The sequence below is a fragment of the Catharus ustulatus genome, chromosome 15 (assembly GCF_009819885.2).
Source record: "Catharus ustulatus isolate bCatUst1 chromosome 15, bCatUst1.pri.v2, whole genome shotgun sequence".
NCBI classification, from domain to species: Eukaryota; Metazoa; Chordata; class Aves; order Passeriformes; family Turdidae; genus Catharus; species Catharus ustulatus.
The window spans coordinates 13,720,949-13,864,617 of record NC_046235.1 but is presented as its reverse complement, the minus strand read 5'-3'; the positions used below and the strand labels follow the sequence as shown (position 1 = coordinate 13,864,617).

The window sequence follows — 143,669 nt, the reverse complement described above, 5'->3', positions numbered from 1 at the left end:
GACCTTGGATGGCAGGAAATGCTGGGAGCTTGTGATTGTTAAAGGAGGGGAGCAATGAAGTAGGAAAAGGTGTGTGCACTACCAAATTCTGCTCCTGTGGCACATTCCTGTGGGTCCTTGTGACCATGGTGGGTGGCAGCTCCTTTCCTTGTCACCATGGTGGGTGACAGCTCCTTCCCTTGCTGGTCCAAGAGGACCAAGCCCTCTGTGCCCTTTCTTGTGCTCACAAGTGAAGGGAAAGGGTGGAGCACTGCTGGAAAATGAAAGAGGATAAAATCACCAGGGATAACCTGTGCCTAAGTTTCCCTGCAAAAGCTGCTTCTGACACAGTGCTGCTCTCAAGATAGAGCAGCTGGAGCTCAGCTCTGCCTCTTGGGACAAAACAGGCAACACCAAAAACAGGCACCCCAAAACTGACAGCAGGAGCATCAGCACCTCAGTGCTGACAGCAGGCAAGGGCCAAGGCCCTGCTTTGGAGCTGGACTCTGCTCAGCAGCTGAATCAGCAAATAATTAGCAGTCCCAGAGCTGAGGGATTAACATCCCTCTCCTCTCCAGCCATCCAGCCATTAACCCTTTCACCCGAGTGTCTCCGAAGCCCTGAAGCTTTGGGGTCTGTCATGGGGAGATGCTGCCATGGGGATGGCACCTCTGGGGGGGTTCCCAGGGTGTCACAGGCGGTGTCCCCTTGCTGGGTGGTGTCCCTGTGGCAGCAGCAGCCGGGGAGCTGGCGCAGGGTCGGGGAGAGCCGTCAGTCCCGTGGCTGGCGGCTCGTTTGTTCACCTCCGGGCAGCCCGATGACAGCGCTTCCCTTTACTACCAGCTGCAAAAACCTGGCAGCTGATTTAGGAGAGCTCCCGGGGCCCAAAATGTAAACCGTTTTTCACCAGGAATGTATAAGCAAGCCATAAAATAGGGGATTTGAGTCTGGTCACATGGGACAGGCCTCCCATAAAATTGAAGCATTGATCTGTATTTTAGTGAGCAGCTTCGAAACTGCCCGGATGATTGAAGACCTGAGCTTTAACAAACTCTGTAATCTCCCACCATACATCTGAAGTGGCATGTTTGAAGTCCGAGGAGGAGTTATTTATATTATTTGTATAATACACGGTGAAAGGACATTAGCCACAGCTCGAGCACCAGAGGTGGGTATTGCTGCTGGGCAGAGGGGAGCAGCTCCACGAGGCATCTCTCCTGGCTGGGCTGCTCCACACGTGGGCACTGGGTGTGACAGCTCAGGTGGCCTGTCCCCACGGGATCTGCTGCCCACCAATGCCATCCTGGCTGCCCTGTGCCCTCTGCTGGGCTGGGATGCATGGCCCTGCCCTGCTCTCTTGATGGGCATCATGTCTTTTCTGGCATGTGTCACTCCCTTCTCCATGTCTGTCACTCCCTTCTTGACATCTATCACCTCCATCCATCACCTGTTCTTGTGACACACACTCCACTGCATCTGTGTCACCACCACCCTGGCTTGTGTCACCCCCTTCCCAGTGAGCAACATCCCCATCCTCGTATGTGTCACCCCATTGGCAGTGTGTCACATCTTCCTGGCATGTATCACACCTTTCCCAGCACATGTCACCCATTTCTGACCTGTCACCCCTTTTCCAGGATGGATCACCCTGCTCCCAGTCCTCACTGTGGGTGCTGTCCAGGCTCCACTGTTCATGGAATCCCCTCTTCTTATGCAGGGCATAAGCCATGCAAGAGAAAAAACCCATTGCCACCCTTCCCTTTTCATAGCACAAACTGCCCTTGCCCATCAGCAACAAAAAAATTGTCAGAGAAGTATATATTCACTATAAAAAGTATAAATTTGGAGGTAAGCAAAATTATTTGTAAATTCTAATCAAACTGTAATCAGCTCAGGCAAAGCTGGATGCATGGAGTATGGGCTGAGAAAGTCCATGTGCCATTTAAAAACTTCACTTGGTTTCCCATGGCTAGGAGATGTTTCCTCTGTGCCCTAAGTTCACATTCCATGATTTGAAGGGACTCAGCAAAAAAAAAAAAAGGTTAAATCTGGAAAGTGTTTCCTCCAAAACCAAACCAAACCAAACCAAACCAACCCAACCCAACCCAGTATAATTTGGATCACATAAGCACATTACAACCTTTAAATGAAGATTATTAATAGTTTTCCTGCACCAAAATCTCCCTATTTCCCCACTAGGTATTTCTGGGGAGAACTATGAAATCCAAACCAGTCAGTTAGTGTGTGGGAAAGGGAAGATCTCAGTTTTGATGGCAGTTCCCAAAATGCTGAGCTCAGTGCAACATCGTCTGCTTCCCCACTGCGCTGGAAGAACTCCCCGAGCCTGAGACAGAGATACCCAAAAATCCATTTTTTCTCTCTCCTGTTCCTCTCTCCTGCATTATCACTAATCACAACAATTAGTGATGTTATCATCCAAGTAACCAACAACCCCTGGGAACCCTACAAACCATCTTGTGAGCCGCAGTGGGGGAAGGTGCACAGCTCTAGCTCAGCCCCAGTGTGGATTTTGGGGGTAGGTGGAGAAGTGTGCAATATTCAGCCTCTAGAGAGCATTTTGTGGCAGCCAGAGCTGTGCTCCTGTGCCCTTGGCAGGACGATGGGAGGCTGTGATTACTAAATCCCTTGCCCACTTAAGGCAGGCTCGGTGCTCCAGCCCACAGCAAGGCATATTTGAAATGCTTCGGGCCAGATTCAGACTCCTGTGCTGTTCAAGCTTCCAAACGGTTTCCAGGACAAAATCCTCCTCAAAATAGCTTCTGACTGTGGCACTGAACCCACACTGTTGGGGGGTCCTTGGGGTGGGCACTGCTGTGCCCAGGGGAGCTCTGGGGTGGGAAGGACAGTGGGGATGGGGGGGACAGGGGGGATAGGGGAGACAGGGGGGACAGGGAATGTTTTGTCTCATGGAGGCAGCCCCCAGCAGAAAGAGCCAGGTGGCACAGCCAGGGCTGGCTGCTCCCAGGGCTTTGGCACCTTTACAGTGGGATCCAGCACAGAGGGGCACAGGGGGAGCACCATGACCTTCCTGGGGAGCATTTCTGCTCCCCTGAGCAATGCCCCAGGAAAGGGAGCCAGTTAATTCAGTGCCACTTAAAAGAGGGATTAAGCCTGATAAGGGGCTAGGAGGGTTATTCCTCACTCCCTCCCATCACCAGGAGGGGCTGGGGCTGCTGCTGGTGGGGCTGAGCCGTGGGGTGGGCAGGGTGTGGAGCCCCCCTGTGCTCTCTCTTTGAGGAGAAGGTGGCAGAGTAAAGCCACAATAAATTCCCGGGGTTTCACCACGTGGGGAAGTTACTAGGACAGAATTTTGGCAGGGTCAGAGCGCCACTTTTACAGCCCTGGCTTTAACAAGCCTGTGTGTGTTTGCAGGATGCCCGTTGAGTTCCCTTATCCCAGGCAAAATGCTCCAGTTACCTGCTTGGCTTTCGTGGACTGGGGAAAACTGGAAAGGACCAAGCCCATTGCTTCATCCATCCCAATGAGCAAAATTCCTCACAGTCACTTCTGCTCGGCCAGAGTTAAGCCTCAAACTGCATCTTGCAGAGAAATAAGACAAATCAGCTCCAGGTATGAACCCTTCTGCAGGAAGGCACAGCCCAGTCTTGTCCAGCCATCCCTGCAGCTGGCTGAGGTGCAGCTTTTACACCAAAATTGCCAGAGTTCTGAAGTACTGTTTTCTGCATTAAAAAATCAGTTTTTCTTTAAAAAATTAAAATAAAAAAAAGAAAAGAAAAATTTGAAAATATTTATGTGTGATCACTTAAAAAGGGGTGTGTGTGCATGTAAATAATTTTAAGTCTCAAGAGCTTTGCTTGCCTGACTCATGATCAGGGATTTTTTTTATATATATCACATCAGAAAGTACTGTAAAACATACTTTCAAAGCCTCAGAGGACCTTGGCCTCCTTGGAGTATTCAAAAGCATCAATTACATGAGCATTATGGGGAGGATAGTTTGTACGAACCCTGTTAAAAAGTCAACCTGAGACTTGTGCCTCTAAATCCCCTCACTGCCCCCAGGGCTGGAACTGATTTTTGCCCGGGCTTCGGCACTAGGAAATGTTTCAGTTTAAAAAACGTTGAAAAACATTAAAACCAGGCCGTATGCACTTATTACTGAGAAAATCCCACACAGATGGACTGCATTGAACCACGAGCAATTATTTTCTGCCGTTCTCGTGGTTAATGAGATGATCAGAAGTCCCTGGCGGCCTTCCTCTGCCTGCAGTCCTGTGCATCAGCCTCCTCCTCCTCTGCAGCCTGGGGCTGCACAGCTCTGGCACCAGCCCCTGCCAGCCTGGGGCTCCCTGCCAGCGGGCTCAGAAGGCAGTGAAGGCAGATCCTTGGTTTTCAGCAGCTGTAAAACCCAGGTTTTTTGGTCCTGAACGTGTTTGGGTGTGCCTGTGCATCACCCAGGTGCTGGCAGGAGTTGGTACCCTATGGCACACCCGCAGCTGCAGGGGTTGGGCGGCTGAGACAAGAAAAAAAAAAAACCAAAACACATTTCCCCCCATACTAAATCAAGTTTGGTGTTATGCTGCCGGTGGGGACGTGTTTGCCAGGATTGCTGAGCACATCCCTCTTTTGCTGAGCAGGGGGTGCTGAGCTGTGGCAGGGATGGATGGAGAGCCTGGCTGTGGGTGTTTACATCCCCCGGTGCCTCTGCGCCGCCGGAGCCCTGCACACCCGGGCTGGGTGCACACTCACTGCTCTGGCATGAGCACAGCCCAAGGTGCCTGAGCTCTGCACCCTTATCAGCACCAGAGCCCTAATTACTGTCCGAACCTCTAATACCTCGGGCTTGGCCGGTACCTCGCGGCCCCAGTTCCCTGAGACAGAAGCTGTTATTGTCCAGATGAGGGGTTTGAAGTCTTGCAAACAAAAACCTACCCTCAAAGGGAATTTCTTTCCCTGACACTTTCCAAGACAAAGAAACATTTCTGCCTGGGTTTTTTGCAGATGGATCTGGTGGGTTTTTTTTTTTCTCCCCACCCTGCCTCTCTGGATATTTGCTGGGCTGCCTGTGTCTGCTTTCAGTAAGGAAGGGATATGGGCAGGGGTCAGGACCACCACCCCAGTGAGGGGCAGGAGGGCAAATCCCACTGCCAGAGGGGCTGCAGCCTGTTTTACTGGAGTGCTGGGCTCCATCTCACTGGGACTCTGGGGTGGGATCCATCCCACAGCTCTGGGGCTGTTGCCACCGTGGGGATGCTGTGGGCTTGGGGTGCAGGCAGCTGCCAGCCAGGACAGCCAGGAGCTGCTCCAGGCTCTTTTTCACAAGGCATGGAGCTGAAAGCACTGCTTCCCCTGGTGCCATCACACAGGCACAGGCTGGATGTGGCCCAGCCCTCTCCCAAAGTTCAGTTTGTAACTGGAATCCTTTCTTGGTACCATTCACCTGCTTCCAGCAGGATGGGGCACTGCCTGCTCTGGCTGGGGTTGGCTGAGAAAACAGTGAAGGGAAATCCCGTGGCCTTTCTGCGATGTGAGTTAATCAAATTGTGCCTCAGGAGGTGAGAGCCCAGAGCAAAGCTCCTGCTGCCTGTGCTGGGGAAGGGCAGGCTCTCATATACAGTGGAATCAGCGATTTAAAGGAGTAACGTGATCAGATGTAGCCAGTTATTATAGCGGCCTTGGTGACTTTAATGAGGTCCTGCACAGACTGGATTACCATGGTCACTCATCCATAGTTCATTAGAGCCTGCGAAAGGGGATCCACAAGAAGTCATGAAATACGATCTCCTAATCTCCCCTAAGTAGGAGAAGCCCAGCTATAAAAAAATGCCTTTTAAAAATACCCATGAAGTGAATAAATCTCCCTTGTGCTAAAAGGCAACGACAGCGGACCCGTGAGAAGAGGATCTGCTCGTGGGATGTGTTTTCCATGCATGCAGTTAAAGAGACTTCACACAAGGGTGATGTGCATGGGTGGAGGAACAGGAGACTTTCTAATGGTTTTCTTGGGATTCCTGGGGAAAACAAATAAATAAATAATGGCTGGGAGGAGGAATAAGACAGGCAGACCTGCTGTCCCCATGGGCAGCAGTGGGCAGAGAGCCTAGAGGAGGGACGTCTGCCCATCTTGGAGGGATGCCCAGCTTCTGGTGTCCCTCTCTGTTCCAAACGCCCTCACCCACTCTGGAGCTGGATATATCATTTATGGGCAGTGAATGGCAGCCAGCTGGCACCCACTCCTCTCAGGCTGTTCCCAACCAATCCCTTTCCCAGGAAAGGTGGGCTTGGCTTTACCCCAGATATCCTGCCCACCAGGACAGTTTATTGGGGTGAGGATGCTTCTCTGAGTATGAAACTTCACCAGGTCATGTCTGCAAGCTCCTGAGTCTGAAGATGTCACTCACCTCTGGCATGGCTGGATCCTGTCTGTGGTGAGGTGGTGGCCCAGGGCTATTTCAGGATTAGAAGAACAAGGTATCCTCTGGGACTGGAGGAAGTGGGATGGAGCAGCTGGGACAGAGCTGTTCCAACACCCGGCAGTGATTTCCACAGCTGGTTCTGTTGAGATGAGCTGTGTCCAACCCTGCTCCATGGGCAATGGGAAGAGGAACATCCCTATGAAAGGAAGAGAAAGCAGAGCTCCAGAACATATGGGATGACATCCACAATCCATGCATTATAGTGCAGGCAGCTCTCTTAACTAGGAAACCCACATTGCTCCATGGGCAAAGGAGTTGGCATGGCAGCAGGGATGGCAGTGTGGAGGGATGCCCATACAGAACTGCCCAAGCAGGACGTGCAAAGAGAAACCCTGAGAAGATTCCCCTGCCCACTATAAACTACTCCAGGCCTTATCAGGGAGCGCATTCAGTAAGCGATTGAGTGAAGACTTTATTAATTCTGCTGCAGCTGGGACTGCTCAGGGGCTTAACCTGAAGCATGTGCTCCTCTGGCCGAGGGTCTTAATGCACTTAGTGAACATCTGGATACGGCCCGCCCCTTCCAGACCTTTCCTCTCCCCACGGGCAGCCGGGTTATCTGGAGGGGAAGGAAGCCTGAAAGCCGACTCTGTCCTCCAGGGCCGCTTTCATTCCTCAGCCAGCCCAAGGGACGATTTGGCAGAAAGGAGCGTCGCGTGAAGGAATGTCCCGTGATGGACGGCGCTTCATGGGACACCTCCACGCGCTCCCCTGGCCACGGGTGCAAATCCTGAGCTGTTCCCAGCAGCCTCCTGGTGTGGAGAGGTGGTGGTGAGGCTGGAGGATGCCCACACTCACCCTCACAGCGTGGTGGATGCTTTCCCTGCAGACACCTCTGCGCAGGCACCGGTACCTCTGGACGCGCAGGCTCTGCAGACTCCAAACGCCGAGAAATGTTTGACAGAGCAGCATACATATTCCAAACATTGTTTGATTCATGTTTTAAAGTCTCACTTGCAAGCATACTTCCCCAGCTCGGACATCAATCACTGCAAATATGTTCTTATAAACAAAGCAACACAGACTGACTGTCTCTTCCACCCTTACCATGCGCAGGTCAGCGGGCAGCACCCTGGGGAGAGGAGCTTCTGAGCCCCCCTTGGAGGACAGCAGCAGCACAGGTAGCAGAGGAACAGCAGTGGGAAACCCCCTGCCAGTGGCACGGTACCATCCAAGGATATGGATCCCAAAGGAGGGCAGTTGAGTCCATGGATGTGCTGGGAATGACTCACTCCTGCTGCACGGCCACTGCACAAAGGTGCCTGTCCTCGAGGTTATAGCTGTCCCTTCATCTCATCTCACTGCATGCTTCACCCAAACACACATCTGTGTCATTACAGGGATGAGATTTCCCCAGGCAGGGACAGGGGATGAAGTTCCTGATGGTCAGATGAAGTATTTTATGTGGGGTTCCTGCATGCAGCTGCACGCTTACACGGATAATGAGCAGAAGCATCATTTGGCTTTATGTTTTAACTCTGAATGTCTGATTATCACATTTAATACCTCTAGAGACCTCCCCTCCTCAGCATTAGGGACCTGGTGTGGGCATGGGAGTGTCATAGCTGGCTGCTCCCCACAGTCATGACACTGTCACCACCAGAGTTTCCTTGTCCCACTGCCTGCAGGGACATGATGAGGTGCTGGGTCATGATTGTACCTGCTTCCTCTGCTACTGTGGACATCCCAGACCCCAAAAACCCCAGCCCTTGCTACCACACAGCAGGGTCCCCAAAGTACACACAGCTCTGGGGCCACCCCTGCCACCAAACAGGCACCCCAAGAATCTGGACAAAAGCAGTGAGACACAGACAGTGGAAAAAAATGTCTTCTCCAGATTCATGGGGTTTGGAGAGTTTTTAAAGCAAACTCCTTTTCTTTACAACGCTCCAGCAATGTTTAGGGTCCTGTTGGTAGGTGACTCTCGCACTTCTCAGCCCTCTGTTTAGGAAAAATAAATAGGAAAGAATCCAGAGGCAGTGCTTTCCTCCCGCTCCGTGAGATGGATCAGCGCTTGCCACTGCAGGAAAACTGTCCCACTGTGATCTAACCCAGTGCTTTGTCCTGAAATGCTCTGCCACGGCTGAATACATGACTCCTCTGGAGCAGGGTGACACATTCCAGCCCCAGACAGTGACACTGACAGATGCAATCAGCCTGCAAGGTTTAATGGGAACGTGGCGCTGGTGGAGCCGGCAGCAGGAAATTTATGAGGAATTCACGAGAGGAAGAGGAAAATGAGCAGGGCTTGCTGATGCACGAGGGAGGAAGATACCAACAGGGCAGCAGCTGAGCCATGGCATGGAGGCATTTACTGGGGGCATGGCCATGGGGAGGGAACAGCAGCGTGGTGGGACCAGAAAGGGGTCCTGGCCCTCAGCCATAGAAAGAGCAACTGGGAGGAAGCTCTGTGGCCATCTCCTGCGTGGGAAATGTGTGTGCCCTGTGTCCTACCACAACTCCTAAATTAAGTAAACTCCATTATGCTGCCAAGCATATCCAGAGCTGCTCTTTCTGCCAGGTTTTGGGCAGGCTCCAACCCTCCCAGGTCAGGAGCTACATCTAACAGGTCACTGGGGCTCATCCAGCACCAAACTGCTGGTGGGAACCTGCTCACTGCCTCAGCTCCCCATTTCAGCCAAAGCACTGAGGCCAGGGAGATTTTGGACATGCACATCCCACGTTTTCTTCCTCCACTCTTGCCCTACACCCCTGTAGGCAGGACAGAGGGTCAGTATCAGTCTCCATCTCTCCTGACTCAGTCCAGCACCAGCTGTGATGGCCTGAGATAGCAGCAAGTGGCTCAGCCACAGGGCTCCAGGGGCAATTAGAGAGGAGACAGCTCCTGCCTTCACCCAGCTCCTTCCCACACCTCAGGGCAGGGCTCTAAGCCTCTGGAACCTGCTGGGATGCTCGGGGGGCTGCATGCTTTGGGATACCTCCCCACAGAGGGGTGAGGAGGGCAGTCCCACCACAGTTCCCACAGCCAGCATGGTTTGACAAGGCTGTGAGGAGGGAAGGAGAGGGGAAAAAATGTCTCACTGCTGTAAGGAGATTTACTGGGCTTGTTATCAGCACAGGAAGAGCCAGAGCTTAGGGGCAAATGGGAGATGCTTTGCCTATTGCGGTATTTTTTCCTACTGCGCTCTGAGCCGGCTCATGCAGCGCAGGCAGGCAGCACACTCAGCTCCACTGCTCCCTTTCCAGCAAGCTCCATGGGAGCCCTGTCACCTCCAGCTCTCTGCTTGCAAAGGCAGGGGCTGCTCAGAGCCCAGAGCAGCCGTGTTCATTAAAAAAGTGCTTTGTGTTTAGGTGCTGGTGTCCACCAGCCCAGCAGAGCCCCTGGCGTGGCTGAATCCTGCAGCCCAGCTCACCTGGCTGGTGGCTGCTCTCCTCATCCACCACCTCTGGGTCTCAGCAGCTGCTTTTAGCCTGGAATGGGGTTTGTAACCACAGTCAGGACCAGGAGATGGGTGGTTGTGGGGCTTTTGTGGGACTCTCCCGTTCTGCTGCCTGCTTGCACCTCGCACCATTGTCACTACACCACTCCTGGGCTGGGTCCTGGGGCTTATTTCCATGAGATCTCAAGGCTGTGGAAGGTTGGGAATGAGGGAGGTTTTTCCTAATGAGAAGGAGGGTTATGCTTTGTGCTTATTTGAAGCCCCTGTAAATATCTGAGGGAGCACATGTGTGCTGGGGAGTCAGTGCTTTTTAGGGGGCACATTCAGATACATGTGGGAGAGGGGGAGAAACAACTTCATCATCCCACAGACTACAAAACAGCATCCATGGAATTAAGGTCTGTGCAAGAGAAATGCACCCAGAAAAGCCTTTATCTGGCAGAATCAGAGCTCAGCAGCAGGCGGGAAGCAGCTCACAGGAGACCCAGCCCATCTAGAGTTTCGGCTCTGGTTAATGACACAGCAAATCGAGCCTGTCATCTCTAGACATGATGTTTCTTGTCCTTTTGGCCCAAGAAAACAACCACCACCCTCGAAAACTGCAGTTTGACAGTGGTGCAGCCCCTTCTCCCCCCATCCCCTCTAGAGGAAAGGTGGGGGCAGCAGCTCTTGGGGTGGGAAGAGCTGCACTGGGGGTTCACCACCTTCCACTCCACAGCATCACACACTTCACACACTTCCACAAGTCCAGCATCACACGGAGCAGATGTGGCCAGAGAGCCACAGAGAGGTGGAGTGCCTGTCCCAGTTCCCCCCACAGACTGGCAGGCTCAGGCCAATCTGTGAGGAATACATTCTCCCTAATTCCATAGGTGTTGGGCTCCTGGCAGGACTTCCCCAGGCTGGGCTTGCTGCACAGGAGGGGCACAGCTGCTTTCCAAACTTCCCTCCCTGGGATAGAAATATTTGTGCCTAAATCACAGACTGATGCTGCTAGCAGAAAAAGCAACACCATACATACATATATGTATATATATACACACACTATATATATTTCTTTATATTTAAAACTACAATTGTAACTATATTTGTACTTATATTTTTTATATATATTAAAATATTGATTTATATATGCAAGTTTATTCTTAGATATATATATGTATAAATACTATATCAGGATTGCTGGTGTGTATATTGCTGGCTTAAGAATTACTGTGGGGTTTTTTTGTGCTTCAGTATAACATGGAGTATGTTAAAAAAACTTTAAGAAGGGCTTTAACACCTTGTTGGAAAATGTTTTTTTTGTCCCAGGGTGAGTGTTCTCAGCTCCTGCATTTGATGGGCCCTTCAGAGAGGCCACAGGAGCTCTGGGGCGAGATCAGAGTAGGGCTGAACACTGGTACAAAATCACTCCCTGCCAGAACTCACCCTGCAAGCCTTCACCCTGCTGGAAAATCCTCTGTGCTGAAGTCAGGGATACTGCTAGTGGGATATTCAGCAGTGAAATGCTGGTGCTGACCATCACCCTGCCAGCACCCATCAGCTTTGTCCATGTCCCACAGAACATCCCTGGAGCCGCTGCACCGCCAGCACGGCGCATTTCACAACATTCCCCCAGGAGTGTTTGGGTTTACGGTGTAAAACAAACCACTTTTGTCCAAACAAGATGCTTCTTGCAGAGATGGCTATTTTGGGGTTGGGTGTTTTTTATTTTAATGGCCTTTCAAAGAGCAGAACTGGTTTGCACGAAGCTGCTCCAAATGTTTCCGAGCAAAGTTTAAGAGAAAACTGGAGTTTCGCTTAAGCGTGTTTTAATGGGGAAGGCTTGTTTTTCCTTCATGTTCCCTGCTCTTCTTGGAAAACCAGGAGCCAAGAGAAGAAAGGTCTTCAGCTCACAGTAAATGATTTTGTTTCAGCTTTGAGAAGTAGGGAGGGGTCAGTATTTTTATGGGTGCAATTTATTTCCTTCCAATAAGCTCCATTTCAGACATTTTTTTCTCCAGAGCATGTTAGGAGGAGTCACATATTTACTGTGTATATTGATATACAATGAAAATGTTAGTCTTTGGAGGTCTGGACATACATTTTACAGCATGTCCCTATCCTGTGACTCCCTGGATGCAAGGAGGTACAATATCCATGGTGACACCATGGACCATACTGACAAAAGGACACTCAGTGTCTCCGTGACTTTTTGCCCCAAAATCCCCCCAATTCTCCCCATGCCTGTGAAGGCAGCAGCACAGCCATGCTGGGTGCTGGATCCCAGTTTGGGATGGGGAATAATGAGCTCTGGGGAGGCTGCTGCCACCTCCCATTTATAAAACAGGGGAAAAAGAGGGTGGGAAAAAGCACTAAAAATTATTTAAGACCCCCAAGTCCCAAATAATTTTCTGTTGCAAAAAAAAGTATTAACAGATGCTTGTTAATTCTTAAAACCATCTCAATCTGCAAAAAAACCCAACCTTGGAAAACCCATCTGTAATGGCTGGCCCAGCAGCACAGACATCCTGGGATGCAGTGGGGGGAGCCAAGGGAAAATCAGTCCCTCTGCTCCCATGGAATTGAGTGGTAACTCCTGCACCTGAGCAGAGAGAAAAGCTGGAATTTTGAGAGAGCTGATTATAACCAGGATAATAAGACACCACTAATTGTCCTCATTTTCCCACCCTGGCACAGTTGGGAAGGCAAAGCCAGACCTGGCACAAAGCACTGTGTGATGAGAACTGGAAGTGCCCAGAAAATCTCAGAGACAAAATGAGCGAAAAATCCGATGTGGATGCACACAGAGAGGAAGGTGGGAAGGAGGGATACCAGGACATGGTCCCACCACAGGGACACATGGACTGGATGCTGTTCCCTGGCTCTGGCTGCTCTGCAGTGCCAGCACATCACACTGAGCCTGTGACACAGCAGAACCCTGTGAAAAGCGTCCCAACATTTTTAGTGGTTGGGACCACTGTCAGCAGCCTTTTCCCACCACAAAGTCATTTACCTGCAATGTCACACAGACATAGTGCAGCCAGGGCAGTCCGTGTGCCAGCCACAGGAGCAATGGGGCAGGAGGTAGGCCCCCCTGTCAAGGGATGTGGGATGGTGGTGTAAGCAGGGACCAGGGAAATCCCCCATGCACACATGGCATCATGGTACCTGGGGCTGGGCTCCTGGAGCTGGAAGGAGTGGGAAGAGAAATCCCCACAGTGGCACCACCAGGATTAATAGAGAGGAGGCAGAGAGGGAGGAGAACACATCTCATGTCATGACCCACCTCCCTTTCCCCACCAGCACACAGATGACCCAAACCTACACTACCATCTGACCAGGGAAAGGTTGGAAGCAGCAAGTCCAGCTCTGCCCACGCAGCCCCAGCAGTTTGTCTCCAGCTATGCCCCAAACCAGATGCTTTTGACGAAGACGCCAGGAGCTGCCTTAATAAGCGCTTATGCAATCCTTCTCAGCAGAGGAAATGTCTTTCCCAATCCCCAGCCATTAGCAGTTGGCTGATGCCCTGGAGCAGGACATTTTAGAGCCCTTGTAAATTTGCTTCAGGAGTGGAAAGTGGTTCGAGGAGGGAAAGGCACTGGTTTTTGTCAGGGATCTGAATCATCTGGGAGCTCTTCTCCACTACTCCCCACGACTGGAGAATTGTCATCACCAGCCAAACCCTGCCCTGAGCCCAGTGATCAAGGATGGGAGAACGACAGTGGTAGCTTGTCCCCAGGATCAGCAGCTAGCCTCTAGCTTTTGGGGATCAGTGTTTGTCTCAGCAAGGAATCTGAGTGGGGAAAGAAAAGGTTTTAGGGTAGGAACATCACTTCTGATTCAGTGCAAAACTTCTATCAAGAAGACAACCAGGGAGCACCTGGACCCACTCCCCATGCATGTGGTTCACCTGGGCTGCTAGTCAGAGTTCATGGACTGGGTTTTTTTGTCATCTCCAATTATGTGTCTATGACAGGTAAGGTAATATAAATAGAAATTCCCCTTATGGCAGGTGGAGTCTCCTTCCACTGATTTCCACGGCAATCAGATGAGGGAACAGCTCTGTTTTAAGTGAGACTCAGGGCACCCATGCCAGCCTAGAGCAATGATTTTAGGGCTGGTTCCAGCAGTGGGGCTGCTGTTACCTTCCCTTTACCCATTGTTTGCACCCAAACCTAATTGCAAATTGACATGAGCCGTCTTTGGAGAGCTGCTGCTCCATCAGCACAATGAGCCATTGTTGAAATGGCCGCAGCAATTTTCCAGGTTAATTTATGGCTGCCACACCCCATTAGCAGCAATAAATGTGGAGCCCGGTTTTGCCGAAATTGTGAGTTACGATTTTTCAAATAAATACATTTTCCTATAAACCAGCTCTCTGTTTAGTTTGAATGTTCCTCACAGACACATCCATCTACATAAAATACACAGGAGAGGAAGCTGAGCTGTGACTTTGCTCTGATGACATAAAAACTTTTGTAAACACAATGTCACTTACAGTACTAGCAAAAAGAGAGCCCAAAAAATAAACAGCGAGTGCCTGGCCCATCCCTTCAGGAGCACATGGAAAATTTAATACTTTTTTCCGTAAAGCTTTGTTTTCCTTTTGATTTATCCACACAAGACAGTGGCTGTTTGGCCATAAATAGATGGTATTTCTTGAGGGGCAGTCATCCTGTGTGTCGCCGTAGGGGCGGCACGGGAGGGGTGTGGACAGAGATGATGCTCTGGGTTGCTGCTGGGAACAGGAACAGGCACAGCCCTGTGTTCACCCCAATACCTGCTGCTCCTTCCACGGGGCTTTGACAGACTGAGCCCCCTGGAGTTGCTCCTGTGGTGCTGGTGCAGGATCAAGCAGTCCAGTGATGCAGTCTGGGGGACTCGGGCAGTGTGTGGGCACAGGAGATCATGGGGACCACAAGTGTGAGCTCTGCTGCATCCCAGCACTCTCATTTCCCCCCTATGAAACCCACCCTGGCACAGCAGGACACGAGTGGCAAACCCTGCTGGGGAGGAGGGATGCCCTGAGTGGGCTTTTGCTGTGACCCCAGAGCTGAGCTGATTGCTGATCAAACTGATTTGATTCCATTCACTTCTGCAGGTTCTCTCGCTCCTCACATTGCCAGGAGGAAAATAATCCCCCAGAGCAGCTTCCTGCAGCTCTCCTTGGAACAGGCTCCGCTCATGCCTCAGTTTCCCAAGGGTTTTTGCCACTGTCCCCCGAGGCCTCTGAGAGCAGAACTGTTAGGAAGGTGCTGAGTGATTATTATTGCATTATTTCAGGCAAGTGCTATAAATACCCAGGGGCACCTTTAGACACAACCCAGCTGCCCAGGGGAGCTGGCTCAGCCCTGCTCTGCGCCTGCAGTGGCTGAGGAGGGGATTGAAGGCAGTGGCTGAGTGAGGAGGTTCCCTGGCCATAACCTGATGGGGGACACGCTGTGGGGCTGTGGGGTGACAGGGCTGGGACCCTCCTGGCTGCACCCCAGAGCTTCAGTAGAGCACAGGGTGGGGGAGATGTGGGTGCAGCAGGGTGCCGGGATGCTGCAGGGAGATGCTAACAAGGAAGACAAGGGGAATATTTTACGGGGCTGCAATGTAAACAGAGCTGGAGCAGAGCCCCTTTTTATGGAGTCCCTGTCCTGCCAGGGCATCTGCCAAGGCCCTGATTTACGCTCCTATTTAGATAAGGGAGCCGGAGGGGGGGAGCAGAGCTGGCGTCAAAGTCACAGGACACCCGGGGCTGCGGCTCGCTGGGCGCTGATAAGGAGGTGGCTGAGGGGCCAGGGCCAAAACCTCAACCCCCGGCCCAGAAATGGGGATGGATGCAGAGCTTGGTGGCTCCTGATGGGTTTGGGGTGCTGGGGGTCACAGAGACCTGGGATAACCTCACTCCCAACATGCAGCACTGGTCCCCTCACCATCACCTGGCCGTGAGGGCAGGAGATCTTTCTCTAGGAAGGACTTAAGGGAAACAGGTGGAGAGAAACACGGTGCCTCCTGCCATGCCAGCCATAAATTGCCTAATCCAAACTGCTCAGTCTTTTCTCCCCCATGCTAGTGGAGAGATGTGAATTTAAAGAAACTCACCAAAAGTTTGAGAAGTGCTAAATTTGGACGCCATGACAAAGGCAGTCTGGTTTGATTTAAAAGGTGTCGGCATGAAAAGGGCTCTGGTTTTATTATTTTATTAAAACACGAAAGATTAGAATGATTTTCCTTTGGAAAATCAACCCTCTGGTCCCACTATTTGCTCAGCTGAGCGCTTCCAAACTCTGCGGGGTCCAGGGACCTCCATCAGGGGGTGGATTAAGCAAAATAATGCCCAGGCTTGGGCTGGACTTACCTGGGTTGGCAGCTGGAGGTGGCTCTGGTGCACGGCTCAAGGTGACAGCTCCCAGCTGGACGTGGCTGTGGCCTGGCCAATGCAGGGCTATGGGGATGAAAGGGATTTTTGGGAGGTATTTCTAGAGCTAGGGTTGGCTGGCACAGACTCTAACCTGGGGAGAAGCTCAGAGAGGAGCCTGGATGGTTTGTGAGAGGAGCAGGGCTGCACAGGTGATGTTCTGCCAGCATGGGGGGGTGAGGCATGAAGTGGGACCCCTGAACTTCTCCCAGGTGGGCACTGGCTCCCATCAGCTCCGAGCCGGGCTCGGGGATCCCACCCAACCCCTGCTTTGAAGGAAATCGGGGACACGACGCCCTGCCCTACCCAAGGCCCGGCTCTAACAGCAGAGTAATCACTAGCAAATGTTTTCAGGGCGCTTGTTTAAAGGGGGTGGGGGAGCGGGGTCTTTGCAGCAGCTGAGAACAAAGCAGGGGGGAACAAAGCTGGGCAGATCCGGCACGGCCGCTCCCCCCAGCCGCCGGGGCCCGGCAGAACCGGAGACCTGCCCGCACCCTGCCCCGGCCCCCCCAGCCTCCTGACTTCGCAACTCGCCTTGTAACAACTAACGATGGAAAATCCGAGGCATTTAAGTGGCTCCCGAATCCGCCCGGGAACCGTGATTGAGAGAAGTCAAATAAAATTTGTCATCTTTAAAATGCAGGAGGACGTTAATGGTGTGTTAGCCCGGATGATTAATACAAGCGCCTGCAAACAACCCTCCAACGTTTCCACCCTCCGCTGCAAGATGAATCGCTGGAAAGCGCCGCTAATCGCTAACATACCTCGGGCCCAAAGCCCCTTCCTGCCCCGCCGTGCTGTGATCACCGCGGCCGTGCCCAGCCTGTCCTCACTGGCAGCCACTGCAGCAAAGCAGGGGTCAGCCCCGATGTCACCCAGCAGGGCTGCGGTGAAGCCCGGGCTCTAGGAGACATCCCCCTCGGGATCTGTCTCCCATGGGTGAGATGTGCTTCAGGGCCTCACCCTGGGCTTGGGTTTGGGGCTATGGTGAAGATCCCAACCCCAGCGGGTCCCCCAGCTCTTTCGTGGCCAGGCTGGGATAGGGAAATGCAGGGCAGGTCCCCACCTCCCTATTGTAAATACATTTGTGTGCATGGACAGTATCATTTTTATATATTTATGTGTCTATGCAGTGTCTGTGCAGGGTGAGCAGCACATACACGTGTGCCTATAAACCATGTCTGTGATAGGTGTGCCACACGTGTGTGTGTCATATACTTATAATGACATTGTGCATGTGGCACATCCACGCTGCTGCTGTACGTAACACACATGGGAGCACGTGTGTGACATGTTTGTGAGTGTGTGTACAGCACACAGAGCTGTGTGGTGCGTCCAGCATCTTTGTGGTGCATGCGGGCAGCGTGAGCAATGCATTGGTGTGAGCAGCAGTGCATGGTGTGAGCAGCAGTGCATGGTGTGACCAACACAAGCGCAGTGTGGGTTTGTGCAGCGTGCATTGCACAGCCTGGTGCGTGCTGTACACGCGTGCAGTGCACATCCCTGTGCACCGAGCAGGCGGGGGCCAGGAGCCCCCTGTGCAGGGAGGGAGCCCATACGCCGTCCCCAAGCGCAGGGTGCCCAGCCCGCCTCACTCCGGTACCTTCGTCCCCTTTTCTTCTCATTCCCCGGCTCCGAGTGCGGCCCCGAGCTCCCCGCACTGCCCGCCCGGCCCCGAGCGTGGGGACTCAGGGAGTGCCCGGGTCACACGGCCCGGCCGTCGGGGGTCCGGAGAGGAGCGGCTCCCCCGCCCCACTGCGAGCTTTGCTCCCCGGCTCTCGAGGGGCTCGGACACCCCCGCCCCGGCAGCGGGAATGGAAACGCTCCGGGACGGGGCTGCGGTGCCCCTCGGTTCTTCCTCACGCCCTCCTCCCTGAAAGCGAGGAGCGGGCGGGACCGAGGGCAAGCGGCGGAGGTGTGAGCCCAAGCCCCCGAGCCCGGCGCACGCCCCCTCCGCCGCTCCGCTCCCCCCGGGGCCTCCGCGCATCCTCCCCTGCCCATTGGCTCCACGGCGGGGGGGCCGCGGCCCTATATAAAGACAGGGTCGGGAGGCTCCAGAAGAGGTTAAAAAAACCCCAAACAACAAACCCAAAACCCCAAACCCCACAGCCGCCTCCGGCACCGGAGCCGCGCTCCCCGCAGCCCGCCGCGCCCGCCCGGCGGGGAGCGCCGCCCGGCCGGCCATGGAGCGCTGCTGAGCGGCCCCCGGGGCCAGCCGAGAGGATCATGAACCTGGTGGGGGGCTACCAGCATCACCACCACCACCACCATCACCACCACATGCTGCACGACCCTTTCCTCTTCGGGCCGGCGGCGCGATGCCACCAGGAGCGCGCCTACTTCCCCGGCTGGGTGCTCAACCCGGCCGAGGCGACCCCCGAGCTCGCCGGGCAGAGCCCGAACTACGGCCCCGCCGAGTATGGCCCGGCCGGCCCGGGGCGGCTGGAGGCTCTCAGCGGCCGCCTGGGACGGCGAAAAGGTGTGGGAGGACCCAAGAAGGAGCGGCGGAGGACGGAGAGCATCAACAGCGCCTTCGCCGAGCTCCGCGAGTGCATCCCCAACGTGCCCGCCGACACCAAGCTCTCCAAGATCAAGACCCTGCGCCTGGCCACCAGCTACATCGCCTACCTGATGGAGGTGCTGGCCAAGGACAGCCAGCCCGGGGACACCGAGGGCTTCAAAGCCGAGCTCAAGAAGGCGGACGGCAGGGAGAACAAGAGGAAAAGGGAGACGGTAAGAGGCGGATCGGGACCCGCGTCCCTGCTCTCCGTGGGCCGGGAGCGGGCGGGAAAAACCCCGGGGCTGGGAAGGAAAAATCCTGTAAACTCTGCCGGCCTCGCTGAAGCCTTTTTGCCCAGTGTAATAACACTAATAATAATAATAATAATAATAATAATAATGATAGTAGTAGTAGTAGTAGTTGTAGTAATAACAAATCTGTGGAGGGAAACTCGTCGAAAAACAGCCCGCCCGACGGGCCGGGTGGGCTTCCGAGCACTTTCCGCGGGGGATGAGCCCCCGGGTCCGGGACTGGCCGCGGCGGAGCCTCCTCGGTCTGTCCTTCCCCTCTCCCGGGAGCTCTCCCAGGACGAGCGGGCGCAGGAGCGATTCGGAGCGGGGTCGGCCGCTTCTCCCCGTGCTGCAGCGGGCGGGTGGCGGGGTGGGGGCCCCTAAAGCCCCTCTTTGTCCTGGGGCTGGCAGAGCCGCCCGGAGCCGCGGGGCCCGGCTGCAGCCCTGCGGAGGGTACAAGGGGCGGACAGGCGGCCCGGGACTCCGCTCCGCTCCTGACCGCTCCTTTCTCCCTCCTCTCCTCATCTCCTCTCCCGCAGCAGCCCGAGGTCTATTCGCAGCCTCTGGGGCACGGCGAGAAGAAGCTGAAGGGCCGGACGGGTTGGCCCCAGCAGGTCTGGGCTCTGGAACTGAACCCCTGAGAGCTGCCTCGCCGCCCCGACGGCGCTCCCCGCCCGCCCCTCCATGTGCAATGTCGGATAGAGCCCAGCCCGGCCCCGGAGCCCATCCAGGCTCAGGACACGGGGAGCCGGCCCGGCTGCCCCCCGCCCGGACGGATGCTCCGCGGGACAGAGGCCAGAGCGCTTTGCGGGCTCGGGTCCTGCCCGCCTCGTCGGCAGCGGGGACCAGCCGGGCCCTTTCCCCCGTCCCCTCCCCGCATTTGCAGTAATCGTTGCTCCTTCCCGCTGCCAGCAGCGATCGGCTGCCCCTGCCCCGCCGGGCCGGACTGGAACGGTTCGATTCGTTTGCTATTGTAAATACGAGCCCCCGATCCCCTCTCCCCGTCCGCTGCCTGACCGACGTGTGGCTGCGGTGAAACTACCTAGAGGTGCATTTGGGAACACTCCTGTGCCGGGTTTTCTACCTCAGATCTGCATGACCACTTCCCGAGGGACCGAGCGCGCCACACCACATATTTAAAACTGAATAGCTAAAAAAAAAATAAAATAAAATAAAATTTAAACTTTATGCAAACGGCCTCGGGTCCGAGCCCTCTGCTTTCCCTGCTTCTGCAATCGTGCTGCTCTGGCCGGGTCCCCACAGGGATACTGCGGGATTAAAGACACCCCTGAAGTCAGTGCTCTGCTGTGGGGCCCATCCCTGTGAGGGAATTCCTCCTTGGGGAGCTCGGGATCATTTGAGACTTGTCTATGCCGTCCTTGCTCACCGCAGGAGCTGGCGGAGCTCTGCAAACGTGTACCCGAAACCTCCTCCAGGGCACCCTGCCCTAGAGCCCCTTTCCTCCCTCCTGCTCTAGGGACTGGACTCGTATTTGGCTGGGGGAAGGATGGCAGGATCAGGCCTTTACAGCGTCTGGATGGCACCACAGAGCCGTGGAGCCCCAGGTTTTATTGCTGCCACGCAGAGAGCCAGGGCTCGGCACTTTCTCACAGGGATCCCCTGTTAGGCGCTGCCTCGGCCGCATTTCGAAGGAGCAGCGTCCCCTCCTCGCCACCCGAACACGGCGGATGTCACCAGCCTCGGACACAGCAGCGCTCACGCAGCCCAAATTCTGTCACCACTCAGGCATAAATCCTTAATAATCCTTAATAATTAAAGGCAAATCCTCATTCCTTTACACTGTGCACACACGGTGCTCTTACCAAAGAGTTCCAAGGCTCAGAGCCTGATCCTGCCTTCCCCGCCTGGCCACGCTGCTGTTCCCAGAGACACCGGGATAAACCCTGACACTCGGGCAGCTGCTTGGGGCAAAGAAAAACAGCACGGGAAAATGTGTACATTATTCTATTCCATTATTAATCTGAGGGCTCACAGCAGGGACGTTTACATTTGCTGTTTTAAACCAAGCTTTTAATTGCGACTAAAGGTATAGAAATAATGATGCAACATCTGTAAAATACTGACACATGGATCAATCTGTGTTCGTGCAGCCGCACACACCAAGAATACCCCAGCTCAGCTATACCTCAGCTTGGGTTTTATAACCACTTTGTGCGTGTGTACAAATACAGGAAGGACACACAAACACTGCGGGGTACAGCCAGCGTAATTAACTCTCAACGAAGAACAATCCGGCTGCGTGAATCAGCGTTCCCTCTCTCCGGAGCCGCTGCACGGCTGCCTTCCCTGCCCCTGATCTGTTTTCTGATCCCTTTGAGCGAGACTGAGATGAAAATTGACTGCTAGAAAAGAGCAATTCCCGCCCGCAGTGGTACTTTTTTGTTTGAGCTATAAGAGGTTTAGCATGATACCACTTCCATGAGTGAAGTAGAGTAGGGCACTCGCAAACCTGAACAAAAAGAGAAAAAAGAAAAAAAAAAAAAAGAAAAAGATCCTATTTTATGTCTAAGTTTCACAGTCGCCTAAAGGCTGGGTTCTTAGGGGAAAGCTCCCGAGCTGTCACTGACACTACAACCCAGCCGAAGTCCTGTTCGTGTGTGCCAGCCGGATCCGTGTATCCGTACAGCACCAACCGGGGCTGCCCTTGGGCGGTGCAGGAGGGAAAGGGTTAAACGGGGATTTGGGACTTGCTCTGCTGTGAGGCAAAAGTGACTCTGCACGGGAGGGGTGTCCTCGGTGCCGGCACACCAGGCTCTGTCTGGTACATCCCTCACATCCGGAGCATCTTTTACTACACAAAAAAGCCTCCGCTGGTTTTTGCCTTACGTGTTTCCATTTTGCCCCTGGGAAGGGGCACCCTGCACAGCCAGGGCGATGTTCTGCCTGCATCCGCAGGAGTTTTGATTTTCTTACCACAGGTTTCTGGTGGTGGTACCCGCCGGCTGCAAACATCTGGGGAAGGTGCCCGCAGTGCCAGCCTCCCCCTGCTCCTCGGGATTTTGCAAGTGAAAGCGCTCTCCGTTTCCACAGCTGCAGAGGATTTGCCCAGCAAGGATTTTCCTGCGAGGTAGTGGCTCAGCATTTGGGGAAGAGAGGGTAAAAAACCCCACTAGATATTTCCTGTAGCCTCGGGCTCCCCCGCTCCCCAAAACGCTTCGGACGGGCTGCACTCGCAGGCTGCGAGCTCCGTGCCCAGCTCGGTTCCCACTCCGGGGCCGGGAAGGGGAATCGAGCTTCCAGCTCAGAGCCTGTTCCAGCCTAGGACGGGGCCACCCCTTCACCCCAAAGCGAGAGGAGCTGCAGGGGATGGGAGCCCTGCACAGGGACAGCCTCCCTTCCTCCGGCAGGCAGCGGCAGAGCCCGCACCAGAACCCACTGCCAGAACGCTTTGGCCACCAGCTCTGAGGTTTTGGCTATGGAAGCGCCTAGCTGGTCGGTCAGGGGGGATGGCCCTGCACATACCTTCGGCTCGACCCTGCCGTGAACTTGATGCCGTTGGGAAGCAGCTGGCTCGGGGCACGCAGGCGGGGGCCGCAGTGGCCCGGGCAGAGGAACACGCACGCAGGGATCGCTTGGCCCCGGGGCAGCACCTTACGTGCCAGGTTCCCTGGCCTGGAATCCAGCACGAGGGACACTGCAGGGGACACTGCTGCCAGCCCTGCTGGCCCTCGGCTCCCTGTCTGGCCAAGGGGGCAATGCCGTGGGCAAGGAGGCAGTCGGGCACTTCCCACCCTTCGCTCTGCACCCCTGTTTTGGTGTGCAAAAGAATGGTTCCTATTTTGACTTTTTTTTTTTTTCTTTTTTCCCCCTCCTTTCCTGCCAAGCCCAGACCCTGCTTCTTGTTGTTGTAGGTATTTATGGGCCTGTTTATCTGATCTCGGGGGAGCCTATTCTTATCTCAGAAGCAGCAAGGGAAGGGTTACACTGGACAGCTCGGTAGACAGGATGGAGCCAAATAAAATACCAATCTGACAAAAAAAAGAAAAAAAAGAAAAAAAAAAAAAAAAAGGGGTGGGGGGAGAACACCCAGACCCAGCCACCCGATCACCCATGAGCACTGTCCAGGCTGCAGGCTGGATTTGCCAGCTCCCAAAACAGCTGCTGTGCTCAGGCAGACAGCACAACCCTGGGTAAGAAATGCCCAGGGACAGAGCAGAGGAGAGGGTGGTGTAATGATGCTGAAAGATGGGAAGAAAAATAAAATTTAAAAGTTTCATGTCGGTTGTTGCAGCAGCCCAGCTGTGCTGCTGCTGTCCCGTGTTCCTCGGGGTGAACACGGAAATGTCCCAGCTTGGAATGAGAGGCACAGGCGGTCCCCAGGCTGGCAGGGACTCACTCGAGGTCGTCGCGAAGGTCACGGCCAGGGCCAGGGCTGCTGCTCCCAGCACGGGGCCCCTCTGGGCTGGGGGAGGCAGGGCAGGGCAGCCCCCAGCCCGACACCACAGGGACAGGGAGCCCCAGCTCTGCTTGGCCTCTGCGGAGCCCAAAGGTGCAGCAGGGACAGGACGGAATAGTAGGGGCAGGATGAGATGGAGCTGGGTGGGATGGGGGTGGCTAGGATGGGATGGAGCTGGATAGGATGGGATGGGGCTGGATGGGATGGGATGGAGCTGGATGGGATGGAGCTGGATAGGATGGGATGGGGCTGGATGGGATGGGATGGGGCTGGATGGGATGGAGCTGGATAGGATGGGATGAGGCTGGATGGGATGGGGCTGGATGGGATGGGATGGGATGGGGCTGGATGCGATGGGGCTGGATGGGATGGGAAGGGGCTGGATGGGATGGCCCCTCCTGCCCTGGCAAACAGAGCAGCAAGGGCAGCCCCATGCCAGGGGTACCCCAGTCCTTGCCCCCTCCCCACCCCACGCCCCCCTAATCACTGCTCTTAAGGAAGCCTGGTAGCTGTGGCCATTTAAGGTAGCCCCAGCCCCTCTCAGTGAGGGTAATTGGGCCATAATTTGTATTCGGTGTCAAGATGGCGTCAAAGATAAGACAAAAATCTCCAGGTTTGGGAGCTAAAAAGACAGGAGAAATCCTGACCCGGGGCCGACCTCGGAGGAATGGCCACAAGCCCCAGTGAGTCACATGGCAGGTGAAAGATTTACTGCCAGGGGAACTTTTTGATCCTCTCCCAACACTTGGAGCCTCTCAGGCCAGTTGCTGGCTCCGAAGTCAGACTGTCTCCTGGGAGCACTGCTCAGGTGGGAAGGTTTTCTGGCCAACCAAGGCCCCGCCCAGCTGCAGAGTTCATGACATTCAATAGTTCTTCCTCAAATCTCCATGCTCCTGCAGTCACATGATTCCAGACCCGTGTAAAGAGATGATGCATAGCTGTAGAAATCATGCCCAAGCACAGGAAGACTCTGCAGCCACAAGGTACATGAACACTAACTTTTTTTTTTTACTTTTTCACTTTTATTTTATTTTCTAAACCAAATCCAAACTCTCTCTCATGGTTTTCACCCTTGTGGCAGTTTCTGCTTGGCTGTGCTTGCACTGAGCTCTGCCCAGGGTAAAGTTTTCAATGCAGCTGTCTTTGTCGGGAAAAGACCAAGAACCCTGCACCTTGCACTTTCCCATTTAAACAATGGACAAACTCATCATCTATCCCATGTCCCTACCTCTCCAAAACCAACCTGCATTGGTCCCTTACTCCATGAAGGCTCTTTCTCCAGTGCAGAGCATTGGGAGACCCACAGCTTTCTGCAGAATTACCTGTTCCTGTCCTGCTTAGTGGTAGAGCAATCCCCACAGCAAGCACCTTCCCTGGCAGTGCTGACACTTTGCTGCCAGTGTCCCAGTGATGTCCCATGACAGCTCAGCACAGCCCTCAGGTGAGGGTGGGTGCTGTGGGGTGGCACATCTGCCCGTTTGTGTTTCATGCAGCAGCTGGATTTAAGGCCCAGGATGGAAGGACTGGCACAGGACCAGTGCTGCACAGCTCAGAGCAGGGCGTGGAACCACCCAGACACTTTGCTCAGCAGCACTTGGTGCCACAGCCCCGTGGTGCTGGACAAGCTCTGTCTCTGCTTTGGTTACTCCAAAGCTGAAGTGCAATAACAAACCTGGAGATGCTGGAGCTCCAGGAGCCTGCTGATCAGAGGGACAAGGAGTGGGAGGCACAGGCTGGGAGGAGGGTGTGCACTGGTAAAAGGGGAGTGAGAAGCAGTTACTTACGAGCAGAGGGATTGCAGAGCTGTAGCACATGCCTGGAGCCTCGCTGAGCCCTTGTGACAGATCCCCAAGGCAGGGAAGGCCCTTCTTGCTGTTTCCTTCTTCTTTGGTGTGAGGAATTCGGGTCCTGACCACCCTGAAAGACTTAACAGTAACCAGAGAAGTAGGGGAATTTATGGTATCACCAGCAGCTGAAAGCTGAGGGATTGAGAGGAAAAGCATTTTTTTCCTCCCTCAAACTGCAGCTACCTTGACACAATTCTCATGGCCTGGGACTGACCTGCAGGAGCAGTGAAGGAAAAGCAGGGTCCAGAGCAGGATGGTTTAACTGCCATGGCCAGGAGCTCCTTCCCAAACTGAGATGTGGGAAGGAGTTATGAGTTTGAGTTAGTGCCCAAAGCTTGCAGGAACCCTGAAACTCCCTCCTCTGCTCACCTGGGCTTCTTCCCAGGCCATGGCTGCTGGGCTGGGTGCAGGAGTGGCTGAGAACTCAGACACCAAAGTGAGATGCAGAGGAGCTGGACACAACAGGCTTTGCCCACACAGGTGTCAAGGCCAGGAAGAGACACAGGGCTCATGGGGTGCCCATCACTGTGCTCTCTGGCAGCCTGTATCTGTGATAGGAGAAGCAGCAGAGCCACCTCAGGTACCTGCCAGCTCCCTCCTCCCCACAGCACCAAATTGCTGCTGAAGATGCTGGGGCGATCATGGAGTGCTTCCTGCAACACATAAAGGGAACAGAGCTTGGAGAAAGCTCAAAAGGCAATTAAGTGAAAGCATACTGGGGGGGTTTCAGGTACTTAGGAAGAAGCCAGCACTGCCTGCAAGGATAAGAGATGTGAAATGGACTCCAGCTTCTGGCAAAGTGAGACTGAGTGCTGGTGGAGCTGTAGTTATTCCTAGTAGTTGTATTAAAAAAAAAAAGAAAGCAAAAAAAAGCAAGCAAGCCCTGAGTGTCTCTCTCCTCCACACTCCTCCTGCACAGCCGCATCTCTAAGACACAAAACCATTAAATCCACATTCACATTTTTCCCTGGTCCTCTGAGCTGCCCTTTCTGCTGGGGAGCGGGGAAGCAATGCCTGGTTTCCATCAAGGCTGCAAGGAGAGGATCGGACGTGTTCAATTTCAATGTCCAACCGGGAAAAAAATCCCTCAGAACCCAAACAAACCGTTTTTATGATCTCCACGTCCCAGCACAGCATAATCCTGCTTCCGGTGTCTGACAGGCACAGCCAGCCCCTGCCAAGGGAGCATCTCTGGGGTGGGGACACGGCCCCGGTGCCCTGGCAGCTGCCCTGGGCTGGCAGGGGCAGCGATCCCCCCCTCCGGGTTCCTGAGCTAACACTGCCCTCGCACGGCAGCCGCGAGTGCAGAGAGGGATGTGCATTTCTCAGCCCATCAGATCAATCTGCTGCCTCCTTTGGCAGTGTGGATATGTTAAAGACTGAGCAGATTCTGAATTGGTTTCGAGCTTGAAATCTTCTGTGGGTTTCTTGGCAGGGAGCAAATGTGAGGTTAAGTAGCATTATTCATCACTCTATACAAATAGCAGATTAACTGGCAGTTTATTTCTATCACAAGTTTCCATTATACCCTCTGGTACTAAAGTCAGCACCTGCACAACAGGTTGCTGCTTACAGCTGTTCTCCTTTAGCCGTGCTGCCTCTCCTTCTCACTGCGCTGGCAGAAGAGCCCTCACTCATCAATTTGAGAATGCAAATCAGAGTTTTCTCCTTCCACTGGGGTACACTGCCCACCTGAAAACTCTCCCCTGACACCTCCTAAAAACAGGTTGTGTGACATGATCCACCCTTGCTCCTCTTTCCATGGTGCCCACCTGTGTCACCTCTGGTCTTGCCTTCTCCAACTGGCAGCTCCCTAAGGCACAGCAGCATGTCCCAAAATTATCCTGGTTCATTAAGGCCTCCAGACACATCCACAAAGGCAGGCACTGGGGACACTGGGATCTGTTTTGGGTATAAAGCTTTCAACATCTGATCCTCCTCCTCTGTGAGAACCCAAGTGTGTGAAAAGCTACACTACAACCTCTTTCCTGGCTAAAAATCAAGGCTAAAAGCACGACTCAAACAGTGCCAGCAGAGCCTTTAAAAACACCATGACAGAGTTCAGATCAACAAGTACTCAAGTCCCATTTTTTTCACTTGCTTCCTCAGTGCAGACAAAAAGTGAGACATATTTGTCTGTAAGGTTGATGGTCAGGAGGAGTATCAGAAAAAGAAATGAAACAAAGCATTTCATGGGAAAGGATCTTGAATGCTGGGATGGTCCATGTCATTACTGCTCTGGAGCAGCGCCTACCTTGTCAGCTGGGCATGCAGGTTTGACTCTGGACAACAGAAGCTATAAATCATGCATGAAATGAAGCCAAGGATGTGCCTCAAAAAGAGGAGCAGAAGCACGGGGCTGAACTAGACATAAAGAAGATTCATTAGGAAACATGAATCAAATGAAAAGCTGCACTTGACAGACTCCTCATGATGCAGGAGGGGAGGAATTCCCATCATAGAGAAGCCCAACATCCCTAAAATACAAGGGCATGTGGCTCTTCAACAACCTCCATCTTTCTTGCAAGTTGTTTTTTTTGTTGCATTCAGAAGACTCCATGAATTGCACCTGTGCAGCCCACACGGGTTTGTCAGAAAATATCCCATCACCTGAGATTTCCACTGCAAGCTTGGCATTCTCACTGAGCAGTGCCATTCTCTGCTCCATGCCTGCAGTGTTTTCAGCCCTGGGGAGGTAGGGAGTGAATCTGAGAAGCCTGGAACAAAACATCCACACAAAGCAGAACTCCCTTGGCTCTGGAACCATCAGTGCTGAGGGCAGAAAGGCAAACAAGGGAATGTGGGCCTGGTTGCTAGATAGATCATTTATTAAAGTGAAATTCAGAATTTTATCTTTGTCAGACAGTACAGAGTTAAAGTCTCATACACAGTGGAAGCAGGACATTTCCTACACCTCAGAGAAATGAGTTCTACAGTTTTTGCTATAAGTTACTAAGTTGCTTTAACAATACACAGCTATATTACACAGTTAAAAATACAAGGTGTCCAAAACATTTGGCATAAGATCAGCACAACACATGGAGGCCAGAAACAGAAGAGGGAACACAGTTTTCTCTCCCAGTAAGCCTGCCAAAAGACTCCAAACCATTCCTCAAGTTACCTGCTACCCACCTCCCCTGCAGTAGCTGTGGAGCAGAGTGTGGTAGGGCAGGAGTAAACTCAGCCCTGGTAAGGCTCAGCTAAGCCAGAGGCTCCTGGAGCCTGCTGATGTACAGGATGGCCTGCAGAGCTGCTTGCAAGGGAAGTTCAGGTTTAAGGCAGGAGCCTCCCCCTCTCCCCACACTTTTTTCAAGCATTTAGTTCATCCCAAGCAGATGTGTTCACAAGCAAGTCAAAAACACGAGACCAGGGATAGCTGTGAAAAGTGCAAGGAGTATCATACATCCCAACAGTTCATTTACACTTTGAAAGTGGAAAATGAGAACTCCCTAACTTGATAAGCTAGAGATGGTTAAATGGCATCAGCGACACGAGGAGTGAGGCATCAATAACATTCCTTCACCTCGGGGACTCTTCAGTCCTTACCCTGGGCAGCACAAGGACTCCTTTTGGAAGGGAGGCCACCTTGGACTACCCACATTTCTAAGCTGTAGAGACAAAGTGACTCTAGTGCTCCACAATCTGCAAACTCTAACAGTCCCTCAGCAGACCCCTCCTCTCCCCTCCAACTGCAGTTCCTGCTGAAGATCTCCCATTGGTATTTACATTTGGCTCAACCAAAAGATGTAAAGTGCACAGCTCGCCCTCCTCCCCCTCTCATAAAACATCCATCACAGGAGCTGACACAGAACAAATCTCCCTCCATGCTGCTGCTGTGGAAGAGTTGTTTTGTTCAGTCTCCCTGTGGGCCATGTCCTGCATCATCCTCCCTGTGCCATCATGACCTGCATGAAAACGCCCATTCACTGTAGAATATTTTGGCTCTTGTGTTCAAAACCTCTCTGAACCCAGCTTGCACTTTAGACTCACTTGAAATGCCAGGCTTGACATGTTCTGGTCAATCCTTGCACCCTGGGGTATCTAGTAATTTACAGCCACATTTCTAAGGAAAACTGGGACACCAGAATACCAGAGAGAAGAGTTACAGAGCTCTGCTTTTCTCAGGTTGAGCATCTGAAGTGCCTGGCAAAAGAAACATTACTTTTTAATGCAATCATTCACTTCAGGTTGATATACAATAATCTTTCAGATTATGAAATTTTGAAAACTGCATTCTAACAGAGCCTCCTTGGATGTGTTTGCACTTTTCAGCCATCAGGTTGCTACTGACTCGAGTCTTTGCATGCTTCCAACTCCCCTGAGCTGAGCTCAAGCCAATAACTACCAGCAATGATTTCTCCTTCCCTTGAAATAAGCAGAGGGTCAGCATACAGGATGAAATTAACCCCAGAAGAGATGTTTCTGCATTATTTGGATTGCATACTAATGGCTTTGGATCTATTCAGAACTCTAATTAAGTTAATGGAACTCTGCAATGAGAATTGAGCTAGGCTATGGAATTGCATTAGGCTATATAATGGCTGGAGACCTTTAGAGACAATTCCTCTGCCCCAGGGTGAATGTCACCTATGCAGGCTTGTAAGAAATAAGCTTCCACTATTATAAATAGAAGATGACATCTGGTCATCCTCCATGCCCCCAAGGCTTGTGCTCCATGGTTCAAAGCTAGACAGAATTTAAGGCCCATCTGTGAAAAGCAAAATGCAAAAAAAAAATATCATACCAGCCAAAGCGATTTGGGTCTTACACCTTTCCAACAAGTCCCATCTAAAAGTGCTGAGAAAATGTCCCACCTCATGGCTTCACAAGTGTGAGGTTCAAACACATTTAACTTGACGTTTAAAATAAAAAGTTGGAAAGTCTTTTTTCTCTTTTTTACTTGGCATGCAGCATAAGGAATCGAACACACAGCACGGTATCGTACACAAGGACAATTGCATTGTTGCGTTTTCTGGTTATTAGACACTAAATGCTTTTCAAGAATCACAGGCACCCTGAACATGGATATTGCTACTGAATTGACGTGTGGTTTCAGTTCATAGCACAGGAGCCAGCGAGTTGCTGACCCTTCCATCAAGACCATCAGCTTTCTGTTGCTCAAGGTGTTTTGCTCTAGCTAAGTTGAGAACAAGGTAATAAGGCATTTGCAAGGGGTTTATAAGGCCATGGGGTCTGACAGCCAAAGATTCTTCTGTTTCTTTGGTGTCTTGCCTCCAAGCTTTCCACCTTATAAACAACTGCTAATGGCTGGTAAACATCTCTTCATCATCACACTTCACTAAGAATTTTTTTTTCAAAAAAGTAAAATTGCTTTAGAAGTGAAACCAACAAGGATCACATTTAACATCCATTGACTATTTCAGGAAAAAAAAAGAACAGAAAAGTTTCCTGGATACCACCTCGGCACAAAAGCATTCCAGTGAATACACCTGAACAGATGGAACCTGCCACCATATTTCCTTGAAAAGAATCATTTTGCTGCTGGCTACTAAAACACCCCAACAGATTTATTTACTCTTAAAAATAAAACAAAATAAAATACAACCACAAAAAAAGTAAATCCCAAACAAACTACATTTTTACAGTTTTGGTCTAGAATCACAGAATCACAGAATCAATTAGGTTGGAAAAGACCTCTGAGATCATCGAGTCCAACCTATGACCAAACACCACCGTGTCCATCAGACCATGGCACCAAGTGCCAGTCTTTCCTTAAACACCTCCAGGGACAGTGACTCCACCACCTCCCTGGACAGCCCATTCCCATATTTAATCACCCCTCCTGTGAAGAAATTTCTCCAAATGTCCAACCTAAATCTTCCTGGTGCAACTTGAGGCAGTTTTCCCTTGTCCTGGCACTGGCTGCTTGGGAGAAGAGGCCAACTCCCACCTGGCTCCACCCTTCTGTCAGGGTGTTGCAGAGAATGAGAAAGTGTCCCCTGAACCTCCTCTTCTCCAGGTTGAACAACCCCAGCTCCCTCAGCCATTCCTCACAGGACCTGTGCTCCAGATCCTTCACCAGCTTTGTTTCCCTTCTCTGGACCTGCTCCAGCACCTCAATGTCCTTCCTGAATTGAGGGGACCAGAACTGAACACAGCACTCGAGGTGTGGCCTCACCAGTGCCCAGTACAGGGGAAGAATCTCTATGAGGCACAACCCTCTCAACTCAGAAACTCCTTTTCTCTTGGTAACATGCTCTGATTACAGGAGCACTTTGAAGGTTGCCATGCAGTCAGAGAATGTACCCTTCTAACTATGTGTCCTGCATGAGAGAAGCCAGATCATGTTGACTGATGTGGGAACTACTCCACCCTTTCAACAAGGAAAGGATCAGCACAAATAGGAAATTTTTAAACATTCATGAAATACCAACACAAGACATTCTCTCCTCATTCCTTGAACCTTTCTCTTGTATGATGTTTGAAAAATCCATGTGGAATTGAACAAGGAAATGCTGAAACAATCACGCTCCCCAGATGTCACAAATGGGACATTACCATAACAGAGTATTTCTGCCTATGACACAGGACTTAAGACATGTTGAAGTTTGTTGAACATGTTTTTGGAGTATTAGCAAACAATTCAGAGTCATGTGAACAACTTGCTTTAAATTGTGACTTGAATTTTAAAGAGACCCTGGGAGAGCTTCAACGAGAGCTTCACTAATTGAACCCTTCATGCCTTACAAAATGAAATGCAGTACTAAGCTGGGACCATGACCAGTTGTGTTTAGCTCTTAAACAAAGCTTCATCCAGTTTTGAAATAATAAAACCTTACCACTTACAAAATGCTAGCCAAGGTTTTCTACTGTTCATTTCGTTGCTTAAGGCTTGTTAAGAATATCCTCTCTATGTGGAGTCTTGGTATCTTGTACCAGAATGGAGAGACTGGTCAGGACAGCAAAGAAACAGAGCAGTGCTTTAAATCATGAGATACCCTGAAGAGAGTTTGAGGTCACTGGAGAACAGTCAGTCATGACCAATACCATTAAAAGCTCCTTTTGCCAAAATAATCACTGTATTATCTGTAAGGACACCTCGGCTTTAAATAAAATCAGGGTGATCTCCTCCTACAAAGCCCTGTTAGGGAGCACCAGTGTGCCACCCTCACTCACACAGCTCTCATGAAAGCACATGAAATGTTCATGAAAGGCAAATGCTTTGATGCTTCTTGCCCATTGCAAAGGAGATGAAATGTATCATGAAATGCTCCAGTCAGATCACTGCCCTGGTTTTGGTGCCTCACCCATAAATCTGCTTTATACTAAACAGAGCCCCTGAATGCACACAGCAGTTTTGTGACACCTGCTACAGTTTCAGCATTAAATGCACATCACTTGTGATCAATACTGACCTGACACAGAAATTAGGAGACTGATGTCTCAAGCCATTGTTTCACCTATCATCACTGAAATATTAATAAATCAATTAAATAAGCACTTTTATCAACATGATCAGAAACAGCAAATAGATTGTGTTTGCCTTAATACCACATTCAGAGAAATGCAGAAGTTTTTAAATGCTTACAGAAAATTTAATCAGTGAGTTCTTAAAAGAAATTAGAAAAGAGACTGCAGGGAGCTGGTTGGCATCTGTGTCGGATGGGGTTGGGAGGAAAAAAAATGGCAAAAAAAACTCCCATCAATTTCAGACTGGTCAAGTAGCATTCACTGGAGTAGATCTGGTGAGCTGGAGCACTAGCAGAAATTTGGGACTTGAAGCACTGACTCAAGGCAAGACAGAGCATGTGTAGATGAGCAGCAAGCTTCAGACCCATGCACCTTGATCATGAATTTTATCTCTGCTGCTCTTCCAGTCCTGTACCAAGACAAACTGCATGGTGGTTTGTGATGCAGCCTGAATTCAGTGAAAAAAATTCCATCTGGCATTTGAATTGCACTGAGATGTAGATTTCCAGAAATGGTTTAAAACACCAAGTTGACAAACTCCACAGTTCTACAGATTTATTTGGTTTCCCCATTATCCTCATTTCTTTATTCCAATATGACTTTGAAATGAGGGGAAGAAGTCTTCAGAAACATGCTGGGCACATGTTTTCAAATACTCCTCATAAGAATGTCTATATTTTTTTCTGTCATCCAGACACTGCATTTTAAAAAAATTTACAATATACTTTACCAGTTTTTATAAACCTAAAATGCACAATACCACACATTCCTTCAAGGTCTCTCTTATTCCAAGCCTTGTTAATCTTCAGTCGAGTTGCTTGCTGCCTTCTGATTTTTGGTCCAGCCTGCTCTTGTTGTTCTTCACCATGTAGATGAAATATGCAAGTGTCTCCTTCTCATTCACTGGAATATTCCTGAAATGACGACTGACAGTCTAGAAGGACAACAGGTAAAGAGACAGAAATGCTGGAATTAAAAACTAGAAATAATCAGAACAGGATTTCTCTTCACTTTCCAAAAACGATTTTATGGCCACTGAGCGCATTATCCTTTGAGTGAAACATGCACCAATTCCAACTGTCAGTCCTCATTTACCTCCCTCTCTCTTTACAGCTGGAATGTGTGTCTGAACATAGCATAGCCTTGCTATGTCAGCAGGATTTGCAGCCAACCTACAAGAGGAATTTGGAAGCCAGAATGTCCTCCTGCCAAAGCAGCGCAGCGTCTCCTCAGCGACATTTTGTGCTGAGATTATTTGGCGAGCAAGTTTTCCCTGCACCTCTGTGTTTTAAAGGAGAGTGTCAGAAACACTGCAGCACTTTGCTCTGTGAACCAGGTGTAGCAAAGTTCTATCCAGAGTTCCTCTGGACTCACTGAAAGGAACATCAGGGAATTTGCAATGGGAGGGTTAGGTTTTGGTTAGGGCTACCCCTCAATGACAGTAGCATAAACCCTGAAACATTAGCTGCTTTTTCCTCAAAGTGAATGTGGAAAACATGTTGGAGCTGGACAAGATCTGTTTCTCATAGGAGAAACTTTTTTTGGTACCCAACACAGTCCAGAATGGGATTCTGATGCAGTTTGAGCAATAAGTCACTCCAAGGAGATTCATGGAAGCCTGAGTTTCCCTCACAGTGGGATAGCATGAGGAGGGTAAGAGCCTCAGGCAGCAGTGATTCAAGCATGGGAGCTGGATGAGGATCCAGCATAGAGTCAAAGCTGCTCAGGCTTCACAGGAAATCTGAGAAGTATGTGACAGCTTTAAGTTAGGTTCCCTTTATTTTCCACATGCACAGTAATTGATCTTTTCTTTCCTCTTGGGTACATTCACAGTAAATTCCTTAAGCAGGCAGTCCTTCATGGCAGGAGGCAGCTGACAGACATGAACTGGTTAGTTAAAATATGACAAATCAGGACTGCTAATGAGGTACAACCCCATCCTACTTCATTCAACTTACTCCGACATGCCCTACATTGCACATTCTCTATATTCTGTATATTCACTCCCTGGCTGACTCTGAAAGAAAGATAGTGTCTTGCTGACTTTTTTTGGTCTGTCATGGTTTTGTTCTTTAAAGCAAGAGTAAAAGCAAACCAGACAGTTTTAGGCAGAGTTGTGAAAGCCACAACTTACAAAATTAATCTCAGTACTAATCAGTAACTACTACTGTTTTTTTCAAGTTTAGAGAAGATTGTTCCCACAGCATGGCTTCAGGTCAAGTCAGGAAAGAGAGCAGAGCAGAGCAGAAGCACAGCAAGCACAACTTGCCCAAATACCAGAAAGATACAGAGAGTTCTTTCTGAACAAGTAGCTCATATGGTGAGAAAGCAGCAGAGGCCCTTAAGAAAAAAGCCTTTTATAATACAGAATCATCAGGACAAGGGAGGGAAATAAAGAATCTCAATCCACAGACAGTGATGCTGCCTTTAATAACAAGCAATTCCAAGGAGTTCAAGTGCCTGTGAGGAAAGGAGCACTTAGGGAGATGATTAGTGGGTTAAGTCTGAGTTTCAGCTGAGCAGCCATCCCCAGATAACACCCAAAAACTGGGTCCTGTTTCTGCTCTCTAAAGGGCACTGATTGGTACTATGAAAAAGGTGGGAAAGGAGGCAGAGACAAGCAAGTTACTAAAACAGGCTTTCTACAGCCAGTGTCTTTCCAAGCCTGTCCCAGGTAGAAGCAGGCAGGCAGCTTTCTGCTGGCATCATTCCCTGAAACCTTCAGAGGGCACTTGCTCTGCACCAGTGAGTCACACAGGTGTGAGTGCCCATAAATGTGCCCTTGAACAGAGGAGATAAAAAGTTTTCTTGTAACAGAGATAGCACCACTGCTGTCCTCACTTACTTCTGCAAGCTGAGCCTTGTTGAGTCCAGGCCTAGTCTGCAACTTATAATGTCTCTTGTAACGTCGCAGGGTGTTCACTTGGAGCTGGAACAAGTCAACCTGGAAGTGATGAAAAGAAGAGGGCATGAGCACTACCTTTAGCTTCTATGAGTAGTTATTTTATCTAAAAAGATCTAAAAATAACTACTTCTTCCTCAACAAGACTTCTCCTTTCTTGCATTCAGAACCATGCTGGCTTGTCTTTCTGACAAACCTAAGTGTATTTTGTATTTGTTAACGCTAAAGGACCAAAATAGCCTTGGGGAAATAGAAATTTTTGTTCTGGTTCACATGCTGTCAACAGAATTGCTGGCCAATTTCTGCTCTCAATTACACCTCTGCAACCTCCAAGCAAAGGGGAACCTTTTGTTCCCACAAGGTTTAAAAAGCTCACACATGAAATAACAATTTAGCAGGCACTGAACAAACGGCTTGTGACATAAAACAGAGTACAGAGATGAAATGAAATTCAAATACTTAAATAGGAAGTGCACAGTTTAAAAGCAAAGGGGGTGGTGGTGAGGTTACAGCAGGGAAGATGAAGATCATGTGGGAAATGTCAAGTTTCAAAGACAAAAGGAATCTCTGCTGAAAACTGAGAGGGAAATGACATTAAAACTGACACGGTGCAGAGCTCCCTGTTCAGCTGGTGACGTGCATCCCTCAGGTTTCAGTCACCAAATACTCTGTGTGTTCTACAGCACCAACATTTTTAGATGCCAACTGGGTCTTCAGTAATCACCCTGGCAACTACTGCAAAGCTTGAACAGGAAAGTTTTAATAGAGAACCTTGTAGAATGGAAACATGAACAGTGATAACAAAAGGTCAGGTTATCTTTAAAAAAAACCCATATCAAAAAACTTGCTACTCTTTCAACACCTCCACACAGGAGGTGTGTGCACCAGCTTTGCACCAAGGCACAGCTTTGCTGGCAAAACGACTCTTGGTGGCTTTTTTTTTTTTTATTTCAGAAATAAACGGCTTTTTGCCAATAGGGTTGGCATTTCCAGCAGAGGGCTCTGCTGACGTGGCCATGCTCTGCTTCTCTGAACATCACCTCTGCACAACTTTTACCATGTCAACAGTACCAAAAACATCACTGAAGCAAGTGCAGCACGCAGTGGCACAGAAAGAAGGATTATTCTAGAGTTCTCTATCACAGAAAACTTCCCCCAGGCCTATCTCCTGAAAATAAAAATGTGTCACAAACTATTTAAAGGTAATTTTAAATAGTGCTAAAAAATACCATATATGCAAGTATCTGGAGCAGCTCAATATCCCTGGGTAACAAATACCTAATCTAAGAGAGTGACCTATTGGGTTCTGTAGTGTATTTGCAAAATGATGCATACTAAGTTACAAAGAATTATGTGGGGGCATCAGACACCACCAAAAATAACTTATTTTAGCCTTAAAAAAATTAGTATCAAATACAATTTGAACTGTACATACATGAAGCTGTGCAGGTACCTTATCACATCTCTTTTTATAGAGAACTACACAGGCAAAGAACTCATAGAGGAATGAAGAAAATTAGGACACCACATGTTAGAAGAAACTCTTCCTGGAAAGTGAAAGTAACTCCACAGCAGTTTCAATGGCCTTGCAATTCAAAATATAAATATTTTCTGATTTATGAGACCATCCAAGTGAAACTTCAACAAGCTAAGAACTGGTAAAGCAGCTCACAAACCTCTGGAACATCTGTGTCGTGCTCAGGAGAGTCACCTCCATCATCACTCGTCTTCCTCTTCCTTTTGTTCCGAACACTTTGAATGAAGTTCTTGTGAAAATCACAAATATACAGATGTCTCACCTGAGAACCAGAAGTGGTGAAAAAGCAATCAAAAAAGATCCTGTTAAACAGCATCCAACAGCAGCTGCTCAGACACCAGTGTCAGGTGCATCCCTCGAGACTGGCGTGACCGACTGACATCAAGGAATTTCTAATCTTAAATCCCAGCTCTGACATCACACTCTTTATTTGAAATACCTTACAAGAGTTACCTTACAAAGGCAAAGAAAACAAAGAACTAAAGATCCAGCTGAACTTGAACCTCTGCAGATAAAATATTTCTCTTTTATGGCTGCAATCATACGTCAAAGAAAAAAAATGGGTGCTTGTCTGAAGGAAGTGCATTTATTTCAGGACTTACTAGCAGGTAACTATGAAAAAATGTATTATTCTATTCCACTCTTGTGCACTTTCTGGCTTGAATACAGAGGATTATTAAGGCAAGTGTTTCAAAACCTCAACCAAATAAAACTTGAGCTGATCACCTCAACTAAAACAAACAAACCAAATGCAGAACAGTCTCCTTCCTACTGCTTGCTCAGCCATGGAACCTCCCTTTTAACAAATATTATCTCACTACAGCTAGCAAAACAAAGCACTTCAAATGATCAAACCAATGATATTTGATAAATGATCAACCAAATGATATTTGGTATCTATAAGGCAAAAGATCTTCAGATAACACAGGCACCCCACATCCAAAATCACTCCATGCAGCCTGCTTTACACTTTCCCTTTGTTCTGACTGCATTAGTCTGACTTCCCCTTTTTGTTTCTAAAGCCTGGCATCTGTCAACAAAGACTCATTTCTAAAATGCAAGAAATTACTACGCCACTAGACAGATCTGTTGAAAACTACAACTGGGAGAAACACTCTATTTTTTAAGAATATGTTTCAAACTGAGTCACTTTTCCCGTGACACGATGCATTTCGGCTGTGCAGAAGAGACCCAACCAACTGGGGGAGCTGCCAAACAGACTGACTCAAAACTTCACCTTTTTTTTTTTTTTCCTTTGCTTTGTTTTCAGCGGTTTTGATCTTTACAGCTCAGGCGAGAAAAGCGTGCATAGCTGAATTCCGTTAACGAAGTCACTTCTGAGAAATTCCTTCTGTGATCTGCTCTGCTCTGCCTATTTCTCTGCTGGGCAAATAACCCGTTCCTATCTGGAGCTGACAGCTGTCACTTAATGTCATTAGGCAGCAAACCGGGCTGCTCTGGGTGCGAATAAGCCCTGCTGAAGAGGCAGCACATCTCACCGCCAGCTCGGTTTTTAACCTGCTTCGCTCCAACACCAATTCTCACCAATTAAAGAAGTAACGTCAGTGCCGCCTGACTGAAGCAGCAAGCACAGCGCTGCTTTCACCTGCCAGCACCAGCCTTTCCAACCCGAAACCGCAACGGGAGCAACACTGCTGCCTCCCAAGCGCTGACAGCTCCTCTGCTTCCCTGCACAGCGCCTGCCTCGCAAACAAGCGTTCAGCGCTTTAGCTACATTGTGCTCCAGCAGGCGGGCAGTGCCACGGGGGAAAGCCGGCTCGGCACCCGGGGAACAGCCGGGTCCAGCCAGGCACGTCCTTCCCTTCCCTCCCCGAGCGCTGTGTCGCTGAGCACGGGCAGCACCGCGGGTGCCGCACACAGCCCCGCACACAGCCCCGCAGCCCAGCCCGCAGCGCCAGGCGAGCCCCGCCGGCCGCCCGGAGCTCAACTCGCCGGGCGGATCCGCATCTCCCCCGAGGCACCGCAGTGCGGTGGCGGCGGGGGCCGGCCCGGCCGCCCCTCCGAGGGGCTCGGCGGCGCCCGGCAGCCCCGGCCGAGGCCGCACTCACACTTTTGTCGATGTCCAGCTTCAGCTTCTTCTGCGAGATGCTCTTCTGGATCCTCTTGCTGAAGGACGCGTTGCCGGCGGGGCGCACGCAGCGGTCCCCGTCGTCGATGAGGCAGCAGCTCTGGCCGTAAAAGGGGGCGGCGGGCGGCCCATCCCGGCTGTCCTCCTCGGTGCTGAACCCATTCATCGCCCACCTGCCCGCCCCTCACCCCGCGCGGGGAGCCGACAACCGGGGGACCAACCGGGGGACGAGCCGCCGTCACTACCGCGCCCTCGGGGGGACCCCGCCGCCTCCGCGGGGGCCCCCCACTACGGCAGGGGAGGGGAGCCCCCTCCGCCGTCGCCGCTCAGCGCTGCCCGCGGGGTCGGGCCGGGCCGGGCCCCCCAAGCGCCGCCGCCCGCGGGGAGCCGGGACCGCGCAGCGCTCGCACACACAAAACCGCCTCCCCGGCCGCGGAAGTCCCGCCCCCCGGCCCGCAGGCGCGGCTGTGATTGGGCCTCGCGGCTGGAGGGGCGGGGCGCCCCGCGCCGCTCCGAGCGCCGATTGGCCGGAGGAGCTGTCCGTCCGCCGCCGCCGCCCGGCCCCCGCAGCCGGAAGGTCGCCGTGAGGGGCGCGCGGAGGGAGCGGCGGCTCGGCCCCCCCGGCCGCCGGACCCTGAGGGGAGCCGGCCGCTCCCCGCGGTGCTCGGCAGGTGCCGGGCTGGTACCGCCCGGAGGAGAAGGGAGGGGACCCGGCCCTGCCGACCTTCAGGGTTCCCCTGCTGCCGAGACGCGCACGGGACACCCGCCTGCAGCCGCGGGTTCCTCCAGCCGCCCGCAGCTGCAGCGGCACCGCTCCCGTGTCAGACCTGAACCCCGAACACCGCTGGAGCTGCGGCTCCTGCTCGGCCCTCGTACAAAACTCGGCTCGGCACAGCCACAAATCCCTGTTCTTGGGTCGTCACCTAGGAGTTCCTGACTGAAATGTAATTTTTTTTTTACGTTATAAGAAATACAAGGTTTCCTTTTTTTTTTTTTTTTTTTTTTTTTCCTTTTATCCTAATTACAAGGCAGCTATAGTAAAAAGATGGGAGCTGGAGAAGAGTTTCTCAAAGCAATGTGACTTTAAGCTTCGTGTTTTTCATCTTGAGGAAAACCAAAAGCCAAAAAGAACCCCGAAAAAACAACAAAAAGCCCTCACCTCCCTAAAAATCTCCCCACTCCTCAAAAAAAAAAAAAAAAAAAAAGGGAGAGAAAAAAGGAGGAGGCGAAGTGGAGGAGAAGGGGAGGGAAATAATGAAATCCCTGCTGATCTATGAAGAAAAGATGTAACTTCTGGAAATGCTGTGACTTTTGTAATACCAGACAGCAAACGCTGTTGTCAGAGGTTCCTGAGCAGCTCTAAAAGGAAAAGGATTTCATCTTCCTGAAGAAAGGACTTTCTGCTCAGACAGAAGAAAGGTTCTGTAGACTAAAATGACTTCAAAGCCTGCAATCCTGCACATGGAACAATGTGCGGGAGCACTGGTGGACTGTGCTGAATCACACGAAATACCTTCACAAGAAAAAGACTCCTTAAAGCCCCTTTTTTAAAAGGTCATCAGCTCAGGCTGCTCCATACTGGCAACCAAGTCTGCACAAGACAACTGAGGAAAACCAAAATTTGTATTTTCCAAGCACTTCTTACAATACCAAACAAGCCTCAGAATAAATCTGGAGGGCAGAGACTTAATACTCTTCAAGAGTTCCGCCTCTTGTCTTGGCTTTTGCTGCGGTGCCCTCGGGCAATTAGTAATTTCTGTTTGTGCATGTGAGCAGCAGAGAACCACAGTGCACCCTCCTGGGGACACGCTCCCTGGAGCCGGCCGTTCTCACGGCAAGCTGCTGGAAATAAATGACTTTACCCACAGACCAAACAAGCAGTTAGCAAAGAGCAAAGAGATTTAAAAGAGTAAAACACTACGGTTTATAAAAGCCCTAGGCCAAACTGATGGGAATCTGCCTGCCTGAAGTAATACCCTCATGGCAAAGGCATACAGATACTCCCTTGTTTTGGGGAAAGGGAAAACACCAAGGGGCTGGCAGAGATCTCAGAGCTGCTGATAACAAGCTTTCTGGCTTTATCTTAACATTACCAATAAAAATCAAATGGCTGGCTGAGGAAATCTTGCAGAAGGATTATCTTGACACTCAGGAAGCCAAAACCACAGACTGTAGGGACAGATGATAACAGCAAGCAAGGAGATAAAAGGGAATGTGGCCCTAACGAGCAGAACTTCTTCCTGTTCCCTTGAGGAGGAGATTGTGCAGGTGCTCCCTGACTGTATTTTGGGAAGAAACAGGCACCTAAGTGTCAGAACAGGTGTGTACTGACCATCAGATTGTATTTCATTTTGGGCTGCAGCCACTCATTCCTGCAGATTAAAAGGTTTTAAGTCCTTTTGCAATGCTCACTAGAAGGAAAAACACAGCTTTTAGCACTGTCTGTTTGCTAATTCAGTGCTAATTACCTCCTGCACAGGCTAACACACTGACAGCTTTTTTTCAGTCTTTCAAAATAACAAAAAAAAAAAAACAAAAAAAAAACAAAAAATTGCATGGAGGTGTTTTTATAATTGCAGTTTATTTCAGCATATTTATCCTCATGGGAACCTCCAGATTTCACAGTCTGCTAGTCTGGAACAAGCTCGCTGCAAAATAAACTGCCTCATAGAGACATTCTTTATTAGGTATCTATCACTAACCTGATCCAATAATTCTTTGTGGGAGCTGCAATGAAGTGAGAAACAATGTTTCATAAACCCATCAGCACCCAGGCAGCTTTAGTGCCTCTGAAGCAGTAATAGCCTGGCCATCCCAGTCAGCCTCTAATCAAATTAGGGGAACCTGTGCAGGCCTGTAAATCTCACCTGGAGCAGCACTACCCTCTAAAGAGAAGTTTGTGGTGTAGCTGTCATCTGGAACTTACTATTTTAATAGAGCCATTCATGGGGCTCAGGACAGAAATACTTCTCTCCCAACGGTCTGTGCTGCTTGAGATGTCCTGGGAAGGTTTTTTTAAACTTTGCATCATCAGAAATCAGACCATTTCCTTTCACAGTACCTTGGGGAGGCCAATGAAAACACTGCTCTGGCACCTTCCCCCAGACTCCCACTCTGCTCAGCACTTTTCTAGGGTGGCACATATTGAACCTGCTAAAATGCTTAAACTGTCACAGCTTTTGGCACATACTTACCCTGGGCAATGTTCCCGTGGCCAAGAATCACAGCAGAGTCTTCCCTGGGGATCATGCCTTGCTGGTCCCCCCAGAAAGGCTCCTTTTCCCACACACGGATTTTCACACATCTCATTGTTTGTCTTCCATCCATTTTCCCCCCACTGTTTTTCACCCAATGGAGCTGAGTAAAAAGGAGTAATTGAGAAGGCTACTGAAGAAATGAAGTGGTGACAGTAGATCAGAACACAAACAGGGCAGGAGCTGTTAAAGCCCTCCTTGCAAACCAAGGGGTGGGGTGGATCTCCCAGCAGTCACTCCCAAGGCAAAAAAGCAGAGAAAGAAGAGTCACAGCTGGGTTTTCTCCTTTCTTCTGTGTTTCCCAGTGTGCCCTGCCAAGGAAAGTCCACCCCACCTACCTGGGCACAAGTCATCCACTACAGCCATGGTTCCTTCAGCTTTGCTCCACCTGGCATGGAGTGACAGGAAACCTGTGCTGGGGAAACACCACACCAGGGCAGCTGAGCTTATTCTCACAAGTAGAAGAAAAATCAATCACTGGAGCAAAACAGGTGGGACAGTCACATCTGTGTACACAGTTTTCAGAAAACACATTAAAAATTTATTTTAAATATATTATAAAAGGAAGTCCATTCAACTTTAAAAACACTAGGCATTCTATCAATGATTCCCAATTTATGAAAGCTACTACATTAAAGTGCTACAAGTCCTTTACCACCCCCAGATATTAGGCTGTTGGTCCTAATATGCACAAGATAAATACACACTGATTCAAGAGGCACCATCCAGTTTTACAGAGAAAATGCATGCAGTACAAGGTACAGACAAAATTAGACCTAATCACCGAGATCCTAGAGAATGCATTTTGAAACCAATTCCCTTCTCCACCCTAGAGGTTAAAGCTGTTTGTTGCTGTTATGATAAGGGCTAAGGTTTCAGGCTGTTAGCTTGATCAGTTTTTATCTTGTTTTGTGGTTGAAGTTCACATTTGTTTGCTCACTACCTAGGATTAAGACTTTTCTCCTTGAGTTGAACTAGTATATTTAAAACCACATAGATCCAGTGGGTTTATATTAAACTCCTGAATCACTCACAACTGCTGGAATTACTGAAACCTTTTGGGTCATACAGAAGCACCAAGAAAGCTCAAATGCAGTCAATTAAGGAATGTACTCAGCTAGCAGAGTCAAAAACAGACTCAGGCTTTTTATTAGGGTTTCCATGATCTATCAGTGCCTAGTTCCATACAGATTCTCAAAGCTAAAGCATGGCACTACAAGGTAGAAATCAGAGCAGGAGGTGAGCTTATTTTGGTTACACTTCAAATTTATAATGTGAATAAATCAATCTGACTGGTTAATGAGGAATATGAAATGAATTGACAAGTCTGTGTTGAATGCTGATGGCAATTTCAGATCTCATTTCCCATTCTCCATCCACTGCATCTCTCTCCACTTGAACCAGGTGAGGATTTACAGCTTGTTTTAAAATCTGAACTCAACAGTCATTAGGTCAGAAAATAAAGCACTTAAAGGTGAATCCTTTACAAGCTGGGAAATTGCAGCACACAGACTTTCCTTGCTTAAGATCAAGTAACAGGCCATGGCAGCCAGGGAGCAGGACCCAGTGCTCCTGACTCACTGCTGTGTATCCTGTGAAAGCACCCAGTGAATCCATGAGCCCAGCAGCTGGAAGTGGATGTGGGATGCAAGGTACACATGCATCACTTGGGCTGTTTGACACACGGCTTTACCAGGGCTCTTCTGACTGCAAGTGTGACAGGCTGACTGCCAGAGGCTGGCTGTTCTCTCCAATCAATTCAAGTCCCTGTCTGTATCCTGAAAGACAATTTAGACCAAAATCTTCTCCCCTTTCACCTGGCAGTTCCATGATTGCCCAATGTGACTTTTAGGAAATGTTTCCCCTGGGTGATGTGAGCCAGCAGAGCTGCTGTCACAGCCTGCAGCAGCCCCAGAGCACTGTGTTCCTGCAATGCTGGTGGTGCCTGTTGGACTCCCACATCACTGATCTCAGTGCAGCAGGGAGAAGGGAAGTTTGCTGACTGGAACACTGCAATAGTAAAGGAAAGCAAAGCCCTGTGCACTGACTGCTGCAAAACCAACCACGAGGAAAGTCAGGCTGAGAAATTGCTTTCTTGCTACTTCTGTATTAGAGAATTTAATACACTCTGGAAAAAGTTTCTCAGTGATGGAAGGCATCAACTTCTTCTGAAAGACACTTCTGCTACAGATTTTATATGCTTTTGGGACTATTTGTGATTTACATACTTAGAAAATAAAATGCAGGATCCCTCATGCCAGTGAAATCATGAGCCTTCACCATGAGGTGAAACATCCAGCAGCTACCCAAAACATCTTCCAGTACAGCTTCAGGTGTTACAGCACACCCAGAGGAAGCTGCCAACCTTTCCAAGGCTTCCTATTAGGAGTGACAAACCTCCCCAGAGTCATTAACAATATCGATCTCACAGAGGGAACCCAAGAGCTTCTGAATTACTGTCGCTCACGCAAATTTTGCACTGAAACTCAGACATTTAAAAAAAACCCCACACACAAACACTGCAGGAGTCAAGCCTTCTCTTACATCTTTATCCCCCCAACCCCTTCCCCTCTCCTCTCTTGTCCAGCAAGGCACTAGGAAATGGTTCAAGTTTAAGCATTTGCTGTACATTTACATTTTAAAAGGCACATCTTTATTTTAATGATGCTGTATTCTCCTTTGAGGAAGGCTGACACGTTCTTCTATTGTGGTTTGAAAAAGAAAATTAATTTCCTAGGTATGAGAAAAGACACCTTGCACATATGAGAGCCCCAAACTTATTTACTGTCTGTAGGCCTTAGAGATTAGCACCAATATAGATCAACAACAGCTTCAAGAACAAATCAAAGTATTTATATGCAACATAACACACACCCTGTTGTCTGGGATTCTGATACTTAAAAGCAGCAAAACTTATGCAGCCACGAAGAGAGGGATGTTTCAATACTTTTGGGGGGAAAATATGAAAACATGTATTTGGCATTAGATAATCACCAGCATTTAATCTCCAGTCTTGACTTGCATGCAGATGTGAAGATCTGATTATGTATTCATGCTTTAGCAATTTTGCTTACAAATAACCAAAGTAATTGGAATAATTAACCAGATTGCCCAGGCAAGGCTCAGTTAAAGATGCAGATGATGAAATATAGCTTATATTTCTTGATCAGTTGGCTATATTAAGTCTTTGCATTAGTCAACAAAGCCTCTAGGGTACTGAAAATTGTAACTGATGCAAATAATTAATAGCTCAAAGCCCAGTGAGCTAGTCAGAAGTGTACAGAATTTGTGAGGCTCTTACCACACTCAGATCCCAAACGTTCAGAAAAGAGATCAACCACACTGAGATGGACCTGGTACAACCACTGACACTAAATCTCAGGTTTCTGTGTACTGGTGGTAGGTTGTCAAACAGGGATTGCCTCAACTATTGCCTAATCTGTTGGTACAAGCTGCTAAGAGCTGATCTTTCTCTCCAAATTAAGATCACCAAGTGGTAAAAGACCTGTTCATTGCTGCAGCTCTCTCTGAAGCAAGAATCCAGTGAGCCAAGCAGAGGGCTCCCTTCACAAGGTGAGCCCAAGTACAAAGCAAGCCATGCAGTTTAGAAACAGAAGCTAATCCTCTCATTAGAAAACTAAGACACACAAAGCTGCAACCTGCAAGCAGAACAACCTACAGTCCATTTATAGAATATGCTGATTGTGTCCCAGTTATAAAAAAACTAGCACTTTTCATGGAAAAACAGCTTCTTGTTCCACAGGCATTAAAACATTCATAAAGACATCTAGTCAGGCCATCTAGTGGCTCCACAGTCAGCACTACTTGGCTAATGAGAGCATTAATAACTTAAGGAAAGCAGCAGTCAGACACAAAGTGCTGGAAGGTGACTCTGTCTCCCCCAGAAATGCAAAGGGATCCTAATGACAGGCTGTAGTAACTGAGAACATAAGATGCCAACTCTGCTTGATGCTGGTCTCACTTCCATCCAATACTGGGGAAGTCTAGGGCTATTTTTCTTTTTTCACTCCCAAAATCTTAGACATGAACATTTGGGAAGCCTGGTGCCAGCTGCAATGCAGTGCCCAAGTTTCCTGTTCTCCATGACCAGCTAAGTTGGCAGAAAAGGTCAGGCATGGCCTCAGCTGTGTGAATGAGAGAGATGGAAATGATTCTCAGCCTCCCTCTCAATACATCAGAGTGGAGAGTTTTGGGGGCAGCCAGCTGTGTCCTTGTTTGCTCCCAGCTGCCAGGCACAGCACTACATGGCCTCCAACACATCTGAAACATGGGACACAATCTTCAATTGACAACAAAAGGGCTTCTTGCTCCTGGAGCTCTGCAGAGGGAGCCATGCTGCTTGTTTTGGGACACTAGGGAAGCATCTCCTTGCCTTCACATGAAAGACATCCCAGAGCAGAGTGTCCCTGCCCCTCTGAGGAGGGACAATGTACTAACCATGCTCATCAAGCATCCCCCAGGGCTCCCATCCCCATCACCCCAGAGCTGGCTGCATGCTACCTCCTCTTGCAACACCCCTGCATGGGCAGTTAGACAAACCAAGGAGCTGGGCAATTCCTGACAAAGGAATCCTGTTTACTAATTTACACAGCATCTGTTCACTGGTTCACTGCATCATCATTCACAGCTTTTACCAGAAAATGACACTGCTCCTTTCAGTAAAAGACTAAGTCAGGGGAACTAGTACATCTGTTTTTGCAGTAACTTCATTTTAAACCAGATTTTTAAAAAATACTTGCTTCACATTAGACTTGAACCAGGAATGGTCCTCCATTCATTCTTTAGTGTCAGTACATTCCAGCTCCTGGGATGAGACAATCCTGGTTCACTGTCTGGCAGATCCCACAGCCAAACCAGAAGGGGTAACACCTTGCACTGCTCACTCACTGCACAAGGGAGAGGGTACCAGAAAAATGGGTCCATCAGTCCCACATCTCTGCTAAAGCAAACAGATTTCCAGTCACAGTGAACTGTGCAGTGCTGTGGGTGCTGGGAAATGAGGAGAGATGAATAGCACATTTCCACAAGGCTAGAACACCACTGACCACAGGACTCAAGAAACTACAGACTGATGAACAAATGGATAAAGACCAATGGCTAATCTCAGCCTTGACTTTATTATCCTGAATTAATCTGCTCACATCAACTGTAAATTAACTTAGCCTTCAAACCTCTAAAGGAAGAATGGAAATTATCTTCACACAGTAGATTTAGCTCTGAGAAATCCTGGAGATGTCTGTGCTAAAAAGGTTATAAGAGGCAAATTTGGAACCTGACATCCAAAGGCTCTTAGCATAAAGTCTTCACCTGTAAGAACTGAGATTGTTTAAAAACCCTCTGCTAATCTTTCACCTTGAAGATTCAACAGTGAGTGACAAACTGACTGCAAAGTGAATGGACCAGAAACCCAGATTCCTCATGGCTAATAACAACAGCCATATTCCCAACACTTGGCTGCACTTCCACTAGAGCTCATTCCTTCATCAGAGCTATGATTTGGAAAGTAATAATACTCAACCTGTTTGAAATATATATTCAGGGCAAAAATTACTCATTTCATTTTGCAATAATGTTTTTTTCTTTTTCTTTCTTTTTTTTTTTTTTTTGATTGGAGGCTTAAATCTTGTCTTCAATATTTTACTTATATGGAGTTTGGAAGATAAAGCACCTATGTGGGAACGCTTCAGTGGGTGGTATAGCAGCTACAAAAAGTCCTGCAGGGTCCTGGATAACAAAATTATTTAACACCAGACTGCAGTGGGAAATGAAACAAAATAAAAAAGGGAAAAAAAAAAAAGCCATTTGAAACACATTCAAACTCCTCTAAAAACAGAGTTTCTGTTCAGTCTCAGCACAGAAGTGGCTCTGGCAAAGCCTTTAAAATTCCACCATCCCCAGAAGAGAAGGATGCAGCATCTTCACAATAAAGACTGGCCTGCTAATTAACCTTCTCCTGAGATTCTCCCTTTTACCTTCATTAAGTGTTTAAAAAAAAGTATTAAAAAATTTTTTTTGCAACCCTCCCCAGTAAAAACTATAATTGTAAAATATATATATTTTTTTCTCTCAGTCTTTTAAAGATCAAGGTTTCTGTTAAATTTTTCCAAGATGGTTGAGTTTGTGTGTTCAAATATCCACTGCTGTGTTGGAGATGAAGGATTGCAGCTGTTCATAAAAACCTTTCGATCACTCTCACTGCAGTCCATACAGCTGCTGCTGACTGGGTGGTAGAGGGTCTTGTCCTGGAGGAGAGAAATTTGATGTGAGGTTGCTTAAGTGGAGAAGAAAAGTTGTTTTAAAAGCAACAGAAAGAAGTCTTAAAAAGCAAGGTGAGCTATTATGTCACTTGGGTATAACTGAAGTTGTTCCACACTTAACTGGCTGACAAATATCTGGGTTCATTCCCAGCCCTTCCAACAGAATGCAGCCCAATCCTCACACCTGCACTGGGATTTCTAACAGAATGCAGCCCAATCCTCACACCTGCACTGGGACTCTAAAGCTTCCCAGGGGCTCTCCAGACTGGAATCCTGCTGCATCCCTCCCAGGCATCGTGCCAGCAAACTGCAAGGACTAGGACAGGACACTTGGACAAGAATTTACTTACCTGTGGCCCACAATAGCATTGCTTAGTAGGAGGATGAATAAATCCTTATCTACTTTTGGCAGGACATTGCAGTGCTCAGAACAAACCAACTCTCAGAACACCTCTTTGCAAACACAAGGTGTTGCATCACCTCACTGCCAGCCTGGGGACACTGCAGAGAGTGCCCTCTGCTCAGGAGCCCTGGGATCCAGGGTTCTAACCAGTGGAACAGAGCAGCCACCTTTCTTTCTAATCAGTGGTACAATGACAACAGGCTGTCTGCAGATTCTCTTGTTACAGCTACATGAAGAGAAGGCATAAAACACGAGTGGTGACATTTTCAGGAAGTAAGCACCTCAGGCAATTTGACACCTTAGATGGGAATACGCCCACACACACACACACTCACTTTTCGGTATCTCCAGAGCTGGTTCCCCTTCATTCCATGGCAGTCATAGAGGGTCACAGGGCTGCTGTGGGAAATGGCATCAAAGCAAAACTTCTTGGTGTGCTGAGGATCTCCTGGACGGATGTCCTCCCTCCAGCTGAAGGTGAATACCTGTCAGGACAAACAGGACCCTGAATACCTGTCAGGACAAACAGGACCCTGAATACCTGCCAGGACAAACAGGACCCTCAATACCTGTCAGGACAAACAGGACCCTCAATACCTGTCAGGACAAACAGGACCCTCATGATGGCTGGTACTGGGCATGATACCTTCACCTGCAGAAGGGTGTTCCCTGTGTCCACAGGGTAGGGATGGCTTCAAGGAAAGGACAGCATCTTCTAGAGGAAAAACTCCCTCCACACCTCTAGGGACAGGGGCTGCTGACCAGGGGACTCAGTACCAGCTGTCACACAGCACTGAAGTGACAGTGCTGCTGCAGCCAGCCATGCTGGTCAGCCTGGGTACTAGAGCAGCCCTGGACATCTCTGCAATGCAGACATACATCAAGGATTAAGTGAGCAGCTGACCAATTACAGCCTTCCCAGCCAGCAGAAAAGCCAGAGAGCTCCAGCAGCTCGGAGTTAATGCTGGCAGTGAACACCGAGTCTGCACAGGCAGCCTGCAGTCACCTTGAGAAATTATCCCACACTCCTGGGACAGGAGGCCAGCAGCCACAGCTTCCCACCCCGCCCACAGGAGGGCAGGAAGGGCAAACACTTGGGTGTTGCTTCCTGATGCTCCCTTCTACTGACCCTGCAGTGAACTCTCAGCACTCTCAGGTGAAATGAAGGAGGCACTCTGTGGAGCAGAGGAAGGGTTTTAACTCCAATAACTGAGCACAGGCTCTGCCTGGCAATGCAGTGCCCTGGTGAGAGGGCAGCACTAGCCATGGGGCTCTGCAGGGCTGCCAGCCAGCCTGCCTCCCCTTCAGTCCCTAGGGAAAAGGCTGCTCTGGAGGCTCCTTTGGAATCAGCTGGAGGAATAGTTCTCAGAGATCTCTCATGGAGCAGTCAGAAAGGCAAGTAATGATCAGGGTGCTGCTATTTGAAGCAGTGTGGCCAAAAACTTTTGCACAAAGAAACTTCTTTGTTCTTGGCTGTCTTTTAAATCCCTCTTGAGAGAGAAATTACCACAATCATTTAGGCTCAACTACTACTCAGAAGTTCAAGACACATTCTCTTCCTAAGCATAAGCCAAAACTAATTTTCAAGATCCTCCTGACACAACAGAGGCTTAGTTTGGACTGTGCCTGAGTAAATTGGTTTTGTTTCTATTTTTCACGCATCAAATTGATATGCAACAACCCCGTCTCCTACTCCTGAAGCCATTCCCTGAAGAGTTATGCATGGTTCTGTAATAGAGGCATTGTTTTCTTGATCCTTTCTCAGCTCAGCTGCTACAGTTTAGACAAACTAATATTTTCCTCCCTTCTGTTACAATAAAGCTGTCGTTTCTGGCACCTCATATGTTGCGAGGGTGAATCTATAACCTGGCTGGTTTCATCTCTCCAGCAATAGTTGGGTGTTTATAATGCATTTGCCTCCTGTCAGGAGGATGATAGTGAACAGTTATTGAATGCTCCTGCAGGTTCATTAATATGCATGATGCTCCTCTATCACTTCTTTCAGCACAACCTTTGAAGTTAATATTCACTTTGTTACATATTACAGCTGCCTTGTTACCGGTTTATTGTTTTGGCACACTGTTTTCTTGTCATTTCTTTTGTTCACTCAGAACTTCAAAGCAGAGGTAAAAGCTCTGCATAGCCTGCCAGGCTCCAGACCCCCCTGTGCCACAAGCACAAGCCACATCCTGTACCAAAGTACAATCAGCAAGTGAGCCTTGGGGACAGCTCTAAATGGCCTTCCTTCAACATTGCTCCTGGAACCTCTGCCTCTGCAGATTTAGGGGCTGATGACTGATCACATTGTTACCTGCACGTTGTTCCATGCTGCCTCTCCTCTGTCCTTCACACAGTTTTCCAGCCTCAGTGGGGATCCCAGAGCTCCATGCTTGGTATCCACACACAGTCCAGTTCCCACATTGCGTATCTGAAATAGTGAATCAGTCACTCAGTCTCCTACTCCTAGCAGGAAAGGAGGCTCAAATTGTCTCAAATTGCAGCAGTGTTTGCATGAAGTTAGTTTTTAAGATTCCTCTCTTAACTGTGAGTCTGAGCTGGCCAGTAACAGCTGGAAGAAAGCACAGAACTGAAAATGGGACCCAGTTGTGCCTCCAGCACACTGTGAAACCTAGCAGTGACCAGACTGCAGAGCCCACTGTGGGCTGGGCTGTCTGCTGGTGCCATTTTTCACAGGTCTGTACTTTGTACATCCTCCCTTCAGCCTGTGACAGTGTGAATATGATACAGCAAATGTACAGTGAATGGTGCTCTTCTGGATTCTTAAGAACTTTCAATTTGTGAGTTACTCTTGTGCTTTAGTAAATTCTACATGAATCTTTTGTTGAATTCTTTAACTTCAACTACAGATTAAGTGCTGTTAAGTGCTATTAAACAGTTAGGCTTAAATTGGTTCAGTTCAGAGCTAAGTTTGGTAAGGGGGTCCACTCTGAGCTTTGTGACTCCACAGGAGGATCTCCCTTATTTTTCCCTTACCCTTTTCCATCTCCACTCTTCACACAGGTAATTTTTGGTTGATTTGCATTTTAGATTGATTGATTTTAGTTTGCCTTTTCTCTGTATGCTTTAATCCTCTAGAAAGCAGTACAATGAACCTTACCAATAAACTTTGTCATGCTTTCACTTTCATATTACACCTGCTTTTGCCAACACCTTTGCCAGTGATTCTTTTACTGACCCAAAACCCTCAGCCACCCGAGTTGTGTGTGACAATTCACAGCCTCGCTCCTGGGGTGATTCTATTCCCAGAACACAACAGACTTTCAAAAATAAGGATGGTTTCCCTGCCTTTCACATGGCAAAGCTAAGGACAAGAGTAGATCAGCACAGTTGTAAAGCCCTTTGGAAATACAAGATTTCACTATTGCTCAGCTGCTGTCTCTCCCTAGTCCTCCCTCTGGCATATTTTGCTTTCTACTAAATACACAACATGCAGAACAAGCCAACTCTCTATTCTCGTTGGAGCTGTACACTAACAGAAGCAGCTGCCTGCCCAACTGCCTGCTTTGATCAGGCCAGTGCAATGGTAGAGGAGTTTTGGGTTTTGAAACATCAAGCAGATCTTTAAACACTCGCTCACACCTCACCCACAGCAACTGAGGCACACGGGCAACCTTAAAAACCAAACCGCAGCCTATCTGCCCGCTGCAGACGTCAGAGCATGAACTTGCCTCTCCCCAGGCAGCTGCTGGAGGCTCCACTGGTGGGTAGAACTTTGGCAAGTCCCAGGCAACCTCGTTCATGAACCACTTGAAGCTTTTGCAGTTGAGGTTGTTGCGAAGCTCCTTCTGAGCGGCGACGTCGCCCGCGGAGAGGTGCCGGTACTCGGGTCTGCGCTGGTAAATGTATTCTGCATATTCATCCATCCACACCTCAGCCACCCTCTTCAGGTTCTGTGGGGGAGAACCAGAGGGGAAACCACCTGAGAGTGCTGCACAAACCACCATTAGCATTCAGAGCAGTTCACATGTTTTTGCTCAGAAAGGATTTTCATTCACATCCACTCTTTCTCTCCAGCTTCAGGACAAAGATTATTTTTATTACTCTGTAGTTCCAAGGGACTTTTAGAAAGATGTTTTCAGTTGAGGTCAAAACAGAATCCTGGCACTTGGCCATTATATCTAGTTCCTTGTGGCTAAGAAAAACAACATTAATCAAAAGTTGTTTTTTTTTTCTTTTTTTTCTGTAAGGAAACTAGTCAGAACATGATGCTAGTAAATACCACTGGACATTCAAAGGTCTCTGACAAAAAGCTGCTTTCTTAAATCCTTCTTATTGCATCTTTTATATCCATCTAGGAATGGGATTTGCAGCACTCCCTTCTGAAAAGCTCCAGTTCACAATACTCTTTCTTAGCACTATTTTTCCATTTTCTTGGGTAAAACTCAGAGATACCTCAGAATACAGAGCTTTCAGGCAATGACCCTTCAGAACAGAAGCAAAGGGTTTTACCTCGTGGCAGCACATTTCATGTATTACTGTAAAGCTTAATCCCCTGTGCACCTCCAAGACAGCAACAAACACCACCCACTTAAAACAACCTGCTTGTCACAGCACCCTGGAGAGTGTTGGACCTTGGGCTGTTCTCTGGCACATCAGGCACATTCTTGGTGCCTCTCAGTAATGTGCCACATGCAATTGTGACTCCTTGCACGAAGCTGCTCAGTCCAGCAGTGATCATTTACCACCAAAGAAGTCAGGAAGCTAAGAGTGAGCAGTGTGCTGATCCTGCCCCAAATGCAGGAGCTGGTGTTTACCTCAAGCTGTCTGTTAAGATGTCAAGAAACAGCCTTTCCTACCTCTCTGCTCTCCCCTTCCACCACTGTGGGAGTACATAACAGCCAAATACTGAATCAGAATACAGTTCCCCTCCTGAAGAGATGGCACAGACAGGAGAGTGCTCTGTTGTTCTGACAGGTCATTGCTGGGCTGAGGAATAAATCCAAATCTGCAACTGGGGTGATGCCATTAAAAGCATTGTAACACTGTGCAAGCCTTCAGATTTCAGAACAGCAGGGCACCTCTCTGAGGCTTTTAGTTTTGCAGCCTTCCTGCTCCTAGGATGTTTTTCTCCCACCAGAGGGCAATGCAATCCCTTCTCAATTTGAGAATTAGTGAGAGAAACCCAGTGCAGGATAGATGAAAGCTCTTTCTTCTTTGGGCTACACTAGATTAAGAAATAAGATGGCACTGAACATTCCATTGTGGAAAATTACAGCTTGCCCATTCAGTGGTCTGTGATGCTTGAAGTTGAGAGGTCTTTCAATCACCAAAACCAATCACCACGCTGAAGCCTGCTGCTCTCAGAGAGCACAGCTATAAAATGACTGAAGTATTATACAAATAAAGCCATATCTTGTTTTTATAGCCAGTGCCTGATCACAAAATCCCAGCCCAGCACCCAGCAGTGGTTGATGTTTGGGGCATGGCAGCTGTTCACACACACATCTGCAGCTCCCTGGGCTCTCCTCCCTTTGTGCTACACATCTACTGCTGCAAAACTGCTCAACTTGGACTGTACAAGTGCAAATTACAGACAAAGACCTCTACATCTGCCTCCCATTGTGGGGTGAGAGTAGACAACAGCAAGGTCATGCTGCAGTCAGACTCCTGTCGTGGGGAATGCCACTGCCACTTACTCTTGCCAGGCTGACTCCTGTGGGAACCTTGTATGGAACATATTTCCTGTAGATATGACCAACTCTAGAGCAAGGGATGTCCTCCATGCGACCTCCACACATCCACACCTGTGGAACAGCAGAGAAACACATTCAATCTTGGCTTTATGGAGGAAAAAGAAAAGGTTTCCACATGATAAAAAACTTAACCCAGATTTTTACATTAAAGTACACTCTTCCCAAATCCCCTCCCTTCCCTGCCTTAGTCCCAAATCCTGTAACAACCCGCTTAGAGCCATGCAGCAAGCCTTGATTTAGCACAAGAAAAGAACAGGGAAAAAAACCCAAGCACTGAGAAAACAGCACACACCTCGCTTTAAACTGATATATGTTATTACAGCAATAGTAACCACAATAGTTAAACTGGGCTGCCATAAAAAACCCTGGGTGTAGGTTGTGTAACGAGGCTGTAAAAGGGAGGACATCTCCCTAGTACAGGTGGTCATGTGTTATGCAAAAGGCTCCAGGGAATTCATGAGCCTGTTCAAGTGCCAGAAATCAGAAGAAACTACTACTTTTTCCCGTGGTTATCACTGCTCTTTTATGGTTTCATTGCTGACAGTCATTCATTGCTTTTGCAGCCTTACAATTAAGTGGAAATCTCTGCCTGGTGAACACATAAATAGCTTTTTAAAAGCCCTCAGGAAGTCACTAGAATACACTGATAGTTGAAGAGGGCTACCTTGATGCTTAGTTAATGTCTAGAGGGGGCCCAAAAGCTTCCTTCCACATCTGGGAAGACTTCACTTTGTGCCATCACTCTGCAACAACTTTCTTTTATTCTGTATTTATAGCATGGATGTAGCAATTTTGTCCAAGTGAAACAAAAGGAGACATTTTCTAAACCAGCCAAACTACCTCATTAGATTTAAGAAATATTTCTGTGCTTCACAGAAATATCCAATCCATACTTAAAGAAAAAGTACCCTTTATTATGCCAAAAAAATGACTTTATGAATTCCTGAAGCAAGGCACTACCTTTGCTCTTCCATTTGCCCCTGGATTCCATGGGAGTGCCCCAAAGGTTGTGGATTTTGGGCAGGCTGGTGCAGTGCTCTTGATCTCCCCTTTCTCTGGAGCTAATTTGAGCCACCACAGTTCACTGTACAATGAGCTTAGTCAACAGCTTCACACACAGCAGACAATTCCATTAATATTCTACAGTGACAATATTAAATACTTAGCTCAGAAGAGAAATATTTGGCCAAGGCTGCTGCATAATTATTAGCTCTGACACTAAAGTCCTCTGGAGTTTCAGCTCTGTCTGCTGGCCCTAATAATTACAGTCATTTGCTGACTGCGTATAACTTAATGGAGGTTGGTTGCTCTCAGTTAGAGAAATATTTTTCACAGGCAACTTCTAAAGTTCAAGGTACTTAATTACATGTCGTTATGGTGAGAGAGACAAGAAGAAAGTTGACAAACACTCCAACAGAATTTCATTCCTTTTGTCCCTGCTGTGTCCTGAGAGGCTGGTGCAGAAGAGATGAAAAAGAAACCTACACTCAGCTTCTATGAAGTTTCTTATGGAATTAGAAATGCTTTTTATTCTGCAGTAACTGTGCTTTTGGCTGCAGAGGGCCAGAGTGTGATTTCACTGCTGGGAAATTAACAGGCTGAGAAAACAGGAATTTGGGCATGGTTTGTGTTTCTAGGACAGAAATGGGTTGTGCAAGGCTGTAAGAGCTGCAGCAGACTTGGGAACCAGCAGCAGAAGCCCAGACTCAGTGGCACAGACACACAAACACTCCTCAACAACCTGCACCACCCTGCACTGCACCCTGCAGCAAGAAGCCTGAGGGGCTCAGAGCAGCTGCACTGTGGTGTAACACAAGCCTGGCTGCAAACACCAGCCTGTTTTCCTTGCTGCCTGCCCTCAGGATGCCTCACCTGCCCTGTCTCTAAGGAAAAGCTTTCAGCCAGGCCACCAGGAATATCCTTCTCTGGAACATGATGTCCCTGTGTAAGCTGAGCAGCAGAGCCCTGCAGCTGGAGAGGAGAGGGCTGTCCTTGTGCTGCAGAGCTGGAGAAGCAGCAGGAGTGGGAAGCTGGACAGAACTGATGGGCCAGGAGCTCCAAGCTGGTACAAGACTCCAGGCACAGAAGACAACATTACACCAACACATGCAATGTGATCAGAAAAGCTACTTAACTGAGCTGCTTAATAAGTAAAACCTAACATCAGTTTGACTTGCTCTTTTCCTTAAAATAATTAATTCCAAATGATGCTGCAACAGAGGCAATGGAAAGCTTCCTAATCCCTACCAGCAGAGCTCAGTGACCCTTTCAAGGTACTTTGCCACCTCTGTGCCTTTTTAACGTTGCCTCATGCTGCAAGTGACAGTATGGCACCCGCAATACAAATCTAATTTTAAAGGCATGCTTTCCATTCATTCCTTGCTGCTTTGATTTATTTTATTAGTGAGCTGCTTTGTGTGGTGACAGAACTCATTACAACCTCCATAAAGACAATTACCAGTCCTTATCTATACAACTGGAAGAAGGGGAGAGGGAAAGAGCGTGATGTGCATTGGTAAAGCACAGCTAACAAAAGCATTAGAAAGCCAGAGCTAAAGGTCAGAGAATTGCATCCAGGGGTCTGTCAAAGAGTAAATGCAAGGGAAGCAAACCCAAAATAGCTGTGTGCTAGCTGAGGGAATGCTTCCACTCAGTTACTGGTATTTGCTTGTTTTTAAACAAGAGTACAGTTCCCAGGCATGACACCAGAACGTGCACTGCTAAAAATACCGCACTGTCAGACAGCTGAAACGGTGCTGGGCTGTGGGGCAGCACCTCCTGCCTTCCCCACAACACTGACTGTCACTTACTGCCTTCTCCTTCAGCCATGGGAGCCAGTTTCTTCTGGGTGTTTTACAGATCATGCCTCACTCCTCAGCTGAGATGACAGAAAACGTCAGAGCCTGAACTTGCACCTGATTTCAAACAGCCATTTACGCCGTAAGAACAAGAATTAAAGCTGGTCAGGCAGACAGTGCTTCTTACAATAATCTAATCAGATCTCATCAAGAGAGAACAGGAAATTTCTCTTCCTCCTCAGGCACAATTTTGCCAATCTTCATTTTGGGCTTGGAATCCAGTAGCTGACAGATCTGCTAGAACGAAGAGAAAACCTGGCTACGCTGAGGTCAATGTGCACACTGAGCAGATTTAGCTAAGGCCACAATCTCACCCTAATAATAAAAACTACACAGGGGAAATAAAATAACACTGGTGATATTGCTTCCATCTTCCCAGAGGCCTGGAGAGCTGTAACTCCATATTCATAAAGCGACTCCAGAGCCTTTGATTCAGTCGGTATGCTGTGAAAGCAGCAGATAATATGCCACCTATTCTCTACATGGGAATGTTATGCTGATCCAATTCCCCTTCTGCAATTTCAGAAAACAATGTCAGGTAAGACAGCTGAACCTCTCCTCTCAAACACACAATACAATGCTGCAGTTGGTGTGTGAACACAAATTATCTGGGAATACAAGGTTTATGGTTTCCAAAGACTGCACCATGATGAGCCAATGCTTCCCAAGAGAGGGAAAAACACAAAGGATAGTTAAGCCTTGAAAATAAAGCTGCTTCTGCAAGACACAACAGAAATGAAGACCATGGGATGGACCAAAAGAGAGCAGCTGGCTAGTTGTGTGAGCACACACTGAAAGGTGGAAAGAAAAGGACACAGGGGATAAGTCAAGGGGGTTCTCTGCATAACAAAGTAGGTGAGATGAAAGCAAAGGCAATAACTCAGGAAAATTGTAATCCTCTATACTGGAAGCATCAGCTGCTCCTGCTGCTGGGACTTGGTGCTCTCTGAGAGATTAAGGTAGCCTGTGAGGCACTAGGATCTGTGTGTTTGCACAGCACCTTCTCACACACCAGTACAGCCCCTCCTCACTGTCTGGAGCACTGAGAGTAATGACAGCACTTTCTAATAATCACATTTCAGAGAGTGGAGGGGAGCACTTCCCTGCTGCTGCGTGGTTGGAGGCTGCTCAGGAACCTGAACCAAGAAGAGGGTGAACAGAGGTAAAACCTTCAAGTCAATGGTCTGAAACTGATCTGTGCATCACCAGATAAGGGAGAAAGAAGCTACCCTGTACTGCAGCTGAGAGCCTTAGAATTAAACAGCATGTGCTGGCTAAAAAAAACCCACAAAAAAAAGCAGCAGAATGCCCAGCCTGTTCCAGTGTGGGCAAACGTGAGCTGCTGGAAAGTGGAGTGAGTATGTGCCTGGAATAAGCAGTGCAGGCTCACAATCAGCACTAACTTCAGCAGCACAAGTAGAAATGCTGTCAGAAGGGATCCCTTGGCAGCTGCACGCAAACCACACACCTGCCAGGGCCCAGAGGGAATCAGAAACGTGCTGCTGGCATGGGGCAAAGGAGAGGGAGCCTTTAGACATGTCAACAGCACTTGGATTTGCTGGAAAACATGTAACATGTTTTATGCTCTGGAAACCAGAAGCAATCCATGTTGATGCTTTGGGCTGAGGATCTGGAAAAAGGCAATGACCTACAATCACCAGAATAATTGCAATGGCTCTTTTCCTGTTGCTGAAGCAAAAATTGAAGACCACAAGTACTGACCAGCTCTTTTGTCTCCCTTTCAATTGTTCTTTTCAGGGAAACTATCAATTTGGCTTACTTGCACTGAGCCCTTTGCATTTTTATAAAGGCTTTACAATCTCCCAATTACAAGGCAAACGTTTCTAAAACTGAAATGATTTTTCACCTAGAGACGGACATTCTGGATTCTCGTTCTTTGCACTTCAAGTACAGTGTGCAATTAAAGGACTGAGAACCACATCACTTGGATCTGAGATACAAAGTACATCTATATGCCTACACAAGTCAGAGACATCCCTTTTTACTCTTCTGTTTCCCCATAAGCAAAAAAATCACAGGCTATGTATTTATGGAAGAGAGACGTGAAGCAGTTTAGTGAAGATTTATGTAAGCAAAACAGAACAGAATCCACAAAAATACTGGAAAAGAGGCAACATAATCTCAAATAAAACTGAGTGTACATAAGTGCTGTGCAAAGTAGCACTTGCAGAAGGGAACAGTTTAAATGCTTCACACATACTGCTCCAAATTAAATGCATTTATGTCAAGAGAATGAAGCAGTTACGTAGGCAGCTATTAAATTGTGTTTAGAAGAGGAAAGGTCCATTATAACTTTGGGTAAAGAATTGAGTTTTGTTCACACAATCAGGAAGATAAAAAAGACCAGAAAAAATTGAAAGAAAGGAGAGGTAAGGAAGTGACTCCATAAAAGCAAAGAACTCCACCTCAATGAAACCTGCTGAACAGAGGAACCTCAAGGCAGCAGAAGGGAAAGGTGGCAAACACCCCACAGGGACAGCTCTGAATGCTTGTTTACCCTTTCTCCAAAATACAAGAACAATACAAAATACAAGAACAACAATACAAGAATACAAGGTCAGCACCTGGGAATTCCCCCTGTAACCATCACTGGGATTGTGATCTGCCTGTTGTGTCTGGGGTGGCCCGAGCAGGAACAGCCTGACCTGGCTCAGAGACACTGAGCTGCCCTGGATACACACAGAAAAGAGAAGGAAGCAGTGCCTGTTTTCTGCCTGGGTATGGAATGGATAAACCAACTCCTTCGTTTCTAAACTAGAAATTTCTGCTTTAAGGGATTGCTAAGACCCAGAAAACAACAAACCAGCAGTTAAGGTTAGAAAGTTCACCTCAATTTTTTGTCCCTCCTACACACAGTATTTCCTAACCATATCTGATGCACATGTTTCATACAAAGTGCAAGGCTTCTAGAGTTTGATCCACCCTCCAGCTAAACGTTTTCTGAGGTGTTAAACACTGATGCTTTCTCTGTTGCCTTGCTTGAAAATTTCAGCTCAGAAGGAAGCAGAGCCAGCTGATAACAGAAATACGTATGATTTCCAAAAAGAAAGGAAAGAGGCTCCTAAATAAACTTGTTTATTTCCAGTCTCTCAGCAACAGAGCCCTGTATTTTAAAATAAAGGTAAAACCAGCAAAGCACAGTCTATGAATGGCCAAAAAAAGAATATGTTTAAGGGAAAAAAAGAACTCCAAAACACAAAATAACTCCCCAAGAAGCCCTGTACTCCTGGTGCGGCTCGAGAAGGCCAGATCCAATGCAATGGGTCACAGACCTGCAGTACAGAAGAGTACTGCACCTACAAAGGACAGGGACAGGAGCTTTGTCAAAGCTGGACTATAAATTTGGCATGCTTAGATTCTGAATTCCCATGAGATAATAAATATTGTGAAAGTGGGTACCCCACACCTAAAGCCAGAGCTTTAAATTATTTGACAGTGCACCTTTAACTACAAAATCTCAGTCTGCTTCTAAAGGTAAAAACGTAGCTCTAAGCTCACCAGGAAATGTCATAGCTTCATAAATTCTATGAACAAACCTTCTATTCTTGCAATTCCAGCAGAATTATTAAATCTATCAGCCACAGATGAATGTATCAATTTATCTTAATTTCTGAAAATACACTGAGCCTCCTTCAGTGGAAAACTTCATTTTTCTGTTGAACAATGAAAGAAAAAAGGGGGTCTTTGCAGAGATTAATTAAAGCAAATGTATCCCTCCATAAATTACCATCTCTGGACTGAAATAAAACACAGCATGTTTCAGAAGGGACAAGCAAACAGATGAATGAAGCAGTCTTATTTCCTGCAGATCAAGCAGTGTGACTGTCTGCTGTGGCACTGGAGACAAAGGGCTTGCCCAGCCACTGTCATCACTCTTGGAAACCAGCATTTTCAGAGAGGAAGAGGCTGAATGCTGCCCCTCCTGCAGAGAATGAACGCCTTACACAATTTCATTACATGCAATACAGAGATGAAATGGCTCTAACCACAATGGCACCCCCAAAGAGGGTGCCCTTGCCCTCCTTTCCTGCCACTGTTACAGGATAAGGGACATCCCAGATGCCTTATGGCTTCTGGTGAGGAACTGAGGGAAGAAAAGGCTGTCCCAAAATCAGTGTCTTTTCTCCCACTGTTTGCTGACCAGTAGCACATGGGGTGTGTGTATGGCAATGTGGTTTGCTGAGGATTGGTATCCTCTGAACTGCACAGAGGCATGGAGATTCAGGAATCTGTTTTGTAAAAGATCAGCCACAACTTGTCAGGGGAGACAGGCAGAATTTTAGCTGCTGAAGCAAAACTGTGCACTACATCCCTGCTATCCTCTGGCCTCGTGCTAAGGTCAGCTAGCCTAGACCAGTGGCATCCAGACACCTGTAAAATTAAATATTCAACCTCTGAAAGAAACCTCAAACAGTTTAATGTAGACATCTTTAATCTGTTTGGTCCTTCTCCCACTGAAGAGAAAACTGGCCCCCTACCTTCAGGGGTTTGGGACATTCTGGTGGGTTTCCCAAATTGGATTTCAGAGTGCCATATGCCAACCTAACACAGGGACCAGCAGTCTTGGTGGGTTACAGTGACTTGTTACTCTTTGTATGCATTTTTGTTCAGCTGGCTAACTCTTAAAGCCCTCTACTAACCAGTTTAGTCAGTCAGTCAGTAGCAGAACTGTCCCCAGGCCAGGCAGATAATGATCCAAAGTCACTGCCAGCAACAGTAATGACTCCAGTTGTTGAAGATTTCTTCCTGGGTAAGTAACAGCCTGAGTTCCTCACAGCCAGGGCTCACAGCTGGATTAACTACAGACAAAGTTCTTCTTCTGTCTGAGAACTCAAGCTGAGGACTGAGGTCCTCCTGGAAGTGGAATCCTCTTTCCCTCAAGGAAGGGAGTATTTCACCATCTAAGCAGCCTCAGAGGCAGAGCTCCAGAGCAGCTGACTTACCCTGGCTGGGAAGAGCACACGCACTGGAGTTGTGACAGCAGAATGAGGACACCCCAGCTAACCCTGCTCCAAAACTGACCCTCACTAGTCACTGCTCACACAGTGCTGATTCTCCTGTGCTCTGTCTCACTACTCCCAGCTCTTTTGCCTTTAGTCACACACAAAAGTAAGGACAAGACAGATCATTCACATTCTGTGCCTCAGAACAAATTCTTACTTTTCGAAACAAAAGTAATTTCCAGAGAACATGGCTCACCTTAAAGGATATTTCATACTGCTCTCCTCCCCATATCTCCAGACCTGCATCATACCCTCCCAGCTCCCAGAACCACTTTCTATCGACTGCAAACAGTCCTCCAGCCATTACAGGAGACCTTAAGGAAAAACCAGACTCCATATTACAAACACATTCAAAGACACAGATCTCTAGCTAAACATTTAAATAAACAAAGCAAGATTTGACAAATATTCTTTTCACCACCCAGTTCCCAGTGCCTTGTCAGTGCATCAAACAGCTGTTTTGGTGTTATCTACTGACTTCCCACTTGCAAACAAGGAGGACCAGACCAGGCTCCCTTCAGAACCTGCCAATGCCTCTCCTCCAAGCAGGCAGGAGTTGACCATGAAGTGCCAGGACACTGTATGCTCCACACATGGTGCTGTGCTTCTGTTGCAGGATTGAGTCTTTGAGTTTGACCTCAGAAAGTGTTTTGTGGGTTTGTTTTTCTTTTGGGTTTTTTTTTTAAACACTGCACAGTGTAAAGGACAGCAGAACTGTCTCAATGTTGGCAAGCACAGCAACAGCAGAGCACAACTTGATCACAGATTTACTTCTGCAGTGCACTGTAATAATCAAAATTGCTGTAATTATTCTGCTAGGTTTTCTTCTTCCCCCACCTGGGAATGACACATAACCCATCATTGATTTGTTTTTGGCAGAGCATTAGGGATACTAAATTATCTTTGAAAGATCTCAGTAATAAATGATCACATTAATTGTTACACATTAGAGTTTTCAATGAAAAGTTAACTTCTGCAGGAATTAATATGGCAAAAAAACAGCAATGAAAAGGAGAGTGTTCACAGCTACTATACAATGCATTTCTTTTAAACCAGCAAAGCAAACAGCTGCCAATAAAGCAAGCAGCTTAACACCAGCTTCTGGCTTTTGCTATGCTGAGGTGTAAACCAACCCTGCAGCAGGGTGTTATTTCATTAGCTGGCTCTTAGCACTCTGCGTTTCAGTAACTTACTCAAAGGGATCACTGGGGTCAGGTTTCTGTAACTCAGGAGGAATGGGGATCCTCTTGTAATACATCTCCCAGTCAAATGCCCCTCGCATTGCGTCTCCAGCCTGAGTCTCATATCCAAAGTGGTCATGATCAATGACATCAATCATTGGGCAAACGATAGTCTTGCGGTTTCGGGCAATGCGATCTGAAGATTGGAGAGACACGTTAGAAAACCTGCAGCAGCTGCCTCCTTCCACCATGAAATTACCAAAAAAAGAGCATCAAGATATGAAGTTGTCCAAGAACGACACAGCTTTCTTCCTGTTTCTTCTCTTGTGAGCAGATGCTCCAATTTATATCAATTTATTTGCTATTTCTGTAATCCCTGAGAGAAAATCACCAGGCACCCATCACCCAGAAGCAGAATGGGAAGACACAGCCACACTACCAGAGAGAACTGACTGCCAGGCTAAAACCAGACCTCCTGTACTCAGTAAGCAATCCTCATTTCCACAAGTGACCCAGATGTGAACCCCTTCTGTGCAGATCCAAATCCAGGGAACAACCCACGGCACCAGCCAGCTCTAATTGCCACACCAGAACCTGGCAGGAAGCGTTTCAGACTAATGGCATAAGTACTCTCAGCAGGCTCAAGAAATGCAAGTGTTACCTCCTCCCCTCCCAACCTTTTCTTTCAACTAAATAATACAACACAGGAAGAATTCCTGCATAAACACCTGGAATTTCTTAAATACTTTATTACTGAGAGGGTCTTTTGTTGGAAGTTAGCTCTCAGAGCAGAGGCAATAGAATGATGTTTCAGCCTCCAAAACACATCTCACAGAAATCCTTTCTGTGCTTTAAAAGTCAAAGCATCCTTTTTGTGTTCTCATTTAAACGGCATTGCAGCTAATTCTGTCCTCCCTCCCCAGGGCTCATAAAGCTGCAAATGTTTCAAACTACTGCCAGATATAACCTGTAGCGAAAGCAACAGGATAACCAACCACCAATCCTGCAGGAAAATCGGACTCTTTCTTAAACCTCTGCTCAACTATTGTTGCCACAGCCTATTTGAGGAAGCCACACCTCAGAAAGCTCTGACAGGTCACTGGCAGCAGGGCTGGGAGGGAGTTTGGTACCGGCCGGAGGCAGCCAGGTCCCAGAAACAGAAACTCTGTCCCTTCAATTAGTCATCCTTGAGAAGAACTGACACCTCCTCAAAGATGGAGTGCTGCCTTGGAAAAGGGTGCCCATGTTCTACAAATACACACCAGCAGCTCTCATTCACAAGAAGTGTTTTTCACAGCCTTGCAGACTATGAAGTTAAATATAGTTATATAGGAGATAACACCCTTAAAAGTACTCCAAAACTGTATGTAAAGATATTTTCTGTATCATAAAGCCATTCCTCTCTGCAAGCTGTTGAATGACCATGTGATAGTTCAGTCTTCAAGCAAGCTGTAAATTATTTAATATTTCATTTAATGAGGAAACAGAAGGACATGATTTCTGCTCTTTAACTAAAAAAGCATGTGACAAAGTTACTGCACAGTGCGGGACTCCAGAACAGAAAAAATGGCATTTTTAGCATTAAACACTACAAGCTGCCAACAATTCACTTGAGTCTTGTGGTTGGTTTGTTCTCTCTTTTACCCACTTACAGCACCAGGGGAAAGCAGGAGGAGGGAATACTTTCAGCAAGCCCCACTTACCCAGGAGAGGTGGCAGCCAGTTGACGTTGGCCTCGCAGTGGGAATCCAGGAAGGTGATGACGTCCCCGATGGCCACAGAGGCCCCCAGCATGCGGGTCCTGATCAGCCCTTCCCTCTTCTTGGTCCTCAGGATCCGCACGTTTGGGAACTGGGCCATGTAATCCTCCAGGCGCTTCTTCAGGTGCTCTGCGTGAAAAGGACACGGTGGGACAATGTCAGCAATGTCTCAGAAATGCTGTTCTGTCTTTAGCAGGAGGAGATGTCTTTGGAAGTATGGCCTCAGCAGGTAACAAATGCAGTCACAGGAAAAAGAAAGCAAAAATTACTGCTTTTTAAAGTCTTAAAATAACTGCCTAAGCAAGACTTTTGAAGATGTTCTAAAACTTTAGAAGCAATTAAAAACAGAGGAGAAAAAGAAAGGGACAAACAGTATAGGATGAGAAAGAAAGCAGCAGAGAAAGAGGAGAAGGAATAAAAAGACAACTGGCAGATCCTGAGCCAGGATTCTTGGACACTTGTAGAAAACCACTGTAACTTAGAAAAGACACAGGGGAATTCATTTTCAGAAGTAAACCACACTAAGGGCATTTAAATTGTGTGTGGTTTCTTCAAAACACACAACATAACAATCCACTCAGGCATAATTAAAAACCAGGAAAAAGCCTAGTCAGACACCCCTCCAAGCTGCAAGGCAGGCACAGCCACAGTGTGTACAGGATGGCTCCCCTACATGCTTATCAGAGGAGATTTGCAGTTAAATAGGGAAATATTTACACTACTGAACATGGACTGGAGCCACATGTGAATGAACACAGACAGTGGCAGTCACCACGATTAACAAGAATTCAAACAGCAGAGCTGCAGAGCAAGATCACTGAGTGATCAAAACAATGGACAGCTTGTTCCAAAGTGGAGATAAAAAGTTTGGTGTGCATAACGAGAGAGGGGAACACAGCTGTCTTTACATCAAAGAGTGAAGCAGCAAAGAACATCCAAAAAACAGGCTGAGCTGACGCTAGCCTCATCACTAATGGGTTGATCTTTTAGGCATCTGAAGTTTTGACAGCAAAGCCCATTCAGAGGGTGCCAGAGATTGTTCATTAATGCTCTACACCACCCACTGCAGTCAGCAACATGCAGGAAAGAAGCCTCACTAGACAAAACTTAGTGTGTTCCATCTAAGCAAGTAACTCTTAAAATCTCACACAACAAAACCTGACTAGAGGCAATCACTGAAATACAAATACTCTCACAGGGTTATTTGCCTTCTGTAGGGAATACATCCTCTCCACTCTGTACAGCACATCTTCCTCAGCTTCCAAAGGAGACACAAAAGGCAGGGGCTGGAAAGGCCAACCAGCAGGAAAGTGTCCCTGAACAGGGCTCCAGGGAGGTTGGGCATTGGAACAGCTCACTGAAAAGAGCAAAGGAGCAAATAAACTTAACCTAGATATGAGCTCTTCCCCTTGTGCTGACCTGGCAATGTGAGAATGGTCGGAAGCCCTGTGGTAACACACACTCTGTGCCTGCTCTTTGAAGCAGCCAGCCATCATGTGCCTGCCTTCAAACATCACCCAAATACACCTCCTTGCTTTTGAGGTATTCCCAGTAAGCTCAAAGCTTTGTTTAACATTCCTCAGGATTTTTTTTCACAGATCCATTTTAGTATTTTGCCTGACAAGTGCAATTGTCCCACAATATCTACACAGGTTTCCCTCTCAATAGAGCCCTTAGGACTTCTTGATGTCTAGTGTGCTTTTCCCTCATCCTTTTCAGGTCTCTTCTGAATAGATCCTCTCAAGCAACCAGAAATTTTGTCCACTCAATTACAGATATTTCAAATAAGGGCCTTCCACAGAGACTAGACATATTATTAGTGCAGCTGCCTTCCTCCTGAGGCAGTGGGTAGACTTAAAACGAGAAGAGGGAAAAAAAAAAAGAAAGAAAAGAAAAGCTACCACTGTTTAACATCAGAGCTCATCCCTTGCCATTGTTAGTTTGTCACAAAAGATTGTTTCATCGCAGAGAACAAACAATCCTCACTTCAAGCATAAATCAGCTAAGCCCAAACCAGGATGCAGACTTTACTTAATGTACCCAAGACAAGATAAACACCAGAGTGGCTGCTGGTGCTTGTTATAATAAAGGAGGGAGTTGTCACACAGACACTCTCAGTCTGATTTCCCTAACAACAGCCAGAGATTGATAACAGCAGAAAACACTTGGAAGATCACACTACACAATACTTACATTATCCAAGCCAAATCTATAAAGCACTGGAAAATCTTAAAAAATCCAAAGCTCCAAAATCAATGGAAAATCTAAAGAGATCTTCCTCTTTATTTTGATTAAAATGAGACAATGAGACTGTGAAAGACCCCAGAGGTTTGTCTACCACACGTGTCCATCATTTCCATTTTAGCATTTTAGTTCTTTCTGAACTTTCTGGTTTGTGGTGCAATTTCATCTGTGGTGACACCTGGGGCAGCTGAAGTGATTCTTCCAGGGGCACAAGCACAGCATACTCAGGCTGTTACCAAACATAAGAATGTCCTGGGATCTGGTCTCACACACAGAACCCAGGAGGAGAACACAGAGGCACTGGGCTTGGCCATATCAGTTGTGATGATGATGACAGCTGCTCTGCTACACTGACTGAGGACAGGGTGATTTGCATCTATTGATGAACAAGCAGCTAAAAATGGAGATTTCCCCATGCTTATAGTGTAATGGGGAAAAGAAGACATAGGAGCCATGGAGTTTTCTCAGGAAAGTACTCTGTAAAGAGACAGCAGGGAGTCTAATCCAGACTTCTCACCACATTCCCAAAAGCTGGGTTTGGCTCTTGAGCACATCTTTACTACATTTCTATAGTAAGAAAATACCAAAGCATTCCATGCTTGCAGTGAGAAGCCTGCTGTTTGCTGCACTGCTGAAGTGCCTCACACATCAGGAATGGTGTCCCTGAGGGCTGGGAGAACAAGGAAAAGCTGCAGGTGCTCCAGCAGCACCTGTGTGCTCACTGCTGCAGGGGACACACTACTGAGGGCAGTCCTGCAGCCAGAGGGATGATGCTCAGGTAAACTGCTCCAACTGCTGCAGAAAAATCCATGCTTGGTCCCTGCATTTTGTAAGATTAAGATTTCTCTATCATGAACTGCAAGTGGGCAGAATTTATTGCATCTGCTTTGCCTAACTGAAGAGTCACACATTTCTAAGCAACCTCACAATGTACAAAACTCAGTAAAATGTGGTTTTCAAAGAGATTTCTTGTTTCTTTATCCTTGTGCTATTCCTGCCACACAGCCTGGCTTCTATGCACCCAGACAGAAAACAGTTATTTCATTCTATTTCAAATATTGTCCCAATTAAGCCAAATTTTGCTTTTAGAAGAAAATTTTAAAAAAACCAAACAAGTGCTGCTAACTGCTACAAAATTTAATGAAGCTTTAAAAAAATATATTATGGAATCTTGTCACACTGAGTAATTTTTATTACAAGGGCAATTTTCTTTAATGAAAGTTGTTAGGTGAACTGGATGGATTCCAATGGCTGTGCCTATGCTGGGCAAAGTAACACAGTCCAAAAATATAAGTGGGAGTAAGATTATCTGCAGATTAAAAACTATTCTGGTAGTTTGCTAACACAGTTAGCAACAAAGCTGATGTACAGTGTATACATTAACAGCACCAGTCAAGAACTGCTGCTTTCTTTACTTTGAGCTGTAAATGAAGCTGTGTGAGGACAGCAGAGAAGCTTTAACAGACAGTCTGGCTTACAGAAGCAGCCCTAAACTTTCAAAAAAAAGGTATTTTTTTTCCCCTGGGTTAAATTTCTGTGGTGGTCTTACTGTACTTCTTCCTACTGGCCTCATTCAAGCAGAGCTGCCCTCAGATCCCTCTGCTCTGGTGACCACTTGTAGCATGGCAAGGACTTTACAAGATTGGAATTCCTCATATGCAGTTGATTTTCATTCCCACATTGCACTTTGCCACCTGAGGAGGCACCTAACAAATTCAAAAACAAGCATAGGCAGAAGATGAGTCCAAGGTTTTCCCTTTTTTTTTTTTTTTGTAATAGCTTATAGTCCCAGTAACAGCTCTGTAGTATTTGGCAGGGAAGGGAGTACCAATATTTGCCATAGAAAAAAAATATATCAGCCATGACTTGAAACTATTAAAGTGATTTATGTCCTGAGAAAGAACTATGAGTGAAACAGTTCTCCTGTCCTACCAGTGCATTTCATGGTTCATATGATACCATCAGCTTTGGTTGCTCAATTTTACACTGCACAGCACATCTGCAGCTCCTTTACCATATGTGTACCATCAAGCCAGCCCAGAAGGAACAGCAGTGCAGAAATCAGAAACATTCCCAGAGACTTTCCCACATTACTCAGATTCCATTGGTAACACCACAGGTCCCTCTGCCCTACAGGATCCTGGCACCTGCTGAGGTGAAGATGTGAAGATGGGAGATCCACTGCACTCTGAAAATCCAGGGAACCTCCCACTGAAGGGCACAGGAGGACAGGACAGGAGGATGTGCAGAATTCCATTTCAGGCAGAAAAGCACTGTTTCCCTTTCTGCAGGTTATTCTGGCTGCTTTCCAACACCAGAGCCTGGAGTGCCAGCATGCATCTGGCATTTGTTTACAGGTTAGCCCAGCCTGCCATCCCCACCCTCCCACATGCAGACACGCTTGTTGAAGATTACAAATGAATCCATTCATTTTTACTTGGATACTTGGCCCTAATGCGCTGTTTAACAATTTAAGAACAAATTATACTTCTTCCTGAATCCATCATAATGTGCAAGCCAGGCCTCCCTGAAATAGAAGATTCTAAATCATTGAAATTAACTTCTCTCCCTGTTTTGGTGCAGATGAGTAATCCTTTGAAACAGCAAAATATGCTGTTATCCAAACAGGCAGCACTTCCACTAGTTTTAATTTTCTTTCAATGTTTTCACGCTCTGATCACTGAAGTTGGTTGGGAGGATAATAAATTGATTTAACAAATTGTATTATGAGCACCAGTCTCAGTAATAGAAAACTGATTAGGCTGATCACAGCTTTCCAAGCTGAATCTTCTTACAAAGAGGAAAAGGCTTGAGAAGGGAGAGAATGAATATTTGTTGCTTCACTGATTACAGTTCTAGGGTGAACTCCAAAAGGGGAGAGAGCCCAGTTTCCACTGCTCATTCTGCATCAATGTTGGGCCTCAGCACAACTTTAAAAAGAAAAACTGAGGGGGGAAAGGTTTCTGTGCATGGGACAATAGCTGAATGTGTACCACCCCACAGGATAATACAGCATGGTTTGGACTTCAATGAAAGTTAAAAGGGTTTGCTGAAAACCTTAATGGTTTTGTTCTCTTTCTAAGTGGTTTCAAACCAAGCTTCTGTTTCAGGTACAATAAAGTGCACAGAAGTCCAAGAATGGAGCCCAAGAAATAAGCCAGATTGTGAGTTAGTGGGGAAAGGGCCCTGGTGTGAGCCTGTGCTGTGGCAAACTCAGGTGCATCAACTTCTGCTGTCCTGCCTGTGCCATCAGTTCATCTTCAGTTTGCAAAGGGAATTTTCTCAGTGCTTCCTCCACCCTACAGCAGACATCCCAACCCTGCTTAGACAGCCTTCAGGAAATATTAGGACTGAATGCAGAGACAAAGGTGTAATTTTTAAAAATAAAAATTCACCCTTACTGGCATTATAAATACACCCAGACCCCAAGGAAAGTTTTGGGCTGGATTCTCAAGAAGGGAAATACACAGGGAGTAATCATCCTAGTGACAGCACAGCATCTCAATCTCTCAGGAAAGTTTAATTTGTAAAGGAGTCTATTCCAACTGCTGCTTTCTGAGGGAATCCAGAAAAATCCATTTACTTATCTTTCCTTCATGCTGTAAAGGTTCAAACACCTTTTGTTCCTCGGGAGCACTGCAGCCAACCTGTGGTGTTATGCATCAGTTCTTAATTCCTGCACACTGACCTCGTGGCCAATCCACAAGATCAGTTTTTCCCCCTCTGCCAGAACCCACCTCTCCCCCAGGGGAAACATCAAGTCATTCTCATCAGTTTACTCTTCTCCCTTCCCATTTCATTAAATATGTATCAAGATTAAAGCACCCACTTAGGTTTTTCCCTCTTCTGTTGACTACATCTCATCTAAAGAGGGTATTTTGTGGCTCTCAGTCATTTCCCCTTGATTGCTTTTAACCTCAGAGCTGCTGTGCTGGCACCCACACTGCAGAGATGCAGGTTTTGGTCCAGACAGCCTTTGTAGCTGCAAAACAGGGGTGAATTCCTTGCAGTACACTTAATATTCAGCTCAAGTTTGATGTAGCCATGGTGACTGGCAAGGAAGGGCATTACTGTCCCAAATACTGCCTTCAGCCCAAGGAATCTCTGTGCTCATCTTACGGCCACATCAGTAGCTCTGACTATCCAGTTGTTTAACCTACACTCTAAAAATCTTTAATTGCCTTTAACCTACAGCATCAACTGCTTTCTGGGCACTGGAGAGACAAGCAGGGATGCAAAAGCATCTCAGAAGTTTGTTCCTCTGTGCCCAGGGTGCATGTCAGGATACAGCCACTGCTGCCAGGGACGTTCTGCACAGCAGATCACGACATGAACCTAAAGCTATGACCAACAGCAAGGCAAAACTTGCCATCATTTGAAGAGATGCAGGCAGATGAAGTGTTAAGACAATTCTTACGGAAATATTTTGGAACGTATCAAAGCTGTGAGATTAAAGCCTTAAAAGTCACAGAGTTTTGCTGGGTAAAAAAAAAGAAAAGAATAGAAGATGCCAAAACAAACCAGTCCTCAGAGAGCTGGCTTTGTACATGAATAGTGCTGATAGAGGCAAAGAACTTCTTGGCCTGAAAGTATTTGCTCTGTGCAAATCATCAGAAAAGGAAATATTCCAGGAAGAGCACAAGGATTGACAGAGAAATCTGCTCCAGACTTTTGTCTTGTTAGAGAACAGTCCTTTAGGCCTGAGATGTAACTCACTTGAAAGTGGCTTTGATTTGGTAGGAATGCACCCCTTCGGATCCCACAGGCTCTGATCTCAAGTGTCTAAGTGAGGAAGAACAACTATGAAGCCTAAAATTAACAGCAGAGAACTACAAAGTTTTTTGCTCTGGGGTTGCAGCCAAACTGGAATATTGGAAACTAACTGATAATCCTTCAGTCCTACAGTGATGCTTAAACATTAACAACCATGAAAGACAAAGCAGAAGAAGGTCTGACCTGTAGTCTGTGTGTCAGAAAACAGAAAATAACGTATTTGGCAAATGAAAAAATTAGCAATACAGCTGCAGGGAGAACATACACAATTGTCCTGCAGTAATAAACTCTGTAATGCCAGAAATATAATTTACAAATTCTTTTCTTCTAGACCTCTTCACCATCAGTTCCCAACACTCTGGTTTACTTTACTCACAAAAAATGCAGCTATCACAGTAAGTCAGTGACATCTGCTAGAAAGGTCAATAAATCTATTAAATCCTGAAGCACAAATCCAGGCCTGTCCACAGCTGCACTGATACCAAAACTAAGCCATCTTGTGGGCAATGCCATTATCAAGTAGCATGTTCATTTTATCTGGATGACAGAGGACAGGGCAGGACTGATAGCTGAAGGTACCTGCTTTTAAATCTGGAGCTTTGGCTTCTTCTGCTCAGCACAGTTAAACTACTGTGCTGCATCAGTGCATCCCTGTTGTGGGCAACAGTGGTCCTCAGGAATTGATGCTACACAGAGAATTGTGTGGCATTTCTTTACCAAGAAGATAAAACTGCAATTAAAACTACAAAAGGAGTGCGGTTTGGTTTATCCACTTTTATTCTTCAGTTGAAGCAGCATTTAGCTTCCAATTTTCTCCAAGTGAAGAAGTTTCCACCTTTATTAAAGTCCCTGTGTGAAACAGCTGCTTTGTTAACACCACTCCAAATGCAGGTTTAAATAGCAGAAACTATGATTACCAGTAACAGATATCATATATGGGCAGAGGGTGTTTGAATCACATTTCTAATTAACTTCTATAGAGAAGCAGCTGTAAAGCATTAAAATGCTGATTTGCACTGCAGCTGGCAGATATCTAGATTTTTGACTCCTAGCAGATGAGGACATGTACTTCAAGGTGAGGAGAATAAAATTAAAGCTGTTTTCCTGCAAAGTTCCTCTAGCAGAAGCTACATGTGTAGGGTTTCTTAGCAGCAAGCAATGCACTGAGATTTACTTAATGAGCTGTAATGGAAACCTGCTCCTCAATTATTTATTTTTCTTAAACTTTAGACTGCCAGACATCCTTCACTACACAATAATTAGCTGAGAAAGAGGTCACAGTAAACTCGACCTTTTAAAGCCACCTCATCTCCTTTCTAGAAGAATCTTTCAGCCACAGAACTGATCTTAGAGAAATAAATACAATGAAAAGTAAACTGGTTAGTTAATCTAGGCTGTCACAAACAAAGCTGTAGTAAACAACTACAATAGGCCCTCATGCCTCTTAAAACACCAGAGAATAAACTTTTAATGCTCCCCAGCCACTGCCTAATGAACAGTGCAGGTTTTAGACATCCCTTTATGAAGGGAATCCATGAGTACAGACATTAAAGACAAATTAAAAATGAATACTCAAAAAAAGGGAAAACATAAAATTGAATCTCATCCTGATCATCTCACTCTGATCCAAAGCAGACTCTGTCACTGTTATCTAAAGTATCCCACACCCACAAGACACTGCCAGAAATGGAAAGTAACAAATTACTCTCTTCTCATAAATAAAAATGGGACATCTGCACCAGATTTTATTTTATTGCTGCCTTTGGTGCTCACTATGGAAAAGAGTGTTGGTGAGTTCACAAATTCACTCCTGCACTCATATCCCTGCTGTGCTACCTGGGACTCATGCTGCAGTTTGGGGCAGAAATTTCACATCTCTCCACCCAGAAGAACCAACTTTCTCCCACTCACCCAAGGGGAGATTTGTCTCACTGACTATTACTTCAAAGATATTTTTTATGAGTTTAAACAGACCTGAGATGGTCTGGAATGAATTCTAACAAGGAAAAATCCTCTTTATTTTGTGACTTAATTTACAAAATCAATCTTTTATTTGGGACAATTATTACCACAATTTCTATGAGAGACCTTGAAAGCAACATTTAAAATGTTGTGGAAAAGCACAGCTGCCCCAAAAGAGCTTGGCTTTTCATTTTCTCCATACTTTATGGTAAAAAGCTTGAAGATAAACATATTGATAATTCAGCAAGAAAAGCTGTCATCACTTTGTCCTAAGCACAGTCACTCCATATTCTGAGATGTACTAACCAGATGCACTTTAGTGCATTTAAGAGAAAAAAAAATTACTTTTACAGTGCATGTGCCTAAGATGAAAAGATAATCTCTTTAGCTGCATAAATCCGTTACTGTTCCATTTAAAGATCAGAAAGAATTCAAGTATTAAACCTTTTTCTATTTCAGATACTGAGAACACGATTTCTTTCAATTAAGGCCTGGCAGATGTGGTTAATGGAACAGCTGTATTTGCTACACACCTGCTGCTGTACCAAGTGCCACATTAATCACCCCTTGCCTTCTCCCTCACTACACTACAGTGACTTCTGACCAAATTATGCTGCTCATGGTTCAGCCAAGTTGCCTCACTCACATTTGGTTTTCCATTCAGATTATCCCACACCTCCAGAATTACATGTACTGCAATGCCAAGAGAGGTTTAAAATGTCACAGGGATTTATCTGTCAAGGGAAAAAGCAGGGTTTGGTTGTGTCTGCCCTCTGATTTGGGAAAGGATGGGCTCCAAAGTGTGCAAATGTCCAGGGCAACTCCAGGGTGTGATGGCACAGTGGTGCAAGAGGGGACAGGGCAAACACTGCTGGTCAAAACCCAGGGCTGAGATGACACTGCCTTGGGAAAACACTCCTTGGACTCCTCTATCAAAAGGCCCAAAAGCCCCCTGCTGCCTTTTCCAAATTGAACAGTGGCCACACACCACATTCCAGGCTCACTGTGCCTCCCAGACCCCAAAGAACAGCTCTGACTTCAAAGTCCTGCTGAACACACACAGCTAAGGAAAAATGGAGTCAAAATGGGGAAGGAGTAAAAAAACATTTAAATGCTTGAATATGTAAATAGAACAGACTCCTAAAAAACGTTTTCACAAATTAAGATGAGGTTCAAGGTGACAGGGTAGTCTTGGAAAATGAAGCTGGAATCCAAAATTTCCATAATGACTCAAGGGAAAATGAGCTCCCATACACATCCCTCAGAACAAAATTGTCTCCTTGAAATCCATGGCAGCCAAGGATGTATTTACACAATCTCCTGGACAACCACTCCCTAAACCAGATCATGTTTAACATAAACCCCAGAAGGTTCACTTTGCAAATGTCACTGTCATTTGGTCAAATATATTCAAATACTTGGGCTGAAACCTGTTGCTGCCTCCCAAGTCACAGGTGCAGGTTTTGCCTGGTTACTCTGAGAAGGATGCTCAGTTTTCACATCTTGCCACTGTATAGACATGCAACACCATAAGGCAGAGGGCCCAGCTGGGTTAACACTTCCAGAACACTCCTGATGTTTGGAGACTGCAGTATTTTCAGTGCTGCCACATTCAGCTTTATTATTGTACCAACACAGTGCTTTGCATGTAACTCATGCTTTGGAGATGACTGATGCTGCAGTTCTCTTCTTCAACAAGGGACAACAGTTGTTCTAAAACACTGTCATTTACACCAAAGTAATCTTAAAAACAAGTAAGAACAGGCTGTCACTCAGTATGCAAATAATGGAATGCTGAAACGTGAGTTTTATGTGAAATTCAAGCGCTTAGCCGCAATCACTGATTTCTGTCAAGCTCAGCTATAAAATAAGATAAACCCTGTGTGGTGTGTACCCTTCCCTCTGTGCACACAGCCAGCCCCAAGTACACCACAAGATGTTTTAAATGACATTCAGCAATTAAGTCACAGCCTCCTGCACACAGTGAGCTTCAAATATCTTGAATAATTTTTAAATTTTCATTGCTGCAAAGGGTGAAAAGGTAAAAATCCTACCATGTCTGACACTAAGGGAAAGGCTGAAAATTCCATGATATCAGTTTGTTGCAGAAGCACATAAATGCAAACAATTAGCTTGCTTTAGAGGTCTTCTTTTACAGGTGTTTCCTAGATAAGTTATAGGAGCTCTGCAGAAAAGGACCTGAGTCCCTTGGGCACAAACTGAAGCACAGGAAATGCTGTATAATCATAAGGCATTTTTTTAATTACCTTTTTTTTAAACTAGGTCACTGACAGAGTGACTGAACAGCAGAACAGGTTCCCCAGGGACATTATGGAGTCTCTATCCTTGGAGATTTTCAATATTGGAGTGAATAATAAGATCTGGAGAAACTTGCTGCAGCAGAGGGGCTGGGTTAGATGATCTCCAGATGTCCTTTCCAAACTCAACTATTTTTGATTCTGTATTTGCTCCAGTCCCACCTGCACCTGTAAGAGACCTCTCCTCCAAAATAAAGGAGTTTGCCTTTCACCAGGAGTGTTTGATGTTCCACTGCTGTGCTGGGCTACCAAATATGTACCAGGTGAAAAGCAAAGAACATTCTGACAAGCATCCTGCAAAGGGATGTGCTCTGCTCCTCCAGCTCAGGGCTGATTGCTGAGAGACAGAGAACAGCTTTACATCTGTTCAGGCAGACACTGAGACAGCTTTCACAGCAGAAGTGTCCACAAGCTACAAGAATTAGGTGGAGACCAACAATTCATTTTGTACAAGACAGACACTACAGCTGAACAGCTCCATTTCTCACCACAGCAATTCAGGCTGCAGGCCCAGGGACTGAAGCAGACCCTGCAGAACCATGAACTGCCTGCCTGTTCCTTGTGCCAGCTATCAATAACAAAATGCCATCAGAGCTGACAGAAAAACCTGCAGCGTTACAAACTGACCTGCAATTCCACTTTTCTCCTCCTCCCATTTCTATGACAGAATAGAACCAAATTCCCACTCAGCATGGTAATTAGATATTCAAAAAGCAAACAAATTTCAGCTGACAGTCCCCAGGAGAAAACTGATATACATGGGAAAAACATTTTAGTTTACTTAGGGCCATTCTGTTAACAACAGGCTTGGAGGGATGCAATTAGTACCCTGCAAGCCAGCATATGAAAAGGTTTAATTTAACCTATCAGACCTAAAAAATAGCTACAGAAATTAAAAAGTGAAGCCAAAAATCCACACAGGACTGCCACAGCTAGAAGTTTTTATGATCAGGAATTCTAGAGTGGTAATTCAAAAGGGTTGCATTCTGATTTCTGCTTCCCCAGAAGGACAGGCATTATTTTGGACAATAGCTGAGGTTCATCAAACCCATGGAGGTCAGTCTGTGGCTCTCTAGCAGTTCTCTGTACCAAGCAGAAGGAAGAAGCAGCCAATGCTGGGCAGGTTAATTCTTATTCTCCAATAACAGTTTGCTGAATTGGTGTCTCATTCTTCAATATAACCTATTTTCTTCTGCACAGAAAATCCCTACCAATGTTTTGAACTGAGGAGAAAGTTCTTGCATCACTCTCAATCAAGTTTGTGGGGGGACAAAAGCATTACAGCAGTCCTAATGCAATGCTGCACTGACAGCAGAGACTACCAAGAGAGAAAGTAAAAAACAGCCCTGCATTATTAACTCTGCTGTGACCAATGGCACATGATGGAAAGCAGCTCCTTTTAAATCAACCCAGCCTACCAAGGGAATCCCCACAAAGACTGAAGTGCCAGGAAGGAGCTGCTGGAGGTGACAAGGTGGGCTGCAGCTCAGGCAAAGGGGATGGAAGCACCACACCGACTGACCCCAGTGACAGGCAGCCTTTCCCACAGCACTGACCGACACAGAACCCTGCACTAAATCTGGGTGAGGAAAGGCTCTAGACTTTTTTTAGATTTGGACCATGTGCATTATACTGCAGGAATACAAAAAAAAAAACCCCAAACCATTCCAGGCCAGTTGTTCCAGCATATTTTGACTTTCCAAGTACAAAGGAAACATTTAAAAAACATGACTCGTAAAGCTTTTGCTGCTCCCTGTTAAGATTTGCTGTCATCAGGACAACATCTTTTGGATGAAAAATATTTATTGCTAAAGGTCACAGAGTTGTCTCTTTCAAAAAAATTAAGAAATAAATGGCTGCTGACACTTCCAGATGATGATTCATCTGTCCAGGAGCTCCAGTAACACATGGCCACAGCAGCCCCTCAGGTTTGCTGCAGACCACAGCAGCCACCAACTAACCCAGCAATCTGTCTTCAATCTCCTGTCACTCTGTTAGCCAACTTCTTCGTTCCACACCAAAAATTCCTTACACTCAAGCTTAAAACCAGATGAAAAACATATGAAAATAACATCTGTCAAAATAACATATGAAAATAACAGTGTTTGCAGTAGCCAGGTTTCCACATTTACTATTTCTATTATTACCAAAGTCCTCTTCTCTTCATGGTGCAGCAAAGATTCTCCATGTATGAGACACAGAGATGAAAAAGGCTGAGGGATCAGCACCAATATCACAATTCTTAGAAACCAGTGAAACAGCAGAACAAGAGAGAAACATTCCAGCCCCTCCAGGGCAGCTGGCAAACCCCAGTACATTTAACCCCAGCACAAATCAGCACATCAGAAATTCTGGCAGCAGGGAGAGAGTCTCCTTGCCAGGGAAGGTCAAGCTATTGAAGGTTATTCTTTAAAGAGTTATTAAAGTTCTAGAGGTCTGTTTAGACAACCCTCAAGTGAAAGGCCAGCATGAGACACAGCAGAGATATCCCATGTTTTATCCTGTCAGAGTAACATCTTGATAAAAAAAAATTAGTAACAGATTTTTATTGAGCGATTATCCTTTCCATCTTTGGCTTTTCACTGGAGTTTATGGCAACTATTTACTGATGTCTTCAGGGAAGGAGATGACATTTACTGTTCATACTGTGCCCCTCTGAGCTCAGACATGGCCTCTACTGTCACCACATCCAACAGTGATTCTGTAACTTCAAAAGAAAGACGCTGCTACCAATTTAGGGGAATATTACTTCAAACAGAAGCACAGAATACTTGAAGACAATACAGAATACTTTGCAGACAATGCAGAGGGCCAATCATTTATGATTTGCAAAGAATAATCAAGAATTTTCTTCTTATTTTTTTTACTGCTCTCCAGTTCTGTGGCACAGCTGTGATGATCATCATCTTGGATGTGGAGTTCTTATTATCTGCCCAATTTAATCATAAGAAACAGATAACCAGAGCAATTGCCTAACAATCCAACAATGTCCTCTTTTTAAACATATAAGTAAAAGTTTTCCTGGAATTTCTGCTCCTTCAAGCATTTCAGTTTGATGCATTAAACTATCAATTTTCAGTTACTGGGTTGAAGTGTTTGTCATTTAAGTTTTGGGGTTTTGTGTAGTTTGGGTTTTTTTTAAAACAACGGTAAATTACAACCAGAAATTTGTAACCATCACCCTTTCAAGTCAAAATCATCTGATTAGGATTTAAGAGCCCCCTCAGACTAAGGATCTATTGGAGCACATTGTGGGATGTGGAAGCCAACCCCAGTGTGGTTAAGGAAGAAAAGTGCAGATACAGAACTGGCAGCACTGAAGGAAAGGTGTTTCATCCTAACCAGCAATTGTCCCAGTGTGCAGAAATTAACTGTGCTACCAGGAAAATACTGTTTAAAAAAGAAACCCAACCAAGAAAAATCCCCCTCCAAACAAAGAGAACTACCACACCAGTTTTTAACACACTCTTTGTATGAGTGTTATTCTCTTCCCTTGACAATTCAGCTCACTGTCCAGCACCTGGAATCTTTAATATCCATTTATAAATAGATGCTGCACACAAATGAATCCCAGCTACTTCTTGCAACTTTTGTATGCAAGATGGATGACCAAGGGAGAAGAGTTTTTTCTTATCACAGGCAGATGGAACACAGAAGAGCAAGCTGGACAAAAAACAGACTGAGGAGCAGGGGTGGAGCCAGGAGGGCCCTCTTTCACCTGGTCAAAACACATCCAAAGAACAAGGAAAACATCCACAGAAAAACAGATTTCATTACCTCCACTTCTCTGGAAAGAAACCCATTTACACAATTCACTTGTGGTTACAGCATGAGCTTGTCTAATTTGCCTCAAACTGAGTAGCAATAAAAAGACCTTGTCAGGAAGGTGAGTTTTTTACTACCTCTCACCTTAGCCTGAAAATCCTCTACAGAAATACTTATTTCATGTAACATTGATTTGTTCAATGCAGCACGCCTTGCTTGCAAACTAATGAGAGAAGAACTTTAGGCCAAGTTCTACAGCTGTTGGGCAGTGCCTATTTGGAAGCCAGTACAGGTAAGAACACTGAATATTCTCAAGCTTGTTTCCAAGCTCATTTAGGAGCTTCCTATATGGAAGGTTTCTGGAGATGAATCCTTTAGAATCTGCATAGAAAGCTCTTTTGCCTCACTTCAGTAACATCAGTGGCTTGAACTCTGCAGCTCATAAAGTAACTTTAAAGGAGAAAACAGAGTTACTAGATCTGACCATAACCCCTCAAAGTCACTGTGCCTCTTCAGCACCAGAGGATTTTCCATGGGATTTCTCCACCTGTTCAAGGTCTACACAACAGGAGCACTCATTCCTCCTTCTCTTGCCTGTTCCAGCACAGCAAAGGTGCAAAACACACAGCAAAGTGCAGCTTAATCAGCATCAGGCACCACTTAAATGGCTCAGAAAAAAGATCTCAGGGACTACAGGCACACACTGCTGCTGCAATGACAAGTGGCTGCTCCATTCGTGGTGATGGGTGGTGCCAGTGACTCTACACCTCTGCAGACAGCACTTCAACCCAATCCAAAGTGATGCTCCAGGCACTGCAGCACAGAATATCGAGGGAAGTTTCCAGCAAGAGAGAGAAAAGGTTTGGATGCTGCACATTTACTTTTCAAGAACACAAAATTCATGAGAAAGGCAAGCCAAATCATAGGCAGTCCCAGGTGGAAACCTTTTATCAAGGATTCTTTTACATGTTCTACGTCAAGAAAGAAAATAAGAAGAAAGCAGAATGTAAGGAGAGAGCTATTCCCATCTCTTGGCTTTTTTTTGTTATTTCAAGAGTCAACATTTAATGTTAAGGGCTAAACAGGCCCTTAGCTGAATATTAAAACCAGCTTCCCTGGCTTTTCATACTGCCCAGAACACAGGACAGTCCATGTCAGCAGCAGCTAAACCAGCACACCCTGAATATGGAACATGAATTTTCTGCTTTCAAGGGTACCAGAGCAAGATTCCCCTGAGCTCTGCTGCTGGCAAGTAAAAACCCTCAGGTTATTACACACATCTTTGCAAGTGCATTGATCCCTTGGGTAGGGATGTGACATGCAAAGCACCCTACCTCTGTCACTGAAGTCATCCACCAGCACGATCTCTGCCACCAGCTCGGGAGGGGAGCGGTTCAGGACGCTGTGCACTGTCCGCAGCAGGGAGGACCAGCCCTCGTTGTGGAATGGGATTATCACACTGGTGTTTGGCAGCTTCTCCAGGTACAGCTTGTTCTTGCAGCTGGGCACAGACAGAGCAAGTCAAAGGGTGCTGCCAGAACACACCAGACTCACCAAAAACCACCCAAAACACACCAGCACTTCCATATTAATTACCAGCAAGCAACTTAGTTCTTTCTTTATTCCTCAAAATGATGATGAATGCATTAGTTTTCTTAATCTTGAAACAGAGGTAATGAACTCTTGCCTGGTAGGGTTGGTTTTTCAGTGCCAGCAGGACAAGCTGCCCTGTGCCCAGGGGCAGGGCAGGGAGGTCTCATGCTGCTCCTGTGCCCCCTGGCTGCTGTCCCCAGCCAGGCCCTGGGGAGCTGTCACTGTGCACAATTCCATGCACACAGGCACTAATTCCTCCCCCTGGCCCCCGGAAGGGCAGACAGGAACGAAAGCAGCTCTGGCAGTGGCAGCTTTTTCCTGGTACCTTTCCCAGGGCACAGAGAAGGATGCACCTATGTTACACAAGCTCAATACATCTGTGCCTACAGGAAGTTCCTCTGGTGCCTGTGTGAGAGACAGTAACTTATTCTGGGTGTAATGAATTGTCCTGGGGTGCTGCCAAGAGCCTGCAGGCTGTGGCTGCAATGCACAGATGCAAGATGCAAACTGAAGCTGCAGGGATTGCTTTCATCCAGCCCTTGGCATTGCCATCCTAACCTTCTTCCAAATGCTACTAGCTACAGTTCTGTTCCAATATGAACCAAGAGCCCTTGAATTGTTTCTAACTCTTCTCAAACTGGAATTCTCATTTTCTGACTAACTTTAACAAGTGGGAAACTTTAGCTATTAAGTTTAACCATTAAGCGTGGAGAGAAATTGCTTCCCTCCAGCTACTGTATCTACAATTGCTTTACAAGACCTGCAAAATTAGTATTTAATATTAAAAACCCTAGAGGCGCTAAAAGGAAATGTTATCAGGGGAAGACATGACTGTTGAAACAAACAATGGTATGTGTGCACCAGGCAGATCCAGCACCTGCTGTGCCCCAGCTCCTGAGTGCCACAATTAACAGAAAGCAAAGGTCACACACTATTTGGTGTATTAAAGTCCACACAAACCATCTCCCACATCAGCTGCTTCTCTGCCCTTTCCCACCCAGGGCAGCTGTTGGGGAGAAGCCCCAAAGCTTAGGGCAAGGCAGATGATGCCTTTTTCCTCAGGACACCTTCTCCTCACTCTCTCTGTGTCTGCAGGCATGTCTCCAAACTCTCTATTACCTCACTGCATGCTCACAGCTCCCTTCTTTGTGGAATACTCTTTATGGACTTGTGACTTTATGACTAGATCAGTCTAAGTTTGTTATAAATTGCCCTCATCAACCTCTCCAGTAACACAACCCATACCATTTCATGTGTATCTTTTTTCACGAGCACAGAGAATGCACAGCAGATCTTTCCAGTCGTGAATTCCTTCACTGCACATCCCACCATGGGTAGCCCTGCTCCCTGCCCAGCTAATCCCAGCACCCATTAGGCACATGCTGTTTATCCACTCCTCGAGGCCCCACAATTACAGTTTGTGTGCTGGGGGAAAGGATGTGTCAAGCAACAAGCAAACCATTGCAGCAGCACCATTAATCACAGCTTAAATCGTTGGTGTCCCAGACACTTCATTTATTAATTTTATCTGAGCCCGGAGTTAGAAGTTTCACATTTTAAAAAAGTTTAAATAGTAGAATTAGCAACACTGAGCTGGCAATTTCAGGAAACACTGGAGCATGTGAGGGAACACATTAAACCCTCAGATAACAAAATACTGGCATTGTCTGATATTTTAAGTTCTCAGAGCCCAAGGCAGGCCCTGTAAATGGAGGCAGGTGGAATTTAGATTAGTGAATTCAAACTGTATTTCCTAGAACTTGAGCATGGGCTGATCCACAAACATCTTCAGTGACTTGATTTATCTTTATGTTTAAACATCTCAGCTGCATGCCTAAAATATTTATAGAGCTACACTCACTACTTTATTTTATGTGTTCATATTGAAAAAGGGTGTCAAGCCAGTGTATTTGATTAGTTTGCTGTGACAGCTGAAGAGGTAATATCTCAATTCTGCAGTTAACAAATTATAAAACCTGGCTTCTGGAACTTGTATCTCATGAATAAAGTAGATGTTGAATTCAGATTTACTAAACTGCGATAAACACAGCTTTACACAAAAAAATCTCAGATTCAAATGCCTAACAATGCTTTCAGATTAAGAACATCACAAACAGTATTAAACTCTCAGCTTTGTATAAACAAGGGCTAAGTCCTAACTGATGCATTTTTGCAGAAGTTCTTCACTTCTGGCTTGACCAAAATCCAGTTCAACACCATCCTACAGCACAATGTCCAAAACCCAAAGGACTCTAAAGCAAGCATTCAAATGGAACTTGTTTCTACTTGTAAACCCAGATGATGCTGCTTTTATGAGGAAGATGTCCACAAAAACAATCCATAAACCGGGTAAAACTCTTCATACATAGTTGAGTGAAGCTACTCACATCTTCTGCTCCTGAGCATTCCACAGTCACTTCCAGCTAGTGGCCAACACAGGAAATGGAAACCTTGGGTTACATTACAGATTTCTTCTGAGCAGGGTTGCAAGTTTGTGGTAATTTTAAGTCTTTTGAAATGAGAAAATGATTTTTTTTTTCCCCCAGATGTGATCTCTTCTATTTCCTACTGAAATTACTACACACCATCCTTTATTAAGGAAACACAAGGACACAGCTGTGCAAGGATTGTATTTTATGAACAAAGGTACAAGAGTTCATAATAAAAAAGAACACATTGCTGCAGAGGTGGTAATTTAGGGCTTGCAAACCTTCACTCACAGAAATGCAAACTGTATACTCACTTTGGATGCCTGATGTCTGGAAGGGAACGATTCAGAGAAATTTTATCACTCACAAAGATATTAAAGCCATTTTCCCTGTACGCCTGGTCCACTCGCTCTGCGTCAGTCATTGGGTAAGGTTTTCCCTGTTCTCCATTTCCTGTGGATAGTCAGAAAGTAAATACAGATCATTGCTGCTAATTAGGGCTTAACAGGCCAGAAACTAATCCATATAGCAAAAAAAAAGAGAGCATCTTATAGCCTTTGAACATTACTTCATTAGTTTTGTGCTCTGTGTCACATTTAGCACTGGGTCAACCGTGTCAATTTAACAATTTTATCTGATAAGCAGTTCTGCTACAAACCACTCAGCTGTGCAAATTGAAGGTAAAAGTCTTCTTTCTAATACCAGAAGCAGAAGAAGGGGTTTTGGCAATGCTGTGGAGGATCTACAGAATGCCTTTTGATTCACAGTGGGAAGAATCCATGTGGTCTGAATACCTCAGCACTGTTGGAATTCTCAGCACAGATGGATTTGTGCTCTTGCACTGAGGGGCAGAGCCCTTGCAAACATATCAGTGTAAAGCTGTGACACTCAAAATGGGTCTTATTTGTAATGCAAGACAAACCCCAGAATTACAGAATGGGCTGGCATGAATGGTATAGTACAACGTTTTTCTTACTCTTCCTTTCTGGATCTCCCATTTTTGGGAGAGGTCCATGTACACTTTGTTTAGGGGGGGTAAGTATTTTAAAAATCAATTTTCCACCTATTACAAAAATACCAAGTTTTAAGTGATACATTTGCACCTCAAAATAGTTATTGCTGAGTTGAGAAAAAAGGAATTTAATTGGGAATAACACAGTTAAAATATTAACAGATGAATTGGCTTTAATGCTGCATCATGTCAAGAACATCACCTTCAACCTAAAGTTGAACATGTTCTACACTCAGCCTACCAAATAAAATCAAAGTTACAATCTGTATGAAAACATTTTTATAGCACTCTTACATACCTACACGCTCAGAGTCCCTCCTTATGGCTTCTTTGTTATGCCAGTCTTTTTTCTTTTGTCCATCAGCAAAGTAAGGGTCTTTCTTTTGCCTCACGTAGGATGCCTTTTAAACAAAAAATTGGATATATAATAAATACACAACAAATGAAACCTTTCCTCAGCAGCCTCCCCTTCCTGTAAGAGGAAATTAAACACTTCCCTTAAGGCAAGATCATCACAAGCAAATGGATTTTAGCCTAAAAGGGGCGAAGGGAGGAAGTAAGTTCTGCTTGTCTTTATCTGAGTCTGTTAAATGATATTTTTCCAGGGCACCATCATGTATGCAGAACAGTATTTCTTAATCAGAATCTATTAAAAACTCCCATTTTCATTTTGAAAACATCCAATACATCTTAGAGCCTTTTTGTTAATTAAATAGGATGTAATGGGAGACCTATTGCAGGATCATTATTAATGAGACGCTACCACACCTGAATAAAATCAAAGTAAGATTTAAAAGGTCGTTTATTAAGACTCTTGCTGCTGAACACATTTAGAGATTCTATTTCATTATGTTCCTGAAATTCAAGAGCCACAGGTGCTTTGAAAACAAGTCAGCAAATGAAGATCCCCAGGAATCCAATGTCTCCAGCTCACCTCTGACTGCACAGGATGGAGACTCACATTTGCTGAAGGAAAGAGGAGTCCCCAGAGGCACTGCAAAAGCCTTATTGATTCACATCATGAAGGAGAAGGCAAGTGCAGCCCCAGAGCAGCTGAGCTGGTGAAAAACCACACACTCCTATCATGGAATGGCTCATCTGAACTCACCAAACATAAATATTACACTAATTTTACCTAATTAACCTGCCTTGTGGTTTTCCAGCTGTCCCATTAAACACCAGTGTTCTGTGAATTCCTACATGGTCATAATGCCACCACCCCTTCTAATCATTCCCACTAAATAAACCACACTAGAGCACACTACCAATCTGTGAAGTTTTTGCCTCTAATTTTGCAAGAACAATTCCTTGCCAGGCCAGCTCACTGACCAGTCTCCTTTCCAGCATACTCCTCTGCCAGGAAAAGCCCTGGAAAGCTCCCACAGACCAGAGCACCTCCTTGCCAGGAGAGTTTTGCCAACTTTCTGAGCACTAGCCTTCTGCACAAGTATCACAATGGGCGCAGGAACAACTGGCAAGTCTGAAATCTCGGTATTTTTTGGTCTCTTTTGTCTCTTGTTTATAGTGTTCTGGACTGAATGCACACACCAGGAGAATTGCTGACAATGTCACTATCCCTCCTGCCATTTGCTGGGATTAAACATGTGAAAATCCCTTTAAAGCAGTTACTCTGGAAACCCCACCTCACTGCAGAGGAGAACATGGTCAGAGTGTCCAGGACTAAATCCAGGAGGAAAAATACACATGCAACTCTGAACCTCACAAAACCACTGCACTTGCAGGAGCCCAGCACCCCAAGCCAAACCCATACAAAGTGAGCAGGGGATTCAAGCAACCTGGAGGAATAAAAAGAAAACTAAGACCCACCAGCAATCTGCCTAACAGAGCATTGCTAAGAATACTTAAATCCCATCTCTTTCAGGGAATTGGGTAATTTAAACCAGAATTGCAGAGGCACTTCCCTTCCCTCTGAAAACATCCCCCAGGAAAACACCTGTCCACTGCTGCAGGTGCCCTTGGGGACTGTTCTCTGCTGGGTTTGGCCAGGGTGGAGTTAATTTTCTTTACAGGAGCTGGTATGGTGCTGTGACTTGGCTTTGTGCTGGGAAGCGTTGATAAAACAGGGATGTTTTTGTGGTTGTTGGACAGGGCTTACCTACAGAGCCCTCAGAAAGGAAGGTGGCAGGGGACACAGCCAGGAGAGCTGAGCAGGGACATCCCAGAACATGTGGGTCATGCTCAGTACATCAGGCTGGGGAAGGAGGAGGGAGTAGGGTTTTTTGGAGTGGTGACATTTCTCTGTCTTCCCTGCTTTGCTGGGGAAGGCTGAACACCTGCCTGCTCATGGTAGGCAGGGAACGGATTCCCTGGTTTGTTTTGCTTTGTGGGGTTTTTGCTTTACTTTTTAAAGTCTTTATCTCAACCCATGAGTTTTCTCACTTCTGCTCTGCCAGTTCTCACCCCCACCGTGGGCGGCTGCGTGGGGCTGAGCTGCCAGCTGGGAAACAACCAGGACTCATTCCTTCTGAAATCCACACACGGGATGGAGCTGCAGCTGTCCTCCAAACAGCTCCAGAGACATTTCAGATACACCTCAAATGATTCACCTGTATCTCCAGAACCCTCTGAGGGAAGCCACACCACTGGGGTGCTTCAGGAGGGGCATCTCTCACCATTACACAGCCAAAAGCCATTAAAGAGCACCTGCAGCCATCCCTGCTCAGTGTGTGCACCCCCAGGCTCTGGGCTGGAGTGATCCTTGTGTTTGTGTGCTCAGTGTAGGATAATGGGTACAGGGAAGTGAATTTTCTGCACAGCTTCAAGCCATTCTTCAGAAGGGTCAGCAGTGTGCATGTAAACATCCTCAGAGCAGGCAACAACCTAATGCAAGCAATTTAAACCCTGAGATAGAGGGAAAGCAGGCAGCAGCACATCATCCTCCAGGGCTGCTAAAATAAAGGAAAACAAAAAAAGGAAAAACAAAAAAAATCACAGAGACTGCCACTGCATTACACACAGCACTGATCAGGCAGATGGACAGTAAAAAGCCAAGCTCATGGATGTATTTCTCTCAGTCCCAGATACATTTACACACAAAAGCATCTGTGAGGGGTTAAGCTAACCCTGTCAGGCTCACACATGTCAGTTATTTGTAAACTTTAAGCAAGAGGGAAAACAATGAAGCACACACATCAGTTATTCAGACCTCTCTGAACTGCAGAGTGGGACTCCAGAGGTGCACAGAGTAAGAGTTATTGATCCTGAAGTCCTGGGAACAGGCTCTGCACAGCTCTCAGTCTCGGAGACTTACAAGGATCAACACCTCTTCATGTTGCCATTGGCAAAATGAAGTGAGGACAGTGCAGGGCCAGTCATTATCAGCCCCTCTGCCTGCAGTGCTCATGGTGTTTCTGCCCTGTACAAGTGAACACCAAAAGAGATTCACACAGGACAAGCACAACATAAACTTCCAATCTGCTTTTAGAATCCTGAAGGGCAGATGCAGTTCCAGGTCATGGCAGACATGCTGCATTCTGGAGCTGTTTTTGGTCTTGGGCAGAGAAGTTACCTTAGTTCATCCAACACTAGAGTCCTCCATTACATTTAATTCAGCTTGGGTAAATGTTAAGAGGTTAGACTATTCCTAACTGTATCCCTTGCAAGCAAACACACAATGCTTACACTGGTTTTGCAGGTCGCTGTTAAAACACCCTAACTGAAAAGTCTGATGTGAGTCACTGACAAGTTCTGTCAACAGTGTGTAAACATTAATTTTGAAGTGACTTTCAGTGCTAGAAAAGGAATATCAGTGTCTTTGCCTCGGTGACCTTGCCAGCCCTCACCATCCACAGAGCCCTGGAGGGAAGGTGTAGCTGCAGCAGCTTTATCAACATCACGTTTCTGGTTAGAGCCACACTTTCAACACCAACCTAATTTCAGCAGACCACCAAAAAAAAGCCAGTGTGAACCATGAAACATTTGCTTTCCCCCTCCTCGACTGCAGTTCTTATCTCATGCCATCACTATCAGCAGAGCTGTGTGTAAGGTTGCAGGCACGATGCCACCGCATGTCCCCAAAGTCCCTCTCACTGGGAAAAGGGGCAGCTTGTTGACATTGATGTGATTTTGGAAGCTCTTTTCCTTCTTTCATGTTTCTCCCCTCCAACCCCCTCTTTGTAAAAGATGTCTGAGCTCTAGAAATCCAGACACAGCATACAGGGACCAGAATGTTGCTTTTTTTAGTGGTTTCCTTCAGGGATGCTGCATGGGATTTGACTCAATTATGCAAATTACATAACTTGATGATATTCCTTCAACAAATGCTCTAGACTGTGATATCAGACCAATCTGCAAAACACAGCAAGTTTCCTAGGACTGACTTTTGCTTTAACTCTTAAACAAGCATCTCATTTATGGGGAGCTGTATTTCATCTCAATTTCCACTCTCATCCTAATTTCTCATTAATTCTAACTGCAGAGCAGGAGGTAGAACTCCAAACCCTCCACCATATCCCCCCATATGTGCATTTTATCTGTGGAATGCAATGACCATTGTTTGAACATTGGAGCTGTCAATTCTGCATGGTTAGGGTAAATTCACATTATGGACATGGATTTCTATCCCTATAAAAGAGGCCAGCAATTTTCACTTCAGCTCTGCATTAGCTTCCCATCTTGCAAAAAATATCGCTGTTTTTTTAAATGGTCAATTGTAAACAACGTGTAAAAAGCACATTTTAAAGCATGAAGGCTTCATTATGATCATCTAGTCAGGCTATGTAAGTGCACCAACCATTGAATTCCCATCCATTAACTCCAACAAGCCCTTAAGTTCTATTTCAGCTTGAGCACATTTTCTTTTCCTTAAGAAATGGAAGTTGTTTACCACTAAGGAGTGATTACTTCTCCAGCAATATCTTAAACTGTTCTCCTGCCTGTTTCCAGCCTTTATTTTTTTAAAACTGAAAATGAACTAAAGTAGAAAGGCATATTAAGCAATACATTGAAAATGGATTTAGACAGATTGCTGTAAATAAGCCCCTTCTGTTGTCTACCACACTGTTGTTACTTAACACGCCGCCAAAGCAATTGATCAACGTTCAAACGCCAAATGCACAAAAATGGAATTTTAATTTTTTGTTTAATCACTATTTAGTGTGCCTGGCTGCAGCCAAAAAAAAAAAAAAAGTGTGGATGGAGACATAAGCCAAGAGTTTTCTTCACATAAGGAAAAAAAAAGATTTGCTGAAGCATGTATGTTAACCATAATGCTGTACAGATCTCAAACCCTCTTCAAGCATTTGTTTTGCTGATTTATTATTTTCTTTCAATTCAGACCCATGATTTTTGGAGACAGTGTCAAACACAGTATCTGCTTCACTCCAGACCTCTTCATTTATCCCAGCACCTCAGCAAGTCTATCTTGCACTTGTATCCTACAACAAGATGCCAAAACAATTCAAGAAAAACTACAGGGAAAGGGAAAGCAGTAAATAAGAACTATTCTTCTATTTATTAAAGGAACTTGCAGCCCGTGGTGAACTTGGTGGAACACTCCAGAGCACACACTTGGGAACAACCCAGTTGTCACACTCTGTGACATGGCAGAGCAGAAGGAGAAAACATCTATAGGCAGATCTTTCCCAGTTTTCCAAAACCTCCAGGACCTGAGGTGTTTCAGGAAGCAAAATATGAGGGGAGCCAGGTCTAGCAGAAAACAGGAAGAATCCTCCCTCTCACTGCAGCAAACTCAGGTTTTACTGCTTGTGGGGCCATCCATGCAAATGTAAGTAACCCTTTCATAAATAAACAGATAGCAAGTGCTATTGTATTTGCACCATGAAGAAATGCAATTCTTCTCTTTGGTTTGTCAGAGCTCTATTAGCAAGTGTTGAACAACAAACTGGTGCAGCATTCACACAGCACAAACAGACTCCATCCTTTTCACTGGCAGGAAAACAGCTGAGACTTTCAGATGAGCTAATGAAAAATAAAAATATCACCAACATCAGCTGGAAGCTGCTCCTGGGTCAGGAAGCTGAACATAACCTCAGTCAATCAAAGCTCCTCATTTACTGGAAGAGGAGGTAGCATACTACTGGAAAAAAAGGCTGCTAAAAGCCTGTTGTGTGATCTACCAGAGTGTTTTTAAAAGGTTAATTTTTGAAGCTATTTCAGCCCATAAAAAATTTAAAAGGTACATTAACATAATCCATACCTTCAACATTTCAGGAACTATTAAAAGGCAGTGCAGGACTAAATGGCACCACATCATGCAGAATTTTTAAGTGCTTTCAAAGACAAAAAAGCCAAGTTCATTTTCACAGCTTGTTGGGACTCACACCCAAGCAACAGGTTTGAACCACACCTGAACTTTTTCTACAGAATGGTATCTCCTGGCCATCATTTTCCTTCCCACCTGTAACACTGGTAATACTTAAATTCCGATTTCTGCTTTGTTTTGGAGGATGCCAGGCTTTGAAGTATGGAAATATTCTGTCTGATTATTTCAACAGTATAGCACAGATAACTGTGGGCACTCCTGGGTCAGTCCTTGTTGGATCCCAAAAACCTGGGAGTTTTGAGTTTTCTGTTCTTTCAGACACTGATCTCCAGGAGATCACTGCTTTTGACCTGAGGCCTTGGAAAAGACTTCCAAATTTGAGTGATACAGTTAGAGTCATGAGTGTGTAGTTGGAATAGAAGTGTGTGATTTCACATGGCGAAGGGTTTTGAAATTGAAAGTTTTCAAATATAGTAATAGATATGGCACAAGATAGAGGATTTTGGGTGTTGTCTTTTTTCTGTCTTCTTCATGATTTCAGGTAGTAGTTTCTGGTTGGATAGCTAGTGATGCACTGCAGGTCACAAGTTATTAGGTCAAAAGTATAAATAATGCAAGTGTTAATTCTCTATAGGACTGTTTAGCTTTAAAAGACCTTATAACTAGCCAGATTTAGACCTCCATTTTGCTGGCTTTTAGCTGGCAGCTAGAAGTGCTGCAGAACTCTCTGTACTTTAGATAAGATTTAATAAACAACCAAGTCTGAACACGAGAAAATTCATCTCCTTCGTGTTTTTAATCCTAATCTGAGCGAAGACAGAAAAAAATGAAAACAAACCACTAAATACATGGTGCAGTTACCACCTTTACAAGTCCTTATCCCATGTCACAGAATGAAACCACAACTGCAGCAGAACCAGCTGCAGAGATCAGTGCAGACAGGCACAAAGCAGAGCCTTTTGTGCAGAATGCCCAGGGACATCTGGGAGCTGCAGAGCTATTAAAGAATATGTTCTTGCAGAACACCAGCTCCTCGGTGGATGGGACAGCCTGCTGCTTCTAGCTGGTTTTTAATGCAGTAAGTTTTTTGCACCCAGTGCTAGAAAAGTACTTGTTTGAACTCTAACTCCCTCCCCCCCCCGCTTAAATTCCTTCAGTTAACAAATTTTATTCAACATCAGTCGCCGAAAACCTCTTAGCACTAAAAAAAATAAAATTCATCTCACAAAAAGTCCTGGATCATCGGTGGATTAAAGTCTGCAGACATCAGCTGAGCACAGTGGTATGACATCCAGCTTAGTCATCTATCTCTGCAAAACACCTCACACTTTGTTCTTTGCTTACCTTTAGATATAATATTACAGATTTGTGATGTCTGCTCATCTGAAATTACTCTTTGACTAATTCTGCAGCCCAGGCCTGCAGAGGCACAGCACCTTCCAAGGTCAGCAATCCCTGAATTTAAGCACATCTTGTGATAGCACAGCAGTTTCAGTCTCAGACTTTCCTTTCAGCTCTTAAAACCCCAGCTGGCCTAGTTTTAGAATTCATTTGCCCACAATAGCTTTCTCATCTTTTCTGTTCACTAAAACATTTACAGCCCTTTCCCTGTACAGAACTGCTCCACCTCCCACACTGAGCCTGTCTCAGGAATTGCTGAACACTGTGGAATAAGCTCTGCAGGCATTTAGCTGGGGCAAACCACCTTGGTTTCCCCTCAAGCAATAAGAACATTTCTTTAACCTTGCTCCAAGACAGAGCAACATCCTATAAAATTCCCAAAGAATATATGCCCTGTGCTAGCCTAGGTTGGGAAGGAGACAACTCATTCCTCATCTTGGTACAAGAGCAGGAGGGGCTTGGACAATAAACACACAAAATGAAGATGGAGACAAAAGGAACCCCTGAACTGTCATTTCAATTAGGATCAGACTTCCCACCCCTCCCACCAACCCTTTCTGCTTTACAGCTTGCTGCAAACATAAAACCAGATGAGCTCTCCCAAGGAACCAGGATACATTTAGTGTTTTATCACAACATGTCCAGGAGCTGCTTTTGGACTGCAACCCCTGGCAGAGGCTACGGGCAAGAAATCCAGAGAGATGCCCTTTGTTTTCACAGAATCTAGTGCTGGCTGAAGCTGTCTAAAATACAGCCTTACATTCAGAGAAGGAAGGAACAAGCTGGTTTGGAGATCAGTTTGAGAAGTGACCATTTGAAGCAGAGCCTGGCACCCATGCTCCATATTTAACTCAACTGAACAGCCCACAAGGTGCACTGGCTTCCTACAAGGGCAACTGGGGAGCACTGTTTCTGAAATCTGACTTTCCATATGCAAAAATAGTTGAATAATCTGCATTAAGATTTAATAAAAATGCAGGACACAAAGCCTATTAATTCCATCATCTTGGTGAGTTCTCTGTACTCAAGCTATAAACTCCAGATAAGATTATAGGAACGTTAAGCCAATCAAGGACTGCTCAGATTCTGAACACAACTTCCAAATATTTTATACACAAGCACAGAAGCAAACCCTGAATAATATTAGCAGAAATCCCATTAAAAATACATCACAATGAGCATTCTGAATATCCTCAACACAGAAATACTACACAGAGGTGAAATTCCCAGCACCCAACCAATACAAGATGACAACTCAGGTGGTGCTGCATGTAGGTGGACCTGGCAAATGTGTGACTGCAAACTTGACTTGGTTCAGTTAACAGGAAAAAATGTACAGCATTTGTAACTATTTGAATGATAAAAAATGGCAATTTGTTCCTTTCATTCCGTGGAATCCACCTGATTGGGTACTAGGTCCTTGGGAAATCTTGGTATAAGTCCTGGTATAAACTGGCATAATTGGTATGAAAAAGGAAATCAAATTATAAATAAAAGATAAGGCTGCTAATGCTCCAATAATCTTTGAAGCAAGGACAGGACAAAATCTACCTGCTAGACATGCAAAAGAAGAATTTTAAGTACTTTCCACAGAGTCAGACATTTCAAGAGAAAAACACTTAATTTTGGGGCTTACCAATGTGCAAAGTGTACTAGCAGGACACCCTGCACTTTGTGATAAAGGCACAAGTGAGGCTGCACTAGAACATGTTTTCTGAGGTAAGATGAGCGAGGCAGTTTGAAAGCTTGCCAGCAGTTATAGTTCATAATAGTAAACAGAAATGCTCAGGATTTTGCCCAAAAAAGCAGGCAGAACACCATAAGGCATCCATAAGCCTGACAGAGCTGCTGCAGTCTGCAACAGCTGACAGTGTAGATCAGATATTTACCTTTCCTCATGGAAACTGGGCTGGTGCCAAACTCACACAAACAAAATTCAAGGGCACATTAGGGAAGGTTTGATGCCAGGTGAGGGGCAAAGATTTGTCAGCAAGCACAGTACACTGGCTTCAGAAAGGTTAATACTGCTCTTCTCCAAAAAGGTAAAAAAAAGATCCAACATTCGGTGCTATGGAAAAAATATAAATCCATACAAAACCTACGTGACAGATATGACTCAAAAGCTGGAATAAGAACTGTAGCTGCCACTTTGTTGTGTGCCAGGTACTGAGAATGTGTTTTATGTCAGCACAGTGCTTCCCACAGTAAGTTGCATATCATGCTTAAGAAACTGTTTCTACCCTGAATTTTGAAAGCTACTAGAAAAAAAATAAATCTGTATTTTAGGTTTTTTTCTTGAGCCTTCACCCATCACTAGGAGCTACACATAAAATTACTGAAGTATCTCTAGCCAGATATTTGAGAGGAGGCACAATCTGACTGTCATCTGTGAAAAAGCCAGACCCAAAAGCAGAGGATGTCACAACATCTCTGAACAGCATCCACCAACACAGGGAGTGATCCCCAGACATGCTCTGCCAGCTCACCTTGCTCAGCAGACCCAGATCAGATGATTGCACCTTAACCCTCAACTGTCCCTGGAAATGCAGACAGGTAACACAATAAATACTCACCCAAAAAGATTTTAGAGACAACTTAAGCCATTAAGAGGTCTACAGATATTTTCAGAGTGCACTCTTCCCCCATTTATCTCCTGCCACCAGGAACAATTAGTCTGCCTACATAATACTCACACACATCTTGAACCAAATAGTTCCTGCTAACTCCAACAAGGCAAAAAGAACCACAAGCATTTTTCTGTTTTATTTTCCATAGTCCAGGCAGTAACTTCAGTGCTGACACTGGGAAATCAACAACCACTCTGACAGCTTTAGTTTAGGGAAAAAAAGGAAAATCATTCTTTTCAATAAAGTTTTACTATTACTTTAGGTGATGCTCCAAAAGAGGTTTGCTGCCTGATTCCCACCAACAGCATCAGTCTCAGCCAGCTTTATCTTAGCAGCAAAACCACAGTTTTCTAGCTCTCATCAACAAAATGCACCTATTTCCCTTGTAGCTGTCCAAAGATTTTAAAGTGAATTCCTTACCAACCTGGCAAACCTGAGGCTTCTTGACAGTATTATATTAAACTGAAAACATCAGCTCTAAAAAGCAACATTTAACATGGCTCTTCTTCCCAAAGAGTTATTTAACTGTTGCTCACACAACTAGTATGCTGCACTCAGCAAATGCATAAAAAACCCAAATTCTCAAAAATCAGAGTTACTGCACAAAAATCCCAAATTCAGCTGTCAATCTCTTCTAGGAGACCAGGTCACAACTGATGGGTGGGCAGAGTAACTTGGGAAACATGCACATCACACAATTATGGACCATCCCATGGATAACCTTAAAAACAACTTGCATTTACAGTAATGTTTAGAGGCTTCTCAGCAGTGAAAAGCTGAGGTGCCAAGCACATGTACCCAGCAGGGGAGAGCGTCTGGCACCCTTTCCCCACTCCTCCCTCCACAGGAAAAGCACTGGCAGAGCTCCCTGCTCCTGGGCACAGTATGTGCATCATCTCATCACACTTCCCAAGTTTAATACTCCTCTCCCAAGCAAGCTGCTCACCAGGCTTCACTCCACCCTTTCAAACATGAAATGGTGAATGTCACACATCTTTATGCCACCCCAAGAGTCACCTGTCCACTCCTGCACCCTGGGGTGAGGTGATGCTGAACCAAGGTCAGGAGAGGATCAGCTAATCCTTTGCTGAATTTAGAGGCCAGACCCTGAGATGCCCTCTAGCAGTGACCACTGAGCCTGATTTGGGTGCAACAGGGGAAAATAGAGGCTGGAAAAACAAATTAATTGAGTCTGGGAAGAAGCTGGTTGGCAGTGTTAGGCTGCCTGTGGAAGGCAGATAATATTTCCAATAACTGAAAGATGCTGAATACTTCTGGGAAATTGAGGAAGAGCAGGGCTGGGGATGCAGACACCAAAACATTGTATATGTCTGAAAGGTGACAAATCACTTTTGGATGTCATCTTAAAAGTAACAAACGGCTGCTAACTACAGCAGTGTCAGGATTAAAAGGAAGAAACAAGCAGCTTCTTTTTGAAACACATAAAAACCAGGCAGACAGGACAGAAAGGAGAGGTGTCACTCAGTGAAGTAAAACTGAGGATACTGAGTCTTGTTATTGATAATATCCAAATTGGAATTCACTCAAATCTAATCAAAACTTACACATTCTGATGCAAACATTCAGATCATGTGTCAAAGCAATCTTTGCCAGAATCTTTCTAGACCCTGTAAAATTATCTATCGATTTCAATACTGGAATGGAAAACAGGCTTGTTAAATCTGCTGATGTTGCTAACTGGAGAATGGGATTAAAATTCAAAAGCAGTCCTGGCCACAGAAAAAAGCATCAAAAATTCAGGATACTATTCAAAGGGTAAAGAAGACATTAGCTGTACAAATGTGAGACTTCAATGATTTTTTATGCAGCTGTTCAGCAGCTGTTCCTACCATCATGACTGTATGGAACTCTGTCCTGCTGTTTGAAAAAAGCTAATTTCATCCTGAGATATTTACAAAAACATCACAACTGAAAAATGCAAAATAATGGATGCTGATGAGGGCAGAGATGACTGAGGAGAAAAGAAAGGGCATGCATTACAAATAGCCCTCACACTTTTCCACACTGCTGCAAAGAAGAAAAGGCCAAGATATGAAATTAGAAGTACCCCACATGAAATTATGGAAGAGGTTTTTCAACTGTATGAGAAATTAATACAGTCCATCCTGGGCCAAGAGGCAATTAAGACTTTGAGGGGTTTCATTTCACCACAAGGATCTTAAGGGAGGTCTTTTCCTTGAGAATACAGTGAAAACACTGAATTCCTGAAATTTTCAGCATCCACTTCCTGGATAGGGTTATAGCAGCCAAACATCCTCATAAGCATCCTTCAAGCATCACATTAAAATACACCACAATATTTTCCATTTTCCTAGATCTATTCTAGTTCCTATAGCACAGTAGAACTAAATTCCAAAGAAGCTGAATTATTTAGAGCATTTACTGTCCTTCAGGGTCATTACAAGAGCACAGAAGTTAGCCCTATGATAAAATATAAATTCTCTTCTCTACGGCATAGTCTGACCTCGCTATAATGAAGCTCTGTGGGACTTAGAAAAACTGCTGTACAGCAGGACATTCTCTAAAATACAGTTTTTGTAGCTTCTCATACCAGAATAAAGAAGATCCTAATTTGACTCGAATGCATTATATCTGGTATTTTTATGAGTCTTGTTTCTTATTGAAAGAATACTGCTTAAGCATTGACAACAACGGGAAAAAAATCAATAAAGAAATAAACCGCATGGTTATACATGAGATGCAGCAGAGAATGATGGCTACAAACTCCTCAGATTTGCTTAGGTGTTTGTTCTCAACCAAGTCTCATTAAACAGGAAAAAAGAATTAAGCTCCCACTGCTGGGACTGTTTCAGAGAGGGCAGGCTATTAGCAGGTCATGTTAGAGAGCGCCTGACTAATTCATTGTGTGCTCATCTCTCTCGAGTCCTCTGAAAATTTATGGTGTAACACCTCATGGCAAAAACAGCACTGGCAAAACAGTGCTGGCTGCTCAGCTCACACAGGGAGCTCCACTTCACCTCTTTGGAGGAATTCTGAAGGTGAATCTCTCTTCAGCCTTGTACAGGGTAGCATAAACTATTTTAAAGCCTCCTTTTAATGGGAACAGGGAGTGAGACAACTTGTATCCTAAATTTTGTGTGTTCCCTGGACTCAAGGACAGTCGTTCTGGGAGTATTCAGGCAATGCTCAGCCATTCCTTTTAAGAGCCATGCTCACTGGCTTTCAGCACAGACAAGGATAACTCTGCTGAAGGGGTTATGGTTAATGCTGTTCTGCACTATGAGAACGAAGGAAGAAGGGCCACTGCCCTCTGGAGAATGATGTCCTACAGAAAAGCAATGGGAAGATCATGGGTGTAGCACACAGCGTTTTAAAGAGGTTTTCAGAACAGCCTTTGTGGCACTGGCAATTTTTCCCTCCCTGAAGCAGCACAGCTGTTTTATAAATGGAGCACTCGGAGCCGTGAGCATTTCCAACTGTGGTGTGCAGAGAGGAGAGGCTCCCTCTGCTCTGACGTTTGTCTGCACTCACAGTCAGCATCAGCCAGACTTCCTGAATTCTGTGACGTGGTGAACTGCTATCAAACAGGGCTGCTTTAACAAAAACTTCATCTCCTTCAAGCTCTGTGGTTTAGAAGCACTCTGTCAGACTTGCACATCTGTTGAGTGAGGAAGTGACCTTGGAGGAGAGTACGGAGGCTGAAGAAACTGCCAGGAACAAAAAGATGTAATTAGTGATGATGAACTGGTCTTATTACCATAGAAGACTGAAGTTCAAGTCTTGATCTGTGTCATAAGCGAAGAATCAATCTGGTTAATTTTGCCAATAGCCATTCTTCGGAAACCATTTTTCATTACTGCCAAAAAGAGCTCTGACCTGAGGAGTGAGTGCATTAACCAGAGCATTTTGGGGCAGCCAACACTGCCTGAGAGCTCTTGCCCTTCAGACCCATCTCCTGACCACAGAAAGCTTTCACAGAGATCCTTTTGCTTGTGACAGCAGCCTGTTTCACACACAATTCATGCAGAGAATCTTAAAAACTCTGCCAATGCTGAAATGCTATTAAATAATAATTCAAGACTGAGATAATGGGCATGGGGGGTTCCTTCCTCTCTTCTTCTTTGCAAGTCAAAAGATAGTTTTCCATTCAAGAATGATTTTGAAGAAACTATACTGCACATACAGATGTAGCAACACAGCCTATCACAAGCTTTTATCAAAAGTGACAAGCTCATGGCGTGAACATTACAACATCTTAAAACCTCTCAGCACAAAAGAACAGCTAAAAAGTCCTGAATGACTTTGCTCAGGAGATGGACATCATGTGTGCTCCAGCTGACCTTACTAATGATCATTCAAGCTTCAAATCTGCTGCTAAAGTCTCCGTTGTAAGCAATTATTTGCCTCTGTGCAAAAATGTTCATTTCATGCTCTGTAAACACATCTCCTTGCGAAAGACCAGCCTGCCCATAAAGATTGCTTCTGACAGCCTGCTGACCATCTCTGCAGCAAGTGCCTGGAGCATCTTAGGGAGGCAGAAACATCTGTTCTCCCCTCCCAGAGAAGAGAACATGTTTACAGGTACAATGTGCTGGCACTTAAGTAAGACAGAGTAACTTGACACTGTAAAATTAAAGACAGCAGCAAGTGCTTTCAAGGAGCTGTAATAATTTGTCATAGCATTTAATCAACTAACCTCTTGTGGAAAACATTCCCTCTGCAGTGCTGCTCTCAGGGTAAGGATTCATGGATGACACAGGCTGTGGTAAGAAAGATGGTTTTTTAAGTGAAGGTGGAACTGCAACAGCAAGAGTGGTTGTGAAGCTTCAGGGGAAAAAAAGCACCACACTGGTTATACACCGGTAATAAGCAGGCAGATTATTTAGCCCAAACCACAGGCAGCCACACCTAATCCTGTGAGCACTCTCTCCCCATGAGATCATGAAACATGATACTGTATGGAAAGTGCTTTTTGCCCAAGAACATTAGACTGAATCCCAAATCCATTACATACAGTGCCAGTTTTGGGTGTCAGCACATGCAACACCTCTGGGAGACAAACTGCATATTTTAAGGTAATATGAAAAGAAAAAAAAGGAAAAGCAAGTGCCTTCCCAAAACACAAGCTAAACGTTAGATGTGGAAGTTACCACCTTTTGCTAGAAAGGCAAGAGAATCATAAATATGCCAGACACTTAATGCAAGGAAACAAGTCAACTTTGAATAATTTTACGCTATTAAGAGATGCACACTGAATGTGGACCCAGATGACTTCATAATTCATAACTACCACATACTAAAATTCATTCTTGGCATTTCACAGCAAGCCACCAACCAGAGTGGTCTTTCAAATGCATCTAAATTCACTTCACCATGCAGACAGAGCAAGGAAACCCCTTCACCCCTCCTCAGTATCCACCTCAGAGAAAAGTGCCACTTCTCTCTCAGTACTTCTTCACAGATGGCTTCAACCAGACCCATTTTCCCATGCCTCATGTTACAAAATACTCCAGAGGCCACACAAAGTGAACTAGTCTTTTTTATTTCTAAGAACAGCTTTTGAAACTTGAAGTAAGCAAAGAGACTTCGAGATTTAAGTGTCTACATCATGTTCCCAGATTAGGAAATATTTATGTATTTCCATCAATTTACCACTGTGCAAAGAAGCAAGACAAGTTTCCCATCCCAAAAAGCCTAAGCCAGAGCAGTTGGCTATTATGAATTATAAAAGCAAAAAGCTCAGATAAATGTCTAGGTTTCAGTAATCCCATTTAGGACAGCTGCTCAGAAGAACCTACGTAGGAGTGGATTTTCACAAATTACATTAACAGGAGGAAGGACCATAACACTTACTGTAATGACAAGATGTCAATCTTGCCAAAAAAGTAAAAAGTAAGATTCTTAGTACATGCAATTTAGTGGAATTAGTTTCAAATTTGCATAACAAAACAAAAATCAAGGCTGCCCTGTACTTTCAAGTAAAACTAATCTTAGATTGATAAATGCTGACACTTTTGTCCATGGTCTGAAGTAAATCCCTGAAAATTCTTTGAAGAGGTGAAACCAACAGCCTTGTTGCTCTACAGAGCTGAGCAAAACCAGTTTGCTGAATTACACTGCTGTTCTACACTCATCATCTTTGGAAGCACAGCTCAGTTTAAAGGCTTTTTTCTTGTCTCAAACCCAGCTCCTCTCATCGATCTGGCTGCACTAAGTCCCCATCCAGGGCCATACCAGCACAGTGGAGGGGAAAGTGAACTGGGAATGGGGGGCAAGATCATCAAATTGCCTCTATTAGTGAGACAACCCCTGTCAAAGTCCTCCTTCACAGGCTCTGGTTACTGGATCCTTATTTTTCAGGCAGCAGAGCACACTCCAGCAATTAATTTAAGATTCTTCCTGCCATTTCTAACACTCCAAAAAACAAATTCACACTTTCAAACTTCCTCATATAGGAACATGTACCAATCTCCACCTCCCCCTAACTTCCAGGTTTATTAAACCAAAGAGGTTAAAAACCTTTTAAAGCAGAAAGTTGCTTCTGTCAAAAGAGATAGGAAACCTCAGTGCCAGCCTTAAAGGAATCAATTAATAATGATTAGTAAGTGAGAAATTCCACACATTTTTGTCTGCTTAGTACACCTATTTTAACATCTCCAAACAGTTGAGTCTAATTAGTTGCTGTAATTTAAGCCACCTTCCTTATATAAAACTTTGAACAGGCACTTGCTTTAGTTTCTAGAACTGCATCAAGCCTATGTTAACATTTTAATCTCAGTGACAGCCAAAGAAGAGCCCGATTAAACAGCAACTCCACAGTAACACCGTTCTATTTAATCTTCTTTGCAAGCTTCAGAAAGACCATTGCATAAAAAAAAAAAACCAAACAAACCCAAAAACCCCCAAACCAACCCAGTGCTCATGTAGTTATAAAAGCCTTCATCACTTAATCCTCTGTCCTCTGTGAGAACTCTCCTGACTGTCTGGAACACTTTCTGCAGAGCTCTCACTGCAGTAAGCTGAACATTTCCTCCAAGAGGGGGAAAGTCTAAAGAAACCACAGTACATGATGAGTGACATGGGAAAATCAAATACTTTAACCTCCAAAATTCCTTTAAATGCATTTTAAAAAAGTAGCAGTTGTTTCAAACAAGCCAATATATTCTACTTAGACCACAGAGATGAGAAACCACCCCAAATTCCTTCAAGTTAAATGGAAGCCAACTTTCTGCTAGATTCCATCAAAGGTAGGATCATTTTCTTTTCCTTAAGAAGATGCAAGCCAAAGTTCATAGCTTCTATGGATTTCAGAGTATTCAGATCAATCTTCTTAGAGCTGCATAAAAATACTGAGTGGTTTTGACTGATGTATCAGAAAATAAACTGTGGCTTGTCTCTTAACCAGAAATGTGAGGGATTCAGGCTCCACACATAGAAGAGAAAAAGGACCTCTGAGCATAAAGATGTTCAGACAGCTGCAGCTGAGAGGCACATACTATCTTTGAGATTTTTTTTCTCATAAAGTTATGGCAAGAAACCAGAGCAAGCTAAAGAGATAGTGGAAATATCCTAGGTGACTGGAGGAAGAAACTTCTGTGTGGCTCAGGTCAGCAACCACTAAGAAAAGATTTCTATTATGAATATCAACCTTCAATGCATAAACTTTCTTAGTAAGAATCTGTAAGCCAAGAAAAAATGTCCAACTGAACACATGCAACCAGCAGCTCTGGACTCTGCAATCAGTAGAAGTTCTCCTCCTGCCAAGGATTTTAAACATACATTCTATAATTTTCCAGAGCCACCACACAACTGGCAAGTATCAAACCAAACCTCTGTCTGACTGTTTCATTTGTTATAGCACGTTGATACAAAGACCCATTTTATGCTCCTGTACAAACAGAATCAGACATGAAAACTTCTCCTCTTTGCCAGGCACCAGAGAGAGCCTTTGTTCAGCTGCACAAGAATTCAGTGTAACCACTTCATACTTAAAAATCAGCGTGCAGCAGCGAACGTTCACCATCCCAGAGCATGGAGAGATTTGCTGGGGGGATTATATCTAAGCAGTTTTAAACACTAATGTGAAATAGCAAAATCCAAATCATTAGACCTGCATTTGCTGGGCTCGGCTCCCACCCAGGGCACTGTGCCATGTCCCTCCCAGTAAAGCATGCAGGTCCCTGCTCCAGCACTTACCACTGATGCTTCCAGCCCTAATCTGCTCTTGGAATTGCTCCCCAGTGCCAGGCAGACTCCAGGGATTCCAGTGAGCACAAGCTGGCTTATATTTAAACCAGACCAAAGCTGGAGCAAGGCTCTTTAGGGGTAACACAGACAGGCAAGGAGATTCCCTCTGGTCACCCTGTGTGGTACAAACTAGATGCATCATTAACCTTCTGTGTATAGAATAAGTGCATGCCATATTCTCAAATACCTTTCTAGCAAAACACCTCTCACACACACAAAAAAGAAAAAGTTATCAATAACACTTCAGCAATCCCCATTTTCCTTTAAAAAGATTTTTGGCAAGACTCCCAACAAAATTTCAATCAGGACCACCATAACTTGGTGAACTGCTAACATATGAACAAGCCCTATCAGATGTAGTGCCTACTTGGCACATCCCTGCCTGAAGAGGTGTTTCTGGTACCCAGGTATCAGCCTGCAGCCTTTAGTCACTGAGCCTGTCCCCCCAGGACACCTTCCTCTCTCTGACAATAGAGCTGCATATGGAATCACATATTAATGAGGTGTCTACAGCAAAGCACAGATATTTTCCCACTCTCTCTCAGCATATGGAAAAATGAATGTGGATGGTTTATACAGTGATGAATGAAGCTGTCTGAATTTTTCAAGTCAAGGACATCAGATGCAATTCTCATGTCAATATTCATATGGTCCCTCTCCGCCCACAAAGCCACACATCTGATATGCTAGAAACATTTTCTATCCCATATGTATGTGAAATGTCCTTCTGGGTGATTCAAAGGATTCCCAACTATGCAGAAAAGACAAGAAGCACCAAAAAAAAAAATCTTAAGTCATAACTATTTACTTTAATTTTGAAGAGAGTAAGTGAAATATCACAAAAGTTTCTATAGCAGAGGGCCATGCCCTGCTCATGATGCACAAAACACATTTCCATATGTTTTAATAAATACTTCAATATTTTTTTGCCTTTATGCTGAATAGCTGTACACCTGTTACAAATTCCAGGTCAGCATTTAGTTATATCTCAAGGTACCTTTCCAAGTGTCCACCTTCCAGTATCAGCAGTAGAGGGCCAGTAAAAAACTCCATGCAAGACCATCTGTGGCAATATTTGCTCCAGTCTCCACATGTGTCTTGACTAACATCTGTGCCTGTCTCACAAAATAATGTTTGCAGCTAGCAGATCCCCCTGAGAAAGGCAGAAAGTAAATTTTCTCCATTCAGACACTGAGCATTTAATTCCTAAAACTTTATTTTCAACATTTCCTCAGAATACAGTGTATGTAATATTTAGAGCTGCTGGCTTCCAGGAGACATTTGTCAGAGCCCATTTAGAAGTGATAACATCTAAAACATCTGCAGCTGGTTATAATGCATCAGGAAAATAAAGTTGTCTGGCCTTAGCACCGTGCCGGTGTTTAAAGAAAAAAAAAAATTGAAACCATATGTTTGCTCTTAGTTTAGTCTCAAGTGATCCATATTTCTAAGGTAAGTTGCCATTAATTTTTAAACTCCTATGAGTTGAATTCTACTAATTGGAATTCTTGGGTTTTTATAAAAATGCTTTAAAAAACAACCCCTTAAAATTCCCCAAATTCAGCTGGTTTTGATTGTACCAGTCAAACATCTGTAATATTTCTGGTAAGAGGAGCAAGCCCCAGAAGTTATCATAAAAGTGCCATGGTTGAAATACCTCCCTTGGCTTCTCCCCCAGAAGTAAGTTTCCCGCAATTGTTTTATTCAGCTTATCACCATTATGGGTGCAGAAAATGGCATCCCTTCCCAAGTAATTTACATTGTGGGTTTTAAATTTAAACTTCACCTCAAATAAATAGTGCCTTACTGCTTCATTTGAAGTACATGAGAGCAGGGATTTCAAATCAGTCAGGAACTCAGTTTTGACCCAGGACTTCCATTCCCTCTGAATGAAAGCCATTCAAGGATTTTCCTGCTGCAAAAGTTCTTGAGCTGCTGTTCCTATGGCCCAAGGAGGCACTCCAGAATGTAAATATTCACTCAGGCACTCCAGAATGTAAAGGCTAAAGCTAGCTCAAATAACTTGTGCTACAGGTAGGTAAAAATGTTTAATTTAAATAGCAAATGTTCAGCACAATCTTGTGGTCTGTGAGCACAGCTCAGCATCACTGAGGACACTCCACCAGCCAGGTCCAGACCAAGAGCGCTGGGAGAGTGATGTACTGCAAATGGAAATCCTCTAAACAAACACAAAATTGTGCTCCAGATTGCAGTGAAGTGGTCCAAAAACTGTGTAAACTCTCCTCAAAAACTCCATCTCCTCAATAACTGCTGCTTTGTGGGTCAGAAAGCAGCAACTGTTCACACAGCTGTGATGCTGTCTTGTCTTTTAAATGTTCATTTTACCTCTGCTACCCTAAGAAAGCATCTCTTACAAACCAGGCACATCTGCAAAATACTCTCAAAAACACAGCAGGAACAGAGGACCAAGGTTTGTGGTAAAATCCTGACCTCTCTGGGTAAGATGTTTTACAAAGGAATTATCTAACAGCGATAGAACAGGCTGAGCACAACGCATTTTGCGTTCATACCTCCTGGGAAACTTAAGGGAGATAAACAGCCCTGTCAAACTTTGTTATCTTAGGAAAATAAACATTTTTCTCAGTGCCATGGATTAATGCACTCACTGCCTTCACTGCTTAGACTGATCTCAGTGCAAAGTCTGTAAGAGTTGCCTCTCATCCTTCTTTCAGAACACAAAGGACACTTAAAGATTTGTCTTCTGCCTCCATGTGCTCCATAGATGCAGTTCCCCAATAATGCTTTTGCTGACTGACCCCTCAGCAGGCTTGCACATTACTTTACAGTAATTGCACAGCAAACACAAACACAGTCATCCATTCCCACTGCTGAACTTTTAATAAGGAAAGATAATTACACAGCTTTTGATACACCAGAAGACTGCACAGCCAACAGAAAACAATTAACATTTCACTTACTGTAAAAGATTTTGGGATGATGTACACAACAACTGTGCTCTCCATAACCACACATTTGTTTTCAGGCCAAGTTCTAACCTGAAATGCTCTCCCAAATTCCAGTCAGAATTTGGAACATCAACTTTATCAGCTCTTTTACAGCTGCTCATGGGTCCCAGCAGAAGCAACATAAACTGACAAGGTTCTGATTTAATTTTTATTTTAAACCTTTTGCAACATCATAGAGTTGAGCAGCAAAATGCCAAAGGCAACTGCAAGCTCAGGAAAACAAGGAAGACACCTATGCCCTGACTTTATCTTGGAACCAGCAGGCAAGGTTTCCTAACACTGGCGGGGGTCAAGGGGACACCAATTATCACCTTCCTGCAGAAGCTGACTACACTAGCCAGGAAAAGGTGACAACTCCACTGAAGTCCCTCCAAACTACCTGCAAAATGCAAGAACAGGATCTATGCAGAACTTGGATTTGCAAAGGAAGTAGAAGCAGAGCTCTCTTACAAATGTATTTTAAACTAAGAACTCCACTTTACTGCTACAGAAATCTACTTCCCTCCAATACACAGCCTTTTCAGTTTGATATACAGAATATTTCTGGTTGCAGAGTGCCTTTAAAACACTAAAAGCCTAATTAAAACCCAGAACAACAGCCCTCAATCCATGTCAGTACATATATCTGAAGTCAGGACAGGGTTTGGCTTTGAGGTTCTCACCACTGTTTTGGTAGCACAGAAGCATCTCTTCTCACAGAGTTTGGCAGGGACAGCCCCAGGACAGCACAGCAACTCTTTCTTTGGCACTGCTCACCTTCAGATAATCTCAGCAGCACACTGAACACTTGCAGCTGGGTCAGCAAACTTGCCACACAGTACAATTTTTCTGTATGATCAAAATCTATCATCTCTGGTCACCCAGTCTTTTAGAAGCAGACTGGGTTCTGCAAAAGAAAAACCAAAAGCATTTTAGATGGCTGTTAGCCTGTTGTCTCATGCAGCACTATCTGCTCTGACATACCCAGGATTTTGGAAGTGCCCTCCCAGGCACACGAAATATTTGTTTCCATTACTGCTAAAGAACCACAACTGCAAAATCCTGAAGAGTGACTCAACAGCAGTGGCAGTTCACAAAAAGGCAAGCTACTGCAAAAAACCCTAATAATTTGTTTATTTGAACTTATCTGTAACCCACAAGCAGCACAATATTACTTTGTAACTCATAACATCAACTTTGAAAGGAATGTACAGCCAGCTTTCAAAAGACTTCTAGAAAATGCCTGGAACATTTTAATAACTTAATTCTGACTTGGAGAAATCTTTAATTAACAGAGCATTTAGAAAGCATTTTCAGAACAATCTGGAATCCTGTGGAATGTGTTAAGGCCTCCAAGGAAGCCTGTTCTGGCTGAGCTGAGATCAGTCATGACTTAGAAAGGGAAAGCAGCAGTCAGAAGCAGCCAGCATCATCCAGACCTGAACACACAGCTTATCTGCCGTGTCAGTATTTGCCTCCAGGATCGCCCCTGCCACTCTTTTATCACTTCATTTGAGGAATTTTCCCTGCCTTTTCCACAAAGATGGCATTACCCAAATCACAGTCATGCAGGACTTGACTTACAAGAATTAACTGCTGCTTACTTTTGCGCCAGCAAGCCACTGCTAATCCATGCTCCAGCAAAAAAGCAAGTGAATTAGGTCAAGGGAGCTTAAGTGCTGCACAGCACCTTATATCCACAGCTCAGACAGCACTTCCTCACCCACGAGCAAGAGCAGACAACAGTAAGTCAAGTCCAGATGGCCAAAGGGTCTTTGTCTGGATACCAATGAACTTTCCTTTACTCTTTAAAGAAGGCTTATGTCTTGAAATGCCTTATCAAGTACTTATTTGGAGGAGATTATACCCTGCTGGGTGCTGTTTTGTAACTTCTTTCAAGTATAACCTTTTCCCTTCTAGCAAGGGAAATGATGACAGCAATAGATGGAGCAGGAAAAGCCACAGCAGAGACACCTTTCTCTTTCTGAAAGCTGCCCCATCCAATGCCACTGTTTCTAGATGCTGCCTCTCACTGCAAGACACCAGAACACCTCAGTGCTTACAGTCTGTTATACATACATAAAAATGTTTAATGACAGACATTTCCTTTCAAGCTGCAGACCAGGAGAGAAACCAGAGCTCTTCTGACACATGAAAGCAAGAGAGAGGACACACAGTCATCACCTCAGAGCACTGCTTTAGTGGAACCACCTTCTGCATCAGCTGCACATTTTATGCTGAGCAGAATGCAGTTCCCACCCTGGAGCTGGGTGGGAGCCTTGGAACAAACACTCAACCCCAAAGACTTGAAACATCCCCCTTGCTGACACCACAATGAAGAAACCAAGGCCACTCAGGCAACTCCATTAACACAGATTAGGAGTTATGTCAAGCACTGTGTCAGATGCACAGCTTCTAGTATACAGCCCATCAGCTTTCCTAGAGTTGTGCCAAGTGTTTGCCCATTGCAGCCCACTCTGTGTGCTGGGTTTGGGATTAGGATGCTGCCTGAGGAGCAGATGAAGAAATGGACATTTCTAAATCCCTCTGGAAAGCTGTTCTGCAGTATATTTGCTTAAGAGCCTGTTTGATGCTTCCACTGCTCCAGCTGCAGATCACAAATCTCTTACACACTCACTACGGATCACCCAAGCAATTCTGTAGACCAGTAAGGAGGAAATTTTAATCACAAATTGAAACCAAGATTACTCTGAACCACAAAGGATACTTAAAAGTCAAGGAGATTCAAGAAACTAGGTGATACCTTTGCAACTGCTGTCTCTCCCTCCCTGCTTTTTCAAGTATTCCTTAATCTTTAGATCTTTTGGAAGAGGTTCACTGTTACACAGAGAGTTCAGCCTCATTAGGTACTAAGCAGGATTGCTAAAGTCAACATTAAATTCATAAACCCAGACATGCAATTAAAACCTTGGATTACATTTCATTAAATTTTAGGAGTACAATACAACCAATCAGTTTTCAGGGTCTTGTCTGTCAACCAATCTCCTCTTTTGAGGAGCTGCTGAGAGGTTTTAGAGGCTTTTCAAGCTTTTCACCCTGTGATTTTAAACAAGATCCAGGTGCATGACCTGATCTCATTATTTAAATCCTGACCATTCTTGCTAACTGCACAGCACAGAACCAGAGCAGGCTGCACACACACTGAATGGTGATGTGTTACATGCTGCTCTGGTTTAGGAAGCCAGAACAGAATGCTAACTGCACAATCCTGCAGCACTGAGCACAAGCCCAAACCCATTCATGTTAAGCTGACAAAGTTCCCAAGTAGGATGGAAGGAGATTTCCTTTGATATTCTCTTCCACCTCCTGAGCAGAGATCACTGCAGATGATGATCAAGTCCACAGTAACATCACAACACTTCAAGAGCCGCAGCTTTCAACATGCTCCAGCAGAAGGGAAAAAACCCTGCAGACACAGAGAATGTGAATCCATCACAAATGGATCCAACTTCCACCAGCTTGAAAACACTTTGCTGAAGACACCCTGTCATTGTGAAGCTGTGACTCAAATGAGGTAAGCTGGTGCTCCACTTTAATGTTTAGATCTTTAACAGTTGTAAGGAAACAAAAAGATTAGCTATAATCAAGGTTTCAAAGTCAGTTCCTTTCACAGCTCTGACAAACTAAGGAAGCGGAAACTGGATCCATAAACCTCATCCCTGAGCCAGCAGATTCAAGTATGAAGCAATTACAGAACTGAGAGACACCACACATCAGACTGAAATCACCAAGATCTTTAAACATTGGATTCAGTCACCAGTGAAAACCCAGAGGTCCCTTTCAGAAATCCATGCAGTACTGGGGACATGGTACAAAAATCTAATTATTGCACTGCTGAGAAGCTCCTTTTTGTGGTACAAGTACCAGCAAACAACCCAATTTTTAAGATATTTTCTACAGAACAACTTTAGGGGAATGAAAATAAATATATACTTTCAGTTTGGGTTACTTTATGGGAAGCAGACTTCCTTTGGGTGTTTTACTTTCTCCTTGCAGACTTCTGACTAGGCCTCCTGTGTGCTATAGAAACACAAATCAAATCTCATGAAGCCTTCACTTTTCCCTAAAGGGCCCAAATAATTTAATTCTGTTTTTCCAATTATCTCAAGAGTTATTCAAAAGCGAGAAATTTAAAGAGTAGCAAGAATCAGACCTATAATAGCTTTAAAAACACTTAAATGAGAGGGACAACTCTGCAAAAAAAAAGTCTAAGGTAAATCACAACTGTAGTGAGCGCAAGACAGTTATAAAATAACTTGCATTTAATTGAATACTGCTTGGCTTCTTGCATTATTTCTTTAAATATTAATAGCCAAACGTCTACTTTGCAGCAGCAGTCCAATTTTGATACCAGCTGGAAAATTCTATGTAGCAGTCTAATCTATTCTTTTTCTAGTTTTCAGGTATTCTCTAACCTCTTCTGACTTCCCCTAACACAAGTTGAGCTGCTCTGACAAAAACCTTGCAGAGGGGAAAACAAACAGTTTTCATAAATACTGGCAAAGTTCAAGTACAGGCATCAATTGTGATAAAGGGAGCAGGGCATTTTCATTTTGTTCCCGTTTGTGTTGAATAGCAAAAATTTTGGAGCACTCCAACATAAGTGACAAGATATGAAAAACAGGGTGAGGCAGCAGAACATTTTTACAGCACTTGACTGATGACTAACCTATGATGTCAAGGGCTAAATATACAAGAAACTTGAAAATCACAAGGCTGTGCATCTTGCAGCTCAACTTCCAGCTTTGTTTCCCACAGAAGGGTCTGTGTCCTTGGGTGAGGTCTGTGGGCACTTTCAGGATCGCATTAAAACAACTTGCTATGACAGGCTTTTCACCTGATTTCCCCAGGTCTTGGTACATGGCTTATGTACAGTGGTGCCTCTGTATTGCACATTAAACACTTGTACCTGTTTGCACACTTTGGTGCCTGCAAAGAACACGGGTACAGTAATTTCATGATTACAAGCCGCACCATTTTGACTAAAATTTTGGTCCGAACCCAAAGTGCGGCTTATAATCAGGTGCAGTTTATATATGGACAAAGAACAAAAAGCTGCTGTTTTAGTTTGGAGGACAGGTGTCTGCTGAGAAAGGCAGGAGCTTCTCTCTGAAATGGAGAATGTAAACCCCCTCCCTCCAAATTATTATAATTTTGAAATCAAGGGGTTTTCAGGCAAAGATATGGGAATTAGGAATAACAGTTCTTTACTAGGGAAATTAAAATAGAAATACAGCACTACAAAGAAACAAACCCCAAACCCTGACACAGTCAGAGTACAACCTGACACCCGTCAGGCAGGGTGTTGGCAGCAGTCCCATCCCATGGTGGCTGCATCCTCCTGCAGTGACAGATGTGGCTCAGTTGGAGCAGTGCTCCTGTACAAGGTGCAGTTTCCCTCCGGAGCTCCAGTGGTGATGTGGAGAAATCCGGTTTTCCTCTGGAGTCCAGTGGAGAAAGGGGCTCCCTTAGTGTCCCAAAACCTCTGTTTTTATCTTGGTAAGAAATGTTGGGCTCTTCCCCCTGGCTGGAGCAACTCCCAATGGGATGCAGTAATTTTATCAGTCCCACAGTGGGACTCAATGGCCATTAGCAGAAAATGACTGGCTGGAGGATTGTGAAAAGATAAAGAACAATGCCCTGCCTGGTTTCAATGGATGGCTCATTAGCAGAATATCTCCCACAGAGATAAGGATTACTGCTCCCACCCTCAACAGATGGTGATGGAATAGATACCTTTTATCACACTCTGTATTGTATCGTGCGGCTTATAATCACAAAATTACTGTACTCGGTATTTTGCATGGTCAAAACAGGGAGGCAAAATCAACAGAGGGCTGTAGGTACTGCAGTGATCCTTGAGAAGGGCAGCAGGGCTCCATCCTCCTCCTCTTCCCTCCACCCCAGGACTCTGAACACAAGCACCCAGAGTCCCACATGGCTCGTGCAGAATTTGGGGCTGAGAGCCTCACAAGGTGGTCAGTGCCAAGGATGGCTCTGGGGGAGAAGGAGGTGACAAATGCCATCCTGAACCCAGCCCTGAGCACACACCTCACAGGCTTGACTGGCAGCAATCCTGGACCCAGCATGTCAGGTATGGAGAGACTCAGCTGGCTTCTGAGGATCACACCCTGCCTTAAATCCACAAAAAGGGTTGGGTACCAAAGTCTCTCACTTCCTGAGGTTTTCAGTTCACCCTGAGCATACAAATACCTGCATTATGTAACACCACAACACAAACAGTGATTGATTCAAAGAGAAAACAGTTTTCTACATTAAGAAATTAAGGGCAACACACAAAGACAGCAGTCATCCTCTCAGTTAAACCTCGATGATTTGGAAGACAGCATGTCAGCTACATACAGATATCCCTAAAAATAACTATTTTCCATTCCTACCCTCAACCTGACCCATAAACCGCTACACTTCTCACGTTCTGTCCATTCAGCTTTTTCTTCACACAACCATATTTCTTCCACTTCATCCTGCAGCACTGGTCCCACTAATCACTGACATATGCTCCAGCAGAGTATTTCCTCTGGCATGCTCTAAAAAGAAGCACTGTCACCAGAGCAATATAAGTGCTGGCAAATATGGTCTGTCAGGTTTTGTTTTCAAGGACTATAAAAATAGACTTCACTGCATTAGGCTTGAAAACTCATACCCTCTAGAAATAATTTCTGAAACAAGTTTTCACATGACTTATTATTGTTTTCAAGTGTCCAGAGAGAAAATCTGTTCTTTTCTATTTAATTTCACATTTTCAGGTTAAGCCAATATTTGAGTTCTTCTACACAACTCACAATTCCCAGCTAATTTATCAGCAATGCCAGTGCTCTCTGCTCACATATTCATAACAATTCACAGCTTCTCAGATACATTTCTACCAGGAGCAGCCTCTTATTATAAAAATATCAGCATTTGAAAAGCCACAAACCATCAGTTGTTTCCATAGCCTGGGCCTTTCTTTCACTCAGGGTGACCAGTATTAGTTTATGCTGATAACAGCTTTGGCCAAGATGCACACAAAAGGATGTTGGCATAGACTGAGGTTCAACTCACTTTCTTGTTAGTTTGCAATTGCTTTGTCAAGGACTTTCTGTAATCAGCAGGCTCAAGCTTCTATTTGCAGAAAATATGACAGTACAGTGAATGAACACTTGTTATCTTTTATACAGCTTTTACACAGATTCTCTGCAGCAAAATCAAGGACAACACAAGTAGGACCTTCACACTTGGCAGAAAGACTTCTCCCATCTTCCTCATCCACATTAGCAGAGCACACAATTCACATCTGAAGATCACAAACAATCTGAGGCACAATGGGTCAAGAATCACATTTCCAAAAATCAGCTGCAACAGCAAGAATGATAACCTGGATAGTTCTCTGGTCTCCATACACACAATCAGATACAATTCTGCCAGTTTCTACATCACAATCCCAGGTCTTCCAGTACTTTGCAGATATTTTTGCAATTTACTTCCACGCCCTTGATATCAAGCAAGCAAAATAATCTTGAGAAATCTCACTCCAAACACTTGAACTGTACCAATAGAATTTCTTCGCTCCTGGAAATAAGACCTATGAGCAGATGCTGGTTTTCTGAAGGGAGACTATTTCTCCTAGGATAAATTAGTACCTTGAATCAGTTTCCAAAACAGCCATACAAAAAATAATAATAAAAAAAAAAATAGGCAGCATGCAGCAGCAAGATATCCATAGGAGTTTTAAATATTTCTGACGTAGTGAGCCACAGCCTGAGAAAATCAAAGGGAAGCAGCAGCCCAGAGTGTATTTGGTGGATCAGCAAAACCAACATGTGCAGGAGTAGGAAAAAAGAGTTATTCCTTCTTACTTGGCTATCACACATAAAACACTGGCAACAGGCCACCTGGGAGATAAACAAGAAGGCAGAAGATAATCACAGGGTTCACTTCTTTTTGAGATCCTGAATAAGCCTGTTACACAGTGGCTAACATGGACTGACAGGCTAAATTTAAGTGACCTTCTGTAATGGTACAGAAAATTACTTTCTTGCCCAATGAAAGCCTTTTACAACATCATTAAGTCTGTATTTACCTAGGTTTTGGGATTCTGATTTTCTTCAGTGATGGAATACATTTTACTTGTATTTATCTGAGCTGAAATTGCAGTCTCTAAAGAGCGCCACTTCCAAGGAAGCAGAGTTAAGATTAAAGTCAGTCTGAGCAGAAGTGAAGGAGCTGCTTACACTTTTAAAAATATTATAAAAACCCCCAGAAAACAAACAAAAAAAATCTAATGGGATGCCAGTCCTGGTTGTGATTATTTTTATACCATACCCTAGATCAAAAAAGACTCATTTTTCAAAGGAACATCATACTCTAAGACATCTTTGAAAACTTTGGTCTAAGTGTTAAGAACACTCAAACTCTGTTTCACCTGTTTTATTTATTAAGAAACTACTAGACTCTCTGAACATTTCTTCTTTGGACTTCATCTGAAGGTTGGGAAATGTTAGGCAAGCTCAAGAAATAAAATAAACTGGTTATTTGCCACCAGGGAGAAGAACAGTTTCCTTGCTAGTGTGATCAACTAGGTAAAAGTAACCTCCCAAAAGAATTTGAAAACAAGTAAAGGCAACTTAGAGAAAAACAAGCCTATGTGATTTCCCACTGAGAAAAGACCAAGACTGGCTACTAGGGGGTTTTAAATACTAGATCTTCTGAATAATCATAAGCAGACAGAAAACAAAATGACTTTCCTTTGAAAAGTCATCTTAGCTTGCCCACATAGCTGCAAGCAAAGGATTTCAGGCTTTAGGGATCAAGCAGAGCAGAACTTCTCATAGCAACTTAAGCTTGTAAAGAAAACCCAGTTGTTCAGGAGGGCTGAAGCAAGACAGCTCTGTGTGGAGGAGGGACAGCTGACAGTGTTTACAGATAAGATCTGGTAAAGTCCCAACATCACAAGACCTTGACTAACAAAGACAAAACTGCCAATCTAATCAGATTTTTTGAAAGGGAGAGTATTCAAACAAGAACATTTCATGCATCCACAAAATTCAAATTCTTGCAGGAGACAGACTGATTTACTGTTATTCTGTGAAATTTCTATGACCAAATAGCTCTGCAGCAGGAGGACAGGCTTCATTTACAGGCATCCGAGTTTAAGACACAAGTTCTTTTTGTTTGAAATGTAGGCCCTTTGCTGGCCATCATTTCAGTCAACACCTGCATTTTCTGCGTATTTAAAAAAATATCCTGGAAGTTTCACTTCAGCAGTCACCTTGTGATCTGCAACCACAGAGAACAGGACAAGCTGTCTCTTTGAAAGCTACATCAGGGAAAGGTGTCAGGTCACCACTAGATCAGCTACACAAGGCATACACATGAGAAATACACATTAGTGGTGAGGGGGATGCTTTGATCAGAAATTAGTTACCTCTGGGCAGAAGCAATTCTCAGCCTAACAGGGAAGGAGGTCAGCATTAACCATTTTGAAAGACAGTTTTTAGAAGATGCTTTCTGCTACTCATGCTAATTGCAAAGGAAAAAAAGTATTAAAGCTGAAAAATTAATAAGAAGTTGAGACTGGAAGACACAGTCATCTTATTTGGTGATATTAAAAGTGAGCTTCTCCACCAAGCTGGGCAGCACAACACAGTCAAGCCTTGGTAGACTCCATCCTCCTTCCCTTCCTTTGCTTTCTATTTCTGGTCAAGGAAAGAATCAAAATATCCACATGAGTTACACGAGTTTGCTTAAAACAGGGTTTCCATTTTAAACCCTCCAGTTCTCTGAATGTACTTGTGAGGGACATGATTTGCAGTAGCTGGCAGCCTGTGTTTCCAGCAAATGACAGGCGGACTAAATAAAACCTTTTTATTCTTGTGAGCTACAGAAGATGTGCCATTAATGGTCATCAGCTTTGGAATGATAGCTTAGCAAAGTGGGAAGGCACGATGCAGTGTCAGAGGAAACTCTGAGTGGGACAGCAGAGACTTTGGTTGTAATAAAACCAATAACTTTTCTACTGAAGCAAGTTTCTCCCTTGGATATTGGTCGCACCAGAGCACCACTGATGCTCCACTGTAACTGTGGTTTAAAAGCCTTAATTATAGATATATGCTCTAGGGAGCTCTATTACAACCTAGAGCTAAGATCAGAGAAAATGGAGGAACTGCAAGAGGGCAGAGAACAGAGGTAATTATTTAGAAAGAAAACCAAATTTAAGAACCAAAAAACAGGAGACCTCCCTTCTTTGAAGCTGCAAGTTAAAGCTTTATCAAGTTTATACAAGGAGCAATAAGCAGACATGTCAAACAACCCATTTCTTGTATTTTAGGGGGTGCAGAGCTGCCAGCAGATCTCAGACACAGCAGAAGTTACTCTTCTACCCAGGCATTTGAAAAGGAGGGCTGCCTGGCAACTCTTTGTGCTCATATTGATTTACTGATCTGTAGCTTTCTCCAATCGTTTGCCAGACCCTGTAAATCTAACAAAGGAGGCAGAGTCTGACAAGTCAGCCATAATTTGATATCCACTACTACTTATATTCTTAACAAAGCTGTGTAGATAAACACTCCACTCCTTGTTGCCTATCCATCACCCACGCAGGATAACACAAATGCAGGAAATACCACCACAGGTGTTGGTTACACTGATAGAAAAGATACCATTGCCACTGAGAGGCCAGGCTTCACGTGGAATAAAGCAGCACCAGTAGCACTTGCTGGCTCCCTGAGCTGTAAGAAGTCATGACCTGAAGGGAAAACCTCAAGCAAACTTCAAGAGATAAAGAATATAAAAGTTTTTCTATCACCAGCAAGACAAAAGGCAGTCTGAAAGCAGAACATGAATTTTTAAACTTAGAAAGTGGGGGCTATTTTCCCTGGGTTTGGAAATTAAGCATCGCACTGTTACACTCTTGAAAGTGACTCAGGCACCAGAATTTGTTCAGGAGTCTGTGAAACATGATAAACAGATTCACACTATCCCTGAACTGCTAAAAATCTCCACTAACAGCTTTTGGTTCTGCAAACAATCTGGGGCTTGAAGGCAAGATAGAATGTCATTTATACAACTTTCCAGAGGCAGAGGAATCCCAGGCCAAGCTGTATCTAGAAGGAATATGCAAGTGGCCAAACTGCAACAGGACTGACCAAAATCCTTCTGTCCAGGGACAGGAGATCAGGTTAAGAGAAAGTGCAAATGTCAGGCAGAAAGGCTATTCTTCATCTGATTTCAGAATAGGAACAGAGAGCAAATTAAATTAACAGAAAAGAACTATTCCCAATCTAGCTCGGTCTGATTGAAGCAACATTTAAATAATGTTTAAATGAATGACTATTAAAATAATGATTAATGTCTACTTGCCATCACAGCATACAGTTTTTAATCCATTCAGCCTTTCCAGTTTTCTAGACAAGGTGATCCAGAAAAAAATCTACACTCAGGTCACTTGACCTGAAGGGACCTATTACTAATAAAAAATTTCATATGCACACAGTCACTGCAGCCACCTCTCTTCCTGAATATACACAAAATTGTGCATTATTCAAGCTACTGCTAAACAGAAGCACTGTTAACTCAGGTAACTGCAGAGTTAACAGGATGGAAGCATGAAGCAGGGTGGACACTAGAGAAAAAGTGTTCTCTGATGGCAAATATCAGAGCAGCTTTGTTTACACGAGCACTTACACTCTGCAGAAGTGCCAGGGAGCTCAGCACACTGCACTCCAGTTGAGGTGCACTCCATAAAAACAAACCACTGACAGCTCCACTAAAACCCACTGGATAACAAGCTCGCAGGTTGAAATGGCTGCTTTCAAAGGGAATCAAAACAAATTCCTGCAGCACAATTTTTCTTTTGCTGACATTTTCAGCACGCAGTGGAATCCCTCCTACCAGCTCTGACTGCACCCCACCAGCTCTGCACTTCCCAGAAGGAAGCCAAAGGCTGCCTGCCTTCACCTGGCACAGGAAAAGGCTGCAAACAAACAGCAGCAGCATGTGGATTTGTTTTAACACCTGGATACAATTTCCTCAAAGTTAGACAGGGTCTGTTCCTACACAGTGTAAGCAAGGTTACAGCTGGCTCCACAAGGAAGCAAATACAGAGTGACAGGAAGGTAAACTGCAGTTCTTTATCTTGTTCTAGTGACGCCTGTATTCAAACAGCGAGTGGAAGGTGGCACTATGTAACCAAGTCTGATTCATGGCATTTTTCTGCCTAATTTCACTAACCCTCCTCACTGGTAATAAGTAACTTGCTGTTAGTTTTTCAGTCTCTTAAGTCAAATACCTGGCAGTTATCCACCAGGAAATTTATAACTGCAGTTGCTCTTAAATTAGTTGTCTCTTGCAATTTGATTCATATTCTTTCAGGAAAAACACACAGCTCTGGAGATAACCAAATCATTATGGTTTTCACCAGTGACCTAAAGCATAGTCCAGATGCCAGGAGCCAAAAAGTTTTGCAGCAGAAATCTTCCTTCCACGAAGAAAGGTCACCATTGCAGCAATTAAGTGCATATGGAGTATGTTTGAACAGTGAAACAGAACCACTTTTCCAATAACAGAATGTATAATAAACCTTTTATTTTCACACAGCATAGGAGACCTACAATACAGCCCATTTATTAATTCACCTCTGCGTTGCCATTACAATGAACATCACCACAATGAGACCTTGAGTGAAGGCCACTGAAAGCTTCCATTTCTTTATAAACATATTTTCAAATTTTACTTTGCACTTTACAGCTGTGACATGGTTTAGACACTTCAGCTCACTTTTCCAATCAGAAGTGCAGGACACACTTATGCAGCTCAGGAAACCCTGCTCGTTTCACAAGTGCACTCACTGAAGTGATAAACTTCAGAGTAGCCACACTCAATCAGTCACTCTCAAATTTAAAACAGGCTTGTTCAGCTGTAGCACTTGCACTCCAGTCCTTAGATGCTGATTGTTTTACACTATACTTAACAGAAATAAGCTTTTCAGAGTTTGCCTTTACATCAGCTGATGAGTGGCTGGCAAACACAGCTGCCAACACAGCAGAACCCAGGAGGTCTGTGAGGAGCCAGGCCCCAGACAGGAGCAGCAGCAAGGTCTAGGATGACCAGTCCAGCTGCAGAGGAACCTATCTGTGAAGTACAGCAAGCTGGTTGTCCAATTTCCTTCTGGCTGGCAGACAGCAGGAAAGGTTTCCCTCTAATTTTCCCAAGCCCTTCTCCTCCCTCCCCAGCCCTGAGCCTGTTGTTTCACAAACACCCTCTTCCTTATCAGCTTTTGCCAACCACACCAGAGCTCTGACAAAGCCTGACAACCTCACAGCTGTCCCCAGGTCGGAAGAGCAAAGCCTGTGCCCTTCCTCAGCTGAGGACACGAGCAGCAGCAGCCTGGAAAGCAGAGCAGCATCACTCAAACATCACCAGGGCTGCATTTTCAGCCATGCTGGCTGGAAACTTTAGGCACTAAAACCAAAGTATATTCCCCAAACTTTCCATCAGCAGCACCCTCCCAAGCCATTTCAATCCCAGGATTGCAGTTGCTTTCTCACTGCCAAGGAAGCAGCAGGAGGGTGTACCCCACATCACTCCAGCCGGCCGGCAGCAGAGGGCACCACACAATCACCGATGTGATTTATACACTTCCATCATGTTCCCGAGTTAATTTATAGAGCACAAATTACTGCTACAACAAGCTACAGGGCGACTCCATAAAGCATTCATCATATCAGATAAAAACGCACTGCCACGAAAGGCAGCTAATTTGCTACAGTGCTTTTAGCCAGCAATTCAAAGAAAAACCTTCAAGCTCAGTATCTCTGTGAGCTCAAATGCCACATTCCCAGAACAGCAGGTTTCACACAGAGCCTGACCACAGAGGTGCAGAGCAGTAGCTCTGCAGAGCATTGGAAGCCACATAAATACCTGCATTAGCCCAAGCATAAACCATCAGCCCACAGCCTAACTCATCCAGGGTTTACACACTGCAAAGCTACATCCACATCAATTAAACATTTCGGCTGAGGATGCTCAGCAGCCTCTGAGGCAGACAGCAGAGATCCAAGAGACAAAAGGAATAGCTGCATTCCTTTTGCTTCTTCCTACCCCCACACCCACAGATCGTATGTTTTTACTTATTGAATAGTTGTTAAAAAAAGAAAAAGATGAATCTACAGAAAAGTCAATCTGCATTCCGTGAGCACACCGAGACACACGTAGCGATGAGCAAACGGTGCAGTCACGAAGTCAAAGCAGCTTCTGAACTGTCACAGAGACACTTCAGTACCACGATGCCACCATCCCCATTTACAGCCAGACCTGTTACACACCCCAGGAAAAAAGGACTTCCCAGATCATCTCCTCTGCTGAGCCACTGTACAGAGTGACAGAGGCCACTTCTGAGCACTCAGTAGTTCAGTGAGGACTAACTCAAAGCTTCAGCTTTTCTAAGGAGATCTGCAGCACGACCTTGAGGCCAAGACCTTGATGACTCCCTTCCATCTCTCCTCTGTGGAGTGAGAAGCACTCAGAGAGCTACAAACCCAAAGGCAGAAAGAAAGAACAGAAACCTCACCCTCCTTTTATTAAAGCAAGACACTATTTTCAGCCACCATAATGTTTCCCCTGAACATGTAAATACAGAAGCAATTAGCTGCCTAGGCACTTCCGCAGAAACAGTTTAGAATAATCTTTCCTAGAATATATTTACATCGTTTCTGATTGCTTAATTTTCTGAAACATTTGATCAGGCACAAGAAAGATTAAATAAAGCCAAATCACCTATAGTGATATATACTGCCATACTATTGAAGGTAACATGCAGCACAGACAGACAACAAGAACTCCTGGGTGGTTTCAAACTTCAAAATTTTAGCATCACAACAAGGTTCTAGGAATTGTTTTATAGCTTTAATTCAGCTGTTTCTTAAAACCTTCCCCTTCCCCCTCGCTTCTGCTATTACTCTGAGCGATAAAACTACTGACTGAAACAGCAGACACCATTTAAAGAGAAAGAATGAGCCTGGACAGAGATTTCATTGAAAAGCTCAATTCTGAAGTACATAGGAAATGTCCTCAATTCAAAGATTAGTCTGCACAAAAAGGCAAATTAAAGCCAGAAACAGAATAAAATCTTTTCTGACTGTTCTGAATATATTTTTTCATTATATTCTCTCCTATCATCTGGAGTTTTTGCATTAAGAAGTCAGCTCTTTCGAACGGCTTCAGGAACAAGCAGACAAACAGCATATTCATTTACAAGCTGGAAGTTGATTATTAAGTACAAAACCCATGAATGCTTGTTGAGACCAAGGAAAGGAGGCTGGAACCACTGCTGGTGAGGATGCCCAAAAACTCTCTGCAGTCAGCTGGCAGATACCTCTATGACAACAGTAAAACAAACCCACACAACTAAACAGAAAAACAAAATTACATTTGAGTTGTTTTTATTCTGCTTCAGCTGAAATTATTTTTACCAAGACAGCCTGTTGTCCTTTAGGCTATGTTTTCCCTTGCTCAATGTAACTGGAGCTATCATTGCAGGGCCAAATCATTCAAAAAATGAGCACATGACACAAATACATCTTCACTCACAGACCCCCTGCAGCCCGTAATTCTATATTAATTAGACTGGAAGATGAAGCCTTCAGCCTAAAACCCAGCAACTCTGATTTACTCAAGTGCAGAGAGGTTTCACTGTGAATTTCCTGCAAGCTGCACAGGCGTTTCCTGCCCAGCTCCACACACCATCAAAACAAGAGCAGATCTCAAATCACTGACAGCTGCCATACTTTACAGAGACATAAAGAAAAATGGAGCAGGCATTGTGTACAACACGGGCAGCTCAGGATACCTAAACACTGAGAACACTGCAAGGACACAGAAATCAGCACAGATACTGCCTGGCTTACACCTACCCAAAGCCTACAGTACAAGGACATTTTTAGAAGACCAAAACCATAAAAGCCAACTTGTCATTTTGAAGCCTTCTAAGAATGATTATCAACTTTCTCCTCGTTACCTCTGGAGGACACAGGATTTCACAAAGATCTTCATTTCACCCTAACACCACACCACATGTAACTATGGAGCAGGGCTTGGTTTTTACCAGTCATGCAAAAAGAGACTCCCTGCATCCCACAGAAATACAAGCACAAGGCAGTAACATCAGGAACTCCAGGCATGTAATGATCACTGTGTGATCACGTCAAAAGGACTTCTGTGCAGATTTGAGGATCTGCTGCAAATTTATGTTTTATGACAGGCAACAGCTGATCCCTTTCCCCAACAGCATGGGACACAAGCATGGTTATAACCATGCATTCAAAAAAGGATTTCTTGGGGGGAAAGAAGAGCTCAGTCCCAGTTTGAGTACAGCTTTTTGAGAGCCTTCTCTGCCTCAGAGCAGAAATTGTCACAGCAGGCTTCTCCACCTTTACGGTGCAGTTACAGCAGGAAGTCTCCAAGGAGGGAAAGATTTAGACAACTAAGAGTTTTAAGTGGTTTTGAACAAGCAGAGCCTTTTAGAGTGGCAGCTGAACTGATAGTTACACAATGACATTTCAAGCTTTCAAGTCCCAATCATTCTTAATGGCACAAAGCTAAACCCAGAAGGGGACACAGCAATTACACAGCCAAAGTAAGCGCAGCTAAACCGTGCTTCCAAACGTCTGATTTGGGTGATCCAACCTTCCTGACTCACACACTACTACACAGACAGGTTTGGCTGTTAAATTTACTACTACACCAGTGGGACAAGAAAGGAATGCAGCCATGTGTTGCAACATCCTCAGGCCACATATCTGGCGGGCATCCTCTGCCTCTCAGGAAGAGTTATCCGCTTTTCCCGAAGGAGCATCACTGCACTGACATAATCCTCCAGCTCCACCTGGTACTCTCCGCTAGCCCCAAGCCTTGCGGGGCCGCAGAGTAACAGGTGATGTTTGCTCCTCGCACCTTTCCAAGGCAGGTACAGCAATGGCACGGAGGCACACCCTTGGGAAACAGAGCTGCCGCCCTTTGCTGTGCACGGATGGGACGAGCTCCCCTTCCTCATTCCTTGGCAAAGGAGGCTTGATTCCCTTACCACGCTCAGCCAAAAAAAAGGCAAGCAGACCCTCCCGTCCCCGTACCCGTGAACTGCCGGGAAGGTGCCGCTCTCCCGCTCCAACGCGGGCACAGGATACACAGAACAGCTCCTTCCCGGGGACAACGAGCCCACCGCGGCTTCCCTTCTCCTCTTATGGGGGCGACTGCCGCTTCTCGCCCCGCTCTGTGATGGGGAGGGGTCGCGCCCAGCCCCGCACGACAGCGGCTCCCACCGCAGCCCCCCGACCCAGACCCTCACCCAGCAGCTCCACCGGAGCCCCCCGACCCAGACCCTCACCCAGCAGCCCCCCCGGCACACCCGGGGCCGCTCAGCCCCCCCAGCCCCACCACTCACCGGCGCCTCGCCCGCCGCTACCCCCGCGGGGGCCGCCCCGTCCCCGCCGGCCGCGCCGCCGCCCTCCAGCTGCCGCTCGCGGTACAGGGACCAGAGCCCCACGTTGGGCAAGAAGACGAGGGCGGCCAGCGCCAGCCCCACCGCCTGCAGCAGCCGCTTCTGCTTCCGCCGCATCGGAGCGGCTGCCGGGAGCGGGCTGAGCAGCGGGATGGGGATGCAGAGCCGCGGGGTGAGGAGGGAGCGCGGTCCGGCCGCCCCCGCCGCGCTCCCGGAGCGCAACTTTCGCCCGCGCTCGGCGGCGGCGCCGGGCGGCAACTCCGGCACTTCCGCTCCGCTCGCGCGGGGGCGGGGCCGCGGAGACCCCGCCCACCGCCCGGGGAGGCCCCGCCCCCGCTCCCCGCTAATTACCCTCCGCTAATGAGTCCCCGCTAATCACTCCCCGCTAATGACTCCCCGCTAATGACTCTCTAGGAACGGCGCTCCAGAACGCCGCGGCACGGCGGGGTGTCTGAGCGGGCGCCGCCGGAGCGGGCTTCGAACCGGCGGTGGTGGGGGGGATGGAGGTGGTTAATTGGCTTAAAGCGCCTTAATTGGGGAGGGACCCCTTAATGGGAGCGGGGACTAAGGTTGGGGGAAGCAGAGCAGTGTGGAGGTGAGGGGCTGCAGGTGGTCCCCAAAGGAGCACAGAGGTGGCCCCGAAGGGCTGGAGCTCGCCCCACGGGCACTCGGTAACCGGGGACAAGCCGGTCCCCACCGCGGAGGGACATCCATGGCTCAGCCGCACCGACAGCCAGGAGCGCTCCGAACCCAGCCCCAGCCGCGGTTCGCGTTAAAAAACAGCGCTGTTTAATCGGATAGCAATTAAGCGGCTTCAACTGTAACGTAAACGATTTAATTGGCAGCGCAGGGTAGTGCTTGAAGGGCCTTTTTAGGCAATAAAAAAGCAATGGCGGCACGGCTTTCCCAAAAATGGGGAGCGCTTTCCTCGATGAAGAGCACGGGAAGATGCTCTGCCAGCACAACAGCCGCGAGCTCGGCTGTGTCAACAGCAAGGCTGTGACAATCCGGTGCCCTGCTGGGCACTGGTAAAATAAATATTAGTTCTCTTCCAGTGCGAACCCCCGCAGGGAAATACCTAATTTCCTGGAGCAACAACAAAAAGTCTACGGAAAACCATTATGCACCCCAGCATTCGCAGCTCTTGTCACCCTCGCCCCACACCAGCAAGTGGATTTAAACTTAAATAAACTTCCATAACCCACTAGATGGCATCTTCCAGCAGATTTCAGCGCCTGCCGCGAGAGCCAAATTATCAAGGAAAGCATTTAATTTAGAGAGCAGGTTAGAGTTCCTCAGTCTAACTACATGTTAAGGCACCTTGTACTTTCATTTTAATTATCGATGAGAATTTGTCGCCAGCTGATTTCTTTACCAGACGTGTTAACGCTTCCATTGTTTCTCCGCGGGTGGAGAAGATACCGACCCGTGAAATCCCTTCATTCCTGCCTTTAGAGCAAAGCATATTCCCTTTATCATCTCTGAATCACCTCCGGCAGTGCAGAGACTTAGGCAGCTCCTGAATAATGCATAGCCACTAAAACTGTACAACAATAAAGCTACATATACGTTACCTGGTACTGCGAGAATCCAGGCTGGAAAGCTACAATACCTCTGATTTAGTGCTGCAGTGCCAGTGTGCTGCCATATGGACCTTTATAATAACATCCACATCCCCTTGCCTCTGCAAGAGCTCTTTGAAAAGTGGCTGTGAAATAGCAGGAGGTTTCGTAGGGATGCACACAGGCTCACAGGCTGCCCTTGGCAGAGCATCCTCATTTATATAAAGAAATGACAGCCACAAAGTTTGAGAGTTAATTAAAACAAAGCCACTAGCTGGCTTGACATATGTTTAAATTTAGGATTGTGAGCCTGCTCGCTAAATTAAATGTTTGCTTCATAAATTGGCTTCAGCAGAGTTGCACAAGTCTTAGCTGGCAACAGATTATGGCTGGTGCTGTAGGTAGATTAGTATTTTGTATATGTGAGAGCATCCTGAATGATCAAACCCTCTAAAGAGCCTTGTAGGAATTGAAGTCTGGCTGCTCCTCAGTGATCACTCTGGAAATGGATGTTCCAGGTCTTCCCTTTCTGCTTTAAGAGGGAGTCAGTCCTGTTGGGCTTACCAATTAAAATAATTTACACTCCATGCAGCTTCCTCGGTCCCAAATAAATAGATGTTTCTTCTAGTAAAGGTAGAGCATATCTCCCTCTCCTCTTTCTCCTGAAGTGTTTTGGTGGAGGCAGAGCTCTGATTTTGGCCTGTTGGATGCAATGCCTTGGGGATTGATCGGGTACATGCAGAATAAACATGGATTTACATTTCTGAGAAAGGAGAAAGCCTGTGGCTGTTAAGCCTCTAACTGGAAAGGGAAATGGTGTACCTTCCCCAGGCATCTTTTCAAAACAAATATAGGATAAATTAATAGCAGCTCAATCCCCATCTGGAAGCTCTCTTCGCTAGCGAGCTGGGTTGCTGGTTTGCAGCTCGTGTGCTGAGCTGCTGCAGGGCAGAGTGCAGCAAAAGTGGGTAACAGCATCATGAAAATTAAAAGCCTTGATGAAGGATGAGGAGCAGGGCTGACCAGAGGGACTTGGTCAGCAGATGCTGGGAAAGGGCAGGAGAGCATTGAAAAATGCTAATGGGAGTGGATGTGACAGGAGTTCCTGGGATAAAGCCCACAGATGGCATGACAGCATGGAGACGAGATGGCACTGACTTAGGGAATCAGTGCTCTCCTGCTTTCTGGTCTCTGACTGCAGCTCCTCAGGGCAAGGACTGACTCATGTGAAGGGCTGCATTTCGACCTTGGAACTCCTGCAGGGGTGACTAATGGAAAGCAGGGAGTCCTTTGGATTCCGGTGACTGAGGTGAATGGTTAAGGGATCCCTCCTCTCCTGCTAAATGGTCATAAGTGAGACAAGAGCTGGCTTTCCATGCTCCCACTGCTGTGCCAGCCTCACAGCATGGGTTAGGGGAGGAAACACTGCCAGAGGGATGGCATATCTGCAAAGGGAAAATGGGGAAAAATACCCTTGGGTTCCCAGATTCTGCAGATACACGTTACCACTATGGGGGATGGAGTTGGGGAGCTCCCATCCAGGTCTCTGTGTCCACCCTGTGTTCTGTGTCAGACAGCTGCACCCACAGAAAAAATCAGCTCCTTTTTTTGATACGTGTTTGTATGCTGGTGATGCTTTCTCTTTTCTGAAAATCTCATTTTTAGCCAGGAGGAGAAAAGGAAAAACAATCACTAAAAAATGAATGAACCTCAGCTATGGCTGTGTCACAACAGGACTTTTGTTTTTTGTGGCATTTCTTTATCCTTCGGTGTTTATTAGTTGAAATTCAGCCCAAATTTCATGTGAACAGAATTGATTTTTTGGGGTATTTCTTCCCCCTTTTTTTCTTTCCTGATAGAAGACAATGCCAAGGAACCTGCTCACCTGTGGGCAGGAGCACAGCCCTCCTCTGCTCAGTGTGGGGGTGCCTGTCAGCACAGCCCCCCACAGCGATCCTGCTGCACTCCCCCAAACCCTGGAGCTGCTTCCAGCCAGCACTCAAGATGCTGAAAAACAATGTAAATGCCTGAATAGCTCACAGAAGTGAGATGATTACAGGCTTTTAAAAAGAAATTGCAAACCTTGTCACTGCGGGAGAGCATCCAGCCCTCTCCCCATCCCTCCCAAGAAATGAAGAGACAGCACCAACATCCATGAATCCTTGTGCCCTGGTTGGGAGCTACCTGTGGCATGACTGACCTGGGGTTTTATCTGCATAGAACAGACTTTTAGCAGAAAAATAAATAAAATAAAAAGAGTGATCGTCTGAGCAAGCAAAATCCCCACGGTCAACAAGGAAATCTGCCTGAATATACCTTGGACAAACAGAGCCCAGCACTGCAGGGCAGGAGAGGGTGGCTGAAGCTGGATGCTGGTGGAGGATGCTCCTGTTTGGGGAGTGGTGCCATCACCAGTGGTCTTTCCTCCAGCCTGGTGCAAAATGGAAGAAGGGACTGGGTCCATCTGCAGCCTGGAGTCATGCAAAAGCAACGAAGCTGTGGAAAGAGTTTTCCAAACTGTGACAATTTTGACTCCCCTGGCCTTAAATCACGTAATTTCAGTGATTGCCTGTGGCAGGGGAAATTGCTGATGTCTGAGTTGAAGCACAGTCCTGGAAGATGAGGCAGTGATGGCTTGCTGGGAGGATAAATAACTGGAGCAGAGGATGAAGCAAGGAGGGAGCCTCACGCATTCCACATTGCAAACAGATGCAGAGATTTCCTTTGCACAGGAATATATTTTTCCTCTGGAGTAACATGAATCCATGCCTCTCTTGGCCAGGCTGCCCAACCTTTGGGAACATTAGTGGCTGAGAGGGTCTGAATGGTCCCAGCTCTCCCTGCTGGACTTTGGTGGTCATTGAGGACATCACGTCTCCAAGCAAAGCTTTGCACAAAGCCATGTCAGGCTGCTTTAGTGCTAGAGCTGCTTTCCCAAAGCAGCCCTGACAGTTTGTGCATAATTATCAGTGGGGTTCAGTCTAGGAATGAGGAGACAGAGTGTCTATTCCTGGCTGTCTACTCAAGTAACCTTATTTTAAAGAAAAAACGAAAACCACAAATGTTGTTGCAGTCTCTCTGGCTGGAATAGGCAATGAGCCTTGTCTGCTCCCTCTGCTCTGAATTCAGAGCTGCTGCAATGAATCGGACTCATTCCAAGTCCAGTGGAGCCAGGCAGACAGACTGCAGTCAAGATGTCCCCAAAACTCCCTGGCTTCTCTGAGCACACCGTGAATTTTGAGGCCAAGGCTCTCTGTGCTTCTCAGGGGATTTGGAAGCTCACGCTCTAATAATTAAGGCAGCTTTGAACATCGTAGCCTTCAGCCTGGCTTTTCTGTTCCCTGTAGCAGCCATTAGTGCTTGGAACAGGTACCAGCTCTTAAAACGGGCTCGCCAAGGGCTTGCATGGTTTTGACAAGGAGGAATTTAAAGAGACTCTCCAATGCATGTGTGAGAACAAAGAGCTGATTTCTGATTTCAGTGGAGGTTTGCAGCTTTCCTGTGGACAGGATTCATTTCTACATCGCTGAGCTGAACCTGGAGGATAGGTCTGCTCCTCTTCCATCTTGCTGGATGTATTCTGGGGTGAGAGGAACATCACTGGGGTCCAAAGTCTTCTTTAGGGTGGATCTGCAGTGAATCAGAATGTTTATATGCTCAAGCTCTCTTTTAACAGATTATTTGCTAAGTGTGATACACTTTGTTTACACCACTAAAAAAATAACCATGTGGAAAGGGGAAATCAGGATAAAGATGCTTAACCCACCTCGTAAAAAATATGGAAAGGGAAAAATAAAGCTAATTTTAAGAAAATTTAGGTGAAGTGATTAAAAACTTCAGTGATACGGATAATATCATCTGAGGTACCAAGGGGAGAGGAAAATGGGGTATAAAACTTGAATAAAGGAGAATCAAATCCAGAACAGGTGTCAAGAAGCACCTTCCCAAGTGGAGAATCAAAAAAGTAGGGAATGACCTACCAGGCAAGGCTGGACTGGACACACTGGAGATTTCCAGGATGAGCTGTGACCCTGGAGCAGGAACCTGGGGCTGCTTTAGGGGTGGACTTGCCAGTGCTGGGTCAACAGTTGCACTCCATCATCTTAAAGGTCTCCTCCAGCCTAAATGACTCTGTGTTTCTAAGCACAGAACAAAATGTGCCAAGTGCCCTCTATGGAGTCTTGCCCTGCCTTCTGCATCTGACATAAAATCAGCCTCAGGATTTTTCATACTGAGGAAAAAAGAATTTCCCTCTGTAAGAAGAGCCTGGGCAGCTCTTCCCATGGGAGCCTCCTGCTTCTTCACCCCTCTGGATTGAAAACATGACATGTTCAGCCTTGGAGGGGCCCTGAGCCACCCAGCAGGTGCTTTTGGGCACTCCACTGCTGCCACCCATGCCATGAGCCAGTGCAGAAGGTGTGCAGTGGGGGCTTCACCCTCCCCCCTCTTCCCCGTGGATCCTGGTGGTGAGACAGTGATTTGTGCCTCTGCTGGAGGAGCATTTGGCAGTGGAGTGGCTGTTAGCAGGTGTCTCGAGTGCCCGACAGGAGGGCACGGCACTGAGCCTGCCCTTGCTGGGCCAGCAGTGAGAAGGCTCTCCTCTCTTAAAATAGATCCTCTCCAAGGGCTCTTGTGTTCAAGAGCTAGAAGGAAACCAGGACCTCTGTCCTTTATATTCTGTCTCGGAAAAGAAAGGCAGAAAAAGCTGTTTGAGAAGCAGGGAAGGAAGGCAGATGTGGTGTGGGATGGGATGGGAGATGAGACTGGAGGGCAGATGCTCCCTGGAGTCGTGGTGCTGATCCATGGAGATGAACAGGGAGAGCCTGTGGCACCAGGAGCTCGCTGCTCAGACCTGTGGGATGAGTCCTGCTGGGTCAGCTCAGATCTTCAGCTGTGTCTCAAAGTCATTGCCCTCCACACCTTCGGGGAACCTCACTCCTCCAGGCTGCCCTGTGGCTGCAGGGCCATCAGCCAGGGCTGGAGCTGCTCAGGGTATTTTGCCACTTTTTTATCTTTTAGAGATGAATTCATATCTTAACATCAGAGGTTTGGATAGCTCATGTTTTCTTATTCACATCCCTAGGGTTGCTCTTGTTCTTTCTTCTGGCCTCTGAGACACACAAAGACCTTGTGGAAGGAATTGTACAGCTCCCATCAGCTGAATCTTGTAATTCAACCAAAATTCTGTTATAGTTTAACTCTGATATATGGAAGTACACAGAGATTATCTGGAGGTTAATAAAGAGGCAGTTTTCTCCCTGGAAGGCCCTGTCCCAACAGGCATTTCTATCAGACAGTGTCTCCTTTGGAGGAATTCTCCCCTTTTTTGGCTACAGTGACTTACTTGGAGCAGACATTTGCACTTGGAGAGGTGAAGTTCAGTGATGCCTTCATCCTGAAGATCCCTAATGTCCTTTCTTCTCCTCCCCCTGTAGTCTGCAGTTCATCCCTCCCATCCTCCTCCTCCCTCTCCTCCTGCCCTGTGAGGCAGGCAGTAATGAGTCTCCTGGGGCAGCAGACAACAACCTTAAGTGCCTGTGTGCGTGAGAGGCAGTGATTAACCTGGGACCATCAGAACACTCACTGTGACAGGCTCTCCGTGCTCCCTGGGCTCCTTCTGCAGGGAGGGTGACATGGGAGGGCCAGGGCTGGGCTGGGGTGGGAGCAGGAACAGAGGAGGGATGATGCTGCTTTTGGAGGAAGCCTGGGAAGCCAAACCCTGCCTGTCCCACATCCCTGTTGCTTAGCAGGTGAGTCTGCAGGGCAGACACGAGGCAGCAGAGATCCCAGGCTGTGGCTGTCACATCCCATTGCTGTTACTGCTGCTGAGGATGGTTAATTCAGCAGCCCCATGTTAAAGACTTGAGTCTACCAAGCAAAGCCCTGTGCAGAGCTTTCTGCTTTATTCCCAGGGGATACAGCAGGATGGAAGATAACTGACAGCTGCTTTGAGCGTGCTAATAACCATCATCTTGCAGTACACAGCACTGTAAGACAAAGCACTTCCCATGGGATTCTGCCAGACTTTCCCTCCTGGGAAACACATCAGAAAGTTTCAGAGGAGACAGAAAATTCACCCACCCAAGGAAGACCTCAGGCTGAACCCTGTCTATATCACAGAGGGGAAATGGCAGGCAGAAAAGTCCCTTGGCCTGAGCTGTGTGGTCAGAGGGTGAGAGGGGTGGGGTTGGGGGTCCCCTTTGTTACCAGGGCACAGAAAAGAAAAGGGGTTCATGTTCTTCTGTGCCCCAGAACTCTCCTGTACAGTTCTGGTATTTACTTGCTTAATTTGTTGGGAACTGAACAAGAAAGTCAGTCCTGGGACTCTTGGATTTCAGCCTGAAGCTGATGCATAGATTTGCCCAGGAAAGCAGCAAGGGAGGAACTGGGTGAACCAGAGTGAAATCTTGCTTTGCTGCTGGGCTGTCTGAGAAGGGAGAAGGGAAGGAAAACACAGTGAATGTGTCCAGCACTGGAGAAGAGATGCTCTCATCTGGAAAATCACATTTCCCTGCTCCTTGCACAGGGATTGCAGAAGTGTGGACTCTCCTATGGGAATAGTTCCACATGGACTGTTTCTCCAGCCACCATCCAGCCTAGCTCCCCCTTTCTTCCCTGAAATAAATGCAGACAGACCAAGGAAGAGCAATGTGACTACAAATCTTGTAGAGAGCTGTGTCAGAGCCACAGAGAGTCTCATAACTGTGTAATGGGGTATGCAATAAGCCTAATGAATCTCCACCACCAACCCAAGGGCGTGTCCTGGCTCTGTGTGTTGTCCTCTGAAGGCAGCCAACAAATAATCAAATTAGGACAGCTCCAGATTGGCTGGTGATGGCTCTGCCAGCTCCTGGCTGTCAGGGCAAGCATCCCCACATCATCCTGCTGCCCACAGGACCCCATCCCTCCCTGGGCCTGGGCAGGACCAGTCCCTGCCATGGGCATCAGGGACCACATGGGAAAGGCTTTGCACTTGCACATTCCTGGAAATGCTGAGGGGCAGAGCAGCTAACAGTGGTGATGGACAGCAGTGGGGAATTGTGCTGGAAATGAGCTGGAGAGGCAGGAGGTGCAAGGCAGGGAGAGGCCACCCTGGGGATCTGTGCATGGGTTGGGCATCTCTGCCAGCACATCAGTTCTCAAAAGAAAAATATGATGACCACAGAGCTGCTTGGAAATGCTTCAACAGAACAAGGTTTTTCCCCCCTGGAGATTGCCAATTTGTTAAATCCCAGCTGTTTTGCACCAACAGATTTCAAGGATGCTGTGACAAACCTCAGGCAGGTCACAGGCCCCAGCTCTCCAGCTGACAGACCTGAGAGCTCACATGAGGGCTCAGTCTTGTTCCTATGGGAAGGAGGGGACAGCACAGAAAATGTGACACACTGAAGCTGCAAACCCCACCTCTGGTGTTGAGAGCTGAGCACAGAGGCAGGGAGACATTCTGTCACCCTGCTGACCTGCTCAGGATGTGCTGGCACTCTGGTGCACACCCAGACCCACAACCACCTCTGCCTTCCAAGCTGTTCTGCTGGCAGCACGCAGTCACTTCACTGTTCCATTCCCTGGTGACGTCCCAGAGTTGTCTGTGTGCTCTGCTGGGATGCAGGCTGGGCAGAGTGCAGGGGACATTGGCTGTCTGGTTACAGCAGTGACATCTAGCTGGGGACCACAGGGACTCTCAGCACAGAAAGCTGCTCCTGTGTGGCATTTTTCCCTGGTTTCAGGTTGGGCCAACATGGTGAAGATGGATTTTGAACTTGCTAAAAACAAGTGCCTTCCCATCCCTCCTGTCTGCTGGAGAGATCACCCACCCTGACACTTGGCTCCATGCTGGGAAGAACAGGACACTCCAGTCTGTAGGCAGACAGCATGGAGAGCAGCTTTTCTGCTGATGCAGAGCCTCTGGGAACATTTCTAGAAGCATTTCTGCCATTGCAGGCACAGGGATGCAAATGATGGCTGGAGGGTTTCTCAGCTCTGTGCTGACAGGGGAGTCAGGGAACTTCTTGCCCAACTGAGACAGCCTGGCTGTGGGCTGGGAGGACTGGGAGCTGTTTCCTCAAATCAAATTCCCTGCAGTAATTTGGCTTTGCTACAAGTGGCATTTCCCACCTTATCATAGGACTGACGCTTCCTAAATTTGTGCCTCTTAGAGCGTGGCTTTAGGTGAGCACAGACACACACGGCTGCTGGCTTTGTGTGCTGCCCTTGAGCTGGCCCATTTCCTCAGAGGGAAAAGCAGAGAGAAGAGGAAGAGGAAGAGGAAGAGGAAGAGGAAGAGGAAGAGGAAGAGGAAGAGGAAGAGGAAGAGGAAGAAAGAGAAGAGGAAGAGAGGAGAGGAGAGGAGAGGAGAGGAGAGGAGAGGAGAGGAGAGGAGAGGAGAGGAGAGGAGAGGAGAGGAGAGGAGAGGAGAGAAGAGAAGAGAAGAGAAGAGAAGAGAAGAGAAGAGAAGAGAAGAGAAGAGAAGAGAAGAGAAGAGAAGAGAAGAGAAGAGAAGAGAAGAGAAGAGAAGAGAAGAGAAGAGAAGAGAAGAGAAGAGAAGAGAAGAGAAGAGAAGAGAAGAGAAGAGAAGAGAAGAGAAGAGAAGAGAAGACACAGGGGAGAATCTGAGGGGAAACCAAACAGATCTGCTGGGTTTGGAGAATGTGGGTAGTACCACATCTGAGTGAGATGTGAGACTGGAAGCAATTGAATTTTTAGAATCTAATGAGAGCTCAGGCTGCATCTCCTAAAAAAGAAATTAATACATTTACAGTACCAAAATGAGAGCTCCACTGGGAAGACACAGCTTGTGGGACTGGCAGAACTTTCTCAGGAATGAACAAGGAACCCTGGACTTGGCCAGTTATAAACAGTCCCAATGAGTCAAAGCAAATAGTCCTGAGAGAAGCTGAAATGTAAGAGGCAGGTGGAATTGTCTAAAGGGAATTGTCTAAACTGGGAAAATATTCAAAAGAGCAGATTCCTCTTTCAGGCTCCAGACAACCCTTCCACTCAGGACTTAGGTAGAATCTCACTGGTGTGGGGACAGCCAAAAGAAATCTGTGTGCTGGTGGGTGGGTGGTGTGGCCCTCGAGCCATTTACAGTCAGGCTTCAGGGACATCTGGTGCCTTGTATTTAACACATGCATCCTAAATGGCCTTTTTTCTCCCCTCAGACCTGAGGTGTGTGCTAACAGCTTTCTCCTGTCCTAGGGGGGCTCTCAAGGCACTTCATGGAAGGGAAATTCTGTTGTTTCCTTCTCAGTGGGGTGCCAGGGGACTGACTGATCCCTGTGGAGCTGTTTGGTGGCAGATGGGCTGATGGGGAACCTCAGTGCCCATTCCCTGGGGCACCCAGAGCCCAAGGGGAATGCCCCAGCTGTGTCCTCTGGCTGGTGCTGGGCTCTGGCTCAGGGCTGCCAGGCTGCCACTGCCTCCCTGTGAGCTCTGGGGACTCCCAAAGTCCCTGAAATACAGGGCAGTGACTTAAGGGAACAGCTGGGGTGTGCTGGGAGGAGGCAAGTAATGATGGACAAGAGGAAAGAAATTTAAACAATGAAAAATGAGCTGACATAATTCCTCTGAGCTTCCACAGACATAAACCCTCTGCTCTACAGGCACCTGGGTATATCTCATCAGCTTGGATTGGATTGTTCCTCCACGTTCCTCCACATATTTTAGTTGTGTGGATGAAGAGAAATGTGGCAGAGAAGAAGAAATACTGGAGAAGACTACAAAAAGATGTGAGCTGCCAGTGTGTTTTGAGTTCCTTTATTCTGAATCAATATTGAACTGAAGAGGAATTATAAATCTAACAGATTACAGCTGAAGCAATGCCAGGGCATCTGTTTCCAGATATTCTTTTTTCTTTTTCTTTTTTTTTTCTTTTACTGGCTGGAGCAGCTGTTTTTACAAGAATCCACAGTAAAAGAGTTATTAAAACAAAGGGGGAAAAGAAATAACAATAAAAGGAAGATATATAGAACACAAGGAGTAGCAGAGATGAGGGGCTGGGAAATAAATGGAAGAGGAAGAATTTGACAGCCAACAGTTTGTAACCAGCGTCAGGTGCTACAAAATCTGGAAGATGTTTGTTTTATGAGGCAGTGATCCCCAGCTCCAGGACTGTGCTCGGTGATTTATGGCTCCTGGCAGCTGTTGCAGAGGTTGAACTAAGAGCAACAGAGACAGAAATGTGTAAACCACCCTTGGTGCTTGCCTGTTGTTTCCTAATGGAAGGGGATTTATTGGTAGGAAGCCCGTGGGGGTGGCTGGGGGCACCTGTGGGCAGGTTCCCAGCTCCATTTCTCCTCGTGCCTGGGATCAAACTGACTTCTGATGAAATTCAGGTTGTGATTAAGGCAGGGGGCACAGAACTGAGGGCATTCGTGTGGCTTAAAGCCTTGCTGTGCTTCAGCCAGGAGGATGCAGTCAGCAAAAGCATGCTGGTAGCCTGGCTGAGGATGGAATACCGGGTCAGAAGGAAGCTCTGTGAGCTCATGGGGCTGCTTGGCACGGTCCTGGCTGGCACCACAGCTCACTGGGGCAGTGTGAACCCACCCAGCCTGGGTGCCTTGCCTGTGCATTGTTCTCCAGTGAGTTACAGAGTCTTCACTTTCCCAAACCTTTATGGAATGTAACAGATTTCTCCAGAAATTATTCTAAAACAGGCAAAATGAACCAAAATTTGGACAGTCTGACCTTTCCTCACACATCACCTTGTCACAGTCTCCAGCTCTGCAAAGGGTGGCTCCCAGCCCTTGAAAAGCCTTTTGCAGTGGCATTTTGCAGGATTTACTGTGGTACATACACCCCTTTGGGAGCTCTGCCCTGTTTAGGTGCTGTGCCCTTGATATGTGTTGGAAATCATGAAATCAAGCAAAGACCCCTTTTCCAAGCACAGCTTGTCTCCACAAGCAAGGGTTCACATTCCTCCCATTGCTTTACCAGCACTGATTGCTGTGGCTGCCAAAACCAAAAAGAGAATTTTGAGTTGTATCTGAAGTTACTCAAAAGCCAGAAAAGAAAACAATTTGTCAATAATCCATGTGCTTAACTTTCTGTCCCAGGAATGACCCCTGTCCTTGCAAACAGCACTCACCTGAGAGACTCAGGGGATGTGGGAAGCAGCCCCTGCTGCAGCTGACACAAAACCATTCAGGATGTCAAGGATTTGGCCTTGTGCTTGCTTCAGGTTTATTGATTCATTTTGCAACAATGCACCGTAAACAGATTTATTCTTATGGTTATAATTGAGCCGATGAGAGCTTGGAAGTGGGGACTGAAACAAGCAGAGCAGAAATCAAGCCTGAAAGAAGACAATGGTAGAATGAACACATCTCCCAGATGGTGGGAAAGAGGAACTAATGTTTCTCTCTGGCCCTGCATGTTCAGATCCAGCACTGCTCTCCTTTGGGGCCAGCTCCACTTGTGCCCACAGCCTGTGCTGTGCTGCCACCAAGAACCCACACCCAGTGCTCTGCTGTGTCCTTGGAGGGTTCCCTCCCTCCCTCCCTCTGGCAGTGCCCTGTCTGCAAACCTAAATTTTAATGCTTTTTCCAACCTCAGCCCTCTCTATTAAATGAGGAGAAGCAGAATTCTCTTCTTTCCCTTTCTTTTTCTAGGTTGTGTCTTTAATTGCTGAATTTTTCATCTTTCCTAAAGCATCTGAGAGCACAGAGAGCAGTGGCCCTCCAGCCACTGCTGCAGCTCCAGGATGTGACCCGAAGAGAAATTATTCAAGTAAATTTGCAGTCACCTCACAAACAACTGCTGAGCAGGAAGGCAGGAATCTTCCCCTAGTCCACAATTTGATGCAGATTATTCACATGGTGCTGCTGAGGATTTAATATACTTGGCTGGGACAGGACAGAAATGATGCCTGCTTAATATGACAGAAAATAAATAGAATCTGCTTTCGAAGGATGCATTGACCGAGCTGTCGTGCCTGGTGCTGGGGAGACAAGTGTCTACAAGCTTCAGCTTAATGTGGCATGGAAATGTATTGGGTTGTATTTATGGCCATATACAATACTTAACTGGCTATTGTGCTGATTAAATATTTAATTGACTGTCTGTGAGGAGAAATGCACCATTAGTCTATAGGGAATTACACTGTTCCTTGTGCCTGCTCTTAAATGAAATGTGTAATTCGTTGTCACTTAAGCATAATGTTAACTGCCCATTAAGGACATATTTTCAAGGGAAATAAACACAAAACTTGCCTGCTGGCATTGCCCCAGGTGAACCCTCACGTGCCTCAGTGTGGGCATAGCCCTCAGGGGTATCCCAGGGCTCAGGGGACAGTGGGGAGGGACAGTCAGGAAAAGACTTTGGGGTTCCTGCACTGCCAAAAGGTTCTTGGAGGTGTTGGTTGAGGCTGATTTCAACTGCTTTTCCACTGGTCTTTAGCACTGTGGCTGTTCAGGTCCTGTAAGGGGAGAGAGAAGGGCCAGCAGGATGCTCCTGAAATACCTCTTCTTGCTGCAGAGAGCCCACTCAGAGACCACCAGGAGAGTTTCTTTGCCTAGTTTTGTTTGGGAGTCCAAATTCAATGGGGAAAATAGAAGGAGGAAAGAGGCAGGGAGGAAGGCTTGTGAAAGGAATGGTTTCTTCCCTTCCTCAGGGCTACCCTGGGGTGCAGCAAAAGCCAAGTAGATGGAGCAGAGCTCTCTTGACTTGAGAGCTCACTGTTCTCTCACTGCGCTGAGCACCTGCAAGAGAAACATTTGGAACGTGCTGAGTTTTATGCCTTGTCATTATCATTATCATTTAATGTAAACCCTGCAGCGTGTGATGCAGAAACTGATGGTATTTTGTTGGAAACCCACCCTGCTCTTGGTGCCCAGCATCATGCTGAGAGCTTCCAGCAGCACCAGGACCCCGATGGCTGCAGACTCTGCCGGGCAGAGTTCCCCCACCACGGCTGCCACGGCTCTGTGATTCATCCCAGCCATGAAACTGCCATCTCTGTTGAATAACTGGTCCTTCAGCAGTGTAACTCTTTTTCCATTGACAGTTTGGCAGGCTTCGACAACTGGCTCCTTCTCTTCAGCAGATTTTCATGTCCCTGCCCGCGTGCCGGCTGCAGAAGCAGCTCCAGGGCAGCATCCTGACCTGCAGCGAGATGCCTGCTGTGTTTGATGCTTAAAAGCACTGGCCAGATATTGACATTCAATAGATAAACCTCACATTCTGAATACTGCAGCGTTATCAGCGTCCTTAGAGCCAACATTGATTGGGCTGAACTGTCTGATAAGCGCAGCTCTGTGCCTCTCTCCCACACTCACTGAGCTAAGGGGGTTTTTAACTTCATGATGAATGGTCCTGAGCTCCAGAGCTTCTCTTAACAGGATTGACCTGAAGACAGAGCTATCCTAGGGCACACAACCAGGAAAGCCCTGCCAGGACTGGAGCAGTGAAAGTACAGAGTTAATTTTAGCCAGGATCCAGATCCTCGTTAGGTGCAGGCAAAGTGAGACATTTCCCTGGCTGGCATGGGCAACTCGGCCTGCCTGGCACCAAGGCTCCATGCCTGTGATGTGCTGCAATGCCCACAGACAGCAGCATCTCCTACAAGAACCCCAGTTCAGCTCTACCACTGTGGCTGCTCATGTCTCCCCTCAGCCTGTGCTGGAGCTGGGAACCCTTCAGGGCACCCAGCCTTGAAAGCATCTGGCTGGGAGCTGGGGAATTCCCTGGGGATGACGAGGTGGTGGCACCAGTCATGCAGGACCAAGAGCAGAGCTGCATGCAGCAGCATCCATCCTCCCAGTGCTGGCTGGGAAAGCTGCTTTGCCACAAGAGAAGTGGAATGTGTGAGTGTCAGCAGCCAGGGCTGCCTCTTTCCCCTCCTGTGCTCCACCCTGATGGCAGGGGACACACATGTGGCTGGCACAAACTGCCTGTGCTGCCCCAGACACATTGTGGTGATGGTCTGTAGGGAACTTCATTCATCACTGACCAGCAAAATCCAGAAAATCCAGCCTGGGTTTGCTGCAAACAGCTCCAGGACAAGGGACACTGCTGGGAATGAAGGATGCACTCTGAATATGAGTCCCTGATAGCTGTGCTGGGAAGTGAAGAGCAGAGGGAGGGTCCCGTCCTCCAACTCCAGTGGTGTCACCTGCTGCCACCCCTCTCCCCTCCCCACCATGCCTCGGATCCCTCGCTGTGTGCTGTGAGGTGTGAGAAGTCAGAGCTGCCATCATCCCCATGGGGACAGTGCTGCCACATCTGGGAGCACCACAGAGAGGTCACCATGGCTCTGAAACACCCCAGGTGCCAGGCTTCCACCTCCCAGCTCCAGGACCTTCAGGGAGGCAAACACAGATTGTCTTAGGTTGCTTGGCTTTTCTTTATTTTTCTCCTGTTTTCCTTTTTTTCCCATGGCTTTCACACCTCCCCTCATTCTCTATTTTTAATCAACTGACTCAACCCTGGTTTCAGTGCTTGAGGAGTGGAAAGGTGATCCCACTCCATCAGCAGGGCACAGCCCACACATCTCCCCTCTGTGCTGCTCCCCAGCCCACACAGTTCTGCACTATCACGTGTGTATCCCTGCCAAGATATCACTGTAATATATTTTTGCTTCTATGGAGGTAGGGTTAAGGGGCTGAGGAGCCAAAAGTCCTGGTTTGGAGCTGAATCAGCCCTGGGAAGATGCAGATCATCCTACCAGCTCTGCAGAGCACAGCCTTGAACTGGGACACCAGAGGGGACATCAGTGGCCCGGAGTGGGGCACAAGGGCTAATGAAAGGAAGGGGCTGGTGGAGAATTGGAAGGAAGCGGGTGTAGGTTCGAAAGCCCTTCCCAGTCCAGGGATACATCTGTGTGAGCAGCTCCTGAGCAGTGCATGCCTGTGTCAGCCCTTCCCAGTGCCAGAAGCACATCTGGCTTGCCTGCCCTTGCTCCAAGGCTGGTGGTTTGAGCCATGCAGAATGTGTGTAGGTCCAGTTCTGGACTTTACTTGGCCAACAGGAGTGATTTTGGTAGGACACCATCGTCCCTGTCGTGGGCTGAGCCCATCCCCTGCAGCCTGAGGAGAGGGGGCAAGAAGAGGCTTGGGGTTTTAGCTTTTCTTTAGAACATTAATCACACTTTAATTATATTGAAACCTGGAGACATGGCAAAGGATTAAGTGGATTATCTTCAAAGTAATTTGTTATCAAATATTTATTCTTCTGGGAAGGGAGATGCAGCCTGAGAAATTCTGCATTATCCGTGCTGCCAGCCAAGGACGTGTCATGTCCTTCATGCCTCCCCCTGCCCTCACCCCACCCTGACCCCTTTGTGCAGGTTTGACACACAGAGCATGGTCCCTTGTCCCCTGGGGTCCCTTGTCCCCTGAGGCTGGTGGCTTTGAAGCCAGGTCTGTATCAGGGATTTGCCACTGCAGGAGGAGGATACCAGTGCCTTACTGGTGCTCTCTGCCCTGCCAGGTGACACAGTGGGAGCAGCCAGCAGCACTCCCCAGTTCTGGAATGGATGGATGGATGATGGATGGATGATGGATGGATGGATGATGGATGATGGATGGATGGATGGATGGATGGATGGATGGATGGATGGATGATGGATGGATGGATGAAGGATGATGGATGATGGATGGATGGATGGATGGATGATGGATGGATGATGGATGGATGGATGGATGATGGATGGATGGATGGATGATGGATGGATGATGGATGGATGGATGATGGATGGATGGATGGATGGATGGATGGATGATGGATGGATGGATGGATGGATGATGGATGATGGATGGGTGATGGATAGATGGATGAGGAATGATGGATGATGGATGGATGATGGATGGATGGATGGATGGATGATGGATGGATGGATGGATGGATGATGGATGGATGGATGGATGATGGATGATGGATGGATGGATGATGGATGATGGATGGATAGATGGATGGATGGATGGGTGATGGATAGATGGATGAGGAATGATGGATGATGGATGGATAGATGAATGGATGGATGATGGATGGATGGTATGGAGGGATGGATGGAGGGAAGGGATGGATGGATGGATGCTCCTGGCCCCACTCCCTTCCAGCTCCTGACTGCTGCCTGCATCCAGGGTGGGAAGGGGCCGGGGCTGCAGCAGGCAGCAGCTCCATCTCTGCCGGAGGAGGCAGCGAGATGCGTGGTAAATCGGATTCAGCCTGAGCTCTTTATCCATTCGGCAGACTGTGGGTTTAGTGCTTGGATGCTTCATTAACTAATAATAATGAGTCATTGTATTTGCCTCCTGGGCATTGTAAATGATCCGGTGTCAGGAGACGCCGCGAGGACACGGAATCGCAATGAGGCTGAAACGGGCTGAGCCTCGGAGCGAGATAAAACTGATCAGATAAAACTCAGCACTCCCCACCTGGGGACACAGCGCAGGGGACAGCTGCACACGGGTGTGGCCTTGCTGCAGCTCATGCCACCAGAGTGCACCTGGTGCTGGGATGTCCAGGATGTTCCCCCCTTCCCTCTGCTCACCTGCCTGGAAGGAACAGAAGCTGTTGTCTCCTTTTCCTTCCCATTGATAAAGAGACTTTTCAAGCAGCTCTGGCAGTCCCCCTCTGGTGCTGCACCTCAAGGTGATGTGACAGGCACTTGGGGACCTGCCTTTGTAGAACATCTTTGCATTTCTTCTAAGGATAATTCCTTGTCAGGAGTGAAAGCAGAGTGATGTGCAGTGTGGGAGAAATATGAATGATAAACCCCTGCCCCTGGCATGTGGGGGATGCTGCCCAGTGCCCATCAGAGCCTTGTGTGCCCTCACTGTGCTGGGGGTGAAGGCCAATTACCAGATGTGCATGGCACTACTGGACATGGCACAGATACCTCTCCCCTTCCTTGTCCCTTGTTTGTGGGCCTATTTTGCCTCCAAAATCTTATCCCTGTTTAAAACAAAGGGGAAGAAAGAAATCATCACAAAAGCAACAGAGGAATAATGGGAAAAAAAAAAAAGAGAAGAAAAGGGGGAAACCAGCTGGTGGGCTGACTGAGCAAAGAGCAGGAGGTGAGGTGAGGTCATTTCATCAAGGGGGATGGCCAGAGTACCTCCTGCAGGAGGGGCAGCCACAAGGGTCTTCTGCCTCAGTGAATACAGGAAACTCCAGCCACCAGGAGCTGAGGGGTGGCAGCAGGGTCCCTGTGGTGTCACCACAGCCCCAGGCTGGAGCGGGGCAGGAGCTGGGCTGAGCCTGTGCAGGGGGAGAGTCCCTGCAGTGCTGTGAGCTGCTCATACCCCACATTTCGCCCCAACTGCACACCCTTTGCTGACAGTCTGCCAGCCTCACTTTTGGGGGACCAGGCATCCTCCAGT

At 46.2% G+C, this 143,669-nt stretch overlaps 3 protein-coding genes across 4 annotated transcripts; 1 reads left to right on the top strand and 2 right to left on the bottom strand.

Moving 5' to 3' along the window:
- The first annotated feature begins 18,447 nt into the window (after window positions 1–18,447).
- On the top strand, window positions 18,448–19,658 carry HAND1 (heart and neural crest derivatives expressed 1). The gene is made up of 2 exons (XM_033073473.1): window positions 18,448–18,959; window positions 19,556–19,658. Exons 1-2 carry the CDS (start codon window positions 18,453–18,455, stop codon window positions 19,655–19,657), a joined length of 609 nt encoding a protein of 202 aa, XP_032929364.1. The 5' UTR covers window positions 18,448–18,452; the 3' UTR covers window position 19,658.
- Window positions 19,659–28,090: 8,432 nt separating this feature from the next.
- SAP30L (SAP30 like) lies at window positions 28,091–39,567 on the bottom strand. The gene is made up of 4 exons (XM_033073207.2): window positions 39,220–39,567; window positions 37,290–37,412; window positions 35,557–35,655; window positions 28,091–33,645 (listed from the first exon to the last, which is right to left on the bottom strand). Exons 1-4 carry the CDS (start codon window positions 39,403–39,405, stop codon window positions 33,517–33,519), a joined length of 537 nt encoding a protein of 178 aa, XP_032929098.1. The 5' UTR covers window positions 39,406–39,567; the 3' UTR covers window positions 28,091–33,516.
- A 7,727-nt stretch (window positions 39,568–47,294) lies between these two features.
- Window positions 47,295–125,023, bottom strand: GALNT10 (polypeptide N-acetylgalactosaminyltransferase 10). Of its 2 annotated transcripts, none has more exons than XM_033072941.2 (12): window positions 124,730–125,023; window positions 86,106–86,208; window positions 85,110–85,248; window positions 82,108–82,274; window positions 65,655–65,840; window positions 63,964–64,147; window positions 62,967–63,084; window positions 54,832–54,939; window positions 52,864–53,085; window positions 51,486–51,602; window positions 49,510–49,659; window positions 47,295–48,756 (listed from the first exon to the last, which is right to left on the bottom strand). In XM_033072941.2, exons 1-12 carry the CDS (start codon window positions 124,901–124,903, stop codon window positions 48,589–48,591), a joined length of 1,836 nt encoding a protein of 611 aa, XP_032928832.1. In that variant the 5' UTR covers window positions 124,904–125,023; the 3' UTR covers window positions 47,295–48,588. The 2 variants fall into 2 exon arrangements, with proteins under 2 accessions (XP_032928832.1, XP_032928833.1); XM_033072942.1 differs by lacking the exon at window positions 124,730–125,023 and adding an exon at window positions 99,593–99,617.
- Between the last annotated feature and the right edge of the window lie 18,646 nt (window positions 125,024–143,669).

What these genes read in the sequence shown, in the direction of transcription:
- HAND1 (XM_033073473.1), top strand. Translation starts at nt 18,453, where the DNA reads ATGAACCTGGTGGGGGGCTACCAGCATCACCACCACCACCACCATCAC. An exon ending in ACAAGAGGAAAAGGGAGACG is followed by an intron (nt 18,960 to 19,555) that starts GTAAGAGGCGGA and finishes CCTCTCCCGCAG; the next exon opens with CAGCCCGAGGTCTATTCGCA.
- SAP30L (XM_033073207.2), bottom strand. Translation starts at nt 39,405, where the DNA reads ATGAATGGGTTCAGCACCGAGGAGGACAGCCGGGATGGGCCGCCCGCC. An exon ending in AGCTGGACATCGACAAAAGT is followed by an intron (nt 37,413 to 39,219) that starts GTGAGTGCGGCC and finishes TCTGGTTCTCAG; the next exon opens with GTGAGACATCTGTATATTTG. An exon ending in ACAAGGCTCAGCTTGCAGAA is followed by an intron (nt 33,646 to 35,556) that starts GTAAGTGAGGAC and finishes TTGTCCTTCTAG; the next exon opens with ACTGTCAGTCGTCATTTCAG.
- GALNT10 (XM_033072941.2), bottom strand. Translation starts at nt 124,903, where the DNA reads ATGCGGCGGAAGCAGAAGCGGCTGCTGCAGGCGGTGGGGCTGGCGCTG. An exon ending in AGTATGAAATATCCTTTAAG is followed by an intron (nt 54,940 to 62,966) that starts GTGAGCCATGTT and finishes GCTGTTCCACAG; the next exon opens with GTGTGGATGTGTGGAGGTCG. An exon ending in AGCTCTGGAGATACCGAAAA is followed by an intron (nt 48,757 to 49,509) that starts GTGAGTGTGTGT and finishes TCTCTCCTCCAG; the next exon opens with GACAAGACCCTCTACCACCC.